Source organism: the organism of the source record quoted next, unplaced genomic scaffold, assembly GCF_019419815.1.
Source record: "Pyrus x bretschneideri cultivar Hongxiangsu unplaced genomic scaffold, Pyrus_bretschneideri_v1 Contig81, whole genome shotgun sequence".
In the NCBI taxonomy this organism is placed as follows: domain Eukaryota; kingdom Viridiplantae; phylum Streptophyta; class Magnoliopsida; order Rosales; family Rosaceae; genus Pyrus; species Pyrus x bretschneideri.
This window is the reverse complement of record NW_025999822.1, coordinates 864,314-1,008,492: the sequence shown is the minus strand read 5'-3', so window position 1 is coordinate 1,008,492 and position 144,179 is coordinate 864,314. Positions and strand designations below refer to the sequence as shown.

The 144,179-nt window shown below is 36.8% G+C and overlaps 6 protein-coding genes across 6 annotated transcripts; 3 read left to right on the top strand and 3 right to left on the bottom strand.

Annotated features, from left to right (window-relative positions):
• Positions 1–4,330: 4,330 nt before the first annotated feature.
• LOC103956537 (2-oxoglutarate-dependent dioxygenase 19) lies at positions 4,331–7,147 on the top strand. Its single transcript, XM_009368540.3, has 4 exons — positions 4,331–4,660; positions 5,124–5,356; positions 5,744–6,071; positions 6,737–7,147. Exons 1-4 carry the CDS (start codon positions 4,418–4,420, stop codon positions 6,977–6,979), a joined length of 1,047 nt encoding a protein of 348 aa, XP_009366815.2. The 5' UTR covers positions 4,331–4,417; the 3' UTR covers positions 6,980–7,147.
• Positions 7,148–14,379: 7,232 nt separating this feature from the next.
• LOC103957935 (2-oxoglutarate-dependent dioxygenase 19-like) lies at positions 14,380–18,039 on the bottom strand. The gene is made up of 4 exons (XM_009370159.2): positions 17,800–18,039; positions 16,875–17,098; positions 15,107–15,437; positions 14,380–14,628 (listed from the first exon to the last, which is right to left on the bottom strand). The coding sequence occupies exons 1-4, from the start codon at positions 18,037–18,039 to the stop codon at positions 14,380–14,382; spliced, it is 1,044 nt and encodes a 347-aa protein (XP_009368434.2).
• Positions 18,040–48,711: 30,672 nt separating this feature from the next.
• Positions 48,712–51,112, top strand: LOC103938104 (2-oxoglutarate-dependent dioxygenase 19). Its single transcript, XM_009348106.2, has 4 exons — positions 48,712–48,982; positions 49,155–49,369; positions 49,712–50,045; positions 50,671–51,112. The coding sequence occupies exons 1-4, from the start codon at positions 48,743–48,745 to the stop codon at positions 50,911–50,913; spliced, it is 1,032 nt and encodes a 343-aa protein (XP_009346381.1). The 5' UTR covers positions 48,712–48,742; the 3' UTR covers positions 50,914–51,112.
• A 26,690-nt stretch (positions 51,113–77,802) lies between these two features.
• On the bottom strand, positions 77,803–80,773 carry LOC103957907. The gene is given in 3 exon segments (XM_009370131.3): positions 77,803–78,099; positions 79,353–79,695; positions 79,698–80,773. Coding segments are annotated over 3 exon segments (948 nt in total). The 5' UTR covers positions 80,242–80,773; the 3' UTR covers positions 77,803–78,038.
• Positions 80,774–92,390: 11,617 nt separating this feature from the next.
• LOC103957906 (midasin) lies at positions 92,391–126,706 on the bottom strand. The gene is given in 75 exon segments (XM_048575878.1): positions 92,391–92,665; positions 92,774–92,896; positions 93,011–93,112; positions 93,215–93,394; positions 93,578–93,859; positions 93,951–94,138; positions 94,141–95,650; positions 95,759–95,806; positions 95,808–95,960; positions 96,560–96,706; positions 96,815–97,108; positions 97,273–97,497; positions 97,593–97,751; positions 97,844–98,065; positions 98,165–98,359; positions 98,597–98,835; positions 98,924–99,194; positions 99,628–99,784; positions 99,879–99,947; positions 100,119–100,232; positions 100,332–100,402; positions 101,265–101,377; positions 101,471–101,546; positions 101,704–101,868; positions 101,955–102,085; positions 102,174–102,255; positions 102,870–102,992; positions 103,166–103,390; positions 103,478–103,579; positions 103,716–103,901; positions 103,981–104,163; positions 104,295–104,498; positions 105,597–105,710; positions 106,403–106,557; positions 106,797–106,917; positions 107,410–107,475; positions 107,557–107,698; positions 108,008–108,108; positions 108,202–108,287; positions 108,363–108,498; positions 109,877–110,122; positions 110,217–110,305; positions 110,424–110,486; positions 110,571–110,745; positions 110,832–112,385; positions 112,517–113,140; positions 113,142–113,383; positions 113,476–113,683; positions 113,789–113,953; positions 114,104–114,169; positions 114,264–114,353; positions 114,463–114,563; positions 114,675–114,773; positions 114,961–115,117; positions 115,278–116,054; positions 116,999–117,103; positions 117,245–117,434; positions 117,521–117,573; positions 117,746–119,500; positions 119,586–119,711; positions 119,841–120,017; positions 120,097–120,168; positions 120,259–120,393; positions 120,485–120,581; positions 120,659–120,758; positions 120,843–120,962; positions 121,342–121,420; positions 122,502–122,621; positions 122,708–122,817; positions 123,984–124,153; positions 124,364–124,555; positions 124,653–124,930; positions 125,489–125,573; positions 125,737–126,059; positions 126,227–126,706. Coding segments are annotated over 75 exon segments (16,341 nt in total). The 5' UTR covers positions 126,332–126,706; the 3' UTR covers positions 92,391–92,632.
• Positions 126,707–136,813: 10,107 nt separating this feature from the next.
• Positions 136,814–143,477, top strand: LOC103957933 (probable serine/threonine-protein kinase PBL8). Its single transcript, XM_048575893.1, has 11 exons — positions 136,814–136,985; positions 137,450–137,583; positions 138,019–138,116; positions 139,328–139,686; positions 140,381–140,830; positions 140,955–141,115; positions 141,835–141,911; positions 142,014–142,161; positions 142,303–142,452; positions 142,735–142,854; positions 142,938–143,477. The coding sequence occupies exons 1-10, from the start codon at positions 136,814–136,816 to the stop codon at positions 142,813–142,815; spliced, it is 1,830 nt and encodes a 609-aa protein (XP_048431850.1). The 3' UTR covers positions 142,816–142,854; positions 142,938–143,477.
• Positions 143,478–144,179: the final 702 nt, after the last annotated feature.

Below are 144,179 nucleotides of genomic sequence, written 5' to 3'. Positions count from 1 at the left end.
TAGCTGTACGTTTTGATAAGTTAAGGGACCAATGATCACAAAATTTTAGTAGGGAGACCATTACTCCAATTGGATTAAAGTTAAAGAACAATTGCTATTATCCATAGCTGCACGTTTTAATGGTTGTGAATGCACCTGCTAATTAAACTTATGAATAACTTTCCGACAAAAAATTTACTTAAATTGGACATGATTGAGCCCTTTGATTTTCATAGTGACATTTTATTGTTTATTGACGTCACCATGTTCTTTTGTTTATGGTGTTGTAGTTGGATAACTAAACGATTTTTTGATTTGAGTGAGATTTTGCAAGAGTAATCCTTATTCAACGGTGCCCTTCAAAATGATTGGTTTGGATCACCATGAATCTTGTTAAATGTGCTCAAACGAAAACGAGTACCTAGAAAGTAAGTTAGCGGTTCAAAATGATCGGTTTGGACCATCGATATTTCAAGAGTTTATAATACTCTTATAAATTTGAGTGAACTCATTCCAAATAAAGTAGTCCATAAAACTTCATTTATATTCAATTATGATTTGATTTTTAAGTATTTTACAACATCAAGAATTTTGATGGATTTGGAGGGATTTTAGGAAATCACTCCTCTTCCCTTAAGCTTTTTTGTGTTTAAACTTGAAACGTTAAGGTGTATTAGTGCAACGTCCAAAACTTGAGAGACTTTTGTAAAGTACTATCGAAATGACCTTAACGTTCCAAGAGCAAGGAATTAGAAGAACAAAAACAAAAACTTAAACCCCCTATTTAGGCAGAGAACACGTTTCGACTGTCAGATGGAAATAAGCGGTTGTCCGAGACCTTATAGTAAATTTTCCATTTTATTACGCGTATACAAATTTGTAAAACAAAAATTTGGTACGTTCTCACCTAAGTTGTGGAGAAAAAATTCAGTATAACCGGATCATTTCACTTGTAAGAATAAAGAGGTATGTAAAAAGGTGGATTTCAAATTTTAGCAAAGGTGACGTAAAATTCAAGACTGGCTGTAGGCCTGTAGCTACAATGTGCATGCAATTGCAAGCTAACTCCCCCAAAAGAAGTTTCTCTGCTATCTATCTCCAAAGAGTTGCCCTTTCACGGCTTCCGCGAAAGAACATGCATGTGTGCATGATATAATAATATAATATATAAGAAATTGTAGTAATGATTATTTAATTTTAGTTTAATTGGAGTAATGATTTCTCAATAGTGACCATTGCTTTCTTAACTAATCAAAACGTGCAGTTATGATCTTTTTCGTCAACTTTGTCAGAACTTCAGTCAGAAGGAGTCACATGCCACACACACAAGGTTGAATCAAAGGGGCAAATATGGAAAAGTAAATGAGAACCTCAATTTTAATCTAATTGGAGCAATGACCCTTAACTTTAACCCAATTGTAGCAATGGTCATTCCACCATAGCTCATTTTGACGAAAATCTTGACGGAGTTGACGAAAAAACCATAGTTGCACGTTTTGATAAGTTAAGAAACCAATGATCACAAAATTTTAGTAAGGAGACCATTACTCCAATTGAATTAAAGTTAAAGAATAATTGCTATTATCCATAGCTGCACGTTTTGATGGTTGTGAATGAATACTTACATGCACCCATTAATTAAACTTATGAATAATGCTAAGGAAATCAAAATTTTAAATTAAATTTTGTAAATCAAATGATGTGGTTATCGATGATTGGATTATCACTTATTGAATGAATACTTATATGCACCTGTTAATTAAATTTATGGATAATGTTAGAAAAATCAAAATTTTAAATAAAATTTTGTAAACCAAATGATGTGGTTGTTGATGATTGGATTATCATTTAAGTGTTAATTAATATGTTTAATTTCTATTAATAACACATCACATAGTTTACAAATTTAGTTATAAAATTTGATCTTCATAGCATTATCCTAAACTTATTAATTATTTCTACGGCTAGAAAAGAGTAATGTTATTCATACTATGTTTTTATATCATATTTCTGTACCACCTTAGATGGCATCTGATGCGGACAGTCACATCATTTGAAAAATTTACAAAACCCAAAGAAAGAAAGGAGAAAGATTGCTCCTATGCCACAATCATTATTTAATTAACTAGTTTTTTTTTAATTATTAGTTTATTAAATAATGAACTAAAATTAAAAATATGATTAATTCAAATGATATGGCTGTTCACATCAAATGCTATCTAACATGGTATAAAAATGTGCTACAAAAATATAGTATGAATAACATTACTTGTTGGAAAAGCAGCCGAGTTAAAAGTGTTCAGAGCAGACGCTAAAGTCCAGGTTGTCCTTATGTTCAGAGTCCCATTTTCCAAGTTGACTTGTACTTAGTATTGTGCACAAGAAAAACAGGGAGGATCTTATTTATTTTTTTCCAATTTATTAATAAATTAATTATTTTTGCCCATATGGAATTTTATTTTGTCTTGTTTATTGAGGAGTCGCAGTCCACGCTTTTATCATTGAGCCACTTGTTATAATTTTTAATTAATATAATTTGGATAATGGTAATTACCAATTCCCGGTCAACAAATGAGTTTGGATTGCCAAGTATTTGCCATAGGCACCTTTTGTATTTATTGCCACCTACTGCTGTTGAAGTTCTTTACATTTTATCATTTTATTTAGTTATTTTTTGTGCAACGATATTTTACTTTAAAAGCAAGAGGATCTGTTTTTGACCTCTAAAATAGATGTTTTTACTGAGGATGTTCAATTGATAACGAAATGAAATGGAATTTACCAAGTGTTGAAAAATAAAAGGATTATCTCTTCTTCTAGGAAATTAAGGGCAAATAATTATTCTATTTTAAAAGCGAGAGGATAATCTACTTTTGGTCTCTAAAACAGATGTTTTTGCTGAGGATGGTCAATTGATAAAGAAATGACATGGAAAGGATAATATACTTGTGGCCTCAAAAACAGATGTTTTTGCTGAGGATGGTCAATTGATAAACAAGCGTTGAAAAATAAAAGGATTATCTCTTCTTCTAGGAAATTAAGGGCAAATATTATTTTGGACTGGCTACATTGTATAACAGTTTATAGTCAATTCAAAGAGTAGGAAAATAAAATGATTATAAACTATTCTAATAAGCAATTTCCATTTTTGGACTCATTAGGAGAAAATTTATTTTTCTAATAGTCAGTCCAAAAGTTTCTAATAATCAATCTCCCTGGTAGTTGATCAACTTCTAGAAAAGTTTTTATTTATTATTATTTTTATATGCTCAATGAATTACATAATTTAGGGTTTAGGCACACGTTCCGATTAAATATATTTTCCAAAATTCATAGGCCATCAGCCACTTGTTCCGTCTTGGAGAAGGGGGTAGCTTCTTCCCCCATTCTCATAGCCTTCATGTTCTCATGGATTTTGACGCAAATTTGTTTTTCGATTTTAGAATTTTCGTCAATAAGTGATTCCTTTTTATTAGGGATAAGTTCATTTGGTTTTGGAGTTCTTTTTTTAGTCAAGTTTGGATGTGAATTAATGATTTAAGATTTGGATGTGTTCCTTTTATTCTCTTACATGTCTCGCTCTCAAATCTACCTATGGTGTGGAAATTAATTTGGCAAAAAAAAAAAAAAAAAAAAAGGTATTTCACAAAACTAGTATACTCACAAACACAACCTTGTCAATAATATTAACCATTACATTTGAGACTTATTTTGAGTTCACATCCCTTAATTTCATTTGATAAACAATATAGTTATTTTAGAATTTGTGCAAACATTGTTAACATGAGTGAAAGAGATGCAGACCTAAGAGAAAAAAATCTCGATTTCTTACTGATTTGAGAATCTTGTTACAAAGTTGTGTAAGGGCTCAATATGTATAGTGAACTTAACTGTAACTAGGCAGTAGGAACATGTAAGATACGTGATGTTATGCTAGATTACACACCCCAGTCGATTTAGAAAAAAAAAATTGAGCTTTTTTATTTTGTTTTGTTCTTCTTTTTAAACCTTGGCAGCATGGAGAAATTTATTTTGTTTTTAATACAAGCGCTAGTGAAGGAATAGATTTTCAAGACCTGGGAAGTCTTCAAGGTGAATACTCTTAACCAACTGACCTACAAACCCCTTGCAAAAATAATTGAGTTCTATGAGCGGATATCCATCATAATGTTATATATGATCTAAATGAGGACCAAACAGATATTCAACAAGAAAAAAAAAATGTTGGAGAGGCCTAATGAAATATGACAAAATGTTCTTAGAAATTACGTAGATGGAGTTCTGGGACGTCCACATCCGAACTGCTCCAAATACAATGTTTGTAACTTTTCATAGCACTATAAAAACAGGCAATGGTCGAAGTTCAATCTAACTAAAACGTTCTCTCCTCATTTAATCTAATTTGTTCAGTTGTACGTTGCTAGCTCTTTGTTTTTCAATGGCTAAAACAGCTCCGGTAGTTTTGACCCAAAACATTAATATTTCTGATACCCAAAGGGCCACCTCCTTTAATCATTCAACTGATTCCTCTAGCATCAACTGCCAAGAGCACTCCATTTCAGCTCCTGATGATGAAATCCCCACCATTGATTACAGCATGATCTTCTCTGGTGATGTCGATCAACGACCCAAGGCCCTCCAATATCTTGCCTATGTTTGCGAGGAGTACGGCTTTTTTTATGTATGGAATTCCTCTCATCTACACACATTGTATCTGTATGCACAATTTAATTTAACTGACTAAAGTTTCTTAAACATGTGTATTATAACACACACATAGAGCTTCAAGTGTGTGTCAGATGTTCACAGAGACGAGCTACTGATTACCCACTCTACCAAAACTTCTATGGCACGGGGATGCCATGGTGGAAATATCCCATGGTTTACTAAAAGAAAATAAAATTATAATTATTTATGGAACTAAGTAGATCAGTTTTTATAAACCCACGAGAATATAACAAATAAGGGTATGTGTTGCGTTTTATTCAATGACCTTTTTTTGTCTTGTGCAAAAAGAAATGCATGTTTCTATTTCTTTTTCTTTTTTTTTGTGTCAATAAGGTTTTCCTCATTCCGTCCCAGGTTTTTATTTTATTTTGTATAAAAAAGTATGTTTTCTGAGGATGTACTAAACAATTTGCCAGCTGATAAATCATGGTTTGCCGGATAACGTAATTGACAAAGCACTGAAGGGAGTTTCCGAGTTCTTTAATCTGACGGAGGAGGAAAAGTTGGAGTATGAGAAGAAGGATTCGGCAGATAGGATCAGATGGGGGCTAGGTTTCTCACCTGGGGACCATGAAGCTGTCAAGCGGGAGTATCTCAAAGTTCTCCCACATCCAAAGTTTGAAGGGCCTGACAAACCAGCAGGTTTCAGGTATAAGAAAATAGTTGTGTTTGAGTTTATAAGAAATTCGTTGCTGCTTCATTGCAAGAATTTCTAATGCATAAAAAAAAATCAAGAATTTCCAAAGTTATTTCCTTTGTATAAATATTCTACAAAAGCAAAAACAAGATCTTACTTGTTCTGCAAGCAACCTCATTGTGTTTTTACATCGTCCACATAGATTCTATAATTGTGTTTTTTTTAAATTTTGAGGGTAAAACATATATAAATTCAACTTTGGGTTTTTTTTACATTGTCCACTTTGGGTTGAAAATTTTGAGGGTAAAACATATATAAATTCACTTTTATGATGTATATCCAAATTCTAATTAGCTTCGTAACTACTGGCCTTTCAAAATTTTCTTTTACGTGTTACAGCAAGTCTTTGGAAGATTATTACCAAAGGGACCGAGAGGTGATGATAAACTTGGCAAAGGCAGTATCAAAAACGTTGGGATTCGAAGAAAATTACTTAGAGAAGGAACTAGGGTTGGAAATTGGCGCCGATGTTTCTGCAATGAACGTGTATCCCCCCTGGTTTAAATCCAACACTCCAATCGGTCTGCCGGCGCATCACGATCCTGGCTACCTAGTTTCCCTTGTACAAAACGTCAACGGCGGTCTCCAATTACACTATAAGCAAAAGTGGATCAATGTTCATTTGCCTTCTAATTCCATTTTTGTTAATATTGGGGATCATCTTGAGGTAAATATGCATTAGTTGTATATTTTAAGCCCATAATTTCTTTTTGGACATGCGATATGTGGTAACATAATCAACCATGTTAATTACATTGCTGAGCCATATCTTATAGAGATGAGGCCACCGGTGCTGGTTTGAACACGCGAACCAACCCAGCAAACAAGGAAATAATGTCTCCTGGGACACTGAGAAGAGTAATGCTAGGCTACCATATTTTCTATATCATACATGTACCATTTCTCTAATAGAGGTAGGGTCACCTACACATATAAGTCTCACATTTATTAGAGAGACAATACAAATGTGATATGGAAAATATGATAAGAGTAGCATTTTTATCGTGAGAATGATTCACGCCGTATAAAGGGAAACCTTATATGTGCCATATTTATTGTTCACATACTATATTAGTCATATCTTTCACAAAGATCGAACCTATGAACTAATGGATTCGACTTACTAGAGGTATGAACATATGGGGTTCCATATAGTATTTCCTCAATGCAATTATGACGGTTCATTTTCCATACTACGCAATAACCTAGACAATTAAAGAGCAATTACATTTTTAGTACAAAACTTAGAATAAAGTAAAGAAGATAAGTATCCAAGTTTGTTAATGTATAACTAAGCTAATTTTGATTCAAATATTGCTTGTATTATAATAGGTTTTAACTAATGGGAAGTACAAGAGTCCTATGCATCGTGTGATCCTAAACAACAAGGTTACAAGAGTCTCTGTGGCCACAGTACACGGACCATCACACAACACATTCGTGAAACCAGCTTCAGAGTTTGTGGACGAGTCTCACCCGCCAAAATACCGAGGGATGATATACAAGGACTCCTTGGAAGCCAATGGTTACCATGAGATTGATGGAAAATCATGCCTACAACAACTTCGGATATGAATTAAGCAGCTAGGTGTTTAAGCTTAAAGCTGGCACATAGATGTCGTGTGCTAAAATATTTAAATAATGTGTGTGTTTCCGTTATGAAGTAATCAATGTAATTGATCCTAAAAACAATATTTTGTTATGGTGCTAATTAATAATGAATAAGGTATCGCAGAAGTTGCCCCACTTTGGTTTGTGTGTCGCAATTTTACTAGTAATAGCTACGCCAGCATAAATCACGTTTGTATCGTGTTGTACCTTTGTAATTGTCCTGATGGATAAAGTATTTCTTTTAAACTCACTGCATTTCAGATTTAAATTCTTACCCTCTTTTTAGTGTTTATTAGAATAATGATATCGTTTGTAATAAAATGTATTGAAAAAGCCCTCTCCCATTGCTGATGTGTGATTATTATTTTGTTCCTAATCATTTGGTTTTGGTGTTTAACTACTTGGGTTTGTGCATTTTAATATTAAATAATTTCCCTTTTTTTTGTTTTCACTTAATACTGAATAATGTAACTCAACACTAACTAAGAGACTTTAATCGTTTGTGCTTGTTACCCAATTAACTAAGGACCTGAACTACCTTTAAGCCCAAAGGAGAAGTTTCATCGCTTCTATGTGTAATTTAATACATTCTAATTACTTAATTAATATAATCAATTAATTCCATCATCCCTTACTTATCTCATTACACAAGCGTATTGGTGTACAACCGTTTTAGGTTCTAATTAGCGAGGTAGTAAGGTGATTGGTATCAATACAATTGGTTAGAACTTTAAATCACCTAGTGAATTAAAACTTACTTTTAGTTCTCCCTTACATCGACAATTATGTGATGAATCATCAAGAGGAACCCTCAAGCCAAAAATGATATCTAGCCATATGTCATGGCTACCCAATCATTCTCTAATTTATTACTCTCAATCATGTTATTAGGGTATGGTTAGTTTTATGTCAAACCACTATTGGAATCATTCTAACTTATAGGATTCTATTGAGACGTATAGGAATGTCTTCCTTTATTACGCTCGATACTTCGGTCAAAGATTCCCGAATCATATCATAGATTATTCTTCTTCTCGTACTGTGGATTAGAAATTCCTTGTTGAACATTCAAATGTATCTGAGAATAAGTCAGTGACCACAACAATGCATAGAACATATCCAATATGGGAATTGGTCACGTCTCATTGTCATTGATTAGCAAGGTATCCTCATGACAACTATGATGTCTTAGGGAAAATGATTACTTGCATTATTCCAACTTGTAGGGTTGCTTGCTTAACATGCATGTAGAATTTCATGTGAGTACTTTTGTTTGATTGTATTCAATGAGCTAATTCCCTTAACAAGCTCCTACATACTAGTCTTAGTGTCCCTACATGAGTGGTTTCAAAAGGGCCATCTCCTCCTATTGAAGTAGATATAGTATGTACTGATATATCTGGAAATGTCTCATTAGTCAAACCTCTTAATATTACTTCTTCGATCAATCCATTGTCCATGGATTCATTACTTGAACGCATATTGTTTAATTGACATAGTCCTAAATAGGACTTTACTTGTGTATTTCATTAGTCATCACCAAATATTTTAACATTATCTTGAAAGGTTTCTTCTCAAGATTGACTTTCAGGGCATCTCTCCAATAATACGACCATTCCAGTGTGTGACTTACAAACAACCATTATGCATTCAAAATGAAAGATGATAACCTTTCCCTTATTCCAGTTACAAACCACCACTAATATGCATGTTCTGTTTGAAGGGTTATGACCATTTCCAATTAGCCACAAAGAATTATTTGATTAATTAATTTTTTGAAATTTTACAACATCTTCCTCTGCTTCTTTTTTAATAAATGAATACAGAATAAGCGAGTTGAGGTGGAGTGCATGCAGAGAGTGTGAGGTATATGCAGAAAGTGTGGAGTGTGAAGGTAGTAGGAAATGTATGTAAGGTGTACTAAAATAAATTTTATTTGAAAAAATAAATGTAGATTTTAATCATTAGGTGATGTGTATTTAATAATAATAAGGCAAATTTAGAAAGCATGATGCATGTCACAAATTCCAACACTAAACTTTATCTAAATCGATGTCATTTCTGACATATACTGATTGCCTTGTTTAGAACCATAGTAAATAAAAAAAGTTTAAATTCCAAATTTAGACCATCACCACCAACACTCTTACATGCTGCCACCGACCTTACCATCACCATCACCATCATCATCACCATCATCTTATCATCGTCGGCACACTAACAAGAATTTTAATGAATTTGAATGATAAGATCAAGTTGATGTGAGAAGAAAAACGTAAAGAACAACCACATTGATTGAATTAAAATGTTTGAGACAAAATTATAAGTTTCACAAACACCATGGGCTAATGGTACAAAAATTATTAGGAAACAGAGAAAATAATTTTTTGAATTTTCTTATGAGAAATGCTAAGGATATTTTTCGTGTGAAAAAAAAACATAATACGTCGTCCAATTTGTGGTTTCTTCTCCCTCTTCCGTTGAGATTTGTGTACCGCCAAAACGAAAACACACCAAAAACTCTCGCCTCCTTTTCTCTTTGTTATCCTACAATCCCATCTGCCCAAAACGCTCAAATTCCCAAATATGATTTCTCCGTTTGATTACGGACTGCGTTTTGGGTTGCTTTCTTCTCAGATCTCTACCGCCCTCCCACTTCGAAACTGAAATCAGGTACTTTTCCCTGGTTTTTGCCTCTGCCTCAATTTTCTGTTTATATTTTGATTTTATCTCTCTGCCTTTGGAATTGCAGAAGCATTAAGGAATTACAGCTTATTCAAGTTAAGGGGATGCAAAATATCAGCATTGAAGGCTAGTCTTTAGAATCATTGAAGCTGGTTTCTGGAAATAATGGAGACCTCTTCCATCTAAACATCTCTGGTGAGAAACTCGAAGAGATACATATAGCTTGGAAAAACGTTTCTTCATCACCAAGAAGCACATCCTTGATGATATCTGCCCCAAATCTTAGAAAGTTGAAACTGGAGGGTCATTTGACGAACAGGCTAAAGTTTTGGAAGCATACGACCTTATTAGAGAAAGCCGAGATCTTATTGTGGCATAAGGCAAATGAGTGCGGCAATATTTTTGAGGTTCTTCGCAGTGTATGCAATGCTAAAACGACCAGGCCACTAAGGTAACGATACACTATCCTCTAAACACATTCTCATTTGCTAAAACGATTTATTTGAATTACTAAAATCTTTTTGTAGGATAGATACAATATTCTGAAGAATGGAGACTGCTTTAGTTGAAATCTATTACTACATTTTGTTTTTCCTTTTCCTTATAGTGTTCGGTTTATTGTCCTCTATCTATTTAACTTTCCTACGAAAAATTGCAGGCTTTGTTCGGGAAAGGTTCTGTGACAATGATGACATAGTTCCTGCAGTGGTCTCTCTTTTCAGAGCAGTGACAAATCTGAACACCTTGCACATAAAGTGTCGCATATTCGCAGGTGGTGGTCAATGTGATGTAAGTGAAAGCCTGTGTTGCCTATTCTCCATTAAACTATTTTTTTCTTTTGGTTAGAATTTTCTACTGATCTGCTCGTTTCCTTGTTGTCTTATCTCCAGTCATCTCCGTTCGACACAAACTACTGGAAAATGCGAAACCTTGGTTTCATTAACCAGCTTAAGGAGGTAACCATAGAGCCTTTCTACGGTCCTAATGAAAATGAGTTTGCAAAGTATATTCTCGAGCATGCTCAGAACTTGAAGAAAATGGTTATTAGTTATTTGAAAGAGAAGCAATCGAATGTTGTGGCTGGAATGGTAAGCAAAAACAACATGATTTCTTCTACAGCCAAAGTTGTCATCAGGGAAAGTCGTCTGGCGTGTCTGAGCTAAACCTGCTTAAACAAGGGCACGTTGTATCTCAAAGACTCATGATGGTTGGTTAATAGTTCTGTCTTTTTTAAAGGGGTATGAGGAGTTTCCTAAATAAGACACCTCAGATACAAAAACAGAATAATGTGAAAAACTACTATGTTCTTCATATCTCTATCATCGTCCATTTTCATATCCTACAATTCTTGTGTTTTAATCTTTGGGCAATTGATTACTTGGCAATTCGATCTGCCATTGGTGTGCATAGCGGATCGGACACCCTGTGAAGCTTTAGGTTGTATCTTAGAGTTGTAGGCACCGCCATAACCAGTACATTAGGAGGCGTCTACGGCTTTAGGGCAGCGACATTGTGCCTTTCTTTGGTTCACAGGCCAAAATTTCAAAATTTCTGATTTTGATTTAATTTTCATAGATTTGATAGTAATTATATACTTAATCAGGCCCTTTAAGTGATTTTTTTCAAAAAAGGATTCATTGTGGGATTTACTTCACATCGAACTTCAACGATTTCAAACCACCTATTTTGTAAGTCTTGTTTTATTAATATTAATCATTCTTGCAAAATTTTAATTGAATTCGAAACTATTTTTCTATTTAATTGTCACAATGAAATTTAATGTTTCTTAAAATATAATGTTTGTCAATTTCTTTTAACTCAATTAGATGACTAAAATATTTCCGATTTGGTTAATATTTTGTAAGGATGATCTATGAGTTATAACTTAAAAAATAAACAATTTGGATTGTTGAAGTTTGTGTGGTGTGAGTTGTACAAGTACTTTCAATTCTTTGAAAAAAAAATAAAGATCCATTTCCTTAAAGGTTTTCTATATTTAATTATATAAATAGTTAGTACAATTTTGCAATATATTATACACAGCATAGATCCGAGTACCAACCCAATTGATGCTGTTTCTTTGTTTCGGGTTCATTATCGAATGTCTCGTTAGACTGCTTACGTACCCTAAACAGGGATCAAGCCAATATAATAAATGAGACTAAATAATTGAGACAATAACCTTGTTTGGGGAATTGAGCAATGTGAGGGACATTGGTGGAAAATGTGAGATTTAACCTTATGATTTGGTGGTTAAATGTTGTTCATAAATCAATGTGTGAAGAATCAAGAAATTGAAGTAAGGAAACGTAAGTAATGATAGCTAATTAAACTAATGTCTAGTTAGGCTTATCACGGATAATTATTCCCGAAAATAAATAGTTTGGAAGTGGGGTGTTATAGATTATGCATTTCACGCCATGTTATATATATATATATATATATTTGGAAACACTATGTTATGGTTGTGTTTTAGATTGCATCATGGCATATCCATATGTATATTATTTGCACATAATTATTGTGAATGCTTTGAAGTGCAAAGGTGAACGCAAGACGCTCAGGTAAGTACCAGGTGAGCTATTGATTGATTAAGTGAAATGACGATTATGTGAGATGTGATGAGAGCTCATAACCTGCACCTCGGTGTTAGTGCTTCAGCCCGTGGCCAGGGCACAGTCTTGTCGTACAGACCACTGTAGGTGGTTTCGACTTGTAGGTGACCCACGATTATTCGCATAGTCTTCACATAATCGAGCACTTGAGCGAATTTATTTACACTAGTCTTGTCGTACAAACCACTAGAGGTGGTTGCGACTCGTGTGCAGGCATGTTTGATGAGCTATGGATAAGTCATACAAGCCACTATAGATGACTCCGACTTATATGCTAGCATTGATTGATGAGATATGTGATGAGGTATTGATTAAGTCGTACATGTCATTATAGGTGACTCCGACTTATATGCTAGCATTGATTGATGAGATATGAGATGGGATATTTATTAAGTCGTACAGGTCATTATAGGTGACTCCGACTTATGTGCTAGCATTGATTGATGAGATATGGATAAGTAGTACATGTCACGTGAGGTGACTGCGGGTAGTATGTTGATGAGCTATTGATTTAGCCGTATAAGCCATAATAGGTGGATCCGGCTGATATACTATTTCATATTGATTTATTTCATCTGGGTTACTTATTCTTGTTGAGATATTTGACACGGCATAACTATGAGATTGTTATTTTGGTTATGGTTTGAATTATTGTCACGCTTGTTATTTTCTAGGAAATTATATAGGTGTTACGGCTAGGGGTTATTGCCTTTGGTAATTGAAGTTGGTTTGAAAAGTTTTGTTTCACTCACTCACACTTTTTATTTTTGCACCCCTCCAGGTTCTATTAGCAGAGTTCCGTATCGACCAGGATTCGTGGCACTTTTCAGTACAGATGTCTTCTTATGATGGTATAATCATTATCTTACCTTACTGTACTATACCTATGCTCTATATCATGTGTGAAATGGGTCTAGATCCGCTCATTGTGCACTCGTGTACTTAGGCACTTTTAGATTTTAATTTATTCACATTTTATACATTATCACACTTTATGGCTTTGTCACCTTCTTGGTGTCGGCCAGCACGGCTCGATTCAGGATCCTAGTGGACATTCTGGATCGGGATGTGTCATAGTATATAGCTAACCTAACAGAACCAATAAACCTGTGTGTTGAATGACAAATCGAGAGAAATTACAAATATCATATCAAGTCCGATTACTATATACTTAAAATGCTGGTTTTTGGTCGGTAAGACATTGTGATTTAGTGCCAGGAATAACGGTAAAAATGATCCTGGAATACAATCGTTTGTTTGGCCTTCAAAAACTGCTCTGAAATATGATCACTGACTCAAACATTTGTTTGGCCAGGGGTAACGGTACAGAGAGAGACATGAAACATCCCCCTTTTATCCAATAATGCCGGTTCTATAGCCTAAGACATTGTGATTTACTACATGTTGCTGATTCTGTATTTAAACTTTTATTTATCGATAATGTGCTATCATCGAACTCATCAACTAGCGGAGCCAGCAAGAGTGTTGGTTAAAACTTGGCTGCAATGAGATTTAAACACTTTAGTGACTATTTCTCTCCTCAATCCTCATGACATATAACCTGTGAGGAGCAGATAACCACAATAATGTATAACCTGTGAAGAGAATATAACCACAATAAAACATGCACATCGTTGTATGTTGCACCCAAGTCTCTTTTGTTTAAAAAGCAAAACTAACCAACTTCACTTCGCTTTAAAACAAAAAATAAACAAAAAAGTTCGAAGTCACTTGCATAGTAGGATTTATCTTTGTAGCCAAACTTGCAAAGTTGGAATTTAGATAAACATGCACCTTTGTATAGCACAATCACAATTATCACTAATACAATTATTTGGATTCAGATAACACAAAGATGAACCATACACAACCAAACTAAATTTCTATTCCTAAAAACTTGTTCGAACCAAACACTTGTTCAACTTTATTTTGTTTGATAATAAGATATTTTACACTACTATAATTGAGATGGAGATTTTGAACTAGGTCAATGGAGCGGACTCACTAGTTCACCTTTTATTGACACATATGTTTAATTATGGACAACTCAAATGTTTACTGGTTTCAATAAAGGCGAATTTGGTCGATGCTTGACTGGACATCAATCTCATCACCGCCGTTAGCTTCTATGGATTGTTTGTAGGTCATTGCACGATATGCTGGTGGGTGACATTCATCTACAAACTCTGGTGCTGGTCCCACTAGTGCATCCAACGAAGGTCCATGTAGTGTTGCCACTGAGATCCTCTGTACTTTGTTGTTGTCCACAACCACTCGATGAACATGGCTCTTGTACTTCCCATTGGTTAAGATCTGTATCAACGTAATTAAAATAATACATATGAAGCTAATAATGTATTTTGTTTTAACCGAGCAGAAATTATTTGTACAGATTGGAAGGGTCCACATAACGGACGACTTAAATAACCTTATTTGAAGAACTCCTTGTACAACTTTGTTTTGAACTTTGTTTTAATAATTTAAAACGTCTATTTTATAATTTTTTATTCAAATATAATCATTCTAAAATAGACAATAAAAAATTAATAAGACATACTAGTTGTAAAAAAATAAAATTGACGAGAACAGTTATTTTAAGAAAACACTAATCAAGCTGTTAAGAAAATACCTAAAGCTAGACGTCGGAACATTAAAATGCAAAACACAGAGTGAACCCTACAGTTGAAGCTGCCTCCTCTTAAATTATATTATACACAAAATTAAAATACAAGTACACACCACTACAAAGACAGGTAAAAGAACAAACTATTAATTTAGTGATAGAATATACCTCAAGATGGTCACCAAGGTTTATAAAAATGGCATTATGAGGGATATTAACATTGATGCATTGACCACTATTGGATAGTATTTGCAGACCACCATTCACATCTTGTATGAGTGACACAAAGAAGCCTGGGTCAGTATGATCAGGCACACCAATTGATCCTTTTGATATGAAATTGGGTGGGTATAGGTTCATGGCAGACATATCAAAACCAGATTCAAGCTTAAAAGCTTTTTCTACGTAGCATTCTTCAAATCCCAAGCCTTTTGACACTGCCTTTCCCAGACCTTTTACTATCTCTCGCGATGCTTTGAAATACTCTTCCAAGGCGTCACTGTTGAAATAAAAAACCGCAAAAATATATAATTTTATGAAAAAAATGTCGTACATTACAATACGAAGTACGTCAGTCAAAAATTTAAAATATATTAGTTCTTGATAAGAGAGGGAGTGCCAAACCTTATTTTCATCAAGTGTTAGCTGGGTGCTTCTATACATATATAATTTTTTGTTTTGTTTCCTTTTGATTTACAACAAAAGGGGATCCGATCGAACATGAAATTATTATGGTATTATTTATGCTAGTTTTGTGGCACTTTTGTTTTAAGCTATAGGTTAAAGTCTTAAACATGAAAAGGGAGCATAGAAGCAACTATGTATAATGTAAAAAAAAGTTATTGAATGGCTTAGGTACACATGTTGCTTAAGAAGAGAGATTCTCATATTTTTACAAGAAATGAGAACTAGTTGCAAAATCCACTACACTTCTTGTACAACGATCGAAACTGTCTATATTGAAAGTCTTTTCTCATAAATCCTTAAAAATTTTATTCGTTTAATTACCTATTTAATTCTTATCATGAATATCCATTGCTTCCTAGAACATTATGTTCATAATTACTACATGTCTCAACCATTTCAATTGGGATAATATTTTGGAAACCAAAAATGTCATTCTTATCATATCTTTATACCATCATTTGTATCATCTCTATAATAGAAATGGTACCCACATCTGTTGGTGGATCCTAACTCTAATTTTTTTTTTTACCAATTGATATTTTCTACACTAAGGGAAGGGGATGAGGTTAGCCTCACAATGGGCTAGCAATAATGTGGTTCAAATTTGCCTTTGGTAGACTCTAACTCTATTAGAAACTTGTAATAATTATTATTATTAAGGGGAGGGGAAGGGTTTGAAACTATTACAATAATTTAGGGGATGAGAGAGTTTTGAATCCGGGACGTAGGGGTGGAAACCCAACACCTTTCAATTAGGATATTGAACCACATACTACCCATATTAGAAATATAGTACAAATAAATACTAAGTGTAACATTACTCTTTGAAAACATAATCTCTAAAGTGAAATTTGGAAAATAAACGATTGAAATTATTGAAATTTAATGCGGAGTGAATCCTATATATAATTAGTCTCCTTATTACTAAACATGGTTTGCCTCCCCTTAATGAAGAAACATATATCCCTTCATCAGTCAGTCTCCCTCGATTTTCATTTACAAATCTCTCTCTCTCTCTCTCTCTCTCTCTCTCTGGCCTTTTCGTTCGTTTTAGTTTATAAACCAACACAACAGAAAATAAAACGTTATCAAACGCGCCATAGTTATAATACTTATATAAATTTAAAAAAAAAAATTATGTTATAATTTGCTTCTTCGTAACACAACTGATGAATTTACAGTAAAATGATTTATTAAATAACGATAAATATCATAACATAGTAGACAAACTAAATCACCATAAATATACCTAAAACCAGCTGGTTTAGAAGGGCAGTGAAACTGGGGATGTGTAATGACCTTCAGATATTCCCTATTCTCTCCAGGAGAAGATCGCAAGGCCCATCGAATTCTATCCGTCGGACTCTTTTTCTCGTACTGCTTTCGGTCCTCTATCTCCTCCGGGTTAAAGAAATCAGAAATTCCTTTGAAAACACCCTCAAACACGCCGTTGGAGATTCCATGATTTACAAGCTGAAAATATGGAGCACAAAAATTTGTCAGCAGTCGAATCCAATTATTAAACATATTACATGAGAAAAAATGAAATGAAATGTGCATGGAACAAATAGTTGGGTGATAATTGACTTTAAATTAATGTTCAAGGTTAATGCATAAAAAATTAGGAAAGCACCTCTAATATATATGGTATATACTTGCGTTAATACTTCAGATCCAAGTATGAAAGATTTCTGACTAAAATATTTTATAATCATGTTGGCTTGTACTATATATACTTTATCTATCAATATGGAAGCAAAATAGGCTTCTAATTTCATTTTTTGAGGGGATTAAGGAAGAAAACTGAAATCCTCCTAGTTTAGAGTAATAATAGTTGCTCCTTATAATACCTAAGATATATTGGTCATGTCGTGCAGCTAAGTATATCGACAAGAACACTATTTCTTTTCTTTTTCTTAAAGCGATATTAGGGAAATCTGATTGAATGTACCAAAGAAAAAGGGTGAATGTATTAAGGATATAAGTTTCAATATTTGGTTTTAGCTAAACCCTCAATATATATGATTGGAAGTCCGAAAGCAAAAGTAATAAAGGGAGATTTGTTTCCATAAATATTAATAGGGGGGGTTTTTCTGACATTGTTAGGGCACATATAAAGCATAGACGAAAATCCTGCAACAAAAAATAAAAATAAAATAAGCATATATACGCACATAGAAAAAGCCGAAGTCCTTGCAGACATGGCCTAAGTTTTCGAGGGCTTTGGATCGTTCATCAAAATCATCAGAGAATAACATGAAATAATCAACGGTGGGGATTTCATCAGCCTCAACAGCTACAACAGAATCATTAGGGTTGATGATGGACGGTGAGTTAATGGAGGCAAGGGAGATGGCAGGGTTGGGTTGAATAGTCATATGATTAATAAGCACTGGAGCTGTCTCAGCAGCCATTTTATGTCTGCTAATTGCTCGTTGGAGAGGATAATCAAGAGAGAGTATTAGTTGCTCTGAACTTGCTTAGGAAGTCAGGTGGATGAGTTTTGCATGCATTGATGCGACTACGTTACTTTCATTTATAGGGAGAATGTGGCCCCCACTTGGCTAGAAAAATGTTCCACTTAAGTATAAACTAAGGAAATTACTCATAAACTAATTCATGTTGGTTGATTAATTTTGACCAAAACCTAGTTGATTGAAATATTATTACAACAAACCATGTTTCAGCAGTATATGTGAACACAATCTAGCTCGTTTGGTCCTTTTCTCTTCAGCTAAACGAAATAAATTTATAGAAGCCAGGAACAATGCATTCTAATTAAACGACAAACTGGTTTTGCCTTGGTGCATGTGTTTGTAAAGAATCTTTGCATTATGTTCCAAGACTCCAAGTTGATGACGTTACGATTGTTTTGTAAGCAGAATTGTTTGTTTGTGAATATTAAAATAATCTTTAGAAAACAAATTATTTATGCCAATATTTCTGTTTCTTTTATTAATCTTATTCCGGCAGAACCGCTTGCTTGCTAGTGGCAGACAGACCAGGTTAATTACATTTACATTATAGTTTACTAAGGAACAAATTGTTCAAGAGAAGGCTTAGCTTAAGGTGTCTTTTGTTAGATTTGTTATAGCTGTCAATAGTTAGTTAGATGGTTAGGATCTGTTGTAAGCACAAGTGTGTGCAGCAAGTTAAGTATAAATACCCTTTGTAATTAATCTTATTATTCTTTATCAATGAAGGTATAATTTTCGTATTATAGTTTACATCTTCAGGACTCCGGAGTTATTACAACTACATGAATAAAAGATTAATTGGGAACGGGAAAATTTTCTTATTAAGAGTAACATTGAAGTATGTGAATAAATATTTTTTTTTTTAATACAAGCGATATTACTACTCAAATTTATACTAGCTAGGGGCATGAGCGTTAATGTAACGACCCATCCCCAAAAGTTACAGTCTTTATAAATTTTTAAATGTGAAATTTTGAAAATGCCCTTAGAGGCAAAGATGTTGATTTTTGTTGACTGTCTTGTCATGTCACATAAGGTTCGTTTTCTTAGAGTATCCTTATAGTACTCGTCACTACGGATGCGTGGGTATAAACGAAACGCAATTTGGACTTATAACGAAGGAGTTATTAACGTTTGAAGTTGGGGGCATTTTAGTAAATTAATTAATATCAAGAAAGTTCCAGCTTTTTGGAGCAAAATCTGGAAAGCCACGTGTGTGGCCTAGATTAAAAGAGAGAAAAGATGGGCGGTGGAGATGAGAGATAAACGAGAGAAAGGAGGGGTGGGATGCCCATTTAGAAAATGAGAGAGAACAGGGTGACCAATGGGTGAGGAGAGAAACGAGAGAAAGGAGAGAAAGGAAAGAAGGGGAGAAGGAGAGGAACCCGATGTGTTTCCATTGATCCGTACCCAACTCCGCTCATCCACACCTTCCGACACCTTTTCAGGCGATTTTTTTCCAGCGAATGACCTCTATCCATCACCTGGAAAACATTCGACTACCCTCCCTCTTCCTTTTCCACCTAAAATTACAATGAATTTGGTTGTATTTTGGGGAAAACATGCCGACGGGAACCATGGGTGCCGTAAGGATCCTCGGCCGAGATCCACCAAACCTAAAATGTATTCATTCAATTAACACCACCAATAGACTCTCCATGAACCCAGAAACAAAGCCCAATCAACCTTAGAGGCGTTGGAGCTTGTTTGGAGTCGAATCAAGAACCACCAATTTCTAGGGTGCCGACGGATTTTTATGAAATTGGGGCCTTTCCCGACAAAATTGGCCTTGGTCGCAGGTATAAAAGTTACTCTGCTCATTGAGATCTTCATTTCTGTGAAGTTTGAGAATTTTTAGAAATAGTTGAATTTTCCGGCAAGTCGAGGTGGCCGGCCACCACCTGCAACGACGCGTGGGCGGAGACGTTCCCTGACCTTCCTAGGCTAAATTTGAATACCCTGATTCCATGGGTGAAGTCTGATTGATGAATTTTCGTCATTTGAACATAGTTCCATTAAGGTCTGCCATTTGATTATTATAGCAATTGACGATCCGATCGTTGGATTGTCACCAAACTTTGACACGTTATAATACGTAATATTTGAGGATATTAGAAACTTACGAATTAGGAATCTGACTTATGGATCTTCCCGAATAGGATATGTAAGTTATAGGTTCTATTGATAAGAATTATAAGACATGATTTGATAATTGTTCTAGGCGCCGGTTGTTCGTGATGCCTTGATGTTGTGCTAAGGAGTTGTAGCGTGGACTCTAGGTGAGTGGGCTTTTGGTTTTCTATACACACACACACGTATATATATGCTTTACATTTTCCCTGAAACTATTTCGAAACAAGCGTATTCTTTTAAATGCCATGTCATGCTTGCATTTCATTTCATTATATGCATTGGTATGTATATGCATATTATTGTATGACGCTACAGAGGCCAGGTAAGTTTCAAGTGAGTACTGTATGATGTTGGTGGTTGCATTGGTTATGGTTATACGTAGAGGCATGTAGAGCTCATTATCCTGCACTCCAGTGTTAGTGCTCCCGCTTGTGGCCAGGGCACAGTCCTTCACGTGATGTTCAGCTCCCACACTGCACGCTCACCTTGGATCCAAGTTTGGTGCATAGCCCTGTCGTACGGACCAAATTAGGTGGTTCCGACTAGTAGGTGACCTGCGATTATTCGCACAACCTTCACGTGATTGTAGCACTTAAGCGTACTTATTTACACCCAGCCCTGTCGTATAGACCATATTAGGTGGTTCCGACTCGTGTGCAGGAATTGGTTAATGAGCTATAGGTTCAGCCGTACAGGTCACATTAGGTGATTCTGGCTGACACATCATTTTACATTGATTTATTTCACCTGGCTTACTTATTTTATTGCTGAGATACTTGACATGGCATATACTCAGTTTTCACTACTCTTGAGCATGGTTTCTATATATGTATGTATTATTATTTTCTGGAAAATTATACGGGTTTTATGGCGAGGGGTTATAATGTTTTCAAAAGGTTTTTATTAAAAACTTTATTTTTAGGCCCACTCACCCTTGTTTTTACGCCCCACCAGGTTTTAGCTACTGAAGGTTCGTATCGACGAGGATTCTTGGCAAATCTCAGTATATGTGGCTACCTATGAGGATATGATCCTTACCCACACTACTGAACTTTACTTATGCTCTGACGTTGCGTGTGAAATGAGTTCATTCCCGCTCACATCGCACTCTTGTCTTTAGGTACTTTTAGGTTTAAATTTATTCACATTTTCCACATCTCTATACTTTATGGCTTCGTCACCTTCTAAGTGTCGATTAACTACAGCTCGATTTAGAGTTCTAGTGGACATTCCGGTCGAGGTGTGTCAGTTAAGCTATATAGAATGTCTCAATTTATGTATTGTATCAGAGAGAAAAGAGTTTCCGGGAGAAAGGAAGAAGAGGAAAGAACAATTCTTTGATTCTATTTCTTAATGAAGAAGTAATACAAGATGTTAAACTTTACAGTCTTGGATATTATAAGCTTATCAACTAACTAAGTCTCTAATCTGATGACAAGTGTCAATCTAAACTACCACATATATACTCTAACATCCCTCCTCAACTCATGCTTTGAAGATCAAAGCATGAGATTGCCATAATGTGTATGAAAAAGAGGAGAACTTAACCCATTTGTAAGGATGTCTTTATAGATAACACAAATAGAACATATAGTTGCTTCTTGGCCAATCTTTCTCTGACAGAATTAACATTTATTTCAATATACTTGGTCCTTTGATGCTGCATTGGATTGAAAGACAAAGAAATGGTAAACAAATTATCAAAAAAACAACACATGGGTATAAGGTAATGAAACCTACTAAAAAGCAAAAAGCTACTTTATCCAAATTAATTTATGCAGAAGTAGAAGACAAAGCCCTATATTTAGCTTCAATTGATGACCTTGAAACTTTTACTGTTTTTTTTTAGGACCAGGAAATAGAATAAGAGCCTAAAAACACCTTTAAACCAGTAATGACCTTCTATCATTGAGATCCTCTACCCAATTGGCATCACTAAAAGCTTTCAAAAGTAAATTTCCTATGGTATCAGATATGCCAAAGTAAATGGTGCCCTTCAAATACCTTAATATCCTCTTGACAGCAGTGAAATGAGACATAATTGGATTCTGCACAAACTCACAGACTTGATGCACAGAGAAAGCTATGTCTTGTCTAGTGAAAATCAAGTATTGCAATTCATCTACAATACTTTTATGTAAAGCTGGATTTCCATATGGCTGACCATCATCTTTAAGAAGCATATTGTAAGGAAAGCAAGGTGTATCACAGGCTTCGGACTTAAGCATCTTTGTCTTCGTTAATAAATCTTGAACATACTTAGTCTACGATAAGAATCATCTATGTGCAGTCCGGGTATATTGAATTTCCAAAAAATCATGTAATGGACCTAAGTCCTTAATGTAAAACTTAGAAGTGAGAGCATTTATAACCTATTGAATAGCATCAAGAGGACTCCCATTGATGATAATATCATCGACATATAACTAGAAAACCACAATTGCAGACTCAACTTGCTTTACAAACAATGGGGGATCATTGTATGCATTTATGAAACCCAATTTACAAAGAAAAAAAGTAGTACATTTACCATTCCAGGGCCTAGGTGCTTGTTTCAAGCTATGGAGAGACTTGTGATGCTTACAAACTAGAGTAGGATGATTGGAATCCTCAAACCCTAGAATCTGTGTCATTTATACTTCCTTATGTAAAATGTCATGCAAGAAGACATATTTGACATCTAATTGCCCAGGAGACCAATTGAAATGAGCAACTAGTGCCAACACTAATCTCACTTTCATAGGCTTAACTATAGGACTAAAAGTCTCCTTATAGTATAATCCAGGTTCTTGACTAAAATATTTGGTCATTATTTTGGCCTTATGTTTAGCAATTGCACCATCTGAGTGTCTTTTGATCTTTAAAAATCTATTTGCACCCCCACCAAGTTTTTATTTGCAGGCAAAGAAACTAAACTCCAAGTACCTTGAGCATGTAGTGCATCAACCTTATCCTTTATGGCATTTAACCACACATGAACCTTTATAGCTGATTTTTAGGTTGCTAGTTTAACTAAAGACAATAAGCTCCCCTAGACTCTTGTAAAGTAGCCACTAAGTCTTTTCTCTTTATAATCCATCTCGTATTTCTAGTCTAAATAAGATGCAGATTGAGTGGAGGAATGGACAACACCATTTAAAGAGTGTCAGAAGTAAACACATGTGCTACTTGAGGAATATCAGGACTAAGATCGGGTGCCACTTGGAAATGAGAAGAGGAGTCTGTTATACCAGTAATGGGCTAGAAATTTGTGTCTATGAATGATTGAGATGATGATGATTCTGGAGTAATAATTACTGGAGTAAAGGAATCATGAACAAATGATGCTACATTAGTGCAAATATCAATGGACTAAGGTGTGGAACTAGACAATGGTGATACTGTAACTATAGATATATAGATATATAACAAGATGCAGTTGGTAAAACATGAGGTGAATATGTGGTTCTGGAATGTGTCAATAAGTCTGTGTATGGAAACTCATGCTCATTAAACACATGTCTAGAAAAATAGAGTTTCTTCTTAGACATTTCATAACATAATATATCTTAACTATCACACCCTAATCCCGATATATGCTTGGAATTGACACGTAATAGTAGGACAGTAGCAGTACAATATAGAATATATAGAGTCACTGAGACTCATACATATAATATACATCAGTGCTCAGCGGAAATAACTTACAACAAGGGTGGTAATACTTACTCTCAAGTGCCCTACCCACACAACTACACTGCCTGCAAACCTCTTCTCTAACAACTACTCATTACTCTACAAAATAATCCTACACCATGGGAATGACGCACAGGGAAAATCAAAACTTGAATAAGCTACGAAGTTTGTGTGCGAGACAATAATACCATATATGTGAATATAAATAACATCAAATGATTAAATGTCAAAGTAGTGCTACGTCCACATAGGACACTTCTTCTGTATACCATATCCACCGTCAATATTATTTCGTCATTCTCTTTGGATTATGACTCATAACTCGCTTTTCTCATTTTCTGAATAATCACAAGGGTCCAAGTGCCACATATTTCATAATTTAACCACCATACGCCTCATTAATAAGTATAGGAATGGTTATTTAATTTCGAATCTCACCACACGTCTGTCGAAATAACATTCAGTCATCACACAACCTGAAGTTGTGTAGGAATGACACACCATCAATAATATAATGACATATAGGAATGAGATTGGTATATTTTTCATAATTTCATCTCTTTGTTACGAGTAGGAATGAGTCACTTCCGAGACCATTCTCTTAAGGCAGCACCATCATGTAAACTATTTCATTTAATCGTCACTTTCTAGATTGAGCCACACAAGCCTGCAATTTCATCTTTCGTATATGTAATAAATAGTCTAGGGCTATAGAGAGACACAGTTCAGTCGAAGCCTACATTAGGCAACCAATTAGGATGTAGTCCCTCTATTGCTGATTAACCAAGCCGAACCACTCATGTGAACATCATGTATGTAGTGACCCCTCCCCCCCAAATAATGAATTAACCAAGTAGAGTCACTCTAACGAATACTATAGGTAGTGATCACCCATTGCGGATTAACCAAGCATGATCACCCCTAAATATGTATGACCATAACCAAGTAATAAGGATCGCCCATCGCGAATTAACCAAGTACGATCCCAAAGTAGTATGGTCCCTATTACGGATTAACCAAGCAGCACCATCTATGTACCACTGCTACATGGTGCAGATTTCGATTTAATCCCACATTAGCCCATGTACTGGGTTACCGGTCTTCTACTAGCCCTCACATATCACAAGTATATATATATATATATTTCCCATAGCATCATCAAGTAAACATAGCATAGTAGCACACACTTCCATAAAAGCATTTGTAAATCCATGTCATATCCACAAAGCATATAACAAGGAATTTCATGGGTAATAACCATGTCTCATAATATTAATGTCACTCACCTGGGTTATTTGCACTTCTAGATTCATGAACTCTGCCTCTAGGAATCCAATACAACACACAAAACCCCACTAAGGAAACTTAGTAAGATTGACACATAAACTGAGGCCAAGTGCTACTTGCACGTCAATCGAGATGCACGTCAACTGGGAATGACACGTCATTGAGATGAGCCAACTAAGCTCCATCAAGCCTCAACAACAAACTAAAGATAAACGACACTCTAGAGTAAAGCACATTGACTAGAACGTCAACCATCGATAAGGTAGGTCCACTAAGGTCAACAATCTAAAGCTATTCAATCCGGAAGATACGCACATTGGATTTCTAATTTGTAAGTTCTCAAAGGTCAAACAACTAATAACTAGGGTGCTTACAAAATTGTATGATGATCCAACGATCGGATTGTCGTCAATCACACAAACGAGTGGCGGTCCAATTTGATCTCCACACAAAACAATTGAATTTTGGGAAACCGAGCTAGACATAGGTTCACGGGGTCAGTATAAGGTATTTGGTACTTAGACTACACTTATGGACAGTCCCACACACCGCCACACGCGGTGGTAGCCAAGGTGGAGGGTTTAGAAAACCTAAATTTTCAACATTAACTTAATGAGCTCAAATTTATATGGTAGCTAGAACTCAACAAAGGAAACCATTTTCACAATTAAGCCAATGAAAAATTCTAATCGGAAACCATCCAAATTCACTAGAGAAAACTGGATTTCTAAGGTTCTAAACACCTAACTCTAAAACGAATACGAAAGTATGAACCAAGCATACCAACTTGAAGATTATGAAGAGTAGATGAAATTTCATACCTCACTTGAATGAAATGATTGCCGAAATCACCTGAAAAAATGATAAAACTACAGAAAACCCAAGGGACTTTGTTGCCTCGAATTGGAAAAATGGAAAAGAAAATGAGAAATCTAACACTACAGAGATGTAAGACTTGTCAAGAGCTTTCCAGACAACAAGATCACCCAAAACGAAGTCGGACGGAGGAGAAACGAGCGGGTCAAGTTGACGGGTTGGCGACCCAATCGCACCCAAAACAGGTCTGTAATCAGGTGCCCATTTTTGGGAACCTTTTGGATTTTCTGGAGGTTTTCCCTCCAATTATAGCATCTTGGGAAAATTACCAAAATGCCCCCCAATTTCAAACGACTATAACTTCTTCGTTCTAATGGGAATGTGACTTCAAGCGTAAGCAACAATGGGAATCGATACCATGGTAAGCTGTACATAATGAATTGGTTTATGTATTGTAAACTTTGTAAGAGACAAAAGAGCTTCAGAGAGAAAGGAAGAAGAGGGAAGAATAATTCTTGATTCTATTTATTAATGAAGAAGTATACAAGATATTAGACTTTATAGTCTTTGATGTTACAAGCTTATGAACAAACTAAGTCAGTCTCTACAAGTGTCACAATCTGAACAACCATATATATAATCTAACAGAGAGAGTGGGAGGTTTGAATGTGGAAAACAATGCATTACAGAGAAGACTCCAATTACCATGGTAATCCACCATTTCCATTATATAATCAATAAATGTTGTTAATAATTTAACATACAAGTATTGCAAAGGAAAGTGCCACACATTCATTTTTATTTTTCACACACCATTGTTAATTTTTAACCATTGATCTTCTTCAATTCATTCGATTTGACGGCCGAAAATTAAGAGGGGCGTGTGAGAAGTAAAAATGAATGTGTGGATAGTACTATTCATTGTAAGTGCTCGAGCTCGAAGTTCCCTATTCAAATATTACATGAGGTCTTCACCTTCTTTTTTACGTGAGAAAATTCCGAAATAATAAGATAGATATGCTCTTTGATACAAAACCCAAACTAAAGATTGGATTCTTTTCCAATTATAGAATAATCATCAAGGTCTTCATAATTATGCTACAAATTAAGTGTATTAATGTTTTAAATACATTTGATGAAACCCTAACTCAACTTGTCATATTTTATATACACATCAACTTGCCTTTCTTCTAAGTTTATTTACTAATAAAAACATCGACTTTGCCTCAATGAAACTGCATGGCTTTTTCCTTAATCAGTTTTTGCTGTAGACTCCTTAATCAGCCCTTGCTGTAGATTTCGTAATAGTCTTTACCGTAGAATCCTTTATAAAGGATTATTTGCTGTATGTCACAAGGTTGTGACGTTACGAATGTTCTGTAAGCAGAATTGTTTGTATGTGCATATTAAAAAAACAATCTTTACAAAACAAATTATTTGTGCCAATATTTCTATTTCTTTTATTCGTCTACTTGCAAAACCGATCGCGTACGTGCTAGTGTCAGACAGACCTGGTTAATTACATTTCTTTACGTGATTACAGTATAGTCTACATCTTCAGGACTCTGGAGTTAATTACAACTTCGTGAATCAAAGATTAATTTGGAACAAGAAAATTTTCTTATCAAAAGTAATATGCAAATATATGAAATAATGTTTTTCTTTATACATATGATATTAATTATTTAAATTTATACTAAGGGGTGTGATAATGTGAGGACATGAAGGTAGAGAAATCCTATACAGTAAAAGGAAAAATATTGCAAGGGCTTTTACGAGGTTGGGATACTCCTTATATTGTCAATTAGTTTTATAATGGAACTACAATTTTCTTCATGATATCAAAGCAGATTGGTCTACGTGTGAAACCTCACGCATACCCCGCATTATCCGGTTTGTGTTGTCCACGTGTTTTGCTTGAAAATTTGTTACCGTGATGGGAGCGTGTGAGGATGTGAAGGTAGAATAGTCTATATCATTGAAAGGAGAAATCTTGTAATGACTTATAAAGAGATTTGACTACTACTCATCTTCTTTATTAATTTTATAGTAGAATCTTAACTTTCTTTCATAAGTATGAAGTTTTGAAAGAATGATCCTAACTGTCATAGTAATCCACTATTTCCATGTATATGAATAATGTGGTTAAATTTTTAAGATACAAGTATTGTAAATGCTCGACCAGCAAATTCCTTATTCAAACATTGCATGAGGTCTTCGACCTCTTTTTTTTTTTTTTTTTTTTTTTTTTTTCACGTGAGAAAATTCCAAATATTAAGATAAATATGCTCTTTATACAAATGCCAAAATAAAGATTGGATCTGTTTTCCCAAATTATGGAATAACCATCAAGTTGGTCATCATAAGTTCATTATATCTATCAGAACGAATATACCGGTACACAAAGGTATTTTGAAAAACTTGTTTCTTATGATCTCAACTTGTCAAATTTTATATATCTACAATTCATCATGTGAATATAAAAATAATTCAACTTGCACATTAAGTATAAATGTATCCATCGATTTAGATAAAATTACATCAACTTGCCTTTCTTCTAAGTTTATTTACTATTAAAAAATGCCGACTTTTCCTCAACAGTCTTTGCTGTTGATGCCTCTGTCTTTCACTCCATCAATAAATATATATTCATTAAATGTGGACAAACTTATTGTAGGTGCGCACTGGTATATTGGGGATATACACCAAACGTAAAATAAAAATTTGAAATTATTTTTATTCCTTTTGTTGTATTATAATTTATAAGTGGTATTTTACACCAATCAATTTTAAGAAAAGAGGAAAGAGTTTAAATTCCAAAGGTGGTATGTTAAAGACAAAAATTAGTGGCTCTTTACTACAGTGGTAGAAAGATGTTTTGCCATTGCATGACGACGTGGGTTCGAACCCATCGATGTTAATCTAACATCTAACTTACTAATGCTCAACCTAGACAAAAAAAACCATCCTAATAATTTTTTTTATTTTTTATTGTTAGGTTCTATAAATTTATTAAAATAAGAATTGAGAATTAACCGGGTCTTTGGGCATTGGATAATAGTTAAAAATTATTATTGTTAAGTCCTATAAATTTACTCAAAAAAAAAAAAAAAAGTCCTATAAATCTAGAGTGCTACTCTCACCACCCTTTTGTCTTATTTCTACATTGACTGTTTATTAAAATTTTTAATTACCAAATTATTCTCATGTAAAATGTCATCTAAGACCATCTTTAAAGAAGATATCAAAATTGCTGCATAGGCATACAATAGTAAAAAATGGCAACAAACTCTCTCCAAACGAGCCTTCAGTTTCTTAGGTGGTGTTATGTCATTTGAAGGCAAAGCCTTTTGCTGTCAAATTTGACAGCAGATGTCAAATTTATTAAATGATATTTTAATAAATTAATATAATATATAATAAATGTTGTTATATTTTTAAAATATTTGATTGGTTGCTTTTATCATTGGACTCCACCAAAAGAAAAAAATTTATTAAATGACATTATTATTTGACATATCGGGTGGAGCAAAATATTGCACAAAATGTCAAATTGCCACATAAGCTATCAACTATCATTTTGATGTTTAAAATTTGAAATCTCCCTTGAAGATGCTCTAGGGACTAATGGAAAACAAAATAAGATCGTTCACTTCCAACCACACTCCCAACAACTTGTAATCTCAATTCCCAAACATCCTGTCTTCATTTATTCCTTCTAAATTTTAATTTATGTTTATTGGATCCTAAATTTTTGAATCTATGATTGACTCACGAATTGATCTTGTTGTAATACAAATACCAAACGCACTGAATGCATCAAGCCGTATATGGATGTCATCAGAGTTTCTTTCTCTACATGGAAAGGGGGAGGCTGTGCTGGTGAACGGTGTCGAGGGTGGGGATTCGAAGGGTACTTTTGGGGATAATGGTGGGTGGGAAGATAGTAAGGTATTTTTCTTTGTTTTTTTATGGTGAGTGAGATTATAATGTAAGTGTATAAATAGAAAAATGAGGTGGGCTTAATAACATTCTAAATTTAATAGTCTTAATCTCTCAGGTCCAATCGGTTCAAATACAAGGAATAATTGCCGAATGACGATGGGCCAATGTTGCTTATTTGGCTCACGAGCTTGTATGCTTTTATTTTCAATCCTTTTAGTTGGATTTGAAGTGGACTCAAGGCGAGCGCCAGTACGGCTAATCACGGACAATCTTTCCCTAGATTCCGCCCTAGGCTTTGAGTTAACCAATGAATCCTGCAGCTCAGCCAACACGTTTAAGTAACTCTCTAATTCTTTACATGCATGCTGTCAATTAAAGTAAGAAAAGATACGGAGTTTTAAAACTTTGAATTTAATCAAAAATAAAGAAAAAAAAAATTCCCAACCAAAATGGCTTGGAAGGCACATGCCAACTCGTGTTCAGTTTTAGAAATAGTATCCATATTCAGTTTCAAAAATAGTACTCGTGTTCAGTTTAAGAAATAATGATAGTACCAGTGTTTAATTTACGAAATTGTGATAGTATATGTGTTTAGTTTTTTTTTTTTTTGAAAAACAAAAAGAAGAAAAGTCAATGTTCAATTTAAAAAATAGTGCAATGCCCGTGTTCAGTTTCGGAATTAGTTAGTTTAAAAAATATTTAATGTTCAGTTAAGAAATAGTGAATGATAGGATATAGGAGTGAGGATCTTCTTCGGTTCCTTCAATCGTATTCGTTCATCGTACATTGGGCGGTCAGTTTTTGTTAGGTACTGGTTATATTCAATTTTAAATAAAAAATTTACAATGAGTTTTGACCGCACCATGTATGACGAATGGATACGATTGGAGGATCCCTGAGATTTTCACAAAGAGGATCTGGAGATGATCCTCATTTAGGAAAGGGTGTGTGTAATCGATGCGCGATACCTCTTTATTACATTTTTTTTTATTTATTATATTAAACTTTTTGTTGTAGGCATAATTTACTAAACAATTATGGAGGCTATAGAGAGAGAAAGGTGCGGCAATAGAGAAGAAGAATAGAGATATGTGTAATTGTGGGTGTGTGTTATTCCACCCCACTATGCCTTTATTTATAGTAGTAAGGAATGTTAATTCCTTACCCATTAGGATTACAACATTTAACAAGTAATAACATTTAACAGGTAATCTACTCCTAATAGGAATATAAGATACATTCCCATATCTACTAGGATTTACACAATCACAGTTCTATTCCAATAGGACTGCAACACTCCCCCTTGAGTGTGTAAATACTCAAGTAAATGGCGCATCAGGTCTTCAGTGATGAAGTAAGTATAGTTGATGAAGTCGTCTGCATAATGATCGAATACGAGTCTCAAATCAACAGAAGAATGCATAAAAAGTAAAACTCATAAAACCTTGCTATGGTAAAACCCAAGGTGGGAAAAGCCCATAGTCTAAGGAGAAAAGTGAGAAGTTGCATTAAGTCAAAACTATACATCTTTTGGACGCAAGCAGAAGAACTTATAAGGGTATGATCAGCCCAGGATGGGTGCCTTGTTAAAACCTAGTTAGGTAGCAAAAACCTAGTGGGAAAAATGTTCCTAATCGTAGAGAAAAAGAGTACATTAAGATCAAGTGAGTATACTTCTGGATACTCCCCCTGAGTTTGACATAACTTTTAAATGAGAACTACAAGTATTGCATATGAGTAGTTAGGCATACCAATTCCTCGGACAAGCTTCTGGAAGGTTAACTTTGGCAGTGACGTCGTGTAGAGGTCGACAAGGTTGTCTGGGATCAGCTTGCATGACTTCGATCTCCTGATGCTTTGCTGATGTAGATGTAGACGCAATATGTCTTGGCGTTGACTTTATTGATGTATCATGGCTTGGTCGGGTCGATACATGCGGCATAATCTTCATGGATCGTTCGTGGGACTCAATGATGGATGAAAACACAACAAGTACTTCGAATATGCTCAACAATAACTCATAACCATGTCTCACTAGTGGTGTAGTTAAGTGAGGTGAGTTTTGGAATGTTTCGAAGATTTCGTAACTAAGGTCATATCGTGGACCTCCAAGATATTACGATATCCCTAACGGTAAAGACATACCCATTCAGGGATTTTGCCTTGTGCTTGATAAGTAACCAGTGTCAGCAAAACAAACAAGGCAAGCATCTTTCTGAGGATTAGCGGGGTTGGATCCGCTGGAGATGCTTTAGGATTGCCTATGTAGTACTTTCAGGGTAAGTCTTTAATACCAATTTAGTGGTTACGTGTAGGCGCGATGCTGCATCTTTACCAAGATCAACAGTGAAGGAGATGTTCTGTCTAAATACAATGAACTAAGTACAACGAAGTGCAAAATTGAACTTAGATACGGAATTTTGGATTCCATAACCTCTTCAAGGGTCTTATTTGCATATAATGTATGGACGATCAAAGGTATACTCAAAAGTAACACATTTGAGGTGTAGTTCGACTGGTAGACCAAAATACCGTCAGAACAATGCTTCAACTTCAGGTCAAGGCATAAATGAGTTTCCCAAAATCCTTCATCTCAAATTCCATCTTCAAGTGTGAGGCAGTTTTCTCAAGCTCTTTCGGAGTCTTAATGAGATTCGTGTCAACGACATAAACTGTAACTCTAGCAATTTGGAATAAGACTTCATAGTTTAACACGCAAGGGCATAATTCATATTCCTGATTGATTAAATAATCACTTAAATGGGTATACCACATCCGTTGGATTACAAGTGAACACCTCAAAACGAGTTAAGATGGTGTTCCGTGGTTTTGGAACTATTTGAACCAGTCTATGTAATTCTTCGGGAACTTACATGTAAATCTCCATATCTATATCCCCATAGAGAAAACACTAACCATATTTCATAATGTTGCTATCAATCATAGGATATTTGAGAGAAACCTTGCACCGTAAGGCATGCATCATATCACACTTATTTCATTCACCTTATAAAGCTTCCTTTCCCACTTGTAACATAATAGGGTTACCTTGGGTAGTGTAGGAATGATAGGTCCAAACACACTTTGGTAAGGAATTTGACCTGGATTGTAATTTCAGTTGTCCAATCAGTTCTACGTTGTTACTTAATCAACGGAACACGGTTCGATATTGTTGTTTTTTATTCATGTCAGTAGCTACCATATAAGTGAAAACAACATAGATGATAATCTCATTTCAATTCCATTTAGCTCATCCAAACTAGTATACTAGACCAAGAGCTTCAAGTCTCAGGGGTAATTCAGATTAATCTTATGAGATGGAAATGATTTAAGACAACGATCGAGTTTAGATTTATTGTTGTGCCGTGTCTTCCTCTTCTAGGGAAGAATCCTACAAATCAAATGATTTATCGTGCTCCAGGCCAAGATAGATTGATTGGCTATCTGCTGGTGTACCAAACTATCCAACATGGGCGTCCAAACAGTCCAACAGGGGCAGCATACCCTCCAGGGATGTTGACTCGACGTCTGTTAAGTACGTCTATCCTTGCAGGCATGTTTGCAGTTGGAATATCATCTCGTCACTTTATCTAGATCAGAGGAATGCATCTAGAGTAACGTTATGAAAACTAGAATTCATCGCAATTGCTTATCACATTTGTGCGGTATGGGGATCGAGATGAGACATAGTGGGCAACATCCACGCAACTTTGCACCGTTCTACAGGAACGTTGACGTTCTTATCTCCCCCTAATGGCGGGAAAACTATCTCATTAAAGTGACAACCAGCAAATGAGCGGTAAAGAGATCGTATACAAGGGCTCGAAGAGAGCTAGTGTGAAGGAGAATCATGATCGACAAAAGACACACATCCTTTTTTGAGGACCCATGGTGGTACGTTGTAACAACGCAACTTGGCATATGGAATGCATACCCAAATGCTTAAATATGAAAAATCGTCAGGTTCGTACCCAGTAACAAATTGTAATGTCATATAGGTTGGGTGGCAATGAGCCTCAAGGCAGACCAACATAACTGCATGCAAGATTGCACAGCCTTAGGTAAAAACCAAAAACTTGATACTTTTACCAAAATTTGGGCGATCATTTACATTACGTTGTATGATCGCTAGGCGAGGCTATTTCGGGTGAACATGGGAATTCGATGTTCAATTAGAAACCCAAAACGACATGCAATACTTTATCGAAAACTGTCGATATAAACTCTCCGGCATTATCTAGTTTCCCGGACTTTAAATGATAAGTAGGGTAGTGAACCCATAATTGGCCAAGAGGTTTAGCAGTAATGTGTGTGGACAAACATGTGACCAGTTTGTCGATTCATCAACCAAAACCATAAATATTTATATGGTCCGTGTTTTGGTTGGATTAGTCCACATATATTCCCTTAAATCCATTGTGAAAAGAGAGTCGTTTCATATCTTTGGGAGGAATGATTTAGAAATCAAGTTTTCCAAAACAAACGGGTTTTGGCAAAGTGTGCTTATAGGCACAAAATCCTTACTTTGGGTAAGGACATGCATCGTAGCATCATTGATCGACCTAAGTGTCCCAAATGGTCGTGCCAAAACAGGTAAACTGCTTAATCACCAGGCTTCATGCCATCCACATGTGGTGTATTCCCAGTTGGGAGACAACTCATTGACCCCAAATCAAAGCTTCAGGCTCATTTTTGGATGTGGTGCAAAGATATTTCACTCTATTTTCTTTAGTGGTTTCGTTTATGATCATTGTCATCTAGAATATCCTTACAAACTTAACGTTAGGGAGAATTTAAGGTCCCTTAAATGGTAATTTAGTACCATTCATACAACGAGGAGTGTACCAATGCTCTCCATCAGGTTGGATAGACCTGAAGTCGTTAGAGATGTGATTTAGGTGTAAAGTTAGTATGTGTAGTACGCATTCATCCAGACAACTAACTTTCGCATATTCCTACCTAATCACTTGTTTAATTGAATCGATCACATGTATTAAGAAACATGATTCAATTAACTCATATTCGAGGGCAATATCAATAAGATTATCCATAAGTAAAACATACACCAAACTTGAATCCAAGAACATGGAAAAATGTTCGCAAAGTAAATGGTTTACTAAGGGGATTCGGCTAACAAGGCCATCCATGTCAAAATTCTGCTTTTCCAACAATATTTGGTGGAGCAAAATTAGTCTCACATGTTGACTACTAGAATGGTACTCCTCAACACCATTGGTAGGGGCACGAGCATGTGCATAACCAATGATCTATTCCATCGAGACGGAAGTAGATTCTGCAAGGTTGAGGTTTGGGAATATTATCCTTTATTCTTGAAGTTTTAGGTCTTAGGTGCCAAGAATCACACTTCAAGCATGAGGCCACACCTTGGCAAGCCCTGATTCTACCATATGTTGTAAAAACAAACTCAAAATTGGATTGTGAGATAATATGCCATTTAATGTATTCCAGCCAAAGCAATGCATCACCATTCGGTTGGGCTTTAACCGAATTAGGTCGACCCATTCGGTAGACTCTATCCAAACTGTGTCTATACCGTTCTCTCACGTTTGTGGTAGTAATCAAATCCAAGAATTTGGTAAACTTCCACTTTCTACACTGCTGCTTTAGGGGTGAGTTAGAAACATGGAAGGACGAGAAAATTATTCCCTAATCAAAATTCGATCTGATTTATAAACTTCAGAATTATACCTATTCATGGACATAATCATGGTGTGCTTCAGGTAATGTTTTTCATGATTAGATGGTCCGTAGGAGCAAGCCAAAGAGCCATAGACTCCTCATTCGGGAGGTATTTCTATTTGTAATGCTTCAGGCATAAGTCTTCGAATGAAGATCATGGCGGAGGCTTATTCAGTTCTTCCTTGCCATTGTTGGCTTTAATGGTTTCTCAGCTACTTTAATAGTCAAGTGGAGATTCACATCTTGTAACCCTACATAAAGTGGTTTTTATTAGAAACATCCAAATTAGGAAAATTGAACTTTTGATGGTTCGACAATCCACTGAATTGGAGGGAACAAGATTGTGATTGGTGCTATGGGAATGAATCATCCATAAGCATCAAAGTTAGAACATTCAGATTCTAAGACATGGGTTTCATGAAAAATTCGGGTTTTCATAGGTGTATTGTTTTATGAAACTTTGGGTTTTAAAGGCACTAAATTTGAAACTATAGGTTCAATTTAGTTTATGAATGTTTAGTTCATAAAAGATAAGTTCCTGCAAGAAACACAGAATGCAATATACAACTAAGTGTAGTGGTTTTGAGTTGTATATTGCTTCGTAGTTCAAGTGTGAGTGCTTCGAGACTACGAAAGTATGTTAACAGTTCAAAGTATAAAAATAAATTATTGAATCGTTAATGTCCAAAAGTGGGCTTCAGTCCAATAATTTTGGATTCATTATCAGATTAATGGACTGCAGGTCACTTTTAATTAATTTAATAGATCGAGACTATTTGGGGTCGATCGTAAAAGCAAAATAATTATAACATTCAGGTTAAAATTATTTAAAATACCAAAAATTAGCATGGGATTCCAAAAGCCATATCCCAATAACATTGGGCTTGGGTGTTGTGAGTAGGGCACCAAAAATATGGGCTGAAAATAAGAAAAAACAAACCAAAACTTGGCTTTTGGGCCGAAAAATGAGGCAGCCTAGCATTGGATTGCTGGTTACTACTTAAGACAAGCTCATGTAGCCTTAAGCTGCGGGCTGGACTCGGGTAGGTTGCAAAAGCAGCACAATTGGCATGCAAGTTGCAAGCTTGCAATAAAGATGGGTTAGGATGTAGGACAAGGTCCAGCAGCCTATTGCTACTGGCAGATTGGGGCCGAGAGCATGGGATAGGTCCAAAAGGGAAATGCTGCAGTTTTCCTTTATGGAGTTGGGATACAGGTCTTAGTTAAACCAGCCAGGCCGAAGGCCTGGTTTGTCTATGTGCTCCGCAACAAAGCCCAGAGTGCTACTGCCAAGGTCCATACATCGAAGCGACATTGTTTTTAGGAATGTCTCCACATGGTTGGGCTTCAGGCCAACATAGTGGTCCTCACAGCAGTAGTGCCGCATGATATCCAATTTCCCTTCGTTTTGTTTTTGTTTTTGAAATTTCTAGGGTTGTAGAAACCTAAATATGCTTCTAATTTATGAATATACTTTGACTCACAAATTCCACATAGCGATTTAATTGCGTAATTCATGAAACAAATATATGAACATATACAATATATATATCGGAAGGAAAATATAAACATAAGGGGGTTCATAAATCATGGGGAATGTTTTCATGCTTCAAAGTCGTTTCAAATATCTTACTTTATTTTAAGCGTACCTGATTGGCAGAAATCAACAAAAACCTTTGAATTTGTAGAAGTTCCTTCTCGGAAAGCCGGAATTGCATCTCCAATGCGTTGTATCACGTTCAACATAGAAAAATTAAATTGAATCAATAGCATGTAGATCAATTCAATAAAATAATAAATTAATCATAAAAGGAATGATTAAAACGTAATACTCCCTTGATTGAAGATCAAACTCTCTTTAGCGCAACGTCAAGAGTGTGCTGATAGCGTGTTGTAGGCATAATTTACTAAACAATTATGGAGGCCATAGAGAGAGAAATAGGTGTGGCAATAGAGAAGAAGAATAGAGAGATGTGTAATTGTGGGTGTGTATTATTCCACCCCATTATGCCTTTATTTATAGTAGTAAGGAAGGTTAATTCCTTACCTTTTAGGATTACAACATTTAATAGGTAATCTACTCCTAATAGGAATACAAGCTACATTCTCATATCTACTAGGATTTACACAATCACATTCCTATTCCAATAGGATTGCAACACTTTTGTCATTTTCATTAAAATTGAAGTCTTTTTTTTTTATTTATTAAAGTTTAAGTCATTTTCATTCAATAAAGTTATTAGGTGGTTTTGGTTAATAAAAGTTTGGGGAAACCCTTTTCATTAAAACTCCTATTAAAGTATGCAGGGTAACCTTAATGGGCTAAGCCTTCTCTGTTTAGACAGGCAGTTTAAAGTGCGGATCAAGCGTACGGACCATCTGTGCCGACCATGAGTTGATGGTCAAGAAGGGGCGAGCTCACGCGTAAAACCGCGTCTTTAGGACCCGGTGTTATTCTACACACTTTTTTGTTCATTGAGTTTTACTATATTAATTAACGGTAGAGATGAAGAGTATTGCATTTTACTCATGCATTGTTGTTGATAATAATTTGATACAAGGTTATGTCCCTATTGAGTTGTTAAAGTCAATCCCTCCATTATTAGGCAGGTTTACGAACTAAACAGTCGAAAACGAATGCAGGATAAGATGTGAGGCTAGAAAGTTTATTTAGTTTATTATTTTGGCATTTGAAGAAATTTTTTATTCTTTTTATAAGAGGAATTTATTTTTCACCCTATCTAAGTATCTTTTTATTTAGAGAAAATTAGAATCTCTTGCATCTTTTCAATACTTTTTTTGATCAAACATTGGTTCCATGTTAAGATTTGATTAAGTCGCCTTAAACGATAGCCACGTTAGCATTTTTATATTTACTTAAATTACATGTTATTATTGTATTTTTTTTAAATTAAAATGCTAATTATTGAATTCCAAATATATCCTTTTAGGCTAATATTGCTTTGTACTTGACCTTTATTTTAGGAAGTAGTTTCTGGTTTGTTGAATTTGATGTTAAGGTGTATTTCTCTAACACTTTTGATTTTGTGATCTCCCATTTTTGAATCTTGAATGGGTTTCTCCAATTCAATTAATGGTTGTTTTCACAATTTTATCTTGTTATCATTTGAGATAATTAGACATATATATGATCTGTCGCATCCCACATCGCCCAGGGGTGTGATCCTTAAATGTATATTCCCATCTCTACATAGCATGAGGCCTTTTGGGAGCTCATTGGCTTCGGGTTCCGTAGGAACTCTGAAGTTAAGCAAGAAGGGGGCTAGAGCAATCCCCATGATGGGTGATCCATTAGGAAGTTGCTTGTGAGTTCTCAAAAACAAAACCGTGAGGGAATGGTAAGCCCAAAGCGGACAATATCGTGCTACGGTGGTGGAGCGGGCCCGGGAAGTGATCCGTCCCGAGCCGGGATGTGACATGATCTGCTATTTACTCTTTGTTTTCTGCAGCATAATGCTAGTACGTTTTGCTATTTACTCTTTGTTTTTGGTGGCTTAATATTGGTACGTTGAGCAAGTTTCATCAAGATTCTTTACTGCTTCAGATTTTATCAAGAAGTTGGTACGTTAATCCATCTTCTAAGTCTTTTAGTAGTTTATGTGAATACAGAATTGCTCCAAATTATTACTTCATAAAGAAAAGCTACATTCTTTGCCTACTAAAGCTATGATCATTTGCAAATTTTAATTTGTGGAGAGGCTTTTTTATTCGGCCATTTTTTGGGGGACATTTTTTGAATTTTGAAATTCAAGGATAAAGATGATATGTACGTCATTAGTTTTCCAAATTGCAAATAAAGATGATATGTATCCCATTAATTTTCAGGTTTTGTTTCTATTTGGAATGGTATTGTAACGTTGGAATCCCTCCCGGCGTTGGAATGTTGGAAAAAGAAAAAAAGAAAAAAATGACAAAAAAGTTGGAGGAAGTCAAAGAGCAAAAATTGCTGAGTTGTTTGTGATAAACCAAATAAGCCAGAATCAACTATGCTTGCTGCTGCAGTATAATCTTGCTGTGATATTGTTGTTGCGGTTTAGTTCAATATGGACAAGCGGAGTTCGAGACTTAAAATTGAATTGTAATTTGTGTATGTCTTGTATATTAGTTCATATCCCACAAGGATTAGGAGTATACAAAAATCTGTTCTTCATTGTATCTTTCAGTTTGTTCTTTGATTGTTTTTTTTTTGTTGAAAAGAAATATAAATGTACCGATAATATATATAAACATACCAAATACATACCAAGAATATATAATCTAACATACCAAATATGTTTTTTTTTAAATAAAATAGACGTACCAAAAATATATAAATGTACTAAATACATACAAAAAAGAAATACAAACATACCAAGAAGATATATAAAGTAACTTACCAATACATACCATGGAAGAAATATATGTACCAAATATGTTTTTTTTAAATAAATATAAACGTGCCAAAAAGATATATAAACTACCAAATACATACAAAAAAGAATACAAACATACCAAATATGTACCAAGAAGAAATATACATTTCATGTGTCATTTGAAAGACTTGTTATTGAAAATGAATACTACAATATTTATATACAAGATTTTAGGAGTTTATATATATTACCTAAGAATTAAAAGGTATATTAAATATAATGGCAAGTTGCGTTCATGTGTAATTTGAAAGACTTTTTATTGAAATTAAATTCTACAAAATTTATCTACAAGATTTTAAGAGTTTTGATGTATTATGTAGGAATTAAAAGGTATATTTATATAATGGCAATTTGGGTAATTTTACATTTAAAAAAGGTTACTTCTAATGCATGTGGCACCTAAATTGCAGGAAGATATTTAATCAAAACTCTAAAAGTCATCAATGTTTAATCTCAATTTTTTAAAAGCTAGACATCTGTATCAAAACGCCCATTTTATTTATTTAAATTTTAGCTCATGCACCACGCACGGGGTTATTTTTTCATTGACCCCAGGTTGGAACAATCGATTTAGAGATCAAATACTGAAGTTCATGGAATGAACTTCGACTTTTCCTTTTCTTTCATCACTTGCACACTTGGGTATTGACCTTCTTTTTTTACTTTGATCGAGATTTTGACAAGTGTTGTGGCTGTGAAGCCAATACCTACTTTGGCAAGGTTGACTCCATAACCATGCTTCTTTAATTTTTCTGGGTCTTATTGAGTTCATGTCTCCTTTCTCTGGTGATACTCAAGCTATTCTTTCCTAGCATACAAGATAAGATGAAGCCATATCTAGCCCTTGACATGAGTTTTAAGTGTTAGGATCAAATCATAAACAATCTTTAATTAAAGGGAAATAAATGCAATGTAATAAAATCCAATAGGGTTTCCTCGATTCTCTTGGTTGGAAAAGATTCATGCTCCATTACATTTTGCACTAGTCTAACAAAAATGTGTAATGAAGGCTTCAAAACACTTGAGTTGTTCAACTTATGTAGAGTCACAATTGCAGCTACTTTCAAGAACATCACATCTTCTTTTTGCAGCTTTCTCGAGGGCCCTTTGTTTATTTCTTCCTCAAACAAGGATTGGTGTGTTTGATCCTTTTAAGGATAATCCGATTTTCTTAGACACCAAGCTCTGCTTGTTGCTATTTTTCCCCATATGAGACATTGTCTGTTGTTTGTCTTTCTTAGACATAGCTTTACTTGTTGATTGAATTTTCGTAAAGAGAGCCTCTGATACCACGTCTTCATCCATGTAAAACTTGTGTCGGCAAAGTGTGGCTCTACTTTGTTGAACGGCTAAGTATCACCCTGTATCATTTTCACTCCACCTCTATAGAACTTTAGACATTGATATAGGGTTGACAGTACGATTCCATTCTCATGAACCCAAGGTCTTCCCAAGAGTAGATTGTAGAAAGTCCTTGCACCAATTGCATGAAATAAAGTGTTTGATTCTAATTCTCCTATCACCATCTGAATCCTGATCATGCATACTACCCTTTGTCTGCTTTGGTTAAAGCCTTGGATTAGGAGGCGGCTTTAGAATAGTTCTTCCATTGTGATTCCTAGCTTTATGATTGTCGATTTTGGGCTGATGTTTATGACTAAACCTCCATTGACGAGCATACCTCTATAGATAACGAAGATGGCATTCTTGTAAATAGTAATAAAATTTGTAGTAATATTGTTATATGTGGCTATTGGACAATATGGGGTGACTGATACCCATGCTGCCAGTTTTCAGTTTCCTTTTTCCATGAGATTCATTATTAGGCCTAATCCTTTAATTTGAGGACGATTGACAACTAGCTGACTTGTTGATAGTTGTGTGCTAGCTGCTTGCCGAACTCCCTTAATTTAAGGAGTGACAGCTTTAGGGTTTACCCAGTTAGTAGAGTTTGTCAAGGGAAGGTCTCTCTCACTTTATATATACTCTCTTGTACATTCTTTCAATATATGAAACATACATTTAAATCAACTTAAATTTCCACATGGTATCAGAGCAGTGTCATCCTTAACCTGTCTCTGGCAATTTCTTTTCCATTGTTGTTCGTCTCCAACCTTCTTCCATGATTGAAGAAAGCTTGGTGCATCTGGAAGGCGACAGCTCTCATGTTTTCCCATCAAATATATTTGATGCAGACGTCAACATAAACCTGCTTCTTTGCTCAATATTACTAAACAAGTTCAACTGTCTACCCTGGTCTAGGGCAGTCTTTCTTGCATTGGGAGGCAAACGCAAACCAGGGTTCATCAATGGAAGTAATAAGGCACCAAAAATCGAGTCTTCAACATATGAGGCTTAGTTATGCAAGGATCAACAAGTTATGTCGATGCTTCTGAATTCAATGGAGAAACACATTGCTGAAATCTTCAGCTATTCCGAGTCCTCACACGATATGTGGAAATATGTGAAGAACATGTATAGGGATCAAAACAATTATGCTCGAGTGTTCCAGCTAAAGAGAGACATTGTTAGTCTTCAACAAGATGAAAAAACCTTTGTGCATCACTTGGGAAACCTCATGACTATGTGGAATGAGTCAGATGTCTATCTACCTTATACCATTCATGTTGTAATTCTTCTAAAGAAAGCTGAAGAAGACAAGATATATCAGTTGTTTGCCAGCTTGAGCTTAGATTATAAGGATCTCGGGAGCCACATTCTAATGAATGTTGAACTTTCTTCCTTTCAAACGGTGTGTGCTACTTTTCGACGTGAAGAAGCTCGAAAAAGGGTAATGAACGTAGAGAAGAATCCCAAGATTTTAGAGTTTAGGGTCTATGCTACCAAACATAACCCCTCATACAACAGGCCCTACAAGGGCAAAAATCCATACTTGAACTGCAATTACTGTGATGTAGTAGGTCATGTTAAGGAAAAATGCTGGATTATGCATCACGAACTGAAACCTAAGTTCACCAAGGATCACAAAATGATTCCTTCAAGGTAATTCAGCTTTTACAAACCTCAACATACAGCCTATCATAGCTCCAGTTCATTCACCAAGGGTATTCAGGACTTTACTTCGAATCATGTCTTTCTCTTAAATGAATAACAATTTACTTGCAGAATAAAGGACGTAGAGAGGTTGTGAAGAGGTCGTAGGCTACAGTTGAAAATCCCACTGCTATACTGGGACAGTTCGTAAGTTTCCTTGCTGAAAATGAGAATATACCAAGAAGCAAAGCTTTAGGTATTTTTAGTGCATTCTCAATTGCTCTACATACTAGTATTGAACATGATTATTGGATTATCGACTTAGGAGCCACTGACCATATGACAAACAAAGCCTCAAACTTATAAAGTTTTCAAACTTTGTCAAAACCTTCTTATGTGTCAGTTGCTAATTGAAAAAAATTCCATGGTTTTAGGCGTGGGAAAGGTAAAATTGCTTTCAAACAACCTTGAGTCTGTTGCATTGTTTGTTCCTACATTTCCCTTTCAACTTCTGTTAATAGAAAAGATCACTAAAACCCTAAATTGTCTTGTCACTTTCTCCCCAAGCAGTGTTGTATTTCAAGATTATCTCACCAAGAAGACGATTGGTGAAGGGTTCTTCTTGTATGGTCTTTAGTATCTATGCAAGGAACCTCATCTAGTCAAAGCCTTCCAAGTTGATTCAATTCCTTCCAAGGACCAACAAATCTAGCATCAAAGATTAACTAATCCATCAAAGGCTATTTTGCTTAAACTTTTTCCCAAAATGTATCAATCATCTATAATGTGTGATACATGTCAGTGCTCCAAGTTTACTAGACTCCTTTTTAGTTCCTCAATGTCTAGAGCTAGCAAACCTTTTGAACTTGTACACTCCAATGTTTGGGGTCCAACTATTAAATCTCTTGATCGATATAAATATTTTGTTATCTTTGTGGATGATTTTTCTAGAACAACATGGCTATATTTGTTAAAATAAAATAAAGATGTCTTCACTATGTTCAAAGACTTTCATCAACTTGTCATAACTCAATTTCAGTTAACCATTTAGAACCTAAGAATCGACAATGACATTAAGTTCTTATCGAACAATATGAGTCAATATTTGGGCTCTCATGGTATTGTTCACCAAACAAGTTATGTGGGAACCCCACAACAAAATGGGATCTCTGAATGGAAGAACATGGATTAACTTGAGAAGACCTGTGCATTGATGTTGCATATGAACATACCAAAGAAATTTTGGTCACAAGCCATTCTCACTCAATGTATTTAATCAACAGATTGCCTAATCATGTTTTAGAGTTTAATTCTCCTTATGAAACTCTTGAAGGAAGGCATATAACATTATCACATTTGAGATTCTTTGGCTGCACTTGCTTTGTTCATGTTCAAGCATTGCAACGTGACAAACTGGATGCTAGGGCTGCAATGTGTGTTTTGATGGGATATTCATCCACCCAAAAAGGTTACAAATGTTTTCATCCTATTACTAACAAGAAGTCTGTGTCTAGGGATGTAAAATTTGGGGAAACGGTTTCCTATTTCTCCAAAAAGGCTGCTCACTCCCGAGAGGGGGAGCTAATGTGTGATTTATTCCCCTTACCTGCGTGCATTGATCACTCAATGCACTTGGATCCTGAAGTCACTAACAATCATGGATAAGAAGAGATTGTGAGTGACACTACTCATGTGTCTTCTCAACCAAAAAACCTGGAGAATGGTATTGAGTTTACTCAAGATGAAAGTCACGAAGAGGCTCCCACTTTGCCTTTTACAAGGCATAATCCGGTGCATGCTCGATAACCTCTAGCAAGGCTCCGAGACTATGTCACCTTTACTTCTAAACACCCCATCACTGAGGTGCTGAGTTATAGTTATGTTCGCCCCAATCATGCCACATTCCTAGCTGAAATCTTTCATCACATTGAACCACAAACCTTTCAAGAGGCTCAACTAATTCCTGAGTGGAAAAATGCGCTGAAGGATGAACTTCATGCCTTGGCAAACAATCAAACATGGAGCATTGTGAAGTTACTACCATGAAATAAGGCTGTTAGGAGTAGATGGATCTATAAGACAAAGTTCAAGGCTGATAGATCAATTGAACGTCACAATGCCAGATTGGTTGCATGTGGTTTCACTCAAACGTTTGGAGTAGACTACAAGGAGACTTTTGCTCCAGTAGCCAAAATGAACTCCGTTAGGGTTCTTTTTCTCATGGTAAAAATGGTATGGTGTGTCGATTACACAAAGCAATCTATAGTTCGAAACAATCTCCACGTGCATGGTATGCTAAATTAAGTTCAGTGTTGGAAGTTGTTGGTTTTGTTCGAAGTAATACGAACTCATTCTTGTTCACTCGTAAAGGATCAGCTAGTATATTGGTGGTTCTCATCTATGTGGACGATCTCATCATCACAGGTGAAAATGAAGTTGAAATTGAAGCTTTCAAGAAATCTCTCAATCATACACCTTTGCCATAAAGGACCTGGGGTAACTAAAATACTTCCTTGGCATTGAAATGGCAACATCTCAAAAGGGTTTGTTTTTAAATCAGCACAAGTATGTTGTGGATCTTCTCACTGAAGCTGAATTACTCGATTGTAAGCCTGCTATCACTCCCTTTGATAGTCAGCTAAAGCTTGATATGGATGGAGAACCTCTTACTGATGTGAGTCATTGCCAAAGGTTAGTTGGAAAGCTTATATACCTTACCATAACCAGACCTGATATCACCTAAGCTGTGAGTTTGGTTAGTCAATTCATGCATGCATCATCTGTGAAACATCTTCTCATTGTCAAAAGAATTCTACGCTACCTAAAAGGCTCTATTGGTAGAGGTATTCTTATGAAGAACAACCATTGCCCTCAGATCAGTGGTTACACCGATGCAGATTGGGCCGGGAATGCAATTGATAGGAAGTCTACCACTGGCTATTGTACGTTTATTGGAGGAAACCTTGTCACACGGAAAAGCAAAAAACAACAAGTTATTGCACGTTCTAGTGTGAAGACTGAATATCGTGCAATGGCATCGACAACATGTGAGTTAATTTGGCTCAAAGGGTTACTTCTAGACTTGGGATTATCTAGTTCTACTCCAATGTCACTCATGTGTGACAATCAAGCAGCCATGCATATCGCTGCTAACCCAATGTTCCATGAAATGACCAAACACATTGAGGCAGATTGTCACTACATTAGGGCACAAGTTTAATCCCAAGTTATTTAAACCATCTACACTCGTAGTCATGATCAACTAGTGAATGTGTTCACAAACACACTTCCTTCAGTTCCTTTTCAGCGTCTCCTTGACAAGCTTGGCTCGATCTAGCTTAAGGGGAAGTACTGGACGATATGGGCTGAGATATAGGTTGATTGATACCCATGCTGCCAATTTTCAGTTTCCTCTTTCCATGGGATTCATTATTAGGCCTAATCCCTTAATTTGAGAAAGATTGACAGTTAGATGACTTGTTGATAGTTGTGTGATACCTGCTTGCTGCACTCCCTTAATTTAAGGAGTGATAACTTTAGGGTTTACCCTGTTAGTAAAGTTTGTCAAGGGAAGGTTGCTTGTATCTATCTCCCTCACTTTATATATACCTTCTTGTACATTCTTTCAATCTATGAAATATAAATTTAAATCAACTTAAATTTCCACAGTGGCATGTCGTGGTCCTTTTTTAGATATAAAAAAACCTTTATATTCTAAAAATCATCTTATTGAGCCACATTATTGATAGCACATTGTGAAGCTTAGCCCATTCTCCCACCTTCTTAGCATATATAATATTGTTTGTTAATAAAAAAACCTTTTTATTCTTCTAATACGGTTGCTTGCGAGTCTGGTATTTTGCATGCATAGATGAGCTTTTCTTTACTACAACCCCCTCTCTCTTTCTCTGCGCACAAACACATAGGCACAATGGCTAGAACTGAAGCAACTACTTTACTACATACTACTCGAATCCAAAGGCCTTGCTTTTACTCGAGTAGCTTGTCGAAAAATAAGAAGTCAGTCAACTCCTTTTCAGGAGCTGAAGGTGAATTATGTTATATACTTCCAAATTCAATCACTAACTACTCCATGCTCATCTCTGATGATGTTCTAAAACGTTCTAAAGCCATCAGTGACCTTCATGAAGCTTGCCTCAACTTGGGCTTCTTCACAGTACGTACATACCTCCCTCTTCCTCCTTGATTAGTTGTCTACTACTTTACTTACCATATATCACCATGAGTAGTTGTGAGAAGTTAAGCCCTTGAGATAATATTTCCGGCCAAGGTTCCAAAAGTGGCATTTAACTGTAAAACTATCTAGAGCATGTGTGATACAATTTACAAGATTTGACAAGAAAAGCCAAACAAGAATTCTAGACTGCACATAAGATGAGAGAGGGTGCAAGGCACACTATTCCAACTCCGACAACAAAAATAGTAGTACCATTGGCAGTTGCCACATACTTTCTATGAGGATGTGTCATAGATTGAAAAAAGGTTTATCATACGTCATATCATCCTTTGCATCAGATTCCAAAATCCAACATGTGTTCTCCATTGCAATAACACACGATTACACAAGAAGAATGCACACGAGACCTACCTGCAGCAGAATACTCCTACACGATAGTGCAATTGCTTAAGCACAACATTTGTACTTTGTACATGGTTGTAATTGTACACCGTACACAAAGGTAAAATTGCTGTTTCACACGCTGCACCAAGGCAAGCAAGCAGCGGCAGCAGATTTTTTTTCCTTGTTCTTTTTACTGTTTGACATACGCCGCAATCCAGTCACAGAACGACACGGAACTATTCTTGCAGTAGAGGAATGCACATATGGGACACTTACCTTGCTCGAATTCCTTAAAGTACATGTTTATGTTGATAGTATCTTCCAATCGAACCGTCCAATCCCGACTTGACTTCTAACTTCAATCCTAAGACTAGACACAACTTAAAAAACACAAGCAAGCTTCTAGTTTTTTGTACCAGGAAAACTCAATACACAAATTGCACCATCGATTTCCGCCGTTGAAAATTTTAACGCAAAGAACAAAATATAAGGAAAAAATAAAATAAAAATAGAGCACAGCAATGCAAGTAAGTTCCACCCATATTAAAAAATAACGCAATGTTCACATACTAGTACTACACATAAATATATTCTGCCTAACATTTTCCTTTAAAATAAACAAATTGTTGTATAACATAATGAGTTATGTTAGGAAGATTATATTTTGTGAACCGCATTTAATTACATTATCACTCTAATACAAATAAATCTCACATAAAAGGAAATTTAAATGTAATCTAAATTTATGTATAGGTCATAGCATTCTTCTTAACGACATAAACAGATAGTGACATTCAACCAAAAAAAAGAAAAAAACAGATAATGACAAAGCGTCCCATGAAACATGTGCAGGCATATCTCCTTACGTCTTTTATACCTTCCGGACGCGAAAAACGTGCTTAGTGCTGGTCCCTCCTTAATTTTTCACAAGTTATGTGTGTTTATACGAAGTTATCCATGTTTATTCTATAAAAAGGGTCGCTTGTGAGCCTGCTTTTTGCATACATAGCTGAGCTTTTCTCCACTGCAACTATTCTCTCTCTCTCTCTCTCTCAACACAAACACACAGGCAAAAATGGCTGGAACTGAAGTAACTACTCCACTGCTTTCTACTCAAAGCCAAAGGCCTTACTCGAGCAGTGTGTCGAAAAATAAGAATTTGGTCAATTCCTTTTCAGGATATGAAGGTGAATCATGTTATATACTTCCAAATCCAGTCATTGACTACTCCATGCTCATCTCCGGTGATGTTCTAAAACGTACTAAAGCCATCAGTGACCTTAACGAAGCTTGCCTCAACTTTGGCTTCTTTACAGTACGTACTTACATCCCTCTTTCTCCTTGATTGGTTGTCTGCAACTTTCCATACCATATATATATATATATATATATATATGTATGTATATATATATATATATATATATATCACAACACACATTTAGCTAGAAGGAGGATGATTAGTTGTATTGAACTTGATGATTTTGCAGGTGACGAATCATGGGATCCCGGACAGCCTGATGGGGAGTGTTATGAATTGGCTTTCCAAATTTTTTTATCAGAATGACGAGGAGAAGCGACGATATGAGACAAATGATTCGAAGGATAAAATCAGATTCCGGTGGGGTGGCAGAACCCAAAGAGAGCTTCTCCACATGAGAGCACATCCCACCTTTCATTGCCCAACAAAGCCTGCCAATTCCACGTAAACAAGCATGCTTCTATCAAACATACTAACATACCATATTGGCTATGCATGCATGCATTCACTTTTGAACAAAAAGGAAACCTCATACCATCAATACGAAATTAGAATATTTTAAACTTAACTAACATGTAACCCATGTTAATGTGTACAATAATACTTTTAGTACACACAAAATTGATACACACTTTCTAATAGAGGTATGCCGTATCATTATATGTGGAACCCACTTATATTAAAGAGTGTTAGCAAGTGTGTCAGTTGTGCGTCTTTAAAGTATATTTACCTAATTTACGTCTTTAAGGACCATTTACCTAATTATCATCTGATGTTAATTAGCAGGGTTTTACAAGAGTATTGTGAGAAAATGCGAGAAATGGGAGTCCAATTACTTAGAGGGATTTCAAAATCCCTAGGGCTTGAAGAGGACTACATAGAGAAGAAAATGAACCTGGAATCTGGCTATAATGTTTTCGGACCAAATTACTATCCGGCGCTGTCGCATTCATCGGACGACAAGCATCAGATTGGCCAATTCCCTCATCGTGACCCTGGCTTACTTGTCCTCCTTGCTCAAGACGTTGATGGGGGACTTCAGATTGAGCACCAGAAAAAGTGGTTCAATGCAAACTTTCCTCCGAGTTCCATCTTTGTCATTGTTGCTGACCATATAGAGGTGCATTTAAATTCTTCTCCACGAATAAACGCTATCTAATTCACAACACTTTTAACGCGAATGCTACAAAGTTCAACATTTCTCCCAACTTTCTCACTTGATAAAATTAAAGTGTTTAATCCAAATCTAATCACATGTGTTAAGACTAAACCAAACACGTGGATCAATTACATGGAAAGACTAACAATACATACGAAAAATTATAGTGTTTAACCTATGGGAACTACGTATACACTTTTTGTTTTTCTCTTACACACTTCTGTCTAATCATGTCTATTATTTTTTGTTTGATTTATTTAATCCGACAATATTTAGAAAGAGAGGTGTGTAGAAAGAGGAAAAAGGGTGTGGTTGTGATCGTTACTATAATCCTATTTGGTTCATTCATTAAAACTTTTGTGCTATGTTTTATTTTGCGTGATATTACTTGGACACACAAAACTAAAATATTGTCTAATAAACATAAGACTCACATATAATGTTATAACACACTTGTATTAGGAAGCGTGTGTCAATAAATATATCAGTTGTATATGTTCAAATAGTTTTATTGTTTTATTTTTAATAATTGGGGAAAAACTTCTTGGGTTGTTCATGAATATGATGCATGGCATGCATAATGCAGATTCTGACCAATGGGAAGTACAAGAGCTTGTTGCATCGGGTGGCTTTGACCAACGAAGTGGAAAGGAAGAGTTTACCCTTCTTTTTTGGACCATCATTAGAAGCAACTGTGAGGCCTGCACCCGAGTTTGTAGACGAGCACAACCCACCCTTTTATCGTGAAATGACTTATAAGGACTACTTGGAATCCAATAAGCACCATGTGATTGAAGCCAGAGCAAACTTGAATCAGATTCGAATCTGATCTTAAGTCTCAACTCAAAGAGTTAGACCAGTTGATGGTACATTTACCTTTTCATAAGTAAGAGTTTCTTACTTTCCTCCTACAATGAGAATAATATTTTGATTAATCTTTAATCTTAAATAAAATTAGAAATAAATATCCATTTAGACCAGTTGGCCACGGTAATGAGGGCTAGTTTGGTATTGATGTACTTAAAAAAAAAAAACAGCTTATGTTGTGCTGTGAGAATAAACAGTTGTAAAATAAAGTTGTTGAGTATTTGGTTAACTGTTTTTTTTTTTGTTGTAAAAGTGCTTTTAATATATATATATATATATATATATATATATATATATATATAAAAAGGAGTGTTTGAGTGTTTAGTAAACTTTTATATAAATTGCTTTGAATATGTTTTTTTTTTTTTTTTTTGGTTCAGAATAAAACTTCATTAATGAAAGGGAGATACAGTTTGTGCTAGAAAGGCCTAAACCTAAACAGAGCACAAAGCCGTACACAACAAAACAAACATAAACTAGAAGACAAGCCCAAAAAGGAAAGCTACGACCCCAGCCACAAAAGGGGGCCCACACAGATTTAGGCTCGTAGGCTACAAAAGAAATAATAATCAGTAAAACTCTAAGCTCCAGTAGCCAAAAACCAGTCACCACCACTGCAACTGCTGCTACCTTTGCAAAGGAAGACATCACATGAAACTGAAAAATGGATCCGAACCGAAAACTAGATCTGAGAGTATTGCGTAGAATCAATCCACTAAGGGGCAAAGCCTCCATAGCCACACTTGCAAGAAAAATCACCAAACGTAACATGAGGAGAGGGAGGGCAAAGTGGGTATGTAAAACACCCTCGTTCTAACGTGAATCGTTCCACACTTCGCCCAATTTTTCCGATAAGCCAAATCGACATTAGGCTGTGTGGGTTAGTTATTGTATCAAAATAGAGCCCAACACTCCAAGATCTAATTCATGGTTATGAGTTGGAAAAGATCAAGGGCAGGAAGAGGGAGGTAGGAGAAAATGGTGTAATGGGGAAGGATGAGAAGGATGGCGGTGACCGGTAATTGATTAAGGAAAGGGTACAAAACTGAGACAAAAACTCAGATAGATGAGACAGAGCTCAAATAAAAGCATAGGTAAAGAAAAGTAAAGGAAGAAAAGAAGGAAAAGTAGAAGAAAGCAGGAGAGATTGAGGACTGCCACCGACCCTAAAACCAAAGGCTAGGGCCAGTGGCTAAGCAAGGTTTTCTTTTGGGAATTTTCTTTGAGAGAGAAAGGAGAAAAAAAACTCTTGGATGCTTTGAATATGTTAAATGACTAAAAATAATATGTAGACGCAAAAATTGTAATTTTGTGAAACTTGCCATTTAAAAATTTGATAAATGGGCAATGATTACCTGATTTAATAAAAAAACACACTTTCTTTATAAGCATGGTAGACCTTCTTTTTATTTTTTTATGCTTTTCTACTGTCATTGATATTCTTCATTTTTTTCATAAGCTTTTTCTTTTTTCTTTTTTTTTTTTTTGTAATATTTTTTTATTGTTTTTGTTTTTGTTGAAGCACCACAATCCCAAACCAGTCATAAGTTTTTAGTTGTTATTACCATAATTTAAGACAAAATATCAATTTATGAATGAAAAATTGATATACTCGTTGGAATCTGGATTGGGATTAACCTCTACTAAAAAAATTAAATTAATTAAAAAGTAGATCCATTTATTTAAGCTCAACACAATTTTCTCGATATAAAGTGACACATCCCGACCCAGAAAGTCCACTTGGACCTTGAATCGAGTTGTGCTGGCCGACACCTGGAAGGTGACGAAGCCCTAAAATGTGATAGAGTGTAGAAAAATGTGAATAATTTGAACCTAAAAATTTTTAATACCAGAGTGCTTTGTGAGCGGGAGCGAACCCATTTCACGCACGATGTCAGAACATAAGTAAGGTGCAGGAGTGTGGGTAAGAATCATACCCTCAGAAATATCCATCAATACTAAGATTCGCCACAGATCCTTGTCGATACAAACTCAGCAGCTAAAACTTGGAGGGCACTGATGCGAGATTTATACGCACACAAATTAAACCCTCTTTTTGTCAATTGTAGTATAAGTATAAGTAGGGATCGTTCTGGACCGGGGATTAGGAGGGATTGCTAAAACCTTGGAAACTGACTCAAAAACGTAAAAACAAGATAAAACACTAAACTAGACTCAAAGAATGTGAAACTAAACGTTAAAACACTAAGAAAAACCAAAAGACTCAAAATGCTTTAAAAACACAAACTAAATTGATTTCTAACTAAATTGAACAATAAAGTAAAGGGGGATTGGATTTGGACGACTTTAAACTAAAAATGGAAACTTGGAAATAAAACAAATTGTAAATATGGATTTGACGGAAATGAATGGATGGGAAGCTAGCTAAGGGGTTCATCTCCACATATATTATACTTGCATACAAAACGATGTCTAATTGCTTTTCAATAAACCATGAATTCTCAACGCCCCGGGTTAATTAGGTCCGCTTAAATTAACCGTCAAGTTTTCCTTAAGTTAATGAATTGGATGATTGCATACGACAATCCAAAGCATTCCTCACAAGTTCCCTACATGAATTGCATAATAGAGATACAAGCAAGAATCATTAAGCATCATGAAAACTATAAGTGTTGACGAGACATTCGTTACTATGATTGCATGAAACTTATGCCAAGAATATGTTTAACACGATTGTTTATAAGCAACCTCCACTACTTGTGCATATAAGTTCATAACTATTACGTGAAACTCACTTATATTCTAGCGTCAAATTCATGCATGAAAATTAAGCGTTCATTCTTAATAAACATACATAAATAGGTTATCAATTAAACAGTTAAACAAATTGAATTCACAACTTATGAAACGTAATTAAAAGTAATCAAATCATATTACAAACATAAACATAGTTTCGAATCACCCCCTAGCTAAAGGGGGTTTATTTCCTCATACGTACAAAACAAAGAGAATTGAAATTAAACATTGAAATCAAAGAAACGCCTAAACATTCCAACAACTCAATCTTGAATTGTATGAACGTTTAGGCACTCTTCTCTTCCTCTTTATTGTAGCATAAGGTCTAGGGATAGTTGGTTGGGGGGATGGAAGTGTTGGGGAATTATGGAAATGGATGAGGAGTGGTGGAAATGGAAGATGGTTTTTGGATTCTAAGGGAGAGAAACTCACGGCTAAGGAAGTGTTTGTGGTGTGTTGTGTTGTGAAGGAGATGAGATTGTGAATGAATGAATGCAAGGGTATTTATAGGAGGAGTGGAGATGTATATGGCTATTTGTTTAAGGTGTTTGTGGTTGCAATGATGAAGAATTGCATGTGGAAATAAAAGGGAAAATGTGGTGAAATGATGAAGTAGGAAGGTGGAAATGCATGTGAGATGTTGGAAAGGAAATGGGAATATGAGTAGGCCATGGCATGGGAGTTGTTTTGTTGGCGTAAATGTGCCATGGTTGCAATGATGAAGAATAAAGGGTGCATGTGGGGTGGAATTGAATGAATGCAAAGTGAATGAATAATGAAATGAGTTAAAGAGGGAGAATGTGGTGAAATGATGAAGTAGGAAGGTGGAAATGCATGTGACTTGTTTGTGGAATAAAGAATGAATGGTGGAATGATGAAGAGTTGCATAAAGAATGCATGTAGGGTTAGCTAGGTTGGCTTTGTTTGGGTGCATGTGTGTTAATGGTGGTTTTGCATGTGAATTGATGGATTGTTTTTGATGGAATGGATGGTTCTTTGCATGGCTTTTGAAGTGATTGTGGGCTTTGGAATTGGAAGGAAATGCATGGCCTTGGGGTTGGTTTAAGAGAGAATGGGCTAGGCCCTTTGTTTTATGTCCAAAATGAATACAAGGCCTTCAAATTCGTCCAACACTTTGGCTCCAATCATATGCTATCCATTCCAAGCCCAATTTTGCTCCAAAATGCTCCAAAATGCATCTTTTTGCTTCCTTAGCCATATGAATCTAAAAACACACGAAAATGGCTTAAACTACTAAAACAACTATGAATTAACAACATAGATGCACGAAAACAAGCTAAGTAAGTCGCCTAAATATGCTCCTATCAAACTCCCCCACACTTATCTTTTGCTAGTCCTCGAGCAAAACAGAATAAAAACAAATAAACAAAACGACACTAAACACGTAAAACACAACCTACACCTTCCAACAATCGTTTCAGGGATTTCCAATGCACATGACAAGTTAAAAATTATTATTCCCACAGAATTTAGCCATCTTTACCCTTAAGTACATTCTTAATCATAGTCACCACATACTAGTTCACAATTAAGCATTTAAAACCATGTTTTGAATGTAGTAACATGCCTTAGAGAATTTGCTCAATTCCTTACAAGATATGCACTCAATTTTCACTCAGATTTTCTAACTACACACCCTAATCTAGTCATATGTGAGAAGATTGATGTAAACATGAAAACGAACACTCACATATATGTATCACAAAGAACGCAATTTTTGGAGTTAATAAGCATGTTTAGATTATGATCTCATGAATGGAATGCTACTACTTAGACGCGAGAACCAGTGACACCATATGCTCATACCAAGTTCAAACTCCACAAATTGAAACACATAACACTCAAGATTGAAGTCACGGGTTGTAATGGGGCTTGGGGCGTGTGGATAACAAAGAAGGGATATGGAAAACAAAGGTTCTTAAAGAAATAGTGAGCAAGGCAATTGAATCAACTTAGAATTCACTTTTGAATGAAAACTCAACTTTGGAACAAAAAGGGAGACAATTTAGGGCCAGAATTGGTGTTTTGAGCCCTTACTTCAATCACTCATTCTTTCATTTTTTTCAAGCTCTTTTTTCTTTCTTTCTTTTCTTTTCTGTTTTTCTTTTCTTTTGAAACTCAAAACATACTTAAGAACAAGCATTCCTTCTCCCACACTCATTTTCTTGCATAATGTAACTCAAAAGGAATTCATTTAAGTCATGCTCACTATCTTCTAAGAACAAAGGTGTGGATTGTCCTAAACTAGGCTAGGTGAGGATAATGTGGGTTGACAAAGAATAAAGGCTAAACAAAGCTCAACGGGGGTAAAACTTACAACATATACGAAATATGGGAAGTGAGGTTATTTGGCTATGGTGGCAATTACACAACTTCATCTTGAATATGTTATGTAAATCAATAACATGCTTTGAATGAAATGGGCATGAGTTCTAGCATTTGGAACTATATGATGAAACGCCTTCTAAGTAGTAACCAAGCAAAGAATAATGAGATCATGCAACAACTTTAGAAAACAAGAAATCACAGATTATACTCTCCAAAGAACGTTATAGGCTCAAGTCTCTCAGGGTTGTAGCGTTTGTTTGAGTTCCTTCCTTCAAGCATGTTACATAACTAATTTTTTTTTCTTTTATGATTGCATGTGAAGTCATACATTATAACCATAACCAAGCATATACCAAGAGTAAATCGAACTTTTCTCCATGTTTATAACTCTTTTCAACAGTCATGCAATTAGAAACCAAATCCTTATCATTGTGTTGGAAGGTGACCTACGACACAAAAACGACTCAAAACACTATTTTTAGGCTTTTCAAAACATGTTTTTCAAATTTTTATGTGATTTTCGAATTTTTAAGTCAAAACACACTAAACCCACTTAAAAACAGCAAGAAACAACATTTGAAGTTATGGTGGATAAAACCCTACGAATTTGCATCAAAACACTTTAGTAACTCCCCCACACTTTAAACAAACATTGTCCTCAATGTTAAAAACCACACTAAACACAAACAAACATATAAACAGCAATTAAACATACTAAACATGGCAGAATGTATCTAACAAAGAGAAGAGTTTAGAGATGCAAATCTGGTTATGGAGTTTTCGTTCCATCTTCTCCTTGGTGATTGCAGTGAGGCTTGGATCTTTGTGATTCCACAGGCTTACTCTTGAACTGCGCTGTTCCCATCGTTGATTTTCCTTTGTGCTACTCTTGAACTGGGCAGCAGGCTTCCTTTGGTCTCCCCCGAAGGTCTGAGCTTCCTCCTCTTATCTGTTTCTTTGTTCAATCTCTCCAATTCGTATTGAAGAGGGTTAGAGGATAGCTCAGCAAAGCTAGGTAAGCAACCAGGGAATAGAGTCCAGATAGACTCCAAGTACCGGCTGATTGCTTCTTTCACTTTGCCATGCAAGTAATATCAAGGACAAAGGAAAAGACAGGGAAAGAGCATGATATGAGATACCTTTGCTTTCGCCCTTGATGATATGAGATACCTTTGCTTTCGAAGAGGCAGCGAATGAATCCACATGTTCCGATCCACCGTTTCCTCTTCCTCATTCGTACTGCAGGCATTTGGTATCTTCTTTGGGGGATACATCCATGTTTGAAAGTGTGTTCTCAAGAGAAGGAGAAATCTGAGCATGTTTGAGAGGGTTGGTTGCAGCTTAAATTTTTGGCCGAGAAGGAAAGTTATGCGCTTCTGGGTGTATGCCTTGCCATGAATGTTGATGTATATAGGAAGTGTAATGGCAAATGGCAGTGCGGATGCGGCAATCTCTTCCACGCGTCTTCTAAAAAGCCGGGAGTTTTTGATAAAGTGGCACGCGTCTTCTAAAAAGCCGGGAGCTTTTGACAAAGTTGCACTCGCTTTCTGGAAAGCCGGGAGCTTTCGGCTTTGTCACCCACGTTTGTCGGCTACAGTGTGCAACTGATTTCTCGCCTTCCACGCGTCTTTTGAAAAGCTGGGAGCTTTTGACAAATTTGCACACGCTTTCTGAAAAGCTTGGATTGCGTCTGAAGAGCTGGCGATCTTTACACCAGAAAATCCGGTTTTTTGAAGAGCGGTGTCTCTTCAATGCTGAATTGGTGATTGTGTCGCCTATCCTTTAATAGAGGTGATCGATCACCTCTATCTGCACACTTTGAAGACTTCCCAAAAATCATCTTCGGCTCGTCGAGATTTTCCTCCATCCAACCCTTCTCTTTTAACTTCTTGAACAATGGCTAGCTCATCCAACCCATCGAACATTTGCTTAGATTTGAGTCTAAGCAATGATCCTGTTGCGCCTCGTCAGGGTAAGGTATGGTGCCCGTCTTTCTTATCTTCCCATGGCCCTCTTACAGATGAGGACTCTGTGATGACGGATCCCACAACGGCTACGATAGTGGCTCGGAACCTCCTCACTCCTAAAGACAATCAGCTGTTTTCAGGACGGTCCGATGAGTTGGCCGTTCAAGAATCCCTGGCTCTGAGTGTTCAGTGCGCTGGCTCTGTGTCCAACATGGGCCAACGCCTTCTTGCTCGCTCCCGTCAGGTTGAATCCTTGATGGCGGAGGTGGAGAGTCTTAAGCAGGAGATCAAACAACTTAAGTACGAGAACCGAAGTTTGCACGTGCTTGCCAACAATTATTCGTCAAGCATGAAGAGGAAGCTTGATGAGCTTGATGACCGTCAAAAGCTTGCTACTTTCTTCCAGAGGCACCTCCTTCCTGGGTCATCCAGCGTTCCACCAAGGTTTGGGGCCTTGAATGATCTATCTTCGGTGCCTCCCGCTCCGATGCCTCTTGCTCCAATGCCTTCTGCTCCGAGACCTCCTGTTTCGATGCCTTCTGCTCCGAGAGTGTTGCCACGTAGTGGGGCCTCACGTACACAACCTTTGTGAAGACTCCATCTTTCTGCCATGTTTAGATACAATTGTAATTTATCGAAAAATCAATGAACAAGCTTTGTTTTATTTACTGTATTGGGTTGCCTCCCAAGTAGCGCTTTCTTTTACGTCTTGCAGCCGGACGAAGAACCCAATCACTCCAGGATATGTTCACGAATCGGATGAGAACTCCGAGTCATGAACTAGTACCTAAAACAAGAAACAAAACAAATTTAAGAATCTGGAAAAATAAAAACAAACGAAAATAAAACAATCCAAGGGATTAGCAAAGTTGCTAATCCCCGGCAACGGCGCCAAAATTTGATGCGAGATTTATACGCACACAAATTAAACCCTCTTTTTGTCAATTGTAGTATAAGTATAAGTAGGGATCGTTCTGGACCGGGGATTAGGAGGGATTGCTAAAACCTTGGAAACTGACTCAAAAACGTAAAAACAAGATAAAACACTAAACTAGACTCAAAGAATGTGAAACTAAACATTAAAACACTAAGACAAACCAAAAGACTCAAAATGCTTTAAAAACACAAACTAAATTGATTTCTAACTAAATTGAACAATAAAGTAAAGGGGGATTGGATTTGGACGACTTTAAACTAAAAATGGAAACTTGGAAATAAAACAAATTGTAAATATGGATTTGACGGAAATGAATGGATGGGAAGCTAGCTAAGGGGTTCATCTCCACATATATTATACTTGCATACAAAACGATGTCTAATTGCTTTTCAATAAACCATGAATTCTCAACGCCCCGGGTTAATTAGGTCCGCTTAAATTAACCGTCAAGTTTTCCTTAAGTTAATGAATTGGATGATTGCATACGACAATCCAAAGCATTCCTCACAAGTTCCCTACATGAATTGCATAATAGAGATACAAGCAAGAATCATTAAGCATCATGAAAACTATAAGTATTGACGAGGCATTCATTACTATGATTGCATGAAACTTATGCCAAGAATATGTTTAACACGATTGTTTATAAGCAACCTCCACTACTTGTGCATATAAGTTCATAACTATTACGTGAAACTCACTTATATTCTAGCGTCAAATTCATGCATGAAAATTAAGCGTTCATTCTTAATAAACATACATAAATAGGTTATCAATTAAACAGTTAAACAAATTGAATTCACAACTTATGAAACGTAATTAAAAGTAATCAAATCATATTACAAACATAAACATAGTTTCGAATCACCCCCTAGCTAAAGGGGGTTTATTTCCTCATACGTACAAAACAAAGAGAATTGAAATTAAACATTGAAATCAAAGAAACGCCTAAACATTCCAACAACTCAATCTTGAATTGTATGAACGTTTAGGCACTCTTCTCTTCCTCTTTATTGTAGCATAAGGTCTAGGGATAGTTGGTTGGGGGGATGGAAGTGTTGGGGAATTATGGAAATGGATGAGGAGTGGTGGAAATGGAAGATGGTTTTTGGATTCTAAGGGAGAGAAACTCACGGCTAAGGAAGTGTTTGTGGTGTGTTGTGTTGTGAATGAGATGAGATTGTGAATGAATGAATGCAAGGGTATTTATAGGAGGAGTGGAGATGTATATGGCTATTTGTTTAAGGTGTTTGTGGTTGCAATGATGAAGAATTGCATGTGGAAATAAAAGGGAAAATGTGGTGAAATGATGAAGTAGAAAGGTGGAAATGCATGTGAGATGTTGGAAAGGAAATGGGAATATGAGTAGGCCATGGCATGGGAGTTGTTTTGTTGGCGTAAATGTGCCATGGTTGCAATGATGAAGAATAAAGGGTGCATGTGGGGTGGAATTGAATGAATGCAAAGTGAATGAATAATGAAATGAGTTAAAGAGGGAGAATGTGGTGAAATGATGAAGTAGGAAGGTGGAAATGCATGTGACTTGTTTGTGGAATAAAGAATGAATGGTGGAATGATGAAGAGTTGCATAAAGAATGCATGTAGGGTTAGCTAGGTTGGCTTTGTTTGGGTGCATGTGTGTTAATGGTGGTTTTGCATGTGAATTGATGGATTGTTTTTGATGGAATGGATGGTTCTTTGCATGGCTTTTGAAGTGATTGTGGGCTTTGGAATTGGAAGGAAATGCATGGCCTTGGGGTTGGTTTAAGAGAGAATGGGCTAGGCCCTTTGTTTTATGTCCAAAATGAATACAAGGCCTTCAAATTCGTCCAACACTTTGGCTCCAATCATATGCTATCCATTCCAAGCCCAATTTTGCTCCAAAATGCTCCAAAATGCATCTTTTTGCTTCCTTAGCCATATGAACCTAAAAACACACGAAAATGGCTTAAACTACTAAAACAACTATGAATTAACAACATAGATGCACGAAAACAAGCTAAGTAAGTCGCCTAAATATGCTCCTATCAGGCACCAAATAGAGAGTGTGAGTAAGCAATAAAACCAAGCTTCCCAAAGTTATTACCTCTCTAAAAGTAATGCTCCTAAATGTAAAACCCATGTCGCTTTCCATAAGACAATACAACATATATACATATATCCAAACCATACTCAGAAATGGCCAAAACCATGGTTTGCCATCAACTCCAACTCCACCATGCAATAATAAGTAGGCCAAATGAACTTAATCAATACAAAATGATATATCAATCGGAGTCATCTAATATGACCTGTATGACTTATCCACATCTCATCAATCATGGCTAGCATATAAGTCGGAGTCACCTATAGTGACCTGTACGACTTATCCATATCGGAGTCACTTATAGTGACTTGTACGACTTATTCATATCTCATCAATCATGGCTAGCATATAAGTCGGAGTCACCTATAGTGACCTGTACGACTTATTCCTATCTCATCAATCATGCTAGCCAATAGCTCAATAAGTATACCTGCACACGAGTCGGAACCACCTAAAGTGGTCTGTACAACCAGACTAGGTGTAAATAAATACGCTCAAGTGCTATGATCATGTGAAGACTGTGCGAATAATCGCGGGTCACCTACGAGTCGAAACCACCTAAAGTGGTCTGTACGACAGGACTGTGCACCTACCTTGGATCCAAGGTGAGCGTAAGGTGCGGGAGGTGAACATCACGTGAAGGACTGTGCCCTAGCCACGGGCGGAAGCACTAACACTGGGGTGCAGGTTTATGAGCTATATTATATCTTAACACAATCATACTCACTAACATCAACATGTACTCACCTGAGGCTTACCTGGGCGTCCGCGGCGTCATATAACACTTCAAAGCATTCACAATAATCAGGTCCAAGTAATATCCATAAGACAATACAACATATATACATATATCCAAACCATACTCAGAAATGGCCAAAACCATGGTTTGCCATCAACTCCAACTCCACCATGCAATAATAAGTAGGCCAAATGAACTTAATCAATACAAAATGATATATTAATCGGAGTCATCTAATATGACATGTATGACTTATCCACATCTCATCAATCATGGCTAGCATATAAGTCGGAGTCACCTATAGTAACCTGTACGACTTATCCATATCGGAGTCACCTATACGACTTATTCATATCTCATCAATCATGGCTAGCATATAAGTCGGAGTCACCTATAGTGACCTGTACGACTTATTCCTATCTCATCAATCATGCTAGCCAATAGCTTAATAAGTATACCTGCACACGAGTTGGAACCACCTAAAGTGGTCTGTACAACAAGACTAGGTGTAAATAAATACGCTCAAGTGCTACGATCACGTGAAGACTGTGCGAATAATCGCGGGTCACCTACGAGTCGAAACCACCTAAAGTGGTCTGTACGACAGGACTGTGCACCTACCTTGGATCCAAGGTGAGCGTAAGGTGCGAGAGGTGAACATCACGTGAAGGACTGTGCCCTGGCCACGGGCGGAAGCACTAACACCGGGGTGTAGGTTTATGAGCTATATTATATCTTAACACAATCATACTCACTAACATCACTAACATCAACATGTACTCACCTGAGGCTTACCTGGGCGTCCGCGGCATCATATAGCACTTTAAAGCATTCACAAGTAATATCCATATGAATATGCCATGATGCAATCTAAACCCAAACATTTCATGATATTCCCAAAATATATAATACGGCGTAACATGTACAATCAATAACACCCTACTCCCAAACTATTTACTTTTGAGGGTAATCATTAGTGATAAGCCCAATTAGACCCTAGTTACATTAACTATCATACTTACCTTTCCTTACTTCAATTTCTTGATTCTTCACGCATTGATTTATGATCAACATTTAATCACCAAATCATAAAGCTAAATCTCACAATTCCCACCAATGTCCCTCACATTGCTCAATTCACTAAACAAGGCTATTGTCTCAATTATTTAATCTCATTTATTATATGGTTGCATCTAACGTCTTGTTAGACTGCCTACGTACCCTAAACAGGGATCAAGCCATTCGTAGTTCGCAATGATTAATTGTAGGTAACAAGTATAGATCACTATAGAAGTGCTTGTGTAACTATCAATTATATGCCTATGAAAGAAAAAGACTCACTCACCTGGAGTCCACGCTTTGATTATCTTGCACGCACATCGAGACATCACGATCTATCGTCCCCTGTGACCAATTATCAAATCACGTCTCAAAGTTCTTACCGATAGAATACATAATTTACATAAAACATATCCTTAAGGACCTTCAAGAATAATTTGAGACCCATTGACCAAAAGTCAACAGTCGATCAAAAATCGACGATAGGGTCTACAACCCTGTCTAACTCGATTCGGAAGATACACATATCAGATTTCCAATCTGTAACATCCAAAGATCCACATTATGCTTCTAGAATAACATATTAAAATTTTATTATGATCCAACGGTTGGATCCTAGCCAATTCCCAAAACTGATTAGCAGTTAATGTTTTATTTTATGAATTTACAAATCCAATTTGGAAAGATCTGTAAGTCGAATTCCCAATCTGTAAGTTCCTACATTCTTCAAATATTATGTACTACAAGGTAACAAAGTTTGGTGACGATCCAACGGTTGGATAGTCGATTCACATAACTACCTATTAACATATCGTAGAGAATTTAGGTTCCAACGATCAACCTACATCATTCAAATATCGACTAAATTCAGGACATTTGACATAGCCTAAAAATAGCATTGGCGGTCCACTGGCCACGTGCCGCCGTGGGTGGCGGTCGGCCGCCCCGACTCGCCGGAAAATCCAACTATTTCCAAAAATTCTCAAACTTCACAGAAATTAAGATCTCAGTGAGTGGAGCAACTTTCATACCTACCACGAAGTCCAAAAGTGGACAGAAGATGGTCAATTTTGCCCACAAAGCCAGCGGGTGCCTAAAACTTCCCAACGTCGATTCGTCGTCTACGGTGGTCCAACGGGGTCAAGGTTGGTTGGGTTTTTCTCCTGGGATGATGGGCTACAAAGCCCAAGTGGTGGCATCGGCCATCGCTTTGCCGATTTTCCAGAAAATCAAAAAGGGTGGCCGGAGCACTATTGATTTTCGTCAACTTTCATGGCCTCCAACCGCCACATAGCATGGTTAATCAAGGTGATTCTTGGGTGAGTTTTGTATAGGGGAATGAGAGCTTCAAGATGGTGGTGGTGGCATCAAAAAACTCCATCGGAATTGGCCGGAATCGGCCTTGAAAGATGGGTGGTCGGAGAGGTGTACGGACGGAACCCACGGGAAAAGCTCCCAGCTTCCCCACCCCCCCCCCCCTTTTTTTTTTTTTTTTTTTTTTCTTTTCTTCCTTTTTTTCTGATTTCTCATTGGTCCTCCACCCCTTTTAATTTGATTGGTCCCTGTTAGCGAGATTCCATCATCTCCACATATCTCTCCTCAATCTTCTTGATTGTGTTAAATTTAGAATGATTGTATAGGGTTGACTTGGTGATTTCAATTGTAATTAATTATTGTATCAAATATGTTCTATATATCTTGTAATTCTGGAATGAACAAAATAAGGGAAAATCATTTTCTACATGGTATCACCTAGGTCTAGGCTCCTTCTTCTCGAAAAACCCTAGCCGATCCCTACCTCTTCTCCCATGGCTACCTCTGGCCCTAGTATTGCAAGCTTCCTGAAATTAGATGAAGACAATTATCCTGAATGGCTTCGCCAGATGAAACCATTCCTTATTGGCCAAGGTCTTTACAAGTTCGTTGATGGCTCTCACCCACAACCTTCAGCCACTATTCTTGCCGTGCCCTCCACCCCCACCGATGCTCCTGCTGCTCCTGTTCCCAATCCGGCTTTGCTCACATGGATTCAACAAGACCAACTTGTGGTCAAGTACCTCACTACTACGCTGACCAAGCCCATTATTTCTCTTACCATTGGTTATGAGACTGCCCAAGCCATCTGGGAATGTCTTCATCACCATTTTTCCCAAACCTCTATTGCTAGCTCCGCATCCCTCCAGTTTCAACTCCTCAACCTCACAAAAGGGACCAAATCTCTTAATGAATACTTGCTCCAAGTAAAACACATTGCTGACTCCTTGGCTGCCATCAACAAACCTGTGGATCCTGAGTATTTAGTCACTCTCACTCTCCGAGGCCTTGGTCCAGAATATCTCATGCTTCGAACCGCCATTCTTCAAGGTTCTTCCCTTCCAACCTTCACTGAACTTCGCTCCCGCATTCTCGCTTTTGAAGCTCAAGACCCCAACTTCAACGCATCATCTCCTTCCTCCCATGCTCTCTTTAATAACCACCTCCCACCATCGGCTCCTCAAAACCCAGCCTCGTCTCAACATTTCCCTGGACATAAGCCTCATAATCCCAAGGGTTTCCATCGCAACCATACTGGACGTGGTGGCACTTACCGCAACAACCGGATCTCTCACCGCCGGTACAACAACAATCATGGCTTCTCTCTTCCCCCGACGCAAGGTCAGCAACCATGGCTCCCCCGCCCTCCTCCTTGGTCTGCTTCAACTAATGGCGTGTTGGGCCCTCCTCCCACCTGGTGTCACAATTGCAACACCAATCAACATAACCAGGCTCACTGCCCGCACAGGTACAATGGCTCTGCTCAATTCCCTCCATTTGCTGGTGCACATATGGCTCAATCCGCTGCTGCGGCCGATCCCATTTGGTATCCTGATACCGGCGCCACTCATCACATGACGGGTCTCGGCACTTCTCTTCAACACCCGTATCCCTACAATGGTAATCAACATGTCTTTATGGGTAATGGAGATTCCATGCATGTTACCCACACTGGTACTCTCCCCTTTTCTTTGGGCTCTTCTACATTCACTCTTCGTGATGTTTTTCGCATTCCCGCCATTCGCAAAAATTTACTTTCCGTTGCTCGGTTCACCAAAGATAATCGTGTCTTTTTTCTTTTTGCCCCCGATTTCTATCAAATTTATGATTTGCTCACTGGTGAACTCTTATCTCAGGGCCCTTGTGAAGATGGCTTGTATCCTCTTCAACTTTCCTCCATCCGTCAACCCCTTGCTCCTCACGCTCTTTCCACTCTTCACTCCTATACTTGGCATCGTCGTCTCGGTCACTCGTCGTCTTCTGTTCTTTCCCACCTAGGACCATTGTTAGGAAAAGAAATAAGATTTAATAAGACATTCTGTACGGATTGTGCTATAAGCAAATCCACTCACCTACCGTTTTCAACCCATAATATTTCAGTCTCTCTTTCTTTTCACCTCATTCACTCTGATGTTTGGATGTCTCATGTGCCCTCTATTAGTGGTTTTCGGTATTATGTTCTTTTTAAGGATGATTTTTCGCGTTACTCTTGGATTTATCCTATGCGCCGTAAATCGGAAGTGTTTACACACTTTCAAACCTTTGTTGCCATGGCACAGAATCTCTTTAACTCTAGCATTAAAATCTTACAGAGTGACAATGGTACCGAATATGTGAATAATGCCTTTGCCAATTTTTGTACCACCTTGGGTATCCAACAACGGTTCTCATGTCCTCACACCCCTCAACAAAATGGCGTCGTCGAACGAAAACATCGCCATATTGCAGACATGATTCGCACTCTTCTTCATACTGCTCATTTACCATTTTCCTATTGGACTGAAGCGGCTCTCACCGCAGTTCATCTCATTAACCTTCTTCCCACACCCCTCCTAAATTGGGAATCCCTATATGCCAAACTCTTCCATCGCTCTCCCTCATACTCTCATCTTCGTGTCTTCGGTTGTTCATGTTTTCCCAACCTCAGTTCTTATACATCCCACAAACTTTCTCCTCGTTCTTTAGAATGTGTCTTCATTGGTTATAGTCCGAGTCATAAAGGTTATAGGTGTCTCCACCCTTCCACCGGTCGTGTCTATATCTCCCGTCATCTCATTTTTCAAGAAGATTATTTTCCTTTTACTAACTTGCAGGTTACTCACGACTCTCCAACTGTTTTGTTGGACATTCAACCTATCGCACCTCCGCAGCCCCCGCTGCCGAGCCCTCATCTACCACTGTCCTCCCCTCCTCCGCAGGTTACTCCTTCTCCTAGTGATCTGCCGAGTTCACCCCCCAACTCGCGGGACCCAGCTGCTGCCTCTATTGCAGCTCCACAGCCACCGACAACATCCCTTCCACCGCAAGCATCATGTGATGATGCACCGACTGCACCGCCCACTGTTTCTCCGCATGCAACCCATGCAGATCCCATGGTGCCTTCCCATGCTATTCCCATGGTCCACGACTCACCTATCACCACTGCTCCATCCATGCATCCAATGGTCACACATCTCCGACTTGGCATCACCAAGCCCAAGCATTCCACCGATGGCACCGTACGCTATACTCTGCCCAAAGCTCTTATTACAACACTATCTGACCTTGAGCCCACCTGCTTCTCTCAAGCCTCCAAAAGTCATGCGTGGCATTCTGCAATGTCCGATGAGATCAATGCTCTACTTAAAAATAATACATGGTCTCTCGTTCCTCCTTCACCTCATCATAACACGGTTGGTTCTAAGTGGGTATTCCGGATAAAACGGAAGCCTGATGGCTCTATTAAGCGTTATAAAGCTCGTTTAGTCGCCAAGGGTTTTCATCAACAGCCCGGAGTTGATTATGGGGAGACCTTTAGCCCCGTTGTAAAACCTACCACCATTCAAACGGTTCTAAGTGTTGCCATTTCTCGTGGTTGGTCACTACGCCAACTTGATGTCAAAAATGCATTTCTTCACGGGTTCCTCCAAGAAGATGTTTACATGACTCAACCTCCCGGCTTCGTTGACCCCGATCGTCCCTATTATGTCTGCAAGTTATACAAACCCCTCTACGGTCTCAAACAAGCGCCCCGAGCATGGTTCCATCGCATTAGCTCCTTCCTCATCACTGCTGGTTTCACACAAAGTGTTGCTGATCCATCCCTCTTCATTTATCGGTTTGGTTCTCACACCATATTTTTGCTCCTATATGTTGATGACATTGTTCTCACTGGTAATGATACTGTTTTGCTACAACGTTTTATTGATGCATTGGGCAGTGGTTTCAACATCAAAGATCTTGGTCCACTTCACTATTTTTTGGGATTCCAGGTTCTTACTCATGGTGATTCCCTACACATCAATCAATTAAAATATGCTCATGATTTGTTATACAAGCACAATCTTGAACATTGCAAGCCCGTCACTACACCCATCGCTGCAAAGGTGGTTTTGTCCAATACTGATGGTCCTCTCCTCTCTTCTCCCACGGAGTTTCGTGAACTTGTTGGCTGCCTTCAATATCTCACCTTGACACGTCCCGACATTACTTATGCGGTGAATACAGTTTCTCAGTTTATGAGTGCCCCACGTGCTTCTCATCTTGTTGCCACCAAGCGTATTCTTCGGTACGTCAAAGGGACTCTCGATCATGGCCTTATCTTTACACCTCAATTACGAACCGCACGCCTTTGTGCTTATTCCGATGCTGATTGGGCGGGGTACCCTGATACACGCCGCTTTACCAGTGGTTACTTAATTTACTTGGGTTCGAATCTTGTCTCATGGTGCTCAAAGAAACAGCCCATTATTGCTAAATCCAGTGCCGAGTCCGAATACAGGTCCCTCTCTCACTCTTGTGCAGAAACAACATGGTTATCCTATCTTCTCTATGAACTCGGTGTCTCCATACAGTTTCCCGTTCATCTTTACTGCGACAATCTTAGCACCACCTACATGGCTGCCAACCCCGTCTTCCATGCTCGCACTCGTCACATTAAACTTGACTACCACTTCGTCCGTGAAAAGGTTACTGTTGGTAGTCATCGCGTCTTCTTTGTGCCATCCATCGATCAGCCAGCTGATGTTCTTACTAAAGCGCTGCACAAGCCGCATCACACCCTTCTTTGCTCCAAACTTGTACAACCGAGGCCGTCCAGTTTGCGGGGGGGGGGGGGGGGGGGGGTGTTAGCGAGAGTCCATCATCTCCACATATCTCTCCTCAATCCTCTTGATTGTGTTAAATTTAGAATGATTGTATAGGGTTGACTTGGTGATTTCAATTGTAATTAATTATTGTATCAAATATGTTCTATATATCTTGTAATTCTGGAATGAACAAAATAAGGGAAAATCATTTTCTACAGTCCCTTTTCCTCTTTACTTAAGACTGATTAGTTAGTCTTCCCACAAGGTGGGAGTTCAAATAATTTAACTACCTTTAAATAACCAACTTCAAACGTCCGTAATCATACCGTTATAATTCGGACTCGCCAACGGCTTTCGCCTATGCGTTCGTAGTGACAAGTACTACAAGGATATACTAAAAGAATAAATCATATGTCGCTCTAACTGATGATCAATGGAAGTCAAAGTCTTTGCCTCTAGGGCATTTTCATAAATTTACGCTTCTAAAATTAATAAAAATGTAAAATTTGGGACGGGTTGTCACAGAAAGTTTCTTCTGTCTAGACAATACCAAAAGAGAGAGAATGTCAAAAAAGGGGTATGGTAGGCCTCAAATAGGGGATGGGCCATAAGTGATTTTTTCAGTGTGGGCCACCAAAAACTAGTGCTCCAGACGTCGAACATGAGAGTTTCTCCTTTTCACGGACTTTATAGTTTTTGGGTTTTTAATCAAAATTGTCTCTGAATTGATGTAACTTCTTACTTTAGTCTCTGACAATGAAAATTAATATAAGTGATTCCTGAGTTTGTCTAATGTAAATCATTTTCATCATTCCTTAAAAAATATGTCAATTTTATAATTAAATTGTCATGTGCACGATCATGTGACTACTTTTTAAGGATATTTTTGTTAAAACAACCTCTCCACTTAACGAGGATATTGGCAAATTTTTCATGAAGAGACCAAAATGATTTAAGGTAGACAAACTCAAGGACCACTTCTATTAATTTTCATTATCATGGAACAAAATGAAGACTTATGCTAATCTCAGAAACCATTTTGACTAAAAACCCTAGTTTTTGAGATGTACAACTCAAGAAGTGAATATAGCTTTCCTTGTCTCTCTGCCTAGTGCTTGTGGTTCTCCTGTTTCTCTAATGAAGTTTGTTTCTGACCAGAAAGGGCAAAAAAAAAAAATAAAAAATAAAAAAGAAGAGAGAGTTGTATTTGTTGTCAGTGTTATCAGAATACATTGCTTGGAACTTAACATGTCCATCTCGCATCAATGGGAGTGAACCACTAATAATATTCATACAAGTCCATCAATAGAACAAAGAAAGAAAATTATACACAGAATTTGATTTCAAATTGATTGAGACCACAAGTTTCAAAGAAGACGAGCCAAAATAGGTTTAGGAGAGGGACTGCGGGACGACCCAAAATGGGCTTCAGGACTGGGGTCGGTTATGCTACAATGTCAAGTGAAGCATGCCTCATATATTCAAGGGCTTGCTGAGTAAATTGGGGTCCAATGGAGGTTTTGAGCTCAACAATACGAGTAATCCAAAAAATAGATGGCTTTGTTGGCAGTTCCCTTTGGCAACCCTTTAGCAACAAGGCACTTGAAAACCCATGTTTTAAGTTGGGCAACCGATAGTGTTTGAGATTTGGCCATCGTGTGAAAGTGATATCAAGTAGAAAGTGTTTGGAGTCCATCACACTATCTAATATGCCTCGTTTTGTGAGAGAGAATGTCGCCAATCCTGAGTAACAAACGAGGCCACAAAGTAAAATCCACAAACTAAATTGATTTTATTAGAATTTAGAAGTATGGGGACCAAATCAGGAAATGATAAAACATGGACCATTTTTTCATTCAACTAATTCGAATTAGGGTCTAATAAAGAATAAGTTGGTCTGCAAAATAATAATTCTAGCAATTAAACATAATCAAATGGTGAAAATACAGAATGGTGTCACGTCCTGGCCCGCACCCCCACCATATCTCGGGCTCGACTTCACCGTATTAGGATATTGTCTGTTTTGGACCCCGACCACGACTTCACTGTTTTGTTTCTAGGAACTCACACGACAACTTCCTAGTAGGTCACCCATCATGGGATTACTCTTGCGCAAACTCGCTTAACTTCGGAGTTTCTACGGAACCGAAAGCCAATGAGCTCCCAAAAGGCCTTGTGCTAGGTAGAGATGGAAATATACATATAAGGCTTACAGGATTCTCTCTCCTAGACCATGTGGGATGTTACAATGGGGTCTGGCCTATGCTGGCCTCCATGCGGCGATCATGCAAATAATGCAACTTTTGTTGTTTGAATTATTCACTATGAGAAGTGATTTTTGTAATTTTTGTTTTTGTTTTGGGTTAAAGGGTACCAAATACACACATAGCATTTCAAATCCGAAACCTCCTCTAGCTAAAGGGTACTTGAAGCCCAGAAAAACACTGAACAAAGAAAGTCATCAACTAAAATGATTACAAAAACAACTTGAGTCTTGGCAATCCTAGCAATATAAAAAACAAAAACAAAAATTAACGAAGAGATGGACAAATTAAAGGAAAATAAATTAGATTAAACCCGAGTCCTAGCATCTTCTATAATTTTGCTTCTTCTTGTTTTTCTAGTTATTTAATTAAATAAATTAGAGAAAAATAACAACAACAAAAAGAGATGCATGCAGAAGGAGAAGCATAAAAGTCACTACCCTATATATTGTAACTACTTTGGTTCATGTGCATGTAACTGGAAATATAGTATTGAGGCATGAGGTTATGCTTTTGACAATAAAATGGCAATGATTTTTGTGCAGAAAATTTTCAATGTGTCCAAAATATGAAATGGTTCATCATATGGTATTATACAAGTGGAGGGAAGTTTTTTTTTTTTTTTTTGTAAGTGTTTCTCCATTTATATAATGAAACATAAATCTACAGCTTAATTTTCATGTATTGCATAATTTGGTATATAAGTACATACAATCCTTGTTCTCAAAGGAAAACTAAAAATGACATAAGAGATATCCTTCCTAATAAAGGAATCTATTATTTACACAATATTTACATTCGTATTTGTAAAGATTACTCACGGCAACACTCCCCCTCAAGTTCATGGACGGAGCCAATGAAGGCTCAATGGGGGCATCATTGGCTCACTGGGGGCATATGCCCCCACTCAAGTGATTCGTTTGTTAAGTTGTAGACTACAATTATATAATACACACGCGTTTATCTTGAAGAAAATAGAATGTTCAATTCCAACATACCTTCATACTGCATATACTCCATATTAAATATTATATGAGCAAAAGTGACTCTTGTTCTGGCATGCAACTGAAAAACCGCGCCAGCGTAATCAGGTATTAATATTTTTCTTATCACTTGTCACCTTCCCGACTACACTGAAAATTTTTAAGTACATTGGAATTGTGATGCATCATCATTTGGAATCACCCTCTTCAAGTAGGGTATAAGCCATACTATAATAAGGTGTTCTTAGTTGATTTTCGAGTTACCACCCACACTAGAAGAAATTTCTAGCTTCGTCCCTATTCAAGTTGGAGCATAGATGTCACACATGCCCAGCTTGACAATTGAGTCACCAAGAATCCTACTACACATAACATGAGTGAGAATATCCGCAAGTTGTTCTTCCGAGTTCACAAACAATATTAACACAATCTTCTTCTCAAGCTTTTCCTTAATGAAGTGCCAATCAACCTCCACATGCTTCGTTCTGTCATGCTGTACCAAGTTCTCTGCAATCTCTTGTGCCGACTCATTGTCACAGTAAAAATTTGTGGCCTCCTTCGGTTTGAAACAAAGACCCTAAAGCAACTTACGTAACCAAAGAACTTCACATACTCCATGCGCCATACCTGTGAATTCGGCCTCTGCAGAAGACCTAGACACCACCTTTTGTTTCTTGCTCCTCCAAGTAACTAAATTTGCACCAACGAACGTAAAGTATCCAGAAGTAGAACTCCTATCAGTCACATCACCTACCTAATCAATATCAGTAAACCCTTCAATTTTTAAATGACCGGAATTTTTATACAAAATTCCCTTCCCGAGGCCAACTTTAAATAAGCTAAAACCTGCATAACAGCAACCATATGATCCACATTTGGTGAGTGCATAAATTGACTCACTACACTCACTGCATAGGCTATATCCAGACGAATATGGGCTAAATAATTTAGTCTTCCTACCAATCTCTGATATCTGCCTTTATCTACTGGTTCCTGATCCGAATAAATTTCCAATTGATGTTTCTCCACAATAGGAGTATACACAGGTTTACACCCAAGCATACATGTTTCCTTTAACAAATCTAGAACATATTTCCATTGAGACAAGAAAATAGCTTCGGATGAACGAGCAACCTCTACTACGAGAAAATACTTTAAATCACCCAAACTCTTCATCTCAAACTCGGCAACAAGGTTTTTTTCCAGTTTCACAATCTCATCTGAATCATCACCTGTTATTATGATATCATCCACGTAAAAAATTAAGGTTGTTACTTTACCGTTTCTCCGTTTCACAAATAGAGTATGATCAGAATGACTTTGATAATACCCATTCTTCCTCATAGCCTGAGTGAATCTCCCAAACCATGCATGAGGTGACTGCTTAAGCCCATAAAGTGACTTCCACAATTGACACACTCCCATTTTTCCCCCAATGTTATATCCTAGAGGAAAATCCATATACACTTCCTCCTCTAGATGTCCATGAAGAAAAGCATTTTTTACATCAAACTGTTTCAATGGCCAATCCAAATTTGTAGCTAATGAGATAAGAACTCATACCGTATTCATCTTGGCTACTGGAGAAAAAGTTTATATCCTTTTGGTACCAACCTTGCTTTTTACCTATTGAGTAATCCGTCAGCCTTGTATTTAACTGTAAAAACCCGTTGGAACGCAACTGGTATTTTTCCTTTTGACAGCTTCACTACTTCCCATGTATTATTTTTCTGTAATGCCCTCATCTCTTCATCTATTGCTTCAGCCCATTCTTGATTCTTCAAAGCATCCTTTACTCGAGTTGGTACTTGAATTTACTCCACATTGTTCACTCAAGCTTAACTTTTGGGTAAAAGATTTTTACATGACATATAATTGGCTATTGGATACTTTACTTTTCCTTCCGGATAAAACCTGTGAGGGGGCATACCACAATTTTGCCTTGGTGGCAACTTATATGTACTTATAACATCATTAGTTACATGAGCATCAATAGTACTTACCTCAGGGATATTCAGAGAAGACGTATTGGAGACGGCACTATAAAGCTAGAAAGAGGAAAAGCAACTTCAGCACAAGTCTTGGGGCTGCTGGCTTCGGCAACAGCTGCTTGAACACCAGCACAGGGACTCTTGGCATTCCTTTCTTCAGCAATCAATGGTTGAACCCCTATAGCAGGCTCAGCAAGAAGGGACCGCAGCTCTACTACATCAATCGGTATGGCATTGTCATTATCACGATGCACTCCCCCTGAAGAAAGTATGTCTTGTACATCCAACCACACAAAAACACCATCAAGATCACAAATACTAGCATTCTCCCCCTTGTGATCAGAAGGTGACGATGCTGGAGGATAAAAATATTCCGATTCAAAAAAAGTCACATCTGTGGTGACATACATGTGGCGGGTTTCAGGGTGATAACACTTATAAACTTTTTGTTGGGATGCAAATCCAACAGAGACACATCAAAGAGCACATGGATCTAATTTACTACGATGAATCTTGTGGATATGAACATAAGCAACACATCCAAACACCCGAGGAGTAAGAGTGTTGGTAGAGACACCAGGAACATGTTCCGTCAATACTTGGAGTGGAGTACAGAATTCTACAACCCGTGATGACATGCGATTAATTACATACACTGCATATGCGACCATGTCCGGCCAAAAACTCTTAGGTATGGACGCACCAACAAGCAATGCATGAGCAGTTTCCAAAATATGACAATTTTTTCTCTCAGCAACCCCATTTTGTTATGGGGTATGAGGACAACTTGTTTCATGGAGGAACGGAAAAAAAAGAAGATAGCTCAGAGTTAACATATTCACCCCTGTTATCAAAACAAAGAACCTTAATAATAAAGGAATATTGTATAGCCACCATCTGAGAAAAAGATCGAATAATCATACTAACATCACTTTTATGTTTCAACTCATACTTAACCACTGAAACGGTATTAACGAGCGAATGCCCCCAAACATCTGAATGCACAAGCTCAAACGGGAACAATCTCTTATTCATACTAGGAGAAAGCAAAGCATGATGGCTCTTAGCAAGAATACATACTTCACAATGTAAGTATGATTCTTTTATTTCATGAAACAAACTAGGCAATATATGCCTTAAATAACCAAAAGAAGCATGTCTTAATCGATGATGCAACAACTAAACTTCTTGCAGATTACTAGTACGGGATGCTCGAACTACATTAGTTCTGCAAGGAACGACGTCATCCACATAATACAACCCCTTTATCTTAGTGTCAAGCCCAATTATCTCCTTGGTTTGAATATCCTAAAGTAAACAAAAAAAACGGATACATAAGTACAACACAATCCAATTGCTCAGTAAGTGGGGGAATAGATAATAAATGATGAGAAAATGACGGAACAAGCAAGCAGTGGTGAAGAGAGAGAGACGGTGTGAGGTCCACCATGTCGGCCCCAGTCACCATGGTAATGGTGCCATTCGCCATTGCTACACACTTTTGATGAGTTGTTGTCATACACGTAAATAACTTTTTATCGAATGTCATATGATCAGTTGCACCAGAGTACAGAATCCAACCTGTATGGTGTTCAGTACTAGAGGCTAAAAGAACACGTCCAACAGTACCTGTATTGGGCGAGGATTCACTAGAATTGATCCTAGTCAACAAAGTTTGACTTAGATCCCTTTGAATCTGCACGGCCTCCTTGTTACTAGGTGTTGCAGTGGCTACGGATGCACGACTCCCACTAGCTCCATTAGTAGCTTGCTCATTTACACACAACTTTTTCTTCAATTCTAGGAACTATTTAGGTACATCATGTTTTTGAAAACATATATCTTCTGTATGACGGGTTTGCCCACATAAAGTACACTTCAAATTATCTTTATTTTCTTGAGTAAATGGGAGAGAATTTGTTGATGACGACGAGCTATATGACCGGCGATACGATGGTGGCTGTGACATCATAGGCGAATGAGGTGTTCCTCCTTGATTCCCAACGACAGTGCCTCCCATCATAGTAGCATGGCATTGTGCTTCCCGCCTAACAACAAAAACACTTCCACGACGGATGGTAAATGTTGAGTTCTCAAAATATCACTATGTACCTTATCAAATATATCATCAAGTCCTGTTAGAAAAGCATACGCACAGTCCAGTTGGATTTCTTCTTGAAGTGTCTTCAAGTCAATAGCACATACTTCTTTAGCAGTACAAAGATGGATGAAAAACCTCATGATGGTAGGATCCATGCATTTAATCAACCACCCTTTCACAATTGCATTTCCAGTCTCCCAAGTTTCATACTCAGCACTGTCTTCCTTAGGCTTCTTAATACTCCTTGTCACGAACCCTTTTTTACCACGCCCAGCGATATGCATCTCCAATACTTTGGACCAAAGAGGATAATTTAATCCATTGAGTTTTACGGTACTTGATACATTTGAAGCATCACTCTGAATTACAACCAGACTCAAAATTGAGTTGTTAGCCGAGCCATGCGACCCACCCTCCAATTTTAGCCTTGATCCTTCTATAACACCTGCCATGGATCACACACAGTTACGCCCACAGAGCACACCAGGCAATACTCCTGCAACTTTCAGTTTGCTGCAACAAACGCAGCAAGAACATGAATCTACAGTTTGAACACGCAGCAGCAGTAGCACGGTAGAATTTTTTAGGGTTACGGTTAGGCTCCGATGCCAAATAGAAATTAATGGCTTAATTTTCATGTGTTGCATAATTTGGTATATAAGTACATACAATTCTTGTTCTCAAAGGAAAACTAAAAAGGACACAAGAGATATCCTTCCTAATAAAGGACTCTAATATTTACACAATATTTACATTCCTATTTCTAAAGATTACTCACGGCAACAAATAACATATAACGTATGTATCTATATTTCGAACATACTAAAAATCTTTCATTCTCGTAATAGCAATCAACTTCTTGTAAAGTAGTTAAGGAACAACCATTTTATAGATATATTTATCAATGTAATTAGTTATTGTTTGGTCAGAGCAGAATGGAATCATCATTCAGTTTTCTATACATTTTTTTTATTTTTTATAATACCAAAGATACTCCTTTTCCATGCATACAAGTGTGGCCTATTGTTGCAAGAAAAATATGTGCCTACCTACCTACCTCCAAACATAATAATTATATTCTTTCAAGTTACTTAAAAAACAAACTTCATGAATTTTCAAGCCAAGCACAAGCAATTTCCTTCTTTTATTTCATAAGAAGAAGCCAACAATATCTTTCATATTATAGGGTCAAATACTTGTGAAATCAACAGCAGGAACACACATTCAGCAAAGCACGATCGGATATTTGTGCTTGGTTGCTTGACATGCTCAATACTTTCGACATGCGCCTTTACATGTTATAGACTTTATCGTCTGACATTGGATATTCTCAACACTATCATCTCATTTTCTGGAATTTCTAGCATGGTTCAAATCCCCAGTTCACAAAATCTTTTTACAAATTTTCATCCAGTGAGGCGTGATGTGAAGAGAGAGAGAGAGAGAGAGAGAGAGAGAGAGAGAGAGAAGCGTAAAGGATTAATAACCTTTTTTTCTTTAGTTTTTCATTTTTTTTAAACAGAATTTTACACAAAAAGGCACGAAATTGTTATAAGTTCCATTAATTAAATGAAAAGATATACCAACTCTCCCAAAATCTTCAAGAACATACACACCACAAGCTACGGCAATTTTCTTTTGCAATATTCTACAATATCTCAAAAGTATATTTTTATTTGAGACGTAATTACACAAACACTTAATTAATATTAATCTCCATGCTGTATTGTATCTAGAAGGTACAAATCGTCATTCAATCCCGCCTCTTGTTCTTCTTGAGCAGGATGAACGACCAGCATCCACTGCTCTTGCGCCTGCAACCATGTAACCAGAAACACAATTAGATAAAACAAATAGACTTGGGACAAAAAATTAGGATTTAGTTAAATATTCTGTGCTGCGTTGAACTAAATATTGAAAGTGATGTGTGTACAGTTTCACTCATTCGATCGTTTGAACCGTCCATTTACAAGCCATGTCATGGCTGCTACTGAATCTATATATAAAAACATCAAAATATATTTACATATACTTCTTAAAAATTGATATATCATCTGTCACTTGTAATTTTGAGGAGTTTTAACTCCAAGTTCAAGGTAATGTTACCCATTATTGACAAACACTTTAATCTCAATACTTTCTAAAAACAATTTGCTATAATGTAAAAGGATTTATTTCACTAATGCGACTGTGAGTTGATTCTTATATATAGAAATCAAACACTAATTCTTACAACACTATTTGCTGTATATATTATTAAACTTGTTTGTACTAAGTTAACACTTTTATAGGCCCTATGTTGATATTTTTGACAAATGAAAAATATCTGATGAGATAGTTCTAAAAATACTACAATGTAATGTTTTGTAAACGTCACAAAAAAAATTTAATGGTGCCAAATTTTGAAAAGGCCCCCCAAAACTTGCACAACTTTTGCACCAAACAATCCTTTGTATACATGTTTCAATCTTATAGTCATGACATTTGGCAAATCAGTTTCTAGAATGTGAGTGAGTTACATGCAACTTTACCAGTTCCCACACGTTTTTATGCTTTCTTGCATGTACCCTTTCTTCCGTTAATGGAGACTCCGAAATTAAGAAATTTAGATGTATTTCAAGTTTCACCCAAATGTCCCACATGCTTACTTAGAGGATTGCTTCTGTTAATTCAAACGAAAATTCTTTTACGCTCGGGTGTGTGACATGCACCTAAGCAACAAGTGTTTGATGCGCGATCAATGATCCAATGGAAAATGATCTAACAGGCAAGCATTCCACCATACACAGACGCATACCAAACCCACAATTTAAATAGACTTTGTTTTGGTTTAGAAGTTTTTTATATTCTTTCATGAAGTTAATAAACTCAAGACTCCCCTGTTTTCATCACGAATGAATGATCACTTGTTCCGAAAATTTTAAAACAATCATGGAAATTGGTGTATGAATGAATTGAAGACAAACTCAAAATTAAAGAGCATGGTTTCCAGAATAAAATTTAAGAAAAAATAAATTTCCTATCGCTCGAATGGAAGTGAAACTCCGAGTTAAAATTGATAACATACCTGCCGTTGCTTCTGCTGCTACAGCTGCTGCTTCTGCTACCGCTGCCACTGCTTTTTATGCTTCCACTATTGATACTAGAAACACCACTTTCACTCCTTTCTGATACAGAAAATCTCTTCATCTTCCACCATTCATTATCCACACCCACTACCTTCACAGATCCATCCACCCCCTGAGGCTTTGGAGACACCTTTGCACTCATATTATTGCTATTTGCATCCACCACCAAGCACTCACCCTTCTCCTTAACGCTCTTATTATTCTTCTTCTTACCCCCCAAAGAAATTGGCAAAACCATCTTCAAAAGAAACCCCCCACTATCTATACTCCCACTCCTCATCACCAGTTTCTTCCTCTCACCATTTTTCTTCATTTCGTTTTCGTTTCCGTCTCCATTTCCCTCCTTACCAAATTCTCAGTACTTCTATCATCGTATTCTTCCTCTTGACCTTGATATTGATTTCGATCTTCTTCTTCGTCGCCACCCATTGGCCTATACTTATGCTCAACGAGATCTTTCAGCGAAAGCTCGTAGCACGACTCAGGCATGTTCTTCACCATCTCCATGAGCTCCATCTGTCCTCTGGCGATCGCTTGTTTTTTCGAAGTCGGGGACAGACTCCGATAGTTCTTCACGCGGCTCGTCGTCTTCCACAACGGCGGCGAGTCAGACTCGTCACCGGAAGCAGTAGTAGTATCGACGTTGATCCGGCCTCCCATGCTGTGGTTTCCATATTTTTGAGTAGTTTTCTGAGGAGCCCGGGAAGCGTAATTTACGGAATGCCAAGAATCGTAGTTTGTTGTTGTGTCACTTTTAATTTGGTCGTCGTCGGCGCGGCTGTTGAAGAGGAATGGCTGTTCATGTGGGTTTGTGTTGGGATCAAGCATGGTGTTTGTTTCCTGAGAAAATTAGAGAGGAAAGGGAAGGAAAATGATGTAAGAACAAAGAGAATGGGGATCGTGTGAGGGGTAGGGTTGTTGTAGTAGTGTGTTTGAAGCAGGGATTGCCAGGTGGGTGGGTGCTCGGGGTTATCATCACTCACCCTTTTATTCTTTTGTTGTATTTGTCATTTTTTTGGCAACCAAGTTTTTAATGGAGATATCATGGCATTGGGTTGGGGTTTGGGAGGGTGGGGATCATAAAATGAAATTTTTTTGAAGTCAGGGGCTCTAGATGGGGCAGTGCTGGGTGGATGTGGGACCTTACTCGTCCTCCTCTATATATTTCTTGTGCTTTTTTTTTTTTTTTTTTTAATTTCTTTTTGAGGAGGAGCTCAGATGCCAAATTATTAGGCTTTTGATTCCTTTTCTCTTTTGCTAAATTCTTATATAATCAAGTCGGGTAGAGCAATATGTTATTTTTATGTATTGAGTTTGAGTTATTTTCTCACAATATTTACATATATTTAATATAATTATTATCTAGATTGTTAGAATGTGATATTTACATGAGTTATGCCTTACCATGACATGGTAATTAACTGTTGTAGTAAAACTTGATAATTTGAAGGAAATAATGAAAGTATCTAATACAGTCACTATCTCAATCTTGAGATGATGATATTCACAAAAGTCATGTAAGTATTCTAGGGAAACTCGATCGTCAAATATTGGTACTTACATAAGTTACATGGATTGTATTAAATAGTAATATTTATATAAGTTACATCTTATTATCAAATAATTTTACTAAATACGTATAAATATTGTAGCTAATCTCGAAAATTTAAGGGAAAGAATGAAAGATTATTGATAGTTAAGTTTGTTTTTATCCGGGCAATATTCCACTTTATATATATCCTAAAGTGGAATTTACTATTGCTTGATTAAATGCTACTTTAACTTGTCTTTGCCTTTATAAAAAGGAAAAAAGAAAGAAAGAAAGGCAAATACCAAACAGCAAAAGCTCCTTCTACCTGCCTAGTAATTATTTTGTTTCATTAGAGCAACTATTGGAGGTCGTTTAGTTAAATTTCAGCCTTAATTATAAGCCTTAAATGTTTTTGGACTTTTTATAAAGGTAATGTTTGAGAGATTCTGTACTTAAACTGTATTTTGTAGATAATATGATATGAGGGTTGATTGTTCAACTTCTTCTTGAATTAACTGAATAAAACATGAGAGCCAAAAGTTCATTTTTACTATTTTATTTAAGAAATGAGAAGGAAATTTGAACTATTGACATTGTCTTAAGGTAAAATTGTCCGTACAACTCAAAGTATAAGTCATTAGAATGAGTTCGGCTTGTTTTTATCAAGGCAATATTCTACTTTATATTAATCTTTCAAATGCGAAAAAAAAAAAATTAGAATTCTAGAAATGTTATCCAATATATAATCATCTTTGATATTTCATTAAGTATCATACTTATATTCTTAACCAAACTGAACTATAAGCTCTTGTAAAGTGAGGTTTGTCAAGTTAAATTAGGTGAAAATGTGTTTTGTATTTAACAAAATAAATAAATTGGCCGAACAAAACATGAGGCGAGGTTAAAAATTCACGTGAGTATCTTCCACTATGCATTATAGTGCATAGGTTTAATCAACTTTCGAAAGTTCAAATAGTTAATGGTTCAAAGAATCAATTAAGCTTCTAGTCCTTAATTTTCTTTTCTTTATAAAAATTTCAGAACTAAGATACTAATATTAAGACTCCTACTTTGCAGCTATTTTTGGTCATTCAGAACCTCCAAAAGCTAAAGCTTTTTTGAAAAAAGTTAGCTGGCATTATTAACATGAAAGTATTTTCACAAATAACTATGTAAATTACTATGTAATTTGTCCCCTGAAAAGCAAAAGCATGCATAAGATAAGACAAAACACAGTGTTTATGTAAAATTGCTATTTCCTTTTGAGCACAGGCATGTGGTGTCTATTATTTAAGCATGAACAGGTGACACCCGTGAAATCGATCACCTCCCATTATATCAATCGTGATTCAGTATCACTCACCGACTCACCACCATGATCAGATAATGAACGTACGGGTGGGATATATATCACACCAAAGGTTTAGGGCGTTACTAAGTAATTTTTTCATCCTTCCTATTATCTTACGAATACTTCCTGCATTTCTCACTTCGTGATGAGCTCATTCCTCACTTTCAAGTAACATATTTTTATCGTAAAAATTTTATAATCGGAACCATTCAATTTCTAACTCTAAATTTGAAGATTATTCCTATAAAAAAATCATTCGAATTAGAGATCATTTAGTATGCAAATGTACCAAATAAATCAAGGTGTAGGTATTAAGTAACATATTAATGGCAAACCCCGTTCATTTATTTTATACATCTAAATGACTAAAGGATCTACCATTTGAATGATTTTTGTAAGTATGATCTTCAAAGAAAGATTAAGATATTGAACAGTTCAATATAAAATTTATGCCTTGAAGATACATTATTTACAAGTGGAGCAATGAGTTCATCCCTAATGAGGAATGCAAGTATTATCCTTATCTTATAATTTAAGGTTGGTAACATCATTATCATGTTGGTGATGATGATGGGTGGTGGCGGCAGTCATGAAGGTGATTATGGTGGTGGTGGTGGTGACGTCGGTGATGGTAATGGGTGGTGTTGATGGAGGGTGGTGGTGATGATGATGATGGTGGAGGGTGGCGGTGATTATGGTGGGTGGGAGGCGACGGTGTTGATGGTGGGTGAAGGTGGTAGGAAAGATGATATTGGTAGGTAGTGGTGGTGGTAGTGGCGACAATGGCAGCATCAACAATATGATAGCAGTTGGAGGTGGCAGTGGTGATGGTGATGATAGGTGGTAGTAGCAATGTTGATTATAGGTGGTGTTAATTGTGGCGGTGATAATGGTGGGTTGTGGCGACGCCGGCAATGATGATGGTGAGTAGGGGATCGAGGGGAGGGTGGTAGTAGCGGTGTCGATTATTTAATGCAATCTTGTCATGTTTCTTCACAAACTCATGTATTATTTTCTCATATGTGAGTGCCTTAACCTTGCACATGCCTTCAGAGCAATGTGTATGGTTAAATTATTGGGCTTTTCATCATTTCCCTTGACTCATATATCATGTTATGGAAGAGATACAAGGTATCTTCCCATCAATTCTCTCTACAGTAGCTCCTAAGCGTGGCATTTAAGAGAGATAGTTAAGTTGGGTGATTCGTCAAACACCTTGTGGGCATAACCAAGTGACTCATATAATTTTTAAGCATGCATATTGGGCTCTATTCCCTTGCTCAACATTGCATTAAAGTACCTATTGGCTAACATATACCGGTTGTGGCGTATAATGGCCTTTAAAGAGAATCTGACCAGACTTGAAACTTCTCTGCACACTCAGCTTCGTCATATTATCAAACAACTTAACAAACTCTTGAATAATGATAGCCTTACCATATCCCTTCTTAACAACGTCGTTTTATGTTCTTTTTATCCCAGGACCAAAACGACGTCGTTTTGGCCTGGGTATTTAAAAATAAAAATAAAAAGGAAAAAACGCATGAGAAGTAGTGAAGCATAAAACATAGATGCATCGAAGTAGCGCAGCAGATTTCGGTAGCAATTCAGAGGACCAAAGGGGTGCAATCCTCACACTTAATGGTGGCTTCTGGAGATCGAAGGGGCGGCCGCTCCTCCTTGTCCCCATGTAGCTTCGCCCATAACGATGGGTGGTGGCAATGCTGACGATGATGAATGGGGGCTGAGGGGGGGGGTGGTGGTGGCAACGGTGTTGATTGTAAATGGTGTGGGTTTGTGACGGTGGTGATGTTGATGGTTAATATCAACGATGATAGTTGATGGTGGGTAATGGGGCGCCAACAATAATGATGTTGAGTGGGGTTGGTGGCAATGACGATGGTTATGGTGGTAGTTGTGGATGCAAATTATTCCTCCTCCTTGATCTTGGACAAAATTTCACCTACAAAACAAATAACACCTTAAGTCAAGGCCAAGAGTCTCACATGCCCATGATGATTTTTTTTTTTGGGGGGAGGGGGGGCGGCAGGGCGCTTCGGCCGAAGAACCTCTAATGCCAAAGTTAGAATTTTGAGGGAAAAGTGTTTAGATTAATTAGGTGGCATTTTTGGGTGTAATTTGTAGTTAATTACCCAATTAATAGATTAATTAGGTAATAAATCAATTAATTAGTTAATTAATATAATTTGAAAGGAATGTTTTGGGAGTTACCTTGCCCCCTTTGGAGAGATGGTGACCGCCCCTTGTGGCATTTTTGAGTGTAATTTGTAGTTAATTAGCCAATTAATAGATTAATTAGGTAATAAATCAATTAATTAGTTAATTAATATAATTTGAAATGAATGTTTTGGGGTTACCTTGTGGAGAAGATTCGAAGAGGATGGATGGAATAGGTTTTGAATAAATACCTATTTTGGGCACTTTTTACTTGATTGAGGGATGATTGTCTATTGCTCGCGCGTAGGAGTTCCGGTGTTTCTTGAGGGTAATTTTGTTCTTTTTACCCTAGAATCCATGTGTCGCCTCCATATTTTTCTTGATTATTTTTTGCTCCACAGTAGTGGTTGCAACAATGGTGGTCACTCATGCTTGAGTTTTTTTTTAACTCTCACTCATGGAAATACAGTAATAACAACTACATATTTACATGGAATTTAAACGGTCCCAAAGTCAATTTTTTTGTTCCACCCGGAAATTCTATATTTCTATGTTTATGAATCTAAATAAGAAAATTGATGCATGTTAATTTACAAATTTGAACTTTTGTTCAAATTTCAAGTTTATTTCCACCATCTGAACAGTGAGTAAATGAAAATAACAAGCAATACATGGATCTCTAAAAGCATCTAGAACTAGTCTTTTAGTCGTGTCAATTGATAAGCTTATATTTATATATATTTTACATCAAATTCACTTGTCTTTTCTTAGTTAGTTCCTTGTATTTTTGAGCTATTTACTTTGTTTTTGTGTTTTGTAAGATTTGTCAAGCAAAGAAAAGAAAAATAGCACAAGTGGGATTTTAAGTAACAAATTCGTCAAAACTGCCTATGCAGATCAGCTGACTTTGGAAGCAAGTTGCGACAACTCATAATGAATTAGAGAATGATCCTTATATGCTTTGAAAGCTACGGATGTCTATTTTCTGGAGCATTTCATGGATTGTTCATATCATTTTTCTAGAAGAAGTTATGGTTGTTTTAACACTGAAAGGTTCACAAGAGACTTAGCAGTTTGTAACTGCAATAAAAGCAATAAACCCAATAAATCTAGCAGCCAAAATTGATGCAGTCAAGAACAAACCAGCTAACACTTAATCAAATATAAAAGGGAAAGGAATTGAAGATGAGGATTAAGAGGGAGTAATTGGCATAAAGGCGACCCAAGGAGTTACAATTGTTTTACCATTTCCTCTCACTTATTGTCATCACTAAATGGCTATTAGTGGCTGAGTTAAGTGATAGGAGCATATTCATGCGACTTAATTAGCTTGTTCTCGTGCATTTATGTTGTGTTTACTTAGTTGTTTTAGTGTTTAAGGCCACTTTTGTGTATTTTCAGATTATAAGGACAAAGTGTGCAAGATGATGCAATTTGGAGCTTTTGGAGCAAAACTGAGCTGGAATGTGGTCTATGCAAATGGAGCACGAGGAATGGACGTCCAAAACTAAACCCTAAGCCGTGGCCCCCCCATTTGATTATGCACCCTAATTCCTCTCCAAAACCGTGCAGCCACCATCACAGATTATTCCCCATTAATTCCCTTAATTTCCCATCAATCCGTGCATTTTATTCACACCCTAATTCCTCCTTATTAACCCTAACACTAATCAACCACCATCCCATTTTTAATTCTTATTCCCTAAGCCATTATCTCCCATTTCCTCTCCATAAACCGTGCAATTCTACTAACCCTAAATAAAATATTCTAAGCCATTCATTCCATTACCTTTCATCCCATTATTCCTTCCCACTAAACCATGCATCCACTATTCCATTTCATCTCCATAATCCATGCACTTCCACATATATACCTACCATTCACACTTAAATGCCCATTATCCCATTTTTTTAGCTTTTAATTCTACATCATCCCATTATCCTTTACATCCACTAAACCATGCATCCACATTCACCTAAATAAACACTAAACTACATCCACTAAACCATCCATCCACCATAATTCCCACCATCCACACCTTTTCCCTTCCACCAAATACCTTAAACAAACATCCATTAACACCCATTCTCTTCCTATAAATACCCATTCATTCCATTCACCAAATCATCTCATTTTCCATTGTAATACACAAACACTTCCCCTTCTCCATCTTTTCCATTTCCACTCCATTCCACACTTCCATCCCATCAACCAACCTATCCTTAAACCTTGTGCTACAACAACGAGGAAGAGAAGAGTGCCTAAACGTTCATACAATTCAAGTTTGAGTTGTTGGAATGTTTAGGTGTTTCTTTGATTTCAAAGTTTCATTTTAATTCTCTTTGTTTTGTACGTATAAGGAATGGAAGAGAAGAGTGCTTAAACGTTCATACAATTCAAGTTTTGAGTTGTTGGAATGTTTAGGTGTTTCTTTGATTTCAAAGTTATGAGAGGCTAAATCCCCCTAGTTAGCTAGGGGGTGATTCAAAACCATGTTTATGCTTGCAATATGAATTGATTATATTTGGTTGGAATTTCATAAGTTGTGGATTCAATTTGTTTAACCGTTTGATTGATAACTTATTTATGAATGTTTATTAAGAATGCGCGCTTAATTTTCATGCATAAATATGACGCTAGAATATAAGTGATTTTCACCTAATCGTTATGAACTTATATTCACAAGTAGTGGAGGTTGCTTATAAACAATCGCGTTAAATGAATTCTTGGCATAAGTTTCATGCAATCATAGTAACGAATGCCTTGTCAATGCTTATGGTTTTCAAAGAACGTAATGATTCTTACTTGTATCTCTATTATGCAATCATGTAGGGGACTTGTGGGAAATGTTTTGGGTTGTCGTATGCAATCATCCAATTCAATAACGTTAGGAAAATCTGAGGGTTAATTAAAGCGGACCTAATTAACCCGGGGCGTTGAGAATTCATGGTTTATTGAAATACAATTAGAAATCTTTTTATTATGCAAGTGTAACATGTGTGGAGATGAACCCCTTGGCTAGCATCCATTCATTCCATTTCATCAATTTCATATTTACATTCTATCTAGTTTATTTACTTGTTTCGTTATTTCAATTTTTGTCCAAATCCAATCCCCCTTTATTTTGTTTAAGTCTTAGTCTTTCTTACTTTTAGTTTTGTATTCTTCGCATCAATTAGTGTTTTAAACTTGTTTTTACGTTTTTGAGTCAAAATCCAAGTGATTAACAATCCCTCCTAATCCCCGGTCCAGAACGATCCCTACTTATACACTTCACTACAATTGACAAAAAGAGGGTTTAATTTGTGTGCGCATAAAACTCGCATCATTAAGGAGAAGAAATGATGCAGCAAGAATGGCTATTAGTGGGTGAGTTAAGGAGAAGAAAATGATGCAACAAGAATTGGTTTAAAAGTAGTGTTGGGGAAGGAAGGAAAGAGGAGGCCTCAGTCAATTTCCTTTGGTTCTATTTTCTCAAACTCATGTCTTTCTTTTGTTTTAACTTAAGGATTGTGTAACAAAATTTTTAGTAGTTAGGGGATGTTTTAAAGCCCCAAATATGATTGCAAGTTTATTATGACATTTCGTTTGAATTACTTTTATGAATTGATGAAAATTGGTTCATTACTTGTCTCATTGATGAACTCTTTATGTGTTTTCTATGGATGCATACTGAGTAAGCATATCTAGGATTCTAATACTATGAATATGTGTGTGCCTGCCCTTGTCAAATGAGGACCTACATATGTTCTAGAGTAATATTTGTTAATTGCGATTAACATGTGAACCAATTACTAGGATAAGTAAGACAACGCCAGTACTTACGATGCCTTGTGATGTCACATCCCGGCCCGGGTGGGACCACTTCCCGGGCCCACTCCACCACCGTAGCACGATATTGTCCGCTTTGGGCCCCGACCACGCCCTCACAGTTTTGTTTCTGGGAACTCACACGAGAACTTCCCGATGGGTCACCCATCCTGGGAATGCTCTCGCGCGCTACTCGCTTAACTTCGGAGTTCCCATGGAACCCGAAGCTAGTGAGCTCCCAAAAGGCCTCGTGCTAGGTAGGGATGGGAATATACATTTAAGGATCACTCCCCTGGGCGATGTGGGATGTCACATGTGATGACTCAAACTCTTTTCGTTCTTAATGATTTCTACTTATTAAATCTATGAACACGTCATTCTAGATTGCATGCTAGGGACTAAGTTAAGTTGAAAACGTCATTCTCTTAACATACTACATAAGAAAGAGTAATACGTTGAGTTCTAACATTGAGCCAACTTGAGCATCTTGATCCGGAAATAAAAGGAATTTGAATGAAATATAATATGTTTGCATGATTATTTGGTGGTGGATAACACTTCCCTTAGCTCGTTTTCTTAACTTGTGAACTACAATCTATTTTTATTATTTAAAATATGTCTCTGTACTATTTTTGTTCGATTTAATTTAAATACCAAATCAACTCCAAAAATCCCAAAAGTTTGTGTCAGTGTAGCTCTGTGTGTCTAGTGTCTTCATATAAAATTTCGTAGACTTTAGATAAGTGTAAGTCGGTCTAATAATTATTTTTCGGTGACTGGTCAGTAGGGACAGCAACCCAATTTTTGTGACATTTTAAGTAGTTAGATAAAACAATCTTCTACAAGAAAGACCCTTATTTTCATATGCTACAATTAACAAATCTTAATGTTAATAAGGAAAATCAATAGGACATTTGTGTGCTACTTTGTGGTGTGCTTTTAATCCTATCATCAATGTCATCCACAAGTGATTACATATAAGGAGTTTTATCACAAATGGTAACCATCCCATCAAGATGGTCTCTAAAATTGATAATTGATCAATGTAGTCCGTGAAAATGGATGTCACAAATCAATGTGGTTCTTCTCTCACAATTATGTCAAAAATTATTTTTTATTATTTAAATCTTTTTAATCTACATGAAAATATTTAATTAGACTTGTGAGGTGCCGTCATGTGTCACATCAGCATATAACAGAATTTTGATAGGACTATGACGGTTGGACCACATTGATTAGCGACACCCATTTTTAGGGACTACATTGATCGACTTTAAACTTCAGGAACCATTTTGATGAGGTGGGTCAATTCAGAGATTATTTGTGATAAAAACCTACATATAATAATTTATTTTTTATCAAACTAAATAAGTTTTATTAATAAAAAAAAGTTAATACAATATATAATCAATTTGGTGCAATCATATATTCACACTAAGGAATAGGATATTCAGGCTAAATTTTTATTTAGTAAAAAAAAAAAAAAATGATTTTCAGGCTAAGTTGTACAACCACTAATTGTAGTGCTAGTGGCGATTACATATCCAATTTTCAAGTCCAAGGAGAAACCACTAAGAAAGAATTTATCTCTGTTGACGAGTTGTATCTTAATTAGAGTCCAAATGAAAATCATATAGAATGAATTTCTCTGTGTTTACAAGTTGTATCTTAATTAGGATTGTACTTACTATCCTTGTTCTATAGTTAATTTGTCCCGGTGTTTTAGGAATGTAACATTTGGAACTCCTTACTTTTCTTGTTGCTTTCGCATATATTTTACCTAGACTTGATGGTAAAACAAACAATAACAAGAAAGCAAATCAAACCGTCCCTCGTTAGGAAAGGAAAGGCAATTGTTTCCTAATAGAAATTGGTCAGCCCGTGAGCATGAGTAGTACAAATAGACCTCTATTACTCCCCTGTTAATCATTGATCTGTAACTACATTCTCCTTTTTCTTTTATTCCAAATTTCCAATACCATGGCTTTTGGCAAGGGAGGTTTTGAGAAACTCGAGCATGAAAGAAAGCGTCTCGAAAACGAAGAGACCGATGTCAAAAAGGTGCTCGCCGCTAACGCTTACAGAATCGAATGGCTAAGTGAGTGCATGGACTGGCTTCGCAAGGTCGATGAAGAGAGACAAAAAATTGAGAATTTGGAGAAAAGGTATAAAGAGAGGGAGAAGACTAGAACGATCAACCAAGGCCAATCATGTGGACTCCTTCAATCTTCTTGGTGCCTTGATCTAAAGATTCGCATGAAAATAAAAAAGATCGCCAACCTGCGAAAGCAGATCAAACTCGACACGATAAGGAATCAGAGCGCGCCTGCACTGCCCGATCGGTTTATAAAGAGGGGTGCACTCAAGATAGATGATTTTCCATCTCTCAATAACTATGTTGACGTGTTGTTTCTAAAGTTGCTTGTAAAAGACGGTCGTGACAAGTGCGCTAGGGTTTGCATATGGGGACCCTCCGGGGTGGGAAAAACAACGGTGCTGGAGAACGTGCACGACAGATTCTGTGAACTTACTAACACTATTCAACCGTTTGACGTCATTTTTTGGGTAACCATGACGGAGGAGAAAGGCGTGGGAGACATACAACACATACTCGAAAAGCAGTTAGGGTTACAAGCGGATGAGTTGATGAGTAACCATGAGAGAGCAGAAATTATAGCTAAAGAGCTGGAAAACAAGAGCTACTTGTTGTTTGTTGATCAAGTTTCTTCTGAGATTGATTTGGTGAGGATTGGCATCCGTAAAGGCCAACACGGAAGGGTCGTGCTTGGACGCAGTGGTTGCTACTACGACGACGAGATCGGTGAGCGCGATGAATCGTGGAAACAGGAGGATATCAAAATAGAGGGAATGTGTGAGGATGATGCCCTAAAGATGTTCAGGAAAATAGTGAACTCCAATAAAGATGTTATGAAGAATGAAGAAATCAAAAGAATAGCAACGTTAATAGTTAGGGAGTGTGGTGGGATTCCACAGTCGATCAAGACCGTAGCTTTCAATCTAGAGAAAGAAAGCGATCCCGCAGTGTGGTGGGCCACATTATCCCGTTTTGCCAAGAATTGAAACTGGTATAGCTTATGGATGCTGATCTTTTGTATTATTTCTTTTCCTCATAATTTATACATTGCGTTGGACCTTGAACTTTGTTGAGACCACTTTCAGAGAATTGCGTTGGACCCTGAATGCTCTAATTGTCTACTTCAATCTAATGAGAATTTTGTTTATTTATGAAATCCTAATGAGATAACTCTTAAAGACGAATGCATATAAAGACTTTTTTAATATTTCTTCGAGGACCTAAAAATGTTTGGTACTAGACCCTTTGGACCCACCAAGGATTATGAAATGCCTATTCACTCAGAGAGATGGCCCACTAGTCCACCCCTTAACAAAACCAATTTTATCTCAACTTAATTACTTACTGTTATGTGTTGAGTTTTATCGCAAAAGATGTCAGTGTTATTAGGTTTAGAGCCATACACTTATATATTATATTTTATTTTCTCAATTCCTCAATATGGAAGCATGCCCCCTCACGTGAGAACACCACATATTGGACCACTCACCCAACCAATCTACATCAGACATTAAGAGCAAAAGCATGGTGTAATATTAATCCGATAACTCGGGCACAGTACGGAGCCACATGACCCACATCAACCCGGCTCTGATACTATGTCAAATATTTAGAGAGACGCACCAGTAATCCCTCGACAAGATGCGTTACTTAGCTGTTGATGTCAGCAACAATCGGTACATGTTAAAATCTCTCGACAAGAACACCAAGTGCTCGCGAATGAGAAGAATTTTAATGGCCTCAGGGTAAACATAACTGAATATATTGAGATTTAATGATTACTTGCCATAGAGGGTATCTCAAAACCTATGGGTTGGCATAAGAAGGGTACTGAACTGGCGACGGAACTCTGGGATGAAAGCATGGATCGTTGAGATGGTTTTTGCAGCGAAGGTGTATGTGGAAGCTGTTCAAGCCTATCTCGTAGAGGATCCAAATCCTTGTGTAATTACCAAAAACCACGGCTAATTCTAATTTGTATCGTCCATGTCCAATGGAAAGCCATTTAGAATTACCACACAACACCAATAAAACATTACTCAAATTAAGAATGATCTTTCTCACCAGAAAAAAAAGTGAATAAAGTTAAAAATTTGTTCATCTTCACTGATGATGACTCTAATTGTTTCCTATACAAGTTACATTATACACAATACGCATCATCCTCATTCCCTGGTTAACCTGCTATGAAGGGTTAATATGACCTTTTGCGCCACTCAACGCGATCTTTGCAGCTCACACCGAATGATTAGGTTAGTCCCTTGTGTACTGCATAAGCTCAACCCACTGCAAACAGCAAGTCAAGATTTCAGATACATAGAAGGAGAGGCAATGCGTTTTCTGGCCAAATCGCAGCACTTAGGCATGAAAAACGTTGTGAACTATTATGCTTACCTGTCTCAGCAAATCAGCAAGAGTCCTAGGAAGTGCTTCAATGTTCCTCAGTACAATGTAGAATGGGAATGGGAAAAAGTCCATGTAATTTACCAGTTTGCACCCACCCTCAAAAGAATATTCCTAAAGGAAGAATTGCAGAAAGGCATTCTGGAATTAGAGATCCACTCACGACGTAATAAAAGAACAGAGAAGAAAACAGACACCATATATTAAGAAAAAAGTACAAATAATTACCTTGTGGTCCATAATGGAACCATCTGGTGAGTTATCAAGAACCAAATATGCAACCATACGCTTCTTAGCCAAAGCATCCCTAACACACCGCCTCAAGTTCTCCTGCAAAGTTGATTTTGTTTAAGAAAAAATGAAACCGTAGACAAGCAGCAATAACGGCTCGTTGGCCACTTGGAAAAGGAGAAGAAAAAAAAAAAATATTACCCTCTCGTGGAACCGGCCATCTCCGATTATCAAAATGAGCTGTTGTAGTGGATTCCATCCTGAGGGGAGGCGTGCTCTTGCAACCGCTTCATCGAGCTTGGTGTTCAGATACTTCAACACATCAACAACTGGTTGATCAGCAATAGTATTCTCCTGCTTGAATGACAAACTCGAGATCATCTGCACAACAATATCAGTAAAACACATTACATGCCATATACCATGGGCCCTAACATTACTGAACAGAAATATGAAAAGAAAGGGCTTCATGCAACAATTTACTGCCCTAGCAAAATACGTAAATAACCTCTATGTTGCTATGTATTTCAGTTCAAGATAATACTGGCATTAAGGGGCACTCACCTTGATTCCGGTTTCTCCAGTAAAAGGCTGATCGAAGTCATGCAGCACCCTTATGTTACCTTTCTTTCCAAAGCTTGCAACAGCAAGGCTCCCCATCTCTAGTTGGGACATTGCACGACATACTGTCACCAGAGCTTCGATAGCAGCATCACCACAGCCACTTTCAGACATACTAAGGGAATCATCAACAGCAATGACAACTTGATAATCACGTTTGTTAGGCCGGGTCCGTCTCAGCCATATTTTATCTTTCCGATAATGACTGGCTATGTATGGAATCACCTAATAAAGTTTACACCACAAAGAAAAACTTATTAAACTATATTTTAGAAAAACTGAAGTTGGACACTGGCTGAGTTATCTTGTGTCTAACCTTCTTCATGTTAATCCGCTTGCCAGTCTTATAATCCCCTTGGAGCTTGCTGGCAAGATTAGGCTCCATGACAAGACGCAATTGTTCCGCCAACTCCTGTGACAATCTTGTCGTGGTCTGCTCACATCTTCTCCAAACAGCAGTAGCATTGCCCATAACATCATCAGAAATTTCCTCAGGATCTTGAGCTTTCCCATGTCACCATCATTTACGGAAAGTTCACTGAGCTGCTTTATGTCACTAAAGTAGGATTTCTTGACAGAGACCACGTCCTCTACCATGCTTTGACCGTCACGATGGCTATGAATTTCTTGAGATTGATCACCAGACAATTCTTCTGCACCAGAGAGACGCATCTGGTCCTCGGTCTTATCCTTTAGCACTTGAGTACGACTCCGGTTAGGCTGTGGTTCTACTTTTTGCTTCTCAATTTCCATCTCAACAGGGCCATCTTTATGCGTTGAAGGATCATCTTCATCGGCGTTGGACTTATTACCATCTACATTTTTGTCAATCTGCTCAAATGTTGCAGGTCCGAAAGCCTGAGCTGTCCCCTTTTCATACTCAGAAACGTATCCAAACTCATCTGCATTTTCATTCTCAATTTCGTTCCCAATTTCATCCTGTACCTCCATGTTGTTTTCCTGGAGATCGACAGATACTCTAACTTTTTTCTCCCAGTCCTTGAGTGCATCCCCGACACTACGGAAAGGGTTTGGCTCAGTTTTTTTATCCGATGAAGATTCTTGCCTAGGAAGTTGACATTTTGGTTGCTCACCAACATTTGTCCCATTATTTGACGCCTCAGAAACCATCATATCCAGCTCTGAAGTATTTCTAGAAGGTAAACCACTCACAGGAGTAAGCTCAGTATGAATATCATTGCTATTTGCCCAATTCAACTCTGGTGCTACATCTCCTGGATCTGATGCTTTCATGTTACCATTTGGTTGTGTTGAAGATTCTGTGTTGGGCATATCCCTCTGTGAATCAGGTACTCCCAGTTCTAACTCATCCTTGCTTAATTCTGAATTCATCTCAGTATTATCTTCATGATCCTCATTTTCAGGAGTTGCATCCGTTTGTTCGGTCTCTGCCTCTCCCATGATTTCATCAGTTGAGATTGCTTGTTCTTCTTCATGGTTCTCATTCTCCGCATTCTCATCATGCATTTCAGAATCAACCTCCATAGGTTCAGTTTCATCAGAATTTTGATTCAACTCCTCGGGCTCTAATCCTGTAGGATCTACAACTGCTTCTTGTTTGTCTAAGTTCATATCATCCGCATTCTCTCCATCATTTAGATCATCCTGGCTTCCAGTCTCACCATTTTCTTCATCCAGTTTATTTAAATCAAGATCTCCAGGTTCGTCGGCCGTGGCAGCAGAGTCTTCCTTGGCTCTAAGCTCTCTAGAACTTGGATCTTTATCTCTAACTGAATTTCCAGATTCATACTTCTCATTAGTATTATCGAGATTTTCATCCTCATCCTTATCAAATAGTTTTTCATCAACAGTTTCACCATTAGCTCCAGTTTCTCCCATTTTAGACTCTAACTGCTGATCTTCATCATCTTCATTTGCGTCTTCTTCAGAGTCCTCACTGACACTAAATGCATCAGCTTGAAAATCCTCCTCAAACTCTATCCCCTTATCATTTTTACTTGGGACTTCACCTGCAGCATCTTGTTCTTCGCTGGCCTGCACATGCATGCATAGAAAAATTTAATAACATCTTGTCATGATGTGCCAAACGATAAACCTACAATAATAAACTGGTTTAAAAACTCAATGTGCTCAAATCAATACCTTATCAGTTCCAAGAAGTTGATCTTCATCAGTGATCTGATCACTGACAGTCATTCAGTCCTACACCCTCCCCCATACCCGTTCCAGTTTTATCTTGAGATGTATTACCAGTAACATCCTCCTCCTGGTCTTCAGAAGAGACCCCAGATCCCTTTGAATATAAAGCCAAAACATTTGCAAGCATGTGAATGGTTAAAGATACCTGCACATTAATATAAATATCAATCTCCTCAAAATAAAAAATTCAATAATCATGACAAATATAATATAGTTTCCAATACATAATCATGTGAATGTAACTTCCGTTCAATATAACATACATAACAGATGTCAGGGCCTATAATTTCCATATTGTATGTTATATATAATACCATGCAAGTGTTTTTATTAGTGCAAATTGTCTGTAAAAGTTAAGGCTTAATGGCTGTGTTAAGGCAGGAAGGCAGAATGAGTTATTTCGGTTTGGGTAGGTAGCAGAACCAGTTGCAAAGCAAGGAACAGCTCACTTGAGAAATGAGAGTAAGATTACCACCACCATGTTAAATCTCAGCGCAGAAAGAAAGATCACAGAAAAAATTCAGACATGGAGAGATCCAAAAAAAAAAAAAAACACATTAGAATCGCCAGACAATTTTTGAACCATTTTCGGATAATAGAAATAAGGTTTGACAGGAATGGGAGTAATTGAATGAAGCTTTAGTTCCACATTCCCACTTCCTGCCCCACCGGCCCAAAGAAAGGGGTATGAGAAACAGCAAATTTGAATATATGTGTGATTGAGATGCGGACTAGACCACTTACAGTTTTGCACATAGCTAAAAGTTCTTTCAACAGAGCATGACCAAACTTCCACAATATGTCCAAACAGAAATGTAGATGCTCAAACTGCACTTCGATTTGGAGCAAAGCATTCGGAGAACGTCCACCACAATGATTCACCAGTTTTTCCTGAGAACAGGACATTATATAATTTAATGGGTATGCATACACAAGTGACAAAACAAAACCACATGGATACAATAATTCTTAAAAAATAAAAATAAAAACAAAACTCACAGCACAAAGGATTGTTGTCCGGAGCTTATCACACAAATTGTCCAAACTCAAAATTTTCACTGATGAGTCAAATATCTTTTTCCAAGACATAATATGACCCAATTTATCTGGATGAACATGGCTATTACTTGGCGAACCTAATGTTTGCATCGCACCAATGATATGTTCAAATGTAGCTCTTAGAGCTTTCCAAAATGCAAAATTGAGTTCACCGCCGTCATCATCATGTGTACCAACTGAAACATTTTTCTCATTTATTATCACTGAATTGAACTCCCTTTCCATCAACCTCCCCTGAAAAATGCAAAAACATAAAACTCCATATTCCTTACAAAGTTATAATTATACAGCTAAGAATCATTTGCCATATCTAGTTTACCGCTAACAAGGGTCACACTGCAACCAAAAGAAGAAAAGAACACTCGAGCACCAAAAAAGAATTAAAAAGCCAGGGATACCTTCTTAATTATGTCTACAAAATGACCAAGCAAAATATCTTTCACCGAGCTTCTATCTGCATCTTTCCCATGGAAAGCAAGAAGATGATCCTCAAAAGCCTTGATAACCTTGAAGTTTTGGAACACCAATTGTTCCATATGCTTTGAAACAAGAAAGAATTGCGAGGAGCCAGAAAACGTCATTATAGCTCTCTCAGGGCCAAGAAGGCAATTGTCCAAAGATTCCTGTTACAAAGTTGAGCAAAAATGTAGTGTGAGTGTGAGGAGCTATCTAATGCATGATAGAAATGTAGAACACACAAGGAACAAGAAACAGAGACCTTAGATTTCTGCAGAACTGGAATAAATTTCTCAATAGAAGTAAGAAACTCATTTACTTCATTCTTGACAGTTTGACAATTGTTTAAATGGGTATTCTGGAATGTCTTCAGCAACAACAACTCATCATGTGATGTGGCACACAAACTATCAAATAATTGCTGCGACAAAACAAAAATCCTTAGCATCTTAAATTAAGACAAAAATCAACGATCGTTCAAATGAAAAGTAGAATTCCACAGTTACAAATTACCTTTTGCTGCCACATGCATTTGAAGGTGGCCCGTTGATTTTGACCAATAGATATCTTGCTACCGCTTCCATCATCAAAACCAGTGGAATCTGAATATAACTTCTCCAGAGTAGAAATCCATTCCTTCAAGTCCCGCATTTGCTCTGCAAATTTGTTGGCAGCTTCCTGCTGATTTTTTTGTATTTCAACGAGCTGGTGAAGAAAAGGATCTTGGCTTCCATTCTGTAACGCATATAAATTAACATAAATACTCAGTGGTCAAACCAAAATGACAAGATCTAGTTGTCAAGGTTCTTGCTTCTGAAATCTAGCCATTCTCACCTGTTTGTGAGTAAAAAGCACAGATGCTACGCTACTGAAGTAGTATTCGTTCGTTGTCTTCCATTCAGTAACAAGATTTTGACTAGTCAAATCAAGAACAGCATCAGAATCTCCACTGGGCAGTCGACTTTGTGTCAGCAGCACATGCTGAACATCATATGACGGATGAACAAACCACCAAGATTTAACTTCGTCCTATCAGATGCCATTCAATAGAAGAGCAAAAGTTAGTTTACATGTGATTGTATCGCTCACCTGCCTATAGAATATATACCGTTGAAACTAATTTAAGGTGCTGGCAACACTTATATATTAAGTTTATTTTTTATAACGGCACAATGGTTATTTCTAGTGGCTCAGTTGATCACAGTTATATATGGATATATGAAGAATATGCTCTGAAGAACAAGAGCTAAAATCCAATGTTCATACCTCTATAAAAATGTCCCTTGACAACCCGCTGCTTTTTAAAAGATTTAGAAGGCAAGAAAAAGCCCGTCTCTTCTTTTGACTCTTGCTTTCATCCTTCCACAAATCACAACAATCTACTGCATCTTTAAATATTTTTTGAAGTGTGAGCCACACAGCACTCCATTCCTCCTTGTATGAAGGACAAGGGACAAGAGAAGCTGGGCACTGCCTTAGTATTGCAGCAATGTCTGAGCAGAGTTCTGTATTGTAAATTCAAAAAGTAAGAACCCAAGAGTGAAATAAAAGAAAATCAAGTAACTTCATGAAGATAGAAGAAACTTCCAGCACCTTTAGACTGTGGATATGCAAATTCAAGAGTTCTATCTGGCTGTAATTTCTTCAGATTCTTCATAGCAGAATCTGCTTCTTTTATCCAATCAGTGTACCACATACACCTATCTTTGTCATTCAACACAGTCAAATCAAAAACAGCATCTGCCGTCCCTATTTTTGGGTTCACATTATCCATGAGGAACTTTTGAACTTGTTGAGGCAGGCATTCAGCCCCCTTCACAATATCTTGCTCAAGAAAAACAATTACAGGTTGTTCAAGTAGGACCTATCCAAACAAGAACAGAGGCATATAATCATTACCTCATCAAAGTAAATATGGAAAAAGCACATAACCAAGTATTGTTCTTTTATCAGACGAGGGCCACGCATACAGACAATATTACACTAGGTCAATGATCATGATCAATAGTGTGTCCAGAATTCTGATAACATTCCAGCCAAATTAAAGAAGTTACATGACAATTGGATATTAGTTAAAAAGAAATTAAATTCTCAGGGAAAGCATCAGATGTAACAAAAATTACATTCTAGTCTATCAGATTCAGAACCAAACCAATATACGTTGACCGACATAGAAGATATTAGGGTAACAGAAAGTCTACAATAGAACATCAAGTTCGTGGAATACACCTAGTCATGAGATCACCCAATTAGCAATAAGTAACATCAAGTTTGTGGAATAAACTATATATACTTACAGTGTACTTCTTTATAATCTTCTTCAGCTTCTTCCTTGTGCTTTCGACTTTCCCAAAGTCCAGAAAACTCTCACAGTGCTCCCACTGGCATAGTTTGAGTTCTTTCTTGAGTTCCATCTCTATATCCCTTCTACTAGAATCCATATGTGCCAAAATTCTGATGAAAACAATGCAATATCTCAAAGATTGTGATGGGAAAAGAAAGAAAACAGAGAATGGGAAAAAAGGGCACATTGAGTTGATGAACTCACCCTGGTAAGAATTGCACGTAATATCCAAATGCATTGTATAAAATCTTTACATTTTTCTTCTCACAATCACTGCATGATTGTTAACAGTTAATATCCCTTGCCGAAGGAAAAAGTATTTTAAATGGAAGCATTTGCTCCTGAAAACTATAATTTTAACATCTCTGACATGAACCTATTAAGAGTAATTTTACTACCAGTACGGTAGAGCAAAAAAATAGTACGCAAGTTTTATTATCATACCTTGAATAAACCTGTAGGTTTGTACCAGTAGTTATTTGGCCAAGGAAAGCAAAAAGAAGTTGAAGGCGCCTTCTAAATTCACCAATACTGGATAAACGTAAGAAGTCTTCCAAACTGCAAAATTGCAGACATGTCACACAATCTAACATTAAACCACAAAGTTTCCCATAAATAATATTCAAGAAAAAATAAATAAACATATTCTGAACGTGCCTATGGGTAGTAGATTCTTCGTATTCAACAGCATCAGAAGGTCGTAGAACTGAATAAAGCGAAAGCCAGATCTGCAAGAATGACAAGACAAAAGCATAAAATTAGATATGCAAAATCAATCAATAACTAAGCAATTTTATTCACTATATTAGAGAAATGAACTTGCAATATCAAGGCGTTCATCAATTAAGCTAAGAGAGCCTCATTTGAACTTAATTTTTACGTAAGTTGACACGTGATTCTATCTTACACCCGTCTTATTAAAAATCTCTGATTTCATAAGTAAACCATACCATCTTCCTCAAATACTAGCCTTGAATCAACCCAATTTTGTTATGTTGATTGGTTGTTGACTTGAAAGTTACAAGGTGATGCAGAGCCGAAGGTTATATCCCGTGATTCCAGTTTTAGAAATTACAAAAAGATTTAAACAAGATAAAAATGGATATTGTTCATTTGCTACGCATTTGAAGCCTCCCAAACTACCATTTGATCATCCATTTTTTAATAATAGATTCATTTGTACCAATTTATGTTTAGGATTTTCAATGGGAAGAGATGAGTGACTAGTACTGGGGTGGGTAAAGGTATTATTTCTTTAAGTGGGCTTTTTCGCCTAATTAAAAAATTACTGTCATATTACATTACGGCAGTAGTGGAAATTTATGATTCAATTAAGGATTGGGTATAAAGAGCCATTGAAACTTGAACAATACTTGATAATTAAAACCACAAAGCACAAACCAGAAAGGCTCAAATATTTTCTCAAACATGAGTGATATGGTGCAAGAAGGAAATGAATAAATCGGGATTCAATAATTTTATTTTCTTTGGCCATTCTTCAACATTATTGTTACTCAACTTTTTTATGGGTTAATTATTGTTGCTTTTCTATTGATTTAACTTTCACAATTACAAGTAACTTTGATTTACCTTTCCAGCATTAACCTCACACTGATCCTGCACCTCATCAAGTAAGGCAGGCCAGGAATTGAACTCCATCTTTTGCCACGAGAACACCAGTTCACGAATGGGCTTGACTTGATCTATAAGAATTAAGAAGGCATAGAAAAAAGTGAACATTGAAAAATGAACAAATTCCACCACGAAGGAAATGCTCATTGAATGAGAACTCTTACCAGAGAACGCAAATTGTGAACCATTTTCTTGTAATGTATGGAGCTTGTTAATTAGAAACTGCAATCCTAAAAGGGCCTATGCAGGGAAAAGAATGTACAAGGATGAAAATTGTAGCCTTGGCATAAGATAACTTCTGGCATCAAAAACGGTGAAATGATCTTTTGTAGAGATTTTTTGATAAAATACTTGTTAAACATAATAAATTTACGGTACTAATTGGAAGTATCAATACCTTAGCTAGGCAGGTGTTCAGTGGAATATTCATAAGCATTTCAACAGCATTCATGATTTTCTGAAGTTCATGATGATCTTCATACTCAATTAAAAGGGTATGAATTCGCTGTTGAAGACCAGTAAGCAATTTCACCATTTCATACATCTTCGGAGCATTTGAATCCTACAAATTAAGATATGGAAGTCAGTTTACTGGTATGATGCTACTGAAGATAAAATATTCATACTAGGACACAAATGTTTACACACCTTGTAAAAGTTATATTTGTGGACTGACGTATCAGAAGAAACAAACTTCTGCTCATGCTCCAAACAAATACGAAACAGATTCTCTGGTGCAAGTGCAGCATCCAGACTGGAAAGAAATGAACCCCCTAAACCTGGAAATGAAAAGGACTATTACTATGCAAACATAGTATAACACAGAAAAGCAAGAAAGAAAAAAAGCCACCGCAAAAAAATCTTCACCCTTGATCATCCCTACTCCAAGCGTATGAGAATCAATGAATGAAAGCGTTTTGTCCAGATCGCTGATATGGAAAGTACCCGGCTGCATGAAAAATAAACAATGTCACTCAAATGTAAACACATACAGGATATCAGAAAAAGAAAGTGACACACCAAATATGTTTTCTTAGTATTATTTTCTAAAGTGACCACCTTAGTACTCAGTAAAACAAAATTACATAAAAGTGGACCAAGAATCCACCAAACAAGAAAAAAAATAGAAGAACATCACCCTCCATAGCCAAGCAAAACTAAAAACAAAACATTTCCAACCCATAGTTCGGACCAAATATTTTCCTGCCTCCTTGAACTTACATCACAAAAAAATTTCCACGGATAACAATCTTGATTTGCAAAAGAACATACATCACAAAAATTAAGGCCCATCATAGTCTGGAACATACATAACAAAGAATTACGGTAAATTATGCCTATGTCCGCGGAACTATTACTCCTTAGCACCCCTAAAACTTAATTTACGCCACTATAGCAAATAAATCGGCATCAAACAAAATTCTTTGCACGAGAGGAGAACAAAGGTAATATGTGTAACTTATGGATCAGGAGTGAAAAAATGCAGCATAGAGGCAAAAAATAAAAAGATGTTGATTTCAGCAGTAAATAGTAGTTGTGGATTAAGTTTCACAGACAACTTACTGCTAGAACGAGATTACATGAACCAAATAACTGATTGTGAGCATTGACCACGTCGTTAACAAGGGAATCATCCATAAAACTCCATTCTTCATCTAAATCTTCTTGTTCTTTCAAATCTTCCTCCTGAATGGGTAATATTTTATTATGAGAATAGCAGGAAAAAGTACAGAAGTATTAAAATACCCAGGAAGAATACGCATACATGAAATCTACAACCAGAACGCAAATAATGAACAAATACACAAACTCTGAAAATTACTTCCAAGAGGAAGCGGGAAAAAGCACAGAAGCATTACCCTTTCAATAGGCATATCTTTAGAAAGAAATTCCTTCCATTCTAAGAAGCTTTCATTTGCAAATAACTTCCCAAGAGATGATATGTTGAGATCAATTATACTCTCAAGTTTTAATGCACGAGGCTTAAACTTGAATTTTTGAGAATGTGCTTCCTCTTCATTTTTAGATTGAATCTTCATACTCATCCAACGACTTGCAAACACATTAAATATCTTATCCAATACCTGAATCACAAAGAAAATGTATTATCAGAAGTCAATAACTTTGAGTAAATTTCACTCAAACAGTTTCAAAATGGGAAAGAAACAAACCATAAAAGATGCATAATCCATCAGCCACGCATTAGCAACGAAATGTGCAACACGGACAACAATGTTTCGGTGCAGAGAAGCTTTAAGTTGTGAAACAGATATCTGTAGGACAATATATTATGAGCATTGAATTTTATGCCAAACAATTCTAGTGAATGAAATAATCCAGAAGTAAAACTTCAAGCACACTTAAACGGGATACCCTGTGTAGAAAAAGATTATAAGATGCAATACACACCATATCATCGCTCAGACCACCACTGGAAAAGGTGATCAACTTCTCAAGATGACTTATGTCATCAGCATTCAAGATTGTAGGAATTTCTATGTTATAGGGAAATTCGCTCGAACCACTGTTTAAGTCAATAGAAATGGTCTTCGGAACTGATACCCGGGGGAATCTCATGAATGAGCAAAGTGATCCCTGTCAAACTCTCCAAGTAAGTCATTAAAGCAACAAAACACCGCCAAAATCCACAAACATAAAAGCATAAAAAAAATACCATAAGCATATCTGTATTGGCCATCTCAACTCTACTTAGGATTATCTTTTGTGTGATGCCAGACAGAATCAGCGCCAAGCCCAATTTAATTTCATATAATGCAACCAGAACTGGTTGAACAAAATCTGTGTACTCACGGTACTCATCTGATAATAGTTGTTCAATAAAACCAGTTGCCATTTTCTGAGATAAACATAAGAATTAAAATCAAGGGTTAAAACAATTGGAAAGCTGAAAACATAATAACAGCTTAAAACAGAATGAATAGACTGACAATTATCAAGCATAATATTGCACGCCATTTAGAGACATACCTGCCAGTTAATGCCTTGGTCAAGAATCTGTTGTAAATTAATGGCATCAACACTACCAACTGAAACTTCTGAACATGAAATGTGTTTGCAAAACATATCAGATGTAACATGCTGAAAAAATTCATCAGATGTGACACGTTCAAGAAACTTGTTACATTCTTGTTTCAAGCCTTTAAATTTCCGGTAGTCAGAGCGGAACACAATCTAAGCACCAAACAAAAGATTATCGTCAGAAAAAATAGAAGAGACGGCTAAAGAAGAAATGCTACCTGAAGTCCGGTGAAGCTGAAAATATAGTATATGTAGAGGCTATTCCACAAAATCTTAAATTTCAGACACCAAGATCCATCAAGAAGAATATGAATAAGATCCTATTCATTCAAGCAGAACCAGTTCAGAATGTCCCACAATTAGGATAGGATCCTAGCATAAAGAGCTTAAAAGATATATTGCCTCTCCACTGATTACCAATTCGGGGTCCTGACATTCTAACATCAGTAATGAGTCTAATGACTAAAGATAATCTATGCATTCAAGAGAGGGCTGCTACTAAAGAAACATTACACTAAAAGGAGACACCAGAAGTACAAAAAGAAGAGCAAATGATCATAGCACTCATGGTTTGAAAAACATTTGACAAAATTTATGACACACAGTAGGAATGAACATAATATCAAAATTTTAAACCAAAATCCATCAAGTACAATCGGTAAGAGGTATCCTATGCCCAGAAGCACACTCAGTAAAGCATAAGCTATGCATTCGAAAGGTTTCTGAAAAGAAGCACTACAGGAGACACATGAAGTACAACGAGAAGAGAAACTGAGGATGGTCACCAAAAAAACTCAAAAAAGAATTTTAAAAAAACAGAGGTATTATGAACCATATGATTGAATATAATACAAACACAACCAGTTAATCGGTCAAAGTGCATGTGCATGTGCACGAAAGACCTCAGTGAGGAAAAAAAAAAAAAAAAAAAGGGAAGGTGGTATACAGTATGACTGAGAGGTTCACTCTTAAACATACAGAAAATTAAAATCCAAAACAATAAGGTTCACCATTCACATAGCTCAACAGGCACAACACATGACTTGCAATAATGGTCATTAATATATTCTAAAAAGACAAGATGCCTTTTAGAAGAAGCAGACAAAGGTATCATCACTAATCATGTGCATTGTTTTCTCGCTGGAAAAGGTAACAAATAGAGTGATGCATTTTGAACCAAAAACGACTCCACTAAGTATATGAATTCTCAAAATATATTGATAGTGTGGAGCAAAAGTAAAATTGTTATACCTTTCTCTGTAGCTTTTTGTGCTCCACTTCAAGCTTGTTCAACGCCTGTGACCTTTTTTCATGAGAATATCTTGTAGAAATCTGCCCGGCCAAATATTCACTTTTTTGCCGAACCTAGCCAGAAAACAAGAATTCATTGTAAAAATTCAGCTTTAATCTCATTGAATCATTAAAAACTAGTTTCGCAGTCATAAGTTCATAACTTATTTGAAATAAACCGTAAAACTGCACATGATACTTGTAACCGGTCAGTATAGATGATCACAGCTGTAACTTCATAATACGTTAAGATACTTTATTAACTTACATTCATTATAAACAGTTTTTGATGCACTATTTCGCTTATTGATGTAACTGCTCCCGACAGATATTTAATAAGATACATAACTCTTTACAAAATAAACAAACAGTACAACACAATAAACAAGGATTACACTTCTATAAGACACATGAAAGCTGCAGCAACACCTCAGATCTTCGGGAAAACATCAAAACAAAACCAGAATTAGTGATGCAACCACATATAGTGCCACTGCAGAAGCATGCACACATATAGACAAGTATGTTAACATGTTTCTTCAGAGCAAACAAACTTTCAGTAGAACAAAATGAAATAATTCAATATATACAAAGCAATATGCAAGAAACAGAAATCAGCCACCGAAAGGATTATGCCAAATACACAAATGTCAATTTGTACATGCCTACTAAAATACCAATAAGTGCCTGCGTGTAAAAGATGATTATAATGTCAGTACACTTTTGTAACAACTCGTGCAATAGAAAAATATATTCAGGGAAGAAACCTTAATTTCAAGTTTCAGCGACGATATTTTCTCTGCTAACAGTGAATTCTTGCAATGGTATTTCATGGCAGGATCCAAATCATCACAGCACAGCAATAGATTAAGACGTAATATCCCAAGACGCAGCCAAACACAGCCTTGAATAAAGCCAACCTCTGAAAATTCAAGTAAATATTAAATATAATTGAAAACAATTTATAAACCAACAAACAGCCTTGCCAGTAAAAAGAAAAAAAAAATTGTCACAAGAATGAATGATATCAAAATCTGGATATGGATGCAGATAACTTCAGTGTGAACTAAAAATAAATGTTAAATATATTTGAACACTATGAAAACGATGAGGGTTTCACAAGCGCCAAAACTGTATGCACAAAGAATTCCTAAAGAATACCTTTAGATGAGTAATGGGGATAGAGGTTTCGAAGCAGTGGCTCAATAAACATATCCACCGACTCCCTCAGACCATGATGACTTGACTCTGAAATAAGAGATCCCACAACACCGGTTCCTTGCTGTTACCATAGCGAAGTACAATAGAGCAGTCAATATCTAATTATTTTGGGAAATTCATTGTGATTAGACATCGTTAAGATTAGACATTGTTAACGAAAAAGTTAATTCTGATTTCCTCTAGACATAGTAATTAACCTTGCCAAATAATGATCATTTCATGGTCTACCACTTACAAATCCTAGTGTTACAAAGTGAAAACATAACAGAAGTATAACCCAGTTCAAAGTAATAAAAATTTGAAGGTATCATCTCATGATAAACCGCGTACAAATCCTAGTGTTATGAAGTGAGAATGAAATGAAACTATAACCCAATTCGAAGTAATAAAATTCTGAAAAGTATCACAAGTTTACAGGAGAAGAATATGGGTAACAAAATTCCGAATGTTACGACTAAACCCAATGTAAAAACAGAATGGCATGACCCAATTCCATGCAGCACTTAATTGTTCAACAAACTACTTAATACTCAGACAACTTATAACAACATACCTCTAAAGTTGACTTGATCTTAGCGAATTGGTCAGAGTCAAAAGACTTCTCGTGTGCATATATAATCTACAAGCAGAGCATCATATGAATATATATGTATTATACTTGTGAAAACCTTAGTCAACAACTCATAAAAAGGTACTCTACCTGCTGGAACAGAGAACGAGCAGTGGATAGTAGAAAACAAGGTAAATTTGCTCCTGGGAGAGAGCTGCGCCATAGATTACACGATGCAGCTCTAAGCTTCAGAGAGCCCACAACATAATCCTTGATAGAAGATGTGCTTTTCCTAATTAATTAGAGAGAGAGGAAAGCGATGACAAGATCACATGTTAAAGACACATCAATAGCTAAACAAGCATCTCGGTATGAAAAAATTAACAAAGATATATGTAAAAATGTATTCAATGATAAGGATCAAATGTGTCATGAGAAATAGTCGTTGCTGTTAATAAAACTTGAAACTGCCAAAACTAGAAGTACTATGAATGAAAAATTTTCCTTATAAATTAAATATAGAAGACCATCATGAAGAATTTCTACCCAGGCCAGGTACGTGTAGAATAAGTAATACTTTAAAAGGAAGCAAACATCTTACAGTATCTGGAAGACTGTTGCTGTTACCACAGGGTGAATCAGCACATCAGGTACTGGAATATCACGTACTTGAATATCGTAAACAGCTGTGCTTAAGAAGCTCTGCATGCAATTAGAGTACCATGAAACCAGAAATGAGTCAGTGAATGAAATTTGCTAGCGCAAATATCCCACCACATAAGATAATATATGTACCTCGACAGAAACTGGGCAATAAATCCACAAGGATTGATGCCACCGAAACCACATCTCGAGTACAAAGCTGGAAATTTTTGTATTCACTGCAGCATAAAGAAAAAAGATAAGCACACTGATGACATAACAGGTAAACGAATGTAACAGAAAATTTCATTGACCTGAATCAACTGAACTCCACAAATCCATTATCCAGAAAATCTTCTGATGGGGAAGAAACATTTGAGGGGGTCTAGATGAATTGTTCACTGAGAATGTCAATGCATACTTCAGATGGTTCAATATTTTGGCCAATTCCTGTCATTCAAAGATAAGTAAAATTAACACAATTACTTGTCCTTTAAGGTAGCAACATGCTTGCATTAAGTTCAGAGCCTGTTGACCATCTGTTTCTTCACTGTCCGGTGGCTTTAAATCTCTGATTGAAGTTGTTTAAGGAGTTCGGTATCAGTTAGGTTTTACCCAGGCATTGTTGTTCTCTTATGGTAGAGGAACATAAATTATCAGGAAAGGGGAAGAAAATCAAGGTCTTATGGGGATGTATAGTTTCAGCTATTTTTTGGGTCATTTGGATGGAAAGAAACAAGCCGATTTTTTAGAACAACGAAGGCAGTAGAAGGGAGGATATGTGGGATAACGTTCGGTAATGGTCATCTCTGTGGGCTTTGGTTACGACAGAATTTAGAGATTTGTCTTTTTCAGAAATTTGGCGTAACTAGAATGCGGCTATTAGTTAGTTTTGTGTTGTTTCTATAGTTTCTAAACGTATGGATGATGGTGCTATTTATCTTGTTTTGTGTGTCTTTGCGGGCTTTTGTATTTTTATTGATTCTTTGCAATAAACTTTTGTTTCTTCATAAAAAAACATGCTTGCATTAAAAACAAGTTCATTTTTCTTTTGGAGGTAAGACCATAAGAAAATACTTCCATTGACAAGGAAAAGAGCAATATAATGCAGGGGAAAAGGTATCTACTGAACAACAACTTGAAAAGTAACAAGGATAATTACTAAGAGGCTAAGAGCATAGCTAAATCCAAAACCAACTCTCAACATAGTGACACTCACAGGGAAGCCGAATCCACACCCTAACAAGTGGTAAATCATCGGCCCTTGCTACCTCCTATTCCCTTCCACTTAGATCACCCAAAATTTACAAAACACCTCCATAACACCATGCTCATCTTTTTGCTTCCAAAAAACTTGGGCTCTGTTCAGTTCAAGGAATAGGAAGGGGAAAGGAAAATATATCCTACATTTCTCCACGGGGATGAAGTTTTCCAATAACTATGTTTAGTAAAGTTAGGAAAGTAACCATGGAGTACAGCATCCAAATTGGAATTTTGATTTCTCAAAAAGGATAAGTAGACACAAGAAATGAATATGAATAACTATTATGCACTAATTGCTTACAGAACTTATCCATTCAAACAGTTACCTAAACAAGTACAACAAGAAAATACCTACTCTAAACCCCTTAGTTTCCAGAGTAAGTATAAAACTTAAATAATATGAGTCTACTGGAAGCAACTAAAGCCGACAGTTAAAAAAAATAAAATAAAATAAAAAAAAGCACTGGAGGGACTATGAATTATAAGCAATTCCTTCATGAGCTTAGAATGATGTCGTATATAGTTTGTGGTTATAAATTTCAAAGCACCACTGAGATGATCTTACCAGCTGTTTTTCTTCTCTATTGACCAGAATGATAGATGATAGATCCTGGAGTAGTTTCATATCCAGGGCAAAGCTTTTACTATCAGTCAGAGGATATGTGTCCTGCCAACAGCCATGCCCAAATGTCTGACCTAATGCCTCGTCACCAATAGAACAACAAACAGATGCAGTCACTTCGGACAAAACTTTTTTTGACCTTGAAGCCTCCTTCAATTTGACTCTTTCCTTTAACATTTGCAAAAGACTCTGCCGAAAAAAAAAAAAAGTACAGATATGTATTTCATTAACATGTGATAGGAATACTCAAAATGGTGATTGTGGAAACATGAAGGTCTCCCACCTGATAAATTCCATCCAGCCGTTGAACAACTTGGTCCTCATCCTCATAAGAATCAGATTTACCCGTGATACATGACGACATGGAAATACCTATATAAGTTAATAATATCATAAGAACTTGTAATGACGGGGCCACAGATCAATTTGGATGAGCACAATCAAAGAAGTATGTTAAAATAAAAAATAAAATAAAAAAATAAAAACCAACCTTCCAACACAAGGGAGCGGAGATCAGAACTTGAGGATGCAACCCCAATCACAGGATCATTCTCTGTAACAGCAACCAAACATAGACAGCATTATATAAGCTCAAAAGTCAATGTAACCAAAGAAATAGAGAAAGCTAATGTCCTACCATGGACAAATAATCTTGCTCGTGTTGGCCAAACCGACTCGCAAAGTTCCAAAATCTGAAGCTGCTTTTCAAATATTCTAACAGAAGAAGGCAAAATTGGGTGACCGCCATAAACCCACAGCAAGGACTTCTTTGAGTGGAAAAGCAAAGAACTTTCCAGCTTCCCGCTCTCTTTCTATTCCAGACAAAACAAAAACAGAAAAAAATCAAGACAAAAATACATCACAAGAAAGCTAAAGAAGTACATCACTATTAGCCTACCAGCAGATTATACACTGCTTCAGGAAAGAAGTCCTTCAATTTTGCAGCATGCTTCAACACCAATCGCCAAAAGATTAGCAACATATCCGAGTCAGATGACTTCAAACCTTTCCAAAATAATATATGATCCTCAAGAAGGTCAGTGTACAACTGAATGAGTGCATCAAAAGATGGGGACTCAATTAGCATGACAGATGAATCAGCAAACTTAGAAAGGAATTCCCCCTCCAACTTCTGCAAAGATTGTAACACTTCTAAGTAACGACCTTTATTTAGCAGGTGAGCTTTACTATAATCATAGCTTTTCTCAGTATTCCACTGTTGATAAGTGAGCCTCAGTTGCATTACAAAATTCAAAGCATTGTGAAAACACTTTTGATAATTGGACCTGTCATTTGACTCAATTGCATCCACCAACTCAAATGAGAGCAGTGGTATCAGCTGGTTTTCAAATTCTACTTTGTGAATAGACGCAAGGTCATGATATCGAAGGGACATGTATTCCCAAATACGATGCTTCTTACTTTGTATAATAGAATCCACAAAATGCTTGAACTGAGGGAAGCACTGTAATTGAGAACAATATGAGTTAAACCATAGAAGGTACAGCTTGAGATCACTTTCAGTAGCTTGTTCAATGGCCCATTTGGCAGCAAAAAGTAGCTTTTTCTCAACCTTTGCTAAGGCCTTATCAACCTCAGCATTCTCCACAGAGTTTAAGGTCAAAAAGGGGGAAGCCCTGTGAACCATAGTTTCATTTAGCATCCCTGTACCCCTCAAGTAAGTCACTAGTTCGCGAGCAGTTGAATCCTGGTGCATAGAGCACCTACTACTTGCGAGTTGTAATTGGTATGATGCGTACTTGCCCCCCAGGAACTCGAGGTACATGCAGTTAGTCTTCACACGAGCTTCTTTCGTGTTCCATGCAATATCCCTCAGCTTTAATGGCGCTGGCCATCCTCCAGGCAAACACAAAGATGGGTGCATTGACAACTTAGATTCACACAATTCAGTTACCAGTAAATATGTGTATTTGACATGACTAATTGCATTTCTTCCGACAACGTCACCCAGTGTACTGAGATATATATGCTCCCAGCTTGTCTGAAGGCTCCACAAAGGCTGGCTTCCATTCATTAGAAGTTGTTTGAACAACTGAACCCATCGGGAAAGCTCAAGATATGTGATGGAAACACCAGAACGTAATCCTTCTCCTCTAGCATAGATATGTGATTTGGCCATTGAATGCACTAATTTGGCAAAGGGAATGCCTGAAAGAACAAGGAATCTTTTTACATCATTTAGTTCAGTACCCTCACGGTCACGACTGAATCTGCTACTCTCGCCAAGTAGCCAATACGGCTGCATCATAAATATTTCAACTCCTCTGTTCCTCATTGCTCGGGATACTTCACCATAAGTTGGGTTTACAGTCAGGAACATTCGAAAATTAGGATGCGGTTGAATAACAAGTGGTTTTCCATTCACAACCCCACGCTCATTAATTGTAATTGATCCAGACAGCTCAACCAAAGAATTGATCCTATCAAGTACCTAATTTAACAATAAAAAAAAACCATGTCACATGACAAACAAGTATAGGGAGAGTGAACATTACTGGACAGTGACAAATAACATGAATGTTAGAGGGTAAATAACGCGTAGGCATGGCAAAGCTTACATACCGTGGGATTACAACAATTTGCATCCTCTAGAACAATCCACTCTCCACGCTCTACAGCCTTTATCAATACTCCCGTAACCCATTCAAACTTTGCCGAAATTGGCCCCTTCTCATAACCGTTTTGCAACTTGATAGTTGTCATCCTAAGTTCATCAAGATCTTTGCTTGCCCCAGTTATAACCAACTTTAGATTGTCAATGACTTCAATTAACAAAGCAAGAGAACTGGAAAATCTCCCTGTATCCTCGAGAAAAGTAGAAGTAAAACTAGAATCCCAATTAACGCTCGACAAGAAACTAAACCATCTGGGAATAAAACCTTTGCTAAGTGAAACTGCATCCTTTGAGGACTCTAATCGCAAATTGCAACACTCCTTTACGTAGGAGTCAATCTGAGCAACAACCAAGCGAAAATTTCGGAAGGCATTATATTGTTCAAAGCATCCAAGTATTTCTGATATATCAGTTCCAGATGAAAGATGTAATTCATTCAGCACATTTCCTGTGAGCTCAGCTAGTAACCTGACCAATGAGGTCTTACCACACGATGCTGGACCAATCAGGATACACATCCATTTATTCTCTACACATTGTGCAGTTGCTTCCAAGCTTTGACGGATTTCAGGGCAAAATTTTAAGTGTGCTGCTGGGAAGTTTAGATGACTGAACACAATTCCTTCTTATGGAAGTGTTTCCAACAATTAAGTATCCAGAACTGAGGTGAACTCGTGGGTAAGGAGTTATATGTGGCTTCCTCTCAAAAATCTGCTCATACAACTGTAGGACTTTTCTACGGTCTGATTCTGTACGCATCCTTTGAACATAAACAATGTCCAGGAAGCAATACTCCTTGGACATAAAGGGTGCATCTGAATTGAAAACAAAATATTAGAATACAGCACTATCCAAAATACAACTTTGCGAAGAACTAAAAACAAAAAAGATAACAAGCGGTTCAAACCCTGTATGAGTTGACACGATCGAATCACATCTCGTAGATTAAACTCCCAAGGAGAACCATCCAGAGCAAATTTGTGATACACCATGGTTTCTTCGTACATCCGTTTATTAAACACAATCAGTTTTGAAAGCAGAGTTCTGTCAATTGATGGATAATGGGAACTGCAGATAAACTGATAATCATCCTCAATTAACTCATCCACATACACCTGAAACAATGAAAGACATTTATATCATCACCTATTGCAAGCATACATAATAAAGTGAGGTTCACACAACTATATACGGAATTCAAATGACAGTCAAACAAATACCTTAGTGAAACGGTTGAGAAAGGACTTTGGAAGGCCTTTTCTGCCTCCACCTTGATGGGAAGGGTTTTGGCAAGCAAATATTCTGAAGGACGAGGGACACTTAAAAGTATAGCCTAACTCTGGAATGAAAACTTCAGCTCGATGATCCAGAATAGCATTTAAACCCTAATAAGGCACATTTCGCCATTAATCATATTACACATACAAAACAATATAAAGGAGTCCTTGAAACGAATATGTTTCCATAGAAAAACGGAATAGAGAAAGAGATACAAATATAATTGCATAGAGAAACAAAAGGGGCCCTCATAATACCTCCAATACAGATTGTGAAGCAAGATTAAGTTCATCAAGCAAAACCCACGAACCTTCTCTCAAAGCCTGCAAGAATTGACACGTAAGACAAGAAAATGAGAGTAAGGTGGATTCATGTCACAGCTACAGATATTAAACTTCAAACACAAGGTGTTTTAACCTGTAATAGGATCCCATCAGACCACGCAAACTTCAATCCTTCATCACTTTCAACCGGTAAGTCTGAGCCCAACAGGTCCGCCATATCAGTCTGCATCAGAACCATAGGAACCATCCCCAGATGCATAGAGACAAAAAACAGTGAGCAAAACATATGTCTATGCTATATAAAAATATGAAAGCTGGAAAATAATACCAACCTGCTCGGACAAATTTATCCTGACAACTTTGTGACCAGAAAACTTGCCCAATGCAACAATCAAACTTGTTTTCCCAACACCTGGACTACCTTCCAATAGAACTGGAGAGCATAAACAAATTAAGATATTTAAACAAGATGTAATATACGCTATGAAAAGCAAAAAGAAAAAGGGGACGCTCGAAAGCAACATTGGTACTTGAAAAGATATACCAGGTTTCGGAAGCTGCATAGCTCGCAGTACCCGCAAGACATTTTTCCTGGTGGTAGGTGCCAACATTTCAAACCCCTCAGTGTCACAACTTTCAGAACCTATAGTACATCATAGGAGGACAGAGTGACTAAAATTGAAGACCAAACATCAAAATGATTCAATCATAATAATTTAAAGTACAGTGCCACAAAAACGTGAGAGAAGAAAACAGTTCCTTACAGTGCCTACGGGTAACCTTTTCAAAACAATAAAACACAGTGAGTGCATGTTGCATCGCATAGTTACCTTTCTCTACATAGAAAGGATCCACACCAAAAATGTTGTCACACTGCATGCTACCACTGGATGAATCCTGTTTAATTGTTTCACGAGCGCCCCAACCATAGTTTTGCATTTTTGAAAGTTTTTTGAAGTCCAATTCACTAAGTTTTTCCTCTGCTACCTACAATGAATGCAAGCATGGAGATATTAAATTGACAACAAAACCACTAGGAGTCATGTTTCACAATGGAAGCCAATTGATGGACAGGCAAAAGAACAAAATTAGAAAGTGCAAGCAATCCGAGCAGACAACAATTCAAGTTGAAAGAAACCCAACAAACCTTCAATTCTTCCAAAAGGAACAACCAGCAATGCTCCCTTACATCATTGCTGTTCCCTTTCGAAGTTTCAGTACCTAAACTCAGTCCATCAAGCAAAACAAGGAATGCCCCATGAAGGAATGCATACACATGTCCTAACTTGATTCCAGTCACATTAACAAAATCCACCCAAGATAGTAGATCTCTCACAGTAAGTGTTCTTCCTGACTTTAGATGGTTGAACCACTCCCAGAAGTTCAGCAAAGGATCCAAAATGGATGAGAATTCAGGTGACAACCTCTGAGATGCAATACTTTTAAGCTCACCTCTATCATCTATAGGGGGAACCCATAGCTCTGTGAACCGATTACGAAGAGCAGGAGATAGTTCCTTCTTACCGAAATCACCACCAGGATTCATTGTCGCAAGCAAAAAGAACTTCTCATGAGCAACAATTTTCTCCAGATCAGGACCTCCTTTCTCAGCTAAAGACAGTGTTCTCTCTGTTTCCAAGACACTATTCAACCTCTCAAGTACACTATCATCAGCCAAGGAAATCTCATCCACAAGAAAGAGATCACCACTCCTCATTGCCTGCACAAGGGGCCCATCCAACCATTCAAACATTTTCTGCCACTTTTGGTGCATCTCAGATAGCTTCAATATTATCCTTTCCAAAGTCATCACATCTTCATTGGTGACATCAGGATTCAAAATCGGACCCTTTTTGTAAGCTTTTATCGTCTTGTTCAGATTAGACAATGTTGCAGAGGCTTGACCTATGTCCGAAGAGACAGTCTACAAAGAAGAGAAAAAATCACTATTATAATTTATAATGGACATTAAGCAACCTTACTATTTTTCACTAAAATAAAAAAATGAAAATACTTTTCACTTGAAACAAGTCTTGAAGCATTTTCAGCTTCTTATGATTGATCCATCTTTAAAAGGGAAATGCAAGAGAGCATTGTAAACAATCCAATAATCTTAATAATCTATTTTTAAGGTCTTAATTAAAGTGTTCACCCTATGAAAAATCAGTCAATTTAGACAGCAGTTAGCCATTGGACTATCATCACAACTATTTGAGTATGTATCAGAAATTATGTGTCCCTCTGTCTGTTTGATCACGGTTAGACAACCAAATTGTTTCTGACTTGGCTGATTTTCTACACAGATGACCTTTACATATAGACCTAATAAAAGATCTTCAATCGTTTGAAAAGGATCCCTCTTTATCTATTTTGTTTGTACAGGGCTTGCTAGATGATCCAAGTTTACATTCTAGTTCAATGAACTGAACCATCTAATTTTAAAATCTTCATGCAAAATAATAATAATAAATAAGCAAAAGTCAACATGATTATCAATGGATAAATTGATTTTCGATTCGATTGATCGTTGGCAACATAACTCTCGAAATGAGATCTAAAAAGACGGTTTTAGATCATCTAACAGAATGTGGATTAGACGCCATTAACAATCCCAATTCCTTGAAAGAATGGAAAAAAGGGTGGGTCCGACCTGAAGCTGGTGCTGTATATTTCATTTATAAGACACGTGCGCGCGGGCGTGCACACACGCACGCACACATCAAATATGTAACACATAGTCGCATACTACCCATGAACTACAGTACATCCCACAAAAATTAGAAAAACTAGTCCCACGCATGCTTAAGGATGGTACTGTGTAACAGATAAGGAATAGGCTTGAAAATTAAACAAATAAAGGATTCTTACAGAGTCCAGATGGAACCGCTTAAAAACCTGTGTCATCAACAATTCTTCAATTGCTTTTTTAAAATCCAATGTTAATCTCGACCTTTCGCGAATAGGATAAAACCCCTGCAATGCATTCACTAATTATCATTTCGATCTTGAATGAAATAAAAATAAAGTAACATTCCAAAACCTTATATATACAGAGAATCCCCAAGTAGGAGTTAAAAGAAAAATCACGAAATAAAATAAAAATTCACAACTAACCCCGAGAAAGTCAGAGGTTTCGGTGTATTGATGACAGTTCAGAATGTGTAATTTTGAACCCAGAAGAATACTCAGCAATTGACAGACAGTTGTCTTCCCAACCCCCGTTTCACCAACAAGAAGTACAGGTTCTCGCATTTTATAGCAACGCTCCACTAGGAAGTACAATCTTCGCATACTTTTAGTCCAACTAACACCAACAAAATTTATCATCAGTATTCAGAAGCTAATCAAAACCTACTACACCAAACCAAAATTCAAGTCTAAACTACATACTTTTGAAGATTCTTGGGAATTTCAACACCATCAGGAAAGCTGGGAACACATTCCTATAAAAAGTGGAAAACAAAAATCAGAACATAATCACCATAAAAAAAAATTCACTGGACATGCATATTCAAAAGAAATTACAAATACAACCAAAAGGAAACATGTGAGGAACCAAGAAAGCAAACTCTAGAGAACCCCCCCCCCCCCCCAAAAAAAAAGAGAGGGGAGTACCTGAAGATACAAGTTGTCTTCAACAAGTTTGGCACCCATTTCTTTTTCTAGAACTTCTCTAACAACACATTTCTCGCCTTCATCACGAAGCCTCTCTGCCAAAAGATAATAACCATCTCGGGCCAAATCCACCTGATCACGACCACCAAGTTGTGCGAAACGATCAGACCATCGGAACAGATCACGCGGAGTAATGAACCCATGTTTCCCAGCAAAAACTTTACTCGTTTGCCTTTTCTTTTGCAATATCGTCATCACTTTAATCATTTTCTGAGACCTTATTTCAGTAACATCAGGCTGCCGCTTTCGCAAGATTTCAATCAAATCAGTTTCAGGAATTTCATCAACATGTATCTCTACAAAACGATTGCGAAAAGCTCGGGAAAGCATTTTCCGCCCACCATAAAAACCAGGTGGATTTTGAGTCGCAAAAAGCATAAAGTTTTTATGTGCATGAATGGTTTCCTGCAATTCAGGCACGAAAAGCTCTCTATTATCATCCAGTAGTCTGTTCAATGCTTCCAGCACATCAGACGGAGCCAAGTTAAGCTCATCCAGAACTATCCAATAACCATTTCGTACAGCTTTCACAAGTACACCTTCATGGAACACAAGCTTCCCAGTAGCATCTGTTATGTAGGAACCGAGATATTCCTGCAAATCTGTATGTTCATGATTATTGATTCGTACAAATTCATGACCTGTTATTGCAGCAAGATGCTGAACAAGGCTAGTTTTGCCACTAGATGTAGGTCCCTGCAATAAAACAGGGTATTTCTTTATCCAAATAGCACGAGCCAAATTCCTGAGACGCTCCTCAACACTTTTAGTTTCGGTATACTTCTTAGAGTTGTCAGACCTCCCTTCAATAGTTGAGTTACTCAGGTACTTAATATAAGGTACTTCATCTGGAATTTTTCCATCTAACAAAGAACTCAAGATCTCATTTTTCATAACCAATGAACTGCTGCTATCCAACAAAGTGAGAAAAAACATACAGAACCCATCATACATTGCCTTTTCAAATCCAAATTCTCTTTCTGCCCTTGTCGTATATTCTAGAGCACGGTAGAGAGACCTTAAGCTATATTGCGGTTTTTGATTAGCTCCGTCCTGCAGCTTTTCTTCAGCTAGTTTCCTGGATTTTTTATAGAAAGACACAATATTCTTTACTTTGGAATCTTTGCCACCCAAATATTGGTGAACAAATAGAATTAGATCCTCGTCATCCAGTACATCATCAACAAAATACTCAGTAAATCTGCTTCTCAAAGAGAAGGGCAAATCTCGTTTGCCAGCATCAGTTGCAGGATTCATACAAGCAAATAATCGGAAGTTGGGATGTCGTTTTATGTAGTGAATATCCCCTCTTTCTGCTAAACAAAGTGATCCATGCTCTCCTTCCAGCACGCTGATAACCCTCTGCAAAGTCTCTGGAGGAGCTAAATTCACCTCATCAAGCAAAATCCACTCACCTTTTTCCAGTGCAGTTATAAAAGCTCCTTCCACAAATGAAAATATCATTCCATGTGCACTTGCATTCTCTACTTTCAGTGAAAATTTTTCCCAGGCTTTAATTCGATCCTCAACTAGAGCTTTCTTGCGCTTTTTTCCAGACTGTCCAACTGACACAGATCTAGCTGCTTCGACTTTCTGGAAAAACCTTTTAGCGCCGAGCCCAAAACCTTTCACTAACCTTTCCCAATTCTCCTTCTTAAGAGCATTATCTAGCTCCCAAAAAAATTTGAAATTAACCTGCATATAAGAAAATAACGGTACAGGTTACTACACCAAGTTACATATCCACAATCAACAAAAGAAGTTTTGAGACAAATACTACCTGCAAATCAAACGATTCAGAGAATAGATCATGAAACTCTTTATACAGGGGATTGTATATAAATTTCATGTCCATAGGCTTGTATCCCCCTAGTAAGTCAGCAACATCACTCTGCTGACTTAAGTTCTGGAACAAAACAGAAAGTCAAAGTAGATCAACCTCTGATAGAGACACCCATAATGTAGTTAGCAACCGGAGGATAAGTCAGAAAGCAATAAAAGAGTCAGATGGAGAAAGACTTGGAAGCAATATTACCAAAACTGTTAGCTTCTGACCAAGCCTCATAGCCAGATCCTGTACCAGTGTCGTCTTTCCTGTCCCAGTTTCTCCAACCAAGAGAACAGGCTCATTCCAATTTACAGATGCAGCAATTCTTTCAAGCGAGTGAACGGAACTACGAATCTCAACAAAAGGTTTCTTCTTACCACGCGACTGCAAAAGAAACAAGAATATCACCAAATCTGTATTGAAGCTATCTTAAATATAGACAGTGTTATAAGCTCTGACTAACAGTTGTTTGAGTCTTTTCTTTTGCTCGAGGTAGGGAAACTCGACCAACTCTTAAATCCAACGGATTTGAATCCTGCAGTAGAACTCTGATTATGAGAAACTTACAGTTCCACTTAATCACACACAAAGTACATTGCAATCTCAATTCTGAAATCAACTAGACCTGGACTTCCGGCTTATTAGAAGGGTATAAGGTGTCTGGAATCGTTGATTCCCACAACCACAACCTGGAGATCTCTTGCATCAAAGCTAAGCGATTCTTCGTAGAGGTTGAGAAGGCCGCAAATATGTCAACCGCCTAAGTCATGATACAATGTTCCAAAACCTTAATACAGAAAGCTAGCCACGAAATAAAACAAAAGACGAAAAGGAAGTTCATCGATTAAGACCTCCTGATAGATACAAGAACGGTTCTTATAAGATAAATTATCTCCCTGAAATATAAAGTTGAGGCCTGCTATTCGTTTGCACCATTTGAGGAGATCCCTACCATTAAATCAAACAAGAAAAATATAAAAACCCCGAACAAACCAATATGAAAACCAGCAACCAACTTTACTTACCTTAATGAGAATCTACTTTGGTAATAAACAGAAGCGGAACTTCCAGATTGAAATCCACCACTTTGTTGTAATGTGGCAGTGTTAATCCTTTCAAATGTTTCTGGAACAGTCACCAGCCAAAAGTATGTAAGAACTAAGGATCAACCAATATGAACTAATTTTAAGAAACGGAGTCAGGACACACCTGTGAGTTTCAGAGCAAGAGGCTCTAAACTTGGATCCCATTCTTTCACTATGCTTTGCAACTCCTCGCTAGTTGAGGGTTGAACCTTCACTTTGAAAAAAAGGGAAAGTGAATTCCGACCTGCCACAAAAAGTTCATTAATCATGTGGCCTGGCATTTATATACGACGAGAGAATTGTTCTAATTTACAGATGAACCTTCAACACTATGCCATCTAGAATTACAATGGTTGACAGCATACAACAACTTGTTTAAATCAATTCAATACCATTTTTCAATGCTCCTACAAGGATTGAATTGAAGACTTTTAGTTCCACTAATCTCTCCCACACCAGGACTTATTCTATTTCAAAAGAAATTAACCAATGGAAATTGACCAATCAAACTTTTATGAAATACTGACATATTGTATATTGAAACCAATGACATTAAATAGTGTTATGTAAATTAAGCCTAAGGACAAAAAAGAAACCGGGAGTGGCTCTATTGGGTCACAAACCTCCCGAAATGCACGAAGCATCAAGATTAAGAGTTGAAATAGTGGAAAAAATCCGAAAACTTCCTGCCACCGTGATCTCCTGCAATAATCACAAATGTTTCAACCACTAGTAAAATGCAAGTACACAAAAAAAAAATCTAGAAAGCCCTTTCGTAGCCCAAGAAAGGAAAATAATAAATTAAAACAAAACAGGAAGGGCATACCAGATACAGTGTACATGGAAATCAATAATCGGGGGCAGATCATAGTTGACAAAAAATAGTTTCTCAAGATTCAATCCCGCATATATATATATATGTGTGTGTGTGTGTGTGTGTAAGCATATATTCTTATGGTGACTAACCTTTCAATTACAAAAAGATAGGAAAATTCAATCCCACATATATATATAGGGAATTGTTATTAGCACTCCAAAAATCTCATTTGGCACTCCAAACTTTATATAATTAGAAAGAAAAATACACTTGTGAGGAGTGTAGAATGAGAATTTTAGAATAACAGTTCCCTATATATATATATATATATATATATATATTCTTACGGTGGCAAGAACCTTTCAATTACAAAAAGATAGGAACTCTTTTTTAAGATACGAATAGATTGGAAAAGATAGGAACTTGAAATGCTAAAGGTTTTCTGCAAACAAGATTCAACCTCAGAAGTGCAGAGGGACAGACATATATCAATTTAAGATACCTTATGGTAACTACCAAAACCTCTAGAGAGCAGAAGGGGAGGTAACAAGCAGAAAAGATTAAAAATATCCCAAAGACACTAATGAACTGTCTCAATATCTGCTAGAATGTGCCGTACTAGAACTCCTGGCCAGTTTTAGAAAGGATAAAGACAAGAAGTAGTTCCATAACCGCTTTAGAAAACTTCAACAGTACTTGTAGGCTTTAAAAGCAAATTTTACTGCTTCCTGAAGAAGCATCTCTTCGAAGTGGGTTTTTGAAGAACTTGAAGCTTTAATACAAATTTCAATGTGTTCAATTTAAGCTCTCACATAAAAATCCAGTAACCTAAAGACTTGAACTCACATTCTTTAGGCTTGTTATAGTTGGTGGATTTCTTATCCACGCTTCATACTTATTTTTGAAGTTAATAAAAGTTTGTTTCTTATCACAAGAAAAAATCAACATACTCCTAACCCTTCTTACCTGTCCGTTCCCAGTTGCAAACAGGTTTGCACCTTCCAGTAAAGGTAATATAACAGAACGCACATCAGATGGTGCTTTGTCTATATCCTCGAAGACAACCCAATACCCTTTAGAAACAGCCTGCAAAAATGAGAAATTGATTTGAGCAACTGAGGTTAAACAGCACCTATACAAGTACACTTGCATATGATTGAAGGATTTCAAACCTGAGTAAGTGACCCTGGCTGCCATCTAAATTCACCAGGTTTTTCCGTACAGACGTAACTTCCAATTAATGTTCGACCGTCAATTTGATCATCCATGTGAATTGATAGAACTGGGAAACAACCAGATAAGATACGAGTCATGCGAAAAAATTAAAAAAATAAAAAAAAAAACAACAATGGAACATCCCTGAAACAAGGAAAACTATTCAGAAAGTAAAGGATATATAATTGCAAAAATATAGATAATTCGCAAAACTAATTGCTAAAATCTTACTGGACGAGGGAGGTCAAAGAAACTAGAACATGAGGGTAGGGTTCAAAGAGAGTAGAATGCGTTTAGAAATGGGGAATATAGGAACCTTAATGGGAAAATCTATGGAAGTAGTAGAAGTTATGGTGAAGACCTACAGATACTCCGGTTAGAAGATGAGACTATAGATGAAGGCTCAAGGCAAAAGGGGTAGAGGCAGACTTTGAAAGAGACGATAAGAAAAGATATGGAGTACTTGGAGCTAATGGAAGAATTGGCGTAAAACCGAGCACAGCGGCTTTCTTGGATCCATACAGCCGACCCCACTTAGTGGGATAAGGCTTGGTTGTTTGTTTTTGTGGCTAAACTAATTGCTAAACCATGTTCAGATACCCAAGAACTCATATGGACTACATAAGAATTTCTCTAAAACAGAAGACCAGTTTTCCAATAATGTTCAACTACCCAAGGACCAGTTTTCCCATAATGTTCAACTACATAATATTCAACTACCCAAGGATTTTTCATAGGGCAATAATTATGTAAGAGGCTAAGAGCTTACACCTAAGGAAACACTCCAAAGATGAGACTTCTTAAGAAACCATGGCATATAATATGAATCTTTTCTTCAAAAAAGAAACCATGGCATATATGACCTTTAAAAGTGTTACACATGTAATGCAACACAGCATGGACTTTTTCATTACAATTAATATACATTAAGAGGGGAGGGTTTGAACCCAAGACGAAGTGGGTTGAAGAGGAATACCCTAACCTCTAGGGAATCCACCACTTGCAATACAGCAGGCACATTAGGTATGGATAGTCACAGTATGAAATCTTGTGTAAAAACTGATTTTTTTAATTCAATATTAACTTAAATATGCTTCAAATGCAGGTATTAGATAACACTAGTTTCATCCTAAATCCCACCCTAAATTTTCAATGGAAACAGTTTGTTGCAGGTATATATCACCACAAATTAAATAACCGATTTTCAACTAGAGTGGACACAACAATATATACCTTGATTGCCACTATCCTGGGACAACTTGCTGATGAGAGCAGATTTCCCACTGCCAGTGGGACCATACAGAAGAACGGGCAGCCTTTGCTTCACAGCTAACAGCACCATCTCAACAGTTCTCTTCATTGCTGATGTCACAACAAACGGATCGCCAGTTGATCTCTCATCCCTAAATATACCAACAAAGTTAATTGGCAATGTGAGAAAATAAAAGAACAGTTGCAAATGCAAATAGGTAGAATAAGAATATAAGAGAAAAGAGATACACAGTTTTTCTGATGAGGAGAGTGTGAGCGAAGGACAATAGTTTGTGAATTTGCATTATGATAACACAACATGTTACAATCAAAAGGAAAAGATAATACTCTAAGAAGCACACCTTTGGCGCTTTGCTTGTGGGTCAATCACATAACATTGAGATGAAGTAGCAGACCCAGAATTAAGGCCAAAAGACTGCAGACTGCTTTTGTGACAGCAAATACTGCTTCCATCCACAGATTCATTTGGTTTGGATGATTCAACATACCAGCCAGCGCTTTCTAATGATACGTCCTGACAGAATTCCTCCCATCTGAAATAATAATATCAAGATAAACATTGCACCAACAATGAGTCATTGAATTTGTTATTTAAGAAATAACTCTCTGGAAGAAGTGAATAAGACCAACCGCAAGAAACATGAAAACGCGTCCTCATCTGTAATACCCAAGTTCTCCGTTGCTTTACAACTTAACTTAAGAATGAGGGAAATTATTTGTAGCCCACACCATCTTATGTCTTTGATAACCTTCACAACTTCTGAAGTACTATCTTGCAGGTCAAGTTTTGCACACTGCTCCACAAGGTCCAGGAAACAGGACCATTTCTGAAGTTTAGAGAAAAAGTCATACTTCACTATGAGGAGGCGGTAGGACACCCCTACGGCTAGCAATACCCTAGTTCCATCCTGCAAAAGAAAAAGTATGACATTAAAGCCAAATATCAAGAAGGGGCAGCTCAACAAATGTGGAACGCTCAGCTCATGAATGCAGGGGGTTGCAAGATCAAAGTCTATTTTGTTTCCGCATAATTGATAGCACCACCACTTCACTTACAAGAAGTTCAAGAATAGAACCCTCTCATGAAACAAAACTTCAGATCTCTACATAATATCAGTTACAGCTAAGAAATCTCCAATTGTGTATCCTTGAAAAGTGTGGAAAGTGTGTTAAAGTGTAATTTTGAACAATTTGTTCACCACATTCTATCAAGTTTATATTTCACCTGCTAACATTGTTTGGTGCTTTGTTTATCACCAATGAGAAAATGTTCAGTTATTTTATGCTTCATATAAGCCTAAAGAAATTCCAAACAGGGGCCGAACCATGGGTATTGTGGAATCAAGAACCATTAAAGGTCAGACAACAAAATTGGCCAAGGGGAGGGGGAAAGAGAGTAAGATAGAGAGTAAGGGGGAGAGAGAGCATTCCATTTCACACAAATTATTCATACAAAGCTTACTAACCTCAACACGGAGATCAGAAACTTTTGGTCCCAGCAGAACACGTTGAAATGGAGGTGGAGAAAATTGAAAATAACCTACTATAGACCTGCAAGTGAAGAAAAGAAAGATCGATATGGTACAAGTAACTGTTTCCAACCATTAAAAGGTGGGTGAATGTCATGAACAAGTACATAATACGAACATATAAGAATCCATTAAAGACATATGCATACATGTATCACATATATAGACATGAGAAGTGAACGTACTCCCACAAGAAAGGATCCAGTTCAAGGGATCGACAGAAGGCTAGACAAGCAAGCTCATGGAGATCTAGACCCCTCCCAGCTCCATTGTAAAACTCAATAACATTATCAACCTCTTTTAAACTAGTAGCTCTGCAAAATTTTGAAACCGATCCCCCATCAAAATTAGACCCCAAATTCGGCACAAGCCGAAACAAATCGACAGCTTTGCCCACGATCTTCTGAGCTATTGGACGGAAACATCCAATCAAAGGAATCGTAAATTTTGGATGTAAGAACACCCCAACTAGCGCTTTGACCACTTCATCTTCAGTCACACCATCTCCCTGCGCAAACCCAAACGCCGAAAAACAGAGTAAATTTTACCAGCAATATTGTTCAAACCATTCATCCTTCTAGTACTCTAATTCTGTAACACCTAACCACGAATTTGTCTTTCTTTTAATTGATCAGCAACCTATAAAGCTTGACAAATGACAGCAAATTTCCGTACCTTTTTGGACAGAAAATCAAAGTTTGGAGAAGATTGGAGCTCCGGGCACCGAGCAAGAAACCTCCCCAGTGCTGATTCCAAGCTGAAACTACCATCAATGGCCATTTGAAAGTTCAAGTATTAAGAGTATTAAACTATACTAACAATATATATATTTAGGTTTGAAAAATATGTACTTTAAGTAATTTCAGAAACGAAAAACCACAATACAAACGCCGACTCAAGGAACCAAAATTTTATATATAATATCGTTCAGAAACGAACTGCAAAAAACTTTTCAAAACAGCGAAGAATTAAAGGTTTTAAAAGCCGGTTTTTGTTTTCATAAGAATTGGATTTGAAGAAAGAGATTCTCGGGGTTTCGAAAACGCAAAACTCAAAACCAATTTCACAGGAAACGGATAAATTAGGGTTTTCCCAAAAGCTAGGGTTTATCAGCCTCGGAGGTTTTAGAACTAGGTTTGCAGGGGTTTAGGGTTCAAGGCGAAAATGCCTTTAAATACAAATTTAAATTTGTAAAGGACCAAAGGGGCGCAGCGGTGCCGTCCAGCCATTCGATTTTGGTTCAACTTTTTATTTTTTCCCTCAAGATTTTAAATCTATTTCCACTTTAGCCCTTCAACTTTTCTTTCGCCCTAAAAGTATTTGTTTTTAGTTGTAAGTAAAAAGTTGTAAGTTTGAATTTCATAAATGAAAATTTTGATACTAATTTTTTCTTTTATTTTTTAGTGCAAATATCATTGTATAAAAAAAATAAAAAAAAAAAAACACACAACTAAGCTTTTTGAAAGTGTGTTTAATGAGACAAAAAATGACTTTACGGTGCGTTTGTTGCACCAGACTGTCTCAGACTGGACTAGCTGCAAGGACTAAGTTGGACTGGCTGGCTTAGACTAGACTAAATTGGACTAACTTAGTGAAGTGTTTGGTACAGTGTCGGACTAAGAAGTAGGATAATGAAAACAATAGTGTCACCAGTTTGATGTTTACTCAGACTAGGATTACATTATTGTTTTATTTTAATTGCTTTTTTATTAAAGATATTATTAAAATTAATAATATTGTATGAGAGTGAGACTCAATAAAAATACAAAAACCAAATTTTCTTGCCAACGAAAGAAACATACATGATTCAAGAGTAGCATTATTCCAAACATGAATATAACAAAGTGTTCTCCCAACAATCGACAGGGTTCAAAACGTTGTTCTTAATTATTCACCTTTGGTTTAAAGTTAGTAGATTAGAACCGAATCCACCCCACACACCATTAACTTGAAAGAAATGGTTCTTTGACAAGTTATTATTTTGTTTACATGCTTCCACACATACTCCGCAACCTAAAAATACATTGAACCAACACAAGGGCATGTCCGGAATCTAGACACATAGTTTTCATTTGAAACGACGTTTGAAACTTGAAGTACATTTAAATGACAATATATAACATATCAAGTCTATGATTAAAAGTGAGTGATAACTCATATAAACCTCCACGGTATGAGGATTACCACCGCCACAGGTAAGGTAACTTAAGCAATTCAGTGTACTTGGAACAAAGCACAATTATCACCACAATCACCATATACAGCTTTGCTATTCATTGTTCTGCAACACTAGCAGCACTTAGGTCCACACTGAGGTCAAGAACCTGCTTAAACATTCTAGGAAATTTGGTTAAACCTTATATGAAAGACATGGTTCTATGAAACAGTAAACAAGAAACAAACGCAAGTTAGTTAATCAAGGAAATGTCCATCAACTTCAAGGATGACATGAAATCGAAAACAATAGAACCAAACTAATTGGGCAATGCATAAAATTGTATTTCTTAGCTTCCCTGTTATTAAGGTGTACATGTTGAGTACATCCAAGACAGTGCACTCAAAGTGTGTGGAGGCATCATAACTCTGTTAAACATAAGAAGCCTTTTGTCAAGTGTGCATAAATCATATTGAAGAGTGCCCAGTACAGGTCAAGGCTTGAATAAGACTCACAGTTGATATAAAGCAATTGTCCAAATTGGGTTCATTAACAGGCCCATATCTGTCATAGGTCTTAAAAAATATCTCGTCAATAGGCGCTAAAAGGTCAATCCCTGGCTTTAGCTCAGTCTCGGGATGATCAGTCTCTGCGTCTGTTGATACAAATGCAATAAAGTTTCCCCTTGGAGCAACATTGTGAGAGTAGGAGCACCAAAGAATTGGCCACTAGTAATAAGAAAATACAACAAAAAATAAACAGGGATAACTCGGGATGAATAAATATCCACAAACAAGCTATTGGTTCAAAGCATACACGAGTTCCCTAGAGGCCTACTCAGTAGTTTGGAGTTGAAATGATAGTAGGATAATACTAATATGCATCAAGCAAGTGTTACCACGAAACCCTTCCAACAGTTATAGAATAATATAACTGACTATACCCTCCACCCGATATAACATTGCAACTGCATATCCAATTACATAACAGAAATTTAAAAATTGTGGTTTAGACATTGTATGCATGTAAACTATACCATTCCTTTCTTCCTATTAAAGAAAACCCATTTCCTTGCCATAAAACAACCTAGTCATGGGATTGTTTTTTCCAAAGCAACAATTACAAAGGACATTCTCAAACATGCACACGGCATTCATTGCAAATAAATATTGATCCCAACAAAAGATAAGAGAACTCACATATCTCATATGCGACCCAACTACTTCTGTGCCAGGATAACCTGTATTGAGTGAGATTCATTGGTGTTTGGAATTGGGCAATAGCTCTTGCAACCTTACCAACCTTCCTAACCTGTCAAAATGCAATAAATTTTCAGTAAGTGTTGGGGAATAAGCATTTTTCTTCACCCTTCAAGCAAGATACAGAAGAACAGAGAAGATATTGTGTCCCTTACAGACCTATAAATAAAAACAACCATATGCATACTTGTAGGGCATAAGATGAAATCTCTAGTTGTCACTCTTGTTAAGTCCATTCCCTCATGTGTTTTAGGATTAGTTTCACTATAATCTTGAACATATAGGATGAACTTGCGTGCATGGCGCTTTTCAAACAAACCCATGAGTGGAGATTTAAGGGCCTCCATGTCAGTTGCTTGAACCTTGTGAACCTGTTGCAATAATTGAGATCCCATCCGTAAGGTTTAAGATGAAATTTATACAGGACAATGTGTGAGTGTCTTTGTGAGTGTAGTTACTAAATGTAACTCAACTCATTTCTCAAACCCAATACCAAAATCCAAAAACTCTAGTCCAACCTGATACCAAAATCTGTTGAAAATAGACCTAAATTACAAATTTAACTTTGTATCCACCCTTACAACAACAATTTCGTGATGATTATCATCATTTTAGGACTGAAAATAGCATAAAATGTGAAAACCCCAAATTCTAATCTTAATTTGACCCTAGAAATCAAAACCCTAATTTGTTCAAGTGCAGAGGTCTATTATTGAAAATTTATCAAACAAAACACCTAAATCAAATAAAGCCTAGTAATATCACGATCTGCAAAACAAATCGAAGAAATAATGTCGGATTCGAAGTTTACTAGACAAGAGGAGCAGATGAAGGCGAGCAGGATGCAGCTGAGGGCGAGCAAGATGCAGAGATGAGGATGAGGAGGATGACGATGAGGGAGCTGGGCAAGGAGGGAGCAGGGCAAGGATCGAATTGTAGGAGCAGGGAGATGACGGGATTAGAGGGCGACTTAGCAGTCCTCTCCGAATCAGGGGGTCTCGCTAAGACCTGTTAGCGAGGGACTCAGTCGAGGTGAGTCCTTGCTAATCCCACTAAACTTAGTCTAGTGAAGGCTAGTGTTGCCAAACAAACACACCGTTAATGGACAAAATGCCATCACACTTTCTTTTTATTTGCCCGATAAACTTTCAATTTAGTTCTTACCCCTAAAGTTTTAAAACGTACCAATTTCAACCAACTATGAGTTAGTTTTCCATTTTACATAAGTTCTCTCAACTTGATTATGTGGAAAGTAACCACCAAATTGACAGAATAGGGCAAATCGTAAGAAGATACGTAAGGCATTACTAAAAAAGTTTCCATGTTTTAATTGGTACTTGAATTTACTGAACTAGAAAAATTAATTTTTATCTTAAGAAAATAAATGTTAACCAGTTTGACCAAATAATACTATTTAAATACTTATTAAGTGTGCCTTTGTTGCACAACACACAGTCGTTTTGGTGCACATTGGTTTGCAAAACATAAATCAGCCTAAAACTCTAAGCCTTGTTTGAAAGTGCTTTAAAAATAACGGAAACCACTTTCAGTGAAAATGTTTTGGAACCAATTCTTAATAAAAATACAAGTGCATTCTAGAAAAAACACTTGAAGTGCTTCCTAGAAGAAGCACATAACAGGTGTTACCTAAAAGAAGCACAAAATTGATGCTTCTTCCAATAAGCACTTCGGGGGCATTTGTTGCACTGGACTGTCTTGGATTGGACTAGTTACAGGGACTAAGCTGAACTGGCTTAGACTAGACTAAGCTGGACTAGCTTAGTGAAGCGTTTGGTGCAGTGTCAGGATTAAGGAACATACTAATAATAAATTCCAATATTATATTATTTAATTCATATTTATTAATATTTTACATCATTTAATAAATATTTAGTAATATTTTATTATTACTTTTGTCTATTTTCTCATTCTAGAAACCTTTCCGTTCATCCCCTCTTTCTTCCTTAATTTTCTCCGCCCCACTCCCTCTGTTTTCTTCCTAATTTTTTCTTCGTCCCTCTCCCTCTTCATCTCCATCTTCTTCTTTTGTTCTCTGTTCATCTCCCTATTTTCTTCATTTTGTTCTCTGTTCATCTCCCTCTTTTGATGAAAGAAATTAGCATCAAAATTAAACCCAGAAGTTGTTCATCTCCCAACTTCATAATTGACTGCAAATCTTCACAATCAAACCACAAGGCAAGAAAGAGATTGAAAATTTAGGAGTTGGAGCGGGTTGCATGTGTGATTGCCCCGAAGGTAGAAGATGGGGGTTGGATCTGGTTTACGTTTTCTGGGTGTTGTGATTGAAAATTTCAAGCTTACCTCACTGCAGATTTTTTGGGTTCTGGTTTTCTCGGTGTTGTGTGATTGAAAATTTCAAGCTCATCTCACTTTCGAAATTTTTTTTTAGGTTTTCTAAGATTTTGGGTGTTGGATGTGGTTTTGAAAATAGAAGTTTGCAGATTTTTCTTCTATTTTGTTTCGGTTTTGCCGGATCTAGTCTTTAGGATGGTTTTGGGAAGCGAGGATGAAGTAGATGGATGTGCGAAACGAGAGGGGGAAGCTAAGGTCTTAGCAGTCCGCCCGATTTCGAGGGGTCTCGCTAAGCCCCTTTAGCGAAGTGTTTAGTCCAATTTAGTTGGGGCGAGTCCCATTAAAGTTAGGCCTTTCCGTAAACAAACACGGGATTAGACTAAATGGTAATCCTGTCCAGTCCAGTGAGAGCTAAGGAGGGCAATCAAACATACCCTTCAAGTTTAGAACACAAAAATATTTTCTTTAAAAACGTTTGCAGTCATTTTAAAAGCATTTCCAAACAAGCCCTAGTCCCCTATTTTTCCATCTCATTCCCCAAATATTAATTGTTTATATATGTCCACCCTATTTATGCCAAACTTTTGTAATGACTTGGCTTATGTCCTTATTTGACATGTGTTTATTTGCCACATGATGTGTGTGTGTATAATCATCACTTGCAAATTGAACAAATAATGATTTATGTTATTTAAAATCGGACAATAAAGTGTATGAACATGTCAAAATTGCAAATTAGAGAGTGTGAAGATTTGGAGGCCTTGTAAGGCTTATGTTAAACCCAAATTCACCCAATTTAGTGAGACCTTGTAAAGCTTTTAGCATTCAGCTTAAGTGCATTAGCCCAAGATATATTGGTCATGGGGCATCTAAATGCACTCACCAATTTGATCAATGCACCCAATAAATATTGAGCATGTGTCATCTAAACACCTTTTGTTACTTCTTATAGACCGTTCTCAAATTTTTGTCGTCGGATCCAATGAATTGAAGACTAAGGCAAGTTATCAAACTTCAAACTTTGTCCTAATAGGAGTGGGAGAAAGAATGAATAAAAAAACTTATTTGGTTTTAGGAAGTAAGGAAATGGTGGACTAACTAGCCTCAAGTTATTTGCACAACACGAAAATTTGAAGCCAATCTCTTTCTATTGCTAGAATATGTGGCTGAATCAATTTGCTAACAAAACAAAATGTTCAGGTCTCAGATGTAAGTTTCTTTTGTACTAAAAGTGGCTACGCTCATGACTAAAGAACTGCTTGGAAACTAAAAATTAAATTTAAAAAATTTAAGAGAGTACTTTTGCTAAAAACACTTTTTCAACTATAGTTTACTAATATTTACTCATTTACTTCACATTTGTTTTATCTAAACTACTTATTAATGAAACTCTTATTGTCAACCAAAAGAATGTGAAAAGACATTTTTGTCTTCTTTCACAACAAAAATGTTAAGGACAATAACGTAATTTTACAAAACAAAATTTTGCTATTTTTTATCGAAGCCTCACCTACAAGTGATTTTATCATCTCTAATTTAAAAAATAAAAATACAAAAAAAAAACCTCTATCCCTTTCTCCCTCTCTTCCTCTCTGCTTCAAATTTAAAAACAAAAGTTTAAAAACTACACACAAAGTGTGTATGAAACAAATGAGCAATTTAAAATTAGAATTCTTAGAGAATCATCAAAGTAGGGTGAAAAGGAGATTTTATAAAACAACTAACACAAATTTACAAGCAAACCAAAGGCCCAAGTTACACCTATTAACAAACAAAAAAGGCCCTAAGAATACTGACAAACAGAAAGAGAGCCCAACAAACAATAAGGCCCAAAAACTACACAGTAGCCGAGAAGCTTCCACTGCCATCTCCATCATCAACTTTCCAGTCCGTCCAAACGATTTTCTGTCCATCGCCACCGAGTATTGCCTCACTAGACGCCACCTCTAACCTCGATATGCTACTTGAGCACAACTATAAACAAGGGATAGTTGGCAACAGAGTGAGAACCGGCAGACAACAAAAAGAAAGTGGTGGTGTTGGAAACACCCTAGCTGGTGTAAACACCGGAACGCTACACACGAACTCAATAGGAAACGTGGTTGAAGATCGAACCAAGGAAGAGCTGGAAAGAAGAATATCCTCGGGGGTAGAGGATTTGGATAGACCGGAGTTAAAATTTGGGAGAAACTAACAGTAGAGGCAAGGAAAAAAGAAGGAAATGGGAGAGAATAGGACACGGCAACAGACCCCAGCCAAAGTTAGAGTCGATGCCACCAAAAAATCTTAGGTTTAAAAGTCTCACACAAATATTGAGAAAGACTCTCAGCTTGGAGAGAAAATCTCTCATCTCGGAGAGAAAAGTGTACACAATAAAGAATCATCAAAGTATCAAACCACTTTGATGTTCCAGCCTCCATTCCAGCACATCGATAAAATTCGAATATGAATATCATTTCACATAATCGACATTTTTTATAATTTAAAATATAATTCATGATACGGATTACTTGATTTTCTATACCTTTTGTAGAACATTCTAAAGAGAATCAACATGATTCTAAATTCCGAAAGAATTAAAAATGTAATAGCATGTAATAATGGATCAAAATTAAACAACAAAAGAGATGAGATTACTGGTAATACTCTCCCTTTAATTCTTTGGTTTGTTTTCTTGTTTTTTAGGGTGATTGTTAGGGCCAATTTGGAATTGCTGGGTTTTTTTATTTTTTATTTTTTTATTTTTTTTTATAAAAACTACTCTTGATGTGCTTTAAGAATAATCAGTTGCAAAATGAAGCTGTTGAGCGTTTGATAAACTGTATTTCAAAAAGTGTTGTAAATATTAAAAAAGTGTAAAAGCATTTGGTAAATTTTAATGTAAAAGCAATATAATCATGTATAATGACAAAAATAGACATAATAGTGTGGGTGATGACGTCGACAATGGTGGTGAGGGAAATGGTTGTGATCGTGGTGGTGGAGGTATACCAATAAAGGGGTGTGGTGGTTGGGCTATAGAAGTAACAATGGTGGTAGCGGCGACGACAACAAAAATGGTGGCGGTTGCAGTGGTAGCAGTGGTGGTTGTGTTTATGGTCATCATGGTGGTGGCAACGATGGTAGTGGTAGTTGTGGTAGTGGTGGTGGGTATGATTGCAATGGTGGTTGTGGTGGTGGTGGTGGTGGTGGTGTGATTATGGTAGTGGTGGTGGTGGCAAGAATGATGGTGGTAATGACAATGGTGGTGTAAGAAGTTAGGTTTGTAGTGGTAGGTGGTGGTAGTCACTTTTAAGGTTAAAATGTGTCTAGAAGGATAAAATTGCATAACTTTAAAGTGAAGCAGCTTTTGTAGTGGTACGTGGTGGTGGTGCTCACTGTTTTACTGATTAACTTTAAAGTGAAGCAGCTTTTGATGAAAAAGCAATACTAAATTGGGCTTCAACAGTTAAAATTGCATAGCTTTTTTGTTTGAGTAATGCTACATTTACCACATTTATAACATGTCTCCAATAAAGACAACACTCACCAACATATGTGAGGTCCCATCTCCATTTTTCGTTATTTTCAACAAAAAAAAATATAGTAAGAGAAGCATTTTTGTTTCTATTTCCTACGGGGGGAGGAGACACGAACTTTAGAGTTTTTAGTAATAAACAAACAAGTTGTTTGCTGGGGTTCCTTACATATAGAAGTTATTCATCTTTTAGTAAACAACGTACAATTATTTTAGGGTACAAATAATATAATAAGAAGTATTCATTCTCTTTAGTATAGTTCAAATTCATTTAATTTGAAATGTGTTTTTAGAGATAATCTTTATATAACGATAAAGATAATGAACAATTTTCATTATATATGACCTTTGTACGGTAAAGTGAGCCAAATGTTGTAACTAATTTTTTGTTATTAGTAAGGAATCTACTTTTGACAACCCCACTTAGTAGAATAAAGACTTTGTTGATGTTTGTGTTGTAGCAACAAATCTACAATCAATAATGTACCCGTGTTGGAAGAAGAATTAAAATTATAACCACATTAGGGACAAAATATTATCCCTCAGTCACTTTTTATTTTATTTTATATAAATTTATTATTTTTAAGGGGAGGGCAAGAGTTCAAATTACTACAATAATTTAAGGAAGGAGGAGTTTCGAACCCGCATGTATAAACTCAATATCATATCTACTAAAATATTGGACCACATACACAATCCCTTAGTCTCTGAGGATCCACTGTTATACCTAATTAGGGTTAGTCTTCATCAAGGATTACAATATAAATCAACATGTGTTTAATTAAGCATACTAGAATAACATTATGTGCAAGGGTATACCTGAAGATGTCATTGGAGAAGGAATGAAATTGCAACGAGGGTCAAGAGAGCCTCCTACTCACACAGAACCTTATGGTTTTGACTTTATCTAATTTATTTCAATGTTATTAATCTTTATCATGATTAGGGAGAGTCCTAACCACCATAAAGAAAGATAATTTACCGTAGAACCATCCTCTGATGATCTTGCAATGGTCGGCATAAAAGCATTACGGTGTAAATCACTTTCAGCAAATGTCGAGCTTACTCCTCATAGTCATTAGTCATGCGGATAAACCATAAGAAACACAAAAACCATCACCTCAACTCTGAACGACACTTGCACTTAAAGGTCCGAGTTTGAACAATAAATCATAGCCGCTATAAAGGCTATCCCTCGACAGAGCAAGAGAGATACCACAACCACGAAGACTATTCTTGCCCTGAGCGAAAAAGTGAGACGACTAGAGAAGAAGATGGTTAGAAAATAAGAGAAAAGGGGAGGGAAAGAGAAGGAAGAGACTAACAAGGATTGCTGCTGACTCCACGGCGATAGACATGGGTCCACGATGGAGGTGGGTTATTTCCACATAAACATTCTTCGTTAATCAAAACTAGGAGGACAACGAAGTGGACCTTGGGGGACGCAAATATTGTCATTGTTTTTACTGCATGCATGCAGCAACAATGTTTGCATGCCTAGACAGCGGGACATGACTCAACGACACAAAGATGAGTCCCCAAATCTTTCCTGGCGATCAATGATTTAGCAGTCCAAACACTAGCCGTTAATTGACCGAAAAAAATTAAAACACCAGCCGTGAAAAAGCATATTCCAATACAGTGCCAGAGTTTCTCCATTGGCTCTATTGAAGAAGACGGCAACTTTCCCCCGCCATTTCCTTGGAATAGGCAAGAATATCCATGGCATATATTCCCGCTCTCCAAAGTGAATGCTTCGAAGCACAAAGAAAAAAAATGGAACAAAGTTTTGCCAGAACTCCAAACCAACACTTACCATTGGCCAACCAATCAAAATCCCTTTCAAGTTTAATCGTATACCAATTTCGATGCCATTTTTTCGATTTCCAACTGCTAAATCATTCCACTATCTTCCTTTAAATAGCACTTTCGATTTTCACCACCATAACATTCAAAAGAAAGCTTCAAATTCAAGACCCAGTTTCCAGTTGTTGTGTTGTGTGTGTGATATTCTGTAAATGGCGAGCCCCCTGACACCATCGCACGTTGTTATTGCCTATGACGCCACCAAGGACCGCGGCATGCATGAGCTTACGCTCGCAATTGACAGTCTCCTGAAAAGGGGTGACGTTTTACATTCAGGGGATACCATCATTGTGCTTGGAGTTTTGCATAGGGTTGTCCACCCGAGTAAGTGTTTGATGAATTGGCCTCACTGAACTGCACTTTTTTTAATGGCTTTTTATCCTTGTTTTTTTTCCTAAAATGATATGAAATCTTTGATGGGGTTTTTAAGAAACTTCTCTTATCAATGCCTAGCAACTTTTAAATTTCATATCATTAGTTGGGTGGTTAATAAGATGTAAAAGGTGAAGGGTTTGTGTGAATCTATATTTGAATCTTACCTACTGGCAAATCTTTGCATTGTCAACTTTGATCGTACGTACACATTCGAATCTTATCTATCTAATTATGGTGTATTTCTGTAAAATGCATCTGTGCTCGTATCGGTAACTTATATGCTGTGTTATAATGATCACTGCTGTTATTTGATAGATCATCCCACAAACACATTACGAGCAGGAATTCAAAAACTAAGTCTGCTTCTTTCTGACATGTGTTATATGTGCTTCTTTTGTCTTTGTTTGGGGCAGTGGGATATCACACAAAACCATGCGTGGATTTTTTGGAAAACAGCATTCGTGCAGTAGAGGAAGAAGTTACAAAGAAAGTTGACATGTATGTTAACATGCTTCTTCAAAGTGCGGGAAAGTGTGAAGATCAAGGGGTAACATATTTATCTGAGGCTAAGAATTACTATTTTAAATGATTTGTAAAGTTGTGCGTTCGTTATGTCCCTGCCTTAACAGAGTGTTGGCTTTCCCTCAACCAAATGTGTCTTTACTCAAGACATCTTCTTTCCGAGATTGCTAGAAAGTTCATTTTTCTTATCATGAATTCATGATATTAGCAAATCTTGCAATAATATGATGACATATCTAACAATTTGACCTGAATGTTGTGTCACAATCTGAAAATTTGGGGTATGTTAGTATGCGTTTTGTACTACTTGTAACACAATAATTAAAATGGTGACCATGGATGTGCCGATTCTTTTTCGTACTTATAATGAACATCATCTTCGTCATTGTTAACCTGAACATTAAGATTAGAATGCTGCTTCAATTTTTGCTCACCCTGCTAGTTTCCCTGCTATATTCAGGTCAGCATTGAAGTCAAAGTTACTGCTGGTTTTCCCGTTAAGCAGGTTATTTTGCAAGAGATTATGGCCTGCAATGCAGCTTGGGTTGTACTTGATAGGTAGTTCCTTACCTTGTGTGTAATAGATTTCACTTTAGTTACAAACTTACAGTTGATATCAGATCTGTTTGGGCTGATTCATGACCTAAGTCCCACCCATAAAGTCTATTCTTCACCCTTTTAGATGATAAGACCATCTCTAACCCTTGGGTTAAAATCTGAAATTTTTAACTGCAGAAAATTTAGGTTTTAAGTTAGAAATAGTTTTTTTGCTCTAATCCTTATGGACTAATTTTTAGCCCGAGGTTATTAAAAAATAAATTTAGGATAATTTTTTCCTTAAATTAACTTTAAAAATAATAATTATGTAGACTATCATAATTTAATTTTATGAACATTTTAACCTAAAACTATTTAAATTCCGATAAATGTTAAAAAAACTCATTAAACCGACATTAGGAAACTCGTGGAAAACTATGAAAGAGTATGAAATGCATGAAAGATTTTTTTTTTAATTACTTTAGCCGTTGAATTTAAATTTGGACTGTTAGATCTTTTGTTTTATTGTTGGATGTGATTACATTAGATCTTAACCGCTGAATTCAATGAATATATATAAAACTAAAATAAAATACACACATATGGTGGGCCCACTAACTCAGGAAGAATCATGGCCTAAATTTGCCCCATAAATGAGTATTGGGTTAAAACTCATATTTGTCCTAAGGTTAGAGTTTAGAACCTAAAATTTGAGTTTTACTCCAAATATTGGAGTAGGTATGAATGGGAAAGGGATCCTTGCTTCAATGATGCTACTATATTTCCATGTGATTGGAATGTTAAGTGAAAAATCATAGAGTCTGGCCCTACACTATAAAGATCACTATTCTTTACCTCTGTTGTAAATCGGTCAGAGTACTCCATATTAGTGCTGAACCGCAAACCGTCATTATCCAACTAGTAAAAATAAATGGGTATCTTCAGACTATCGCTTAAAGATTAATTGCCTACTTAAACTAAGAATTATCAAACGTATAGGGCCAAATTAGGAGAGAGTTTAGGTTCGAATCTCGTGAATAGCGAATTTGATATCATACTAGGCTTGCGCATTGTGTAGCTTAACCGAACTCCCCCTCCCCTAATGTATATAGATGTACTAAAAAATAAATAAAAAGAATCGTTAAATGTGTATTTTTTTCAAATTAAAGATTTTCCTTTTCTTTTTTGAATTCTCTTTTCTGTTTCGAATTAGCTTCAATTGTAACTCACAGAGCTTATCACAGGCAACTTAGACGGGATTTGACGTTCTACCTTAAGCAGATACCGTGCAAGGTTGCAATAATTCAAGATAACTTGGCTGTGGAAGTTGTGAGACCTCATATAACAGATGAAACTGAAACTATAGAACACAAATTGTTTTTTTCTTTGTCCAAGCCCGTTCCTCTATCCAACTATCAAGGTAACGGAAACAATGAACCACTCATCACTTGCAGAAGCGACCCTGTATCCATTGATTCACCAGAAAGCTCTGAGATTCTGAAAAATCACTTTGTGACTTCACCTACATTTAAGTTACGAGACTACAGTACTTTATTGAATCTAGGGTCTTCCTGTAAGCAAGAAAATTCAGGTCAGAATCTTGTCATATTCCTTTCTACAAGATGCTTTACAAATTCAAGATATATACTGTTGATTCTGCTGTAAGGATTTCATCTCAGCTGCAATATCCATGCATTAAATCTTAGCCATCTTTGAACTTTCGGTAGAGTTTCGTCATGTGATACGAACCTCAAATGAGGAAAGTTTTTTATGCTCTATGATCTATCTAGATTTAAAAATATTAAAATTATCAGTCCGTATCCTTTGCTTGTTTTATGTGAATATTAAGGCATAAGTATCTCAGTATGTAGGTAGCAAAGCAAGAACTTTTCTTGGTTTCTCCAATATTTGGAGTTAACACTTTTTATAAGTTTCTCGTCAACATGGTTAACACTGGTAACCTGTCACATTTGAATTTTATCGATAGATTCATACGGTTACTAGAAAAAACTGGACTTTCTAACTATCTACATCATTCAGTTTGACATCAAGTAAGTGAAAGCCTTACATCAAACGTATATGCCAAGCTAGTCTGCTGAAGTGATGACAGGAACATAGTTCTGTTTTTTAACAAAGAAGTTCTTGATGCCTTCTTTCATGTTCATCTTAGCTTAGAAAAACTCATTGCATCAAGGTGTTAGTAGTGACAAAGTATGACTTTAGTAACGACCAAGGTTGTAGCACTCACAACTGTACAATTTGAGACTATATTTTCTGTTTTTCAGGTGTTCAAACCAAAGCAGACAATAAACCATCCACTGTTCCTCAAAAAATCCAGAAGCAAAATAACGCCTTCCAAGAAAGATGCTCAGATGCCCCAATTCTGTGTTCCAGATGCGGAACAAGGACTGAAATGTATGTCAAAGATTCCATGACATTCAGCTACTCAGAGATACTGCTTGCAACAAATGATTTTTCCAAGGAAAACTTATTAGGAGAAGGTGGATATGGTCGTGTGTATAAAGGTGAGCTTAAGGATGGACAGCAGATTGCAGCAAAAGTGCGAAAAGAAGCCAGTACACAAGGATTTAAGGAATTTCACTCTGAGGTTTATGTCTTGAGTTTTGCACGCCATAAGAACATTGTCATGCTGTTGGGTTATTGTTGCAAGGAGAACCTAAATATCTTGGTTTATGAATATATTTGCCACAATTCTCTTGAATGGCACTTATTTGGTAAACTTCTGTTAAAATTTTCCCCAGTACTTTTCTTTTTTCCTCCTGTTAGTTCTTATGTTGATAAAATATGGACATGATAAGTGCATCTTCTTTTGCTAATTCTTATTGGCTATTTTTGTAGATGAAAAAGCAGCAGTTCTTGAGTGGCACCAAAGACATTCTATTGCCATTGGAACTGCAAAAGGATTGCGTTTTCTACATGAAGAATGTCGTGGAGGTCCTATAATTCATCGAGACACGCGTCCAAGCAATATCCTGCTAACACATGATTACGTTCCTATGGTAAATTAATTGCCATATTTTTTATGTCTGTCTCTTTATGAGGTCCTTTGAAGAAATGCATAGTGTTCATTTAAATTTCTGGTTTATCAATATGCTCAAGATTTGGTTAGCGGGTAGTGATGTTAATAAATTAAAGTTCCTCTAAGAATCTGGTTGGGTAGTCTTGGTGCCCTCCAGATTTGTGATAAAAATCTAGAGTCATCTGCATAGTCCTATGCTAATGAGCTGCAAAACTTCTAGGAATTATATATTTTTATATATCTTTCTAGCCAGCAGCTCTTTGCACTGGAAAAAGGTCATCTTTCAGTTCTCACAGTGTAAACTAGTAATGACTATTTTGGAGTGCTGATAACAATTCCCTTCTTTTGATATGCGAAAATGTAGGTTGTGGTGCATGAAGCACTTCTGTTGTTTCAGATGGAGTATTGATACATAAAAATTAGGAACTAGTAGATACATATGACCCAGAATACTGAGGACTTGTATATTACAAATATTATTAGTTCTCCTCTTTTTTTTCCTTCCCTTCTTTTTGTTTTGTTTATTTAATTTTTACGTTTTGCATTTCTGGCTTCTACTTTTGTTCGACTTTGGAGTATAATCTTTCGTTTTCATCTCTGAGAAGAATAGGTTTTGACTGCAAGATCTGACTAGTTATTATCAAAGATCTGAAGACTATGAAAACTATTCTAGCTAATTGAATGATTTTCTAAACTCAGTTAGGTGATTTTGGCTTAGCCAAATGGAAGACAACGGGTGATGACACTGACCCGACAAGGATAATTGGCACACTAGGGTGAGGACTTCTATACGCTTTTTCCTGCATTTGATTTCACACTCTACATTCTCTGGTGTTGGTAACTTTCACTAAACTAGTGCAAGTTTTTGGTCCTTGTAGCTACCTTGCTCCAGAGTATGCAGAGAACGGTATTGTTTCTGTACGGACAGATGTATATGCCTTTGGTATGGTTCTGTTACAACTAATAACCGGCCGCAAGATTATTGATTCAAATGGAGAAGGGCAAGTTCAATCCCTACGGGAGTGGGTATGTTGGACTTCATGATGTGTTTTTTCATCTTATTTTATGGCAAAAGGGCAAAAAGAAAAACCATTTTTTACTCGTTGCAGAAACAGCTGTGCTTTATTCTCGGGTTCCAACTAATTAGTCCATATCTGCAAATTTTAGGCAGAACCAATAATCCAGAGGCTAGCACTACATGAACTCATTGATCGTCGTTTAGGAGATTTGTATGAGACATATGGAGTGTACCTTATGGCTAAAGCCGCATACTTATGCATACAAAGAAGTCCTGAAATGCGTCCATCAATGGGAGAGGTAATCAAAATTTTACCCATGTGGTTCTTATTATTTGTGGGAACTGTTAATGAAGTTGGTGCAAGATCAAGTGATATACTCTAACCTGGTTTGACAACAATGTGAACCGCCTTTCTCAAAAATGAATAATGCATGCTCATGAAACACACATTAGATATATGTTGTGGCGTTGGTAGTTAGAAATACCACTGCGTAAACAGAGATCTGTGTATATCTTACTACAAATGTCTCGATGCTGCATTTCAAATTTTAATATGAACTTACAAGATTTCCTTCCAACAGGTTGTCCGTGTTCTTGAAGGTGAAAGTGACAATTTCCACCACATAGGAGTGCACTTTGTACCTCAACAGCATACAAAGTGAAGGATCCAACGGCGCAGTTTAGTTTCATTTTTGCAGATGGTATTGCTGTTTATATTCTCATGTCCACTGTTTTTAGCTTCTCATCTGCAATCTAACTAATGCTTCATTTGATTCTGTCTAAGTTCGCCCTACCTTCTGAAGGGGAAAGTGCCCATTTCTACATTCCAGGATAGCAATTCTACCTCGATGAAGACAATGGCACACTTTATACTTTCGTTTGACGGCTGAAGGTTTTTTTTTTTTTTCCTGTTTTCCTTGAAGATGGTTGTAGCTTCTCACGTAGTTCGCCATTTTCCTTCAACCGGCCAAGGGGATTGGTTTTTCATGGTTTCCAACAAGGGAGACATTGTTTGTAAGGCTTTGAAAACTTGAACATGTCGTGGAGTTTGGCTTTGTCTTTTGATGCCTTCTCTAAGAATAAGATCTTTTCATCTAAATGATCGATCATGAGTTTACTCTCCGCTAGTTTTGTAAAAACAACTCCATATACTCTAGGGATTTATGGCATGTAATCTAAATTATTATTTCCAAGGCTTTGTGGTTGTTGCATTAAGTTAGAGTAATCACAAAATGAATTGCACCCTCATTTGCAGGAAGTTTTAGTTCTTAAATGAAATTCAAGCGATCAAGTGATATGTAATTCGCATTATAAAATAGTAATTTTGCATGTTATAATAGAGAAAATAACGAAGGAAGAAATGCATGGTGACTATATTGAAATTTTTCCTGAGCGAGATGTTTTTGTTTGATTGCTTTTGTCGACGGTCTAAACTCCAAGGGAGAAAAATTGTGTTGAATTGGTACATACATATTTGTTGATGTCTCATGTCTAAGAGAATGCATTTTCTATGTGATCCTAAAATTTGGCAAGGGGATTAAAAGTTGAAGTGATTAAGAGTATGATTAACTCCTCCACTTGAAGTCCCGTGTTTTATTTATCCTCCATTAAAACGGTTTACATAAAAAAATAAAGGAATAATTTGGACTCGATTCATTCGTCTAAACACTACCTACATTCAACCATATATAATTTGATAGATTTTAATTTTAGTCACTAGAAACACACACGATTATTTTATTTTATTTTTATTTTATTCTTGTCAAACGATAAGAAATTTTATTAGATCCGCATATGTAGTAACATTTACATCAGATGCTAACACATTAATCAACCAATCTATTTTAATATGGTCTCATTTATGAAGGCCGCCAATTTGAGCTACAATTGAAGCCACTAGATGAACTACCCTATTACATTAAGCGGAGAGAGAGTAATGTTAAGGAGATCAAATTTTACACTAAATTGTATAAATTAAATGATGTGGCTGTTGATGATTGGATTCTTAATTAAATGTCGATTACCG

Bases quoted from the DNA above. Each gene is read 5' to 3' on its own strand.
- LOC103957933 (XM_048575893.1), top strand. From the start codon at position 136,814: ATGGCGAGCCCCCTGACACCATCGCACGTTGTTATTGCCTATGACGCC. The intron at 136,986-137,449 runs GTAAGTGTTTGA...TGTTTGGGGCAG, and splicing joins GCATAGGGTTGTCCACCCGA to TGGGATATCACACAAAACCA. The intron at 141,116-141,834 runs GTAAATTAATTG...TTCTAAACTCAG, and splicing joins CACATGATTACGTTCCTATG to TTAGGTGATTTTGGCTTAGC.
- LOC103938104 (XM_009348106.2), top strand. From the start codon at position 48,743: ATGGCTGGAACTGAAGTAACTACTCCACTGCTTTCTACTCAAAGCCAA. The intron at 48,983-49,154 runs GTACGTACTTAC...ATGATTTTGCAG, and splicing joins TCAACTTTGGCTTCTTTACA to GTGACGAATCATGGGATCCC. The intron at 49,370-49,711 runs GTAAACAAGCAT...GTTAATTAGCAG, and splicing joins ACAAAGCCTGCCAATTCCAC to GGTTTTACAAGAGTATTGTG.
- LOC103956537 (XM_009368540.3), top strand. From the start codon at position 4,418: ATGGCTAAAACAGCTCCGGTAGTTTTGACCCAAAACATTAATATTTCT. The intron at 4,661-5,123 runs GTATGGAATTCC...ACAATTTGCCAG, and splicing joins AGGAGTACGGCTTTTTTTAT to CTGATAAATCATGGTTTGCC. The intron at 6,072-6,736 runs GTAAATATGCAT...GTATTATAATAG, and splicing joins ATATTGGGGATCATCTTGAG to GTTTTAACTAATGGGAAGTA.
- LOC103957935 (XM_009370159.2), bottom strand. From the start codon at position 18,039: ATGGCTGCTGAGACAGCTCCAGTGCTTATTAATCATATGACTATTCAA. The intron at 17,099-17,799 runs GTGCGTATATAT...CCATATTTTCAG, and splicing joins AGGACTTCGGCTTTTTCTAT to CTTGTAAATCATGGAATCTC. The intron at 14,629-15,106 runs GTATATTCTATC...ACGTTGATACAG, and splicing joins ACCTTGGTGACCATCTTGAG to ATCTTAACCAATGGGAAGTA.